The 143011-nt window shown below is 50.6% G+C and overlaps 1 protein-coding gene and 1 long non-coding RNA gene across 2 annotated transcripts; both read right to left on the bottom strand.

Annotated features, from left to right (window-relative positions):
• Positions 1–11687: 11687 nt before the first annotated feature.
• On the bottom strand, positions 11688–19769 carry LOC139829263 (uncharacterized). The gene is made up of 3 exons (XR_011741675.1): positions 19548–19769; positions 18236–18394; positions 11688–14496 (listed from the first exon to the last, which is right to left on the bottom strand). It is a non-coding gene; the product is annotated as an uncharacterized lncRNA (long non-coding RNA).
• Positions 19770–25094: 5325 nt separating this feature from the next.
• RBM19 (RNA binding motif protein 19) lies at positions 25095–88775 on the bottom strand. The gene is made up of 25 exons (XM_065851874.2): positions 88632–88775; positions 87235–87417; positions 86520–86651; positions 86231–86269; positions 85455–85677; positions 84080–84342; positions 83503–83577; positions 83143–83221; positions 82348–82419; positions 81436–81636; positions 80336–80466; positions 79818–79933; positions 78963–79059; positions 78375–78485; positions 77472–77672; positions 76872–76989; positions 75580–75743; positions 74414–74474; positions 73107–73186; positions 72055–72110; positions 70564–70680; positions 45979–46084; positions 40102–40222; positions 34178–34290; positions 25095–25491 (listed from the first exon to the last, which is right to left on the bottom strand). The coding sequence occupies exons 1-24, from the start codon at positions 88665–88667 to the stop codon at positions 34199–34201; spliced, it is 2874 nt and encodes a 957-aa protein (XP_065707946.1). The 5' UTR covers positions 88668–88775; the 3' UTR covers positions 25095–25491; positions 34178–34198.
• Between the last annotated feature and the right edge of the window lie 54236 nt (positions 88776–143011).

The following is a 143011-nucleotide window of genomic DNA, read 5'->3' on the forward strand; positions in this document are numbered from 1 at the left end:
ATGGCCTGAGTGGGGTGAACCTGGGGGCGATGTGGGGTGGTGCACGGCCAGGTAACTGCACTGACCCATCCCAATGCCAACGGGTGCTGAATTTCCCCATCCTACCAGCTTTCCAAGCACCCCAGTATCTCAGCATCTCAGAGTCCCAGCATTCTTGCATCCCAGTATCCCAGCATCTCAGTGTCCCAGCATCTCAGTATCCTAGCATTCCAGCACCCTAGCATCTCATCATCCCAGCATCCAAGTATCCCAGTATCCCAGCATCCCAGCATTTCAGAACCCTAGTATCCCAGTACCCCAGTATCCCAGTCTCTCATCATCCCAACATCTCGTCATCCTAGCATCCCAGTACCCCAGTATCCCAGCACCTCAGTATCCCACCATCCTAGCAGCCCAGCATCTCATCATTCTAGCATGCCAGAACACCAGTACCCCACTGTCCCAGCACCCCAGGCTGGTGGTGGAAGCTCCCTCCACACCTCAACCATCACCCCCAGAGCATCCTGAGCTGCCATTTGGGATGCAGCCCATCACCCCAATGTCAGCTGGAGGGAACAGCCAGGTGGCTGCTGCTGGGGATGGTGAGGCTGGGCATGGCCCTGGTGATGTGACAGTCCCTGGCTAATGGCCGTGTCACACTTGCCCATCATCTCAAGGTCCCTGGCTCATGGCAGCATCGCTCTCGCCCATCTCCCTCCCTTCTGCATCGTCCCCGCTTTGTCCTGGGAGCCTCCCCTGGGACTCGGCTCTGGGTTAGTTCAAGTCTAGCCTATTTAGATAACCTTCTGGTGGGTCTATAGAGAGCCCAACATCCCTGCTGGAGGATCTCCCGACAAATGAGCCAATCCGCCTAATCTCCTTATCGTTGTAGGCCTCAGCCTCGGGGCCTGGTTATCTAGCTGGATAAAAGAAAAGGGACACTGCACAGCACCTAGCCCAGCAGAGACCCCTCCCCTTTAATCCTGCCAGGGTTGTTTCTCCCTTTATCCCCCTATTGCAAATCCCCAGCGAGAAGCCTCCCCGGCCCCCCCCACGTCCCGCTGCCTTCACGCCTGAGCAGGGCGGCAGAAAGGATGCGGGAGCAGCACCGCGATGCTCTTATCACCAACACCTGGAGTGGGGAACGCGGGGCTGGGGGGGCACAAATCCCCCCGGCCCCAGCCGGGAGGGAGGCTTAGAGGAGCTGGGGGCTGCTTCTGTGCCCCCCCTGGGGCTCCCTCTCTGATAAGTCCCTTAATCATTCAGGGCCAGGAGTCCCCCGGGGTGCGGGCTAAGCCCTGCACATTCCTGCCGAACACAATTGGGGCTCTTCCTCCCTCCCTCTTTACATTTTTCCCTCGCTTTCAGTCCTGCCCTCCACCCTTTCACCTTCGCATTAGTCCCCAACGCACCCCCCCGCCCCATCCCCGTTTCTTTTCCCCCTCCCTTTCTCAGATTTCCCTCTTTATACCCCTTTTTTGTCCCCTTCCACCCTTTCCCCTCTCCTTCTCCCATCCCGTCTTCTCCCCACCCTGTTCACACCCCTCCCTTGCTCCGTTTTCCCCTTTTCCCTCTTTGTCGGTCTGTTCTCCATCCCTCAGTCTGCCTCTAATTTCTGATTAATATGTTCTTAGCCAAGGAAAAGGGAGAGAGAGAGAGAGAAAGAGAGCAGGAGAGAAAAGAAGGAATCTTCTAAATAAATCATTTAGTCATGTGAGGAGCTAATCTCCAAGTGACGGCCTGTGTTTATCTAGTTTTTAGCAGTGCATGTTAAATAGTGATATGGGACTAATTTTTTTTTTTATATATATATATTTTTTTTTCTGCTGGAGCTGCTGTGAAGGGATTTTTAACTTCATTTCCCAGAAAGAAAAATGGGGAAAGCAGAGATAAGGACCCTGAGCAGCTCTGCCCCTGAACCGTCAGCCAGTGCAATTAAACGAGATGCCGCAGAAAGGGCAGCCCAGCCCAAGTTGCCAATTACTGGCATCCCCGCCCCACATCAGGTGCCCACTTGCTGGGCTGAGCATTCCTGGGACCCCCCCGGACCACCCGTCCCCCCTCCAGCATCCCCCCTTGCAGAGGTTCTGTGGTCCAGTACCAACTACATGGCCTTGGTCTTGTCACTTAGCATGTGCTGCTGCTCCCTTGGGGCTTCTGCAGGACCTGGTGGCATCTCCAGGAGGGTTTGGGGTCAGCTGGGGTTGGCTAAGAGACCAGTTTGGTAAAGGAAACCTTTTACTAAAAAGAGAGGAAATATTTTCCTTGGAAAATGACCAAACCCAAAGATTTTCACTTTCCTAGGGAAAAGCATGGGGTTTTTTTCTGTCTGCACTGGGTCTTTTGACAAACCTCACATGAATTTTGAGTTCTTGCTGTATCCTTCCTCTCAAGGAGATGAGCATAAGTGCTGTTTTTCAATGTATATATAATTCCCTGAATCTTTTTTCACCTTTTCTCATCACTTTACCTCCAGGGCTCACAAAACAGCCCCGTCTTCCCAGGGTCACAACATCCTTCTGTGACCCCTTGCAAACCCTCATCCTTTGGCTCATTTTTTTCCAGTTTGGCCCCATCTCCCTCCTTGCAGCAAGTGGTCCCACTCCCCCCCCTCACCCTGGTGCATCACAAACCATCCTCATTTTCCTACCTCTTTTTTTGGGGGGAAAAAGTGGGCAGGTTGGTGATGTTGGGGTGACTATTTCTCTGTGCTATGGAATACGGAGGGAGATGGCAGTGAACTCTCCAGGACAGGGAATACGGGGATGGATGGGAAAATAAATAGTGAGGGAAGGAGGGCGTAAGACATCACTGTAGCTCAGTTTCTAGAAGACCTTGGAACAGCTTCTGCAGGTGTTCACCAACCCCTGAAACCCAGCTACTCCTTGGGCAGCTGGGAGAAAGCTCCAGGCAACTCCCATCATAAGGGGCTTTTCCCTGGAGTACAGAAAAACCCCTGGGAACCGCCCAGGCCTTCTCCATGGACCACGTCGGAGCCTCCCAAGGCCAGTTGGATAATGAGTGGGCAGGAGAAGCAGCTAATTTCCACTGAGAGCTTGGAGGGGAAGCCCGCAAGCGATTGCAATTAAGCCCTGAGCATTAAAAACACGGTAATAAGGGGCTACGTTGAAGGGGAGGCAGAACAGTAATTTAAATGATAGCCAGCTCAAATATGGAACATCTAAATCTTCTCTCAGAGAGATTTATATGTGCATGGGCCTACCTCGCTCATTTATTTCGTTAACTAGCTCCTTATTGGGATATCTGCCTGCTTTGCCGGTGGGAAGATGGGTGCAAGGAGGGATGCTCGGCCAGGGGCCTCCTTGGGTGCCCATTTGGGTGGAAACAACCCTTTATGTGCATCCCGTTGAGCCCCCAAATCCCTTTATCCCTCCCCAAAAGGACTGGGTAGGACTTTCCCCACATGGGGAAACTGAGGCAGTGGGATGTCAGGTGATTTGGGTCTGCAGTTTGGGAGGCAGTAGAGGGGTTTTGGGGTTTGGGAGGTTCCCAGCATGGAGAGGGGCTGGGGGCAGCTCCCCTTAGATATGAGACGGGAGGCTCTGCCTTTTTCTGCAACCAAAGGCTTCCCACCCTGGGGGGAAAAATCAATTTAAAAAAGCATTATATTTTCCCAAGAGGTAGGGAAATGAGAAGGGTTTGTGGTGCTATAGGGAGTGGGACCACTTGCTGGAAGGAGATGGGACCAAACCGGAACAATTTTCCCTCTCTGGGAAATAAACTGAAGGATGAGGGGTGTGCAAGGGATTGCAGCAAGATGCTGTGGCCCCAGAAAGGTGCAACTGGGGTAAAATAACGTGAAAGGGTGAAAATCCCTGGGAAGGCAAAACCTCCCCATCCTCCTGTGGCAGGGACGCTGGGCTAGGGGGAAGGACAGAGCCCCAAAACACTGGAATGGGAATATTTTGCAAGGAAAGAGAAGTACCAGTGCCAAATTCCCCCCTCACTGGCTCATCCATGCTTTTGGGGGGTGCGGCATGGGGACCTCCTTCTCTTCCGGCCCCCCACTGCCTCCGCCTGCTCCCCCTCCGGAGCATCCCTCGGGCAGGCGGCTGGGAACAGCTGTCGGCGAGCTGAGATCTAATGGCTGCCTGGAGAGCAGTTAGTGGATAATTAATATTTGCAGCACAGAGCTGTGATTGCTCTACGTCTTCCTCCTGACAGCGGCGCGGGGAGGGGACCCGTGTCGGCCGGGCTGGGAGAGATCCCAAGCACCAGGCTCGGTGCCCAGCGAACAAGCAGGGAGCTCAGCTGGTCCCGTCACCCGAAATATTCAGAGATCTTCGGCCGTGCATGAGAGAGGGATCATAAAAAGCCCCTGGATGCGGCCAAGGTGTCAAGACATGGGCTCATTAGCGAGGCCACTGGGGTTTGGCCCCTCCATCCCATGGTAGCACCCAGCCCTGGAGAAAAGGAAAAAGCAGAGTGATTTTGGGTGTGAAAATGCTCCTCCTCTTCACTCATTTTTAGTCTTTGCAAAAAACATAAGTGGAAAAGTGCTTTTGACCTCCTTTGTAAAAAAAAAATATCAGCTAGTTCTCTAGCATCTTCAGCTGGTGCCCTGTGTGTAGGCAGGATGGGGATGCTCTGTGCAACCAAAAACCATGGGGTGGGGGAGTGAATAGGAGAAATGGGAGACGAAAAACCTCCCAGAGCGTCTCCTGGGTTTTATAAAGCCAGAGACAGGTCTGTGCTGGGCAAGCCCAGTCCCCAGGGAGCTGGGGAAGAACTGCTTGAGTTTTGGGGAAAGCACTCCCGGAATAACAAAGCCCCATCACAGAGAAGCTGCGGTGGGAGACAGCGGGGGGGTTGCTGCTGCTGGGGGGCTCTGCTGGGTGTTAATAGTTTTATCCATCGCAGCATGACTGAGAAGCAATGCTATCTTCCCAGGCTGGTGGGGAAACTGAGGCATGGAGGCAGGCATGCAAAGCCAGCGTGGAGATGGGCAATGGGACACCGAGGTCACCGAAATGAGGAGTGAAGTGGGGGTGACCCTGGCCCTGAGCAGGGCCATGAGCAGATGTTGCCTGAAACCATTGGGGCACATTTGGGAAGGAAAACCCCCTTGAGCTGAGCTCTGCCGGCCTTTGGGCAGACCCAGCTGGGCGTAGACCTTAGGCTGAGCTGACGGCTGAGCCCAGAGCCCTCCTGCTTACCAAGTCCCCCCTCCCAGCACCTCGGAGCCACCAGCCCATGGTCTGGCAAAGCTGCAGCCCCATCCTGGCCACCAACCCCCTACAAGGGAGCAGCATCTTGACCACAGAGCCCTCCAGCCTGCCCTGAAGAAAACAAAGAAGGGAGGCAAAAGAAGAAATAAAAGCTTCCATACAGTGGGCAGGGACTATGTTATCCTTCTTTATTAGCATTGTTTTCCCAGTTTGTTTTTTGGCGAGGAGCAAATCCAGCCGTCCCTGGCTGCGGGCGGGTTTGCTGCAGCTCGCGGCGTGCAGTTAATTCCCTGAACTGTTTAATTGAACAGCCTCTGAGTGCGCAGACAGAACGCTGTCGCTTGGCTCTTCCAACAGCGGCCTCGGGACCCAGCCAAGAAAGGAAAAGCACAAACACTGCACTTGGGAGAGGCTCAAATCCTGCTCGATTCCCACTCCCTCTGCTGGCAGCAGCTCCTGGGGGTGCAAAATCTTACCGGGGTAGTGAAGCAAGACAGAGTGTGGGGGGAGCGAGCAAGAGCGAGCCCATCGCCCTTGACAGGTGTTTGGTGAGGAGCATACCCCTCGAACAGGCCTTTTGCTGGCTGTTTGCAGGGGCTGGGAGCAGAAAGGCTTCATCCTCACGCTCATCTCCATCATCTCCATCTCCAGTTGCCTTCCCCATCCCCATCCTCATCCCCATCCCCATCCTCATCCCCATCCTCAACCCATCCCCATCCCCATCCATGCCCGCCTCCCTACTGAAATCATAGAATCATAGAGTATGTCAAGTTGGAAGAGACCCATAAAGCTCATTCAGTGCCAGTGGAAGGTCTGTGCTGAGCATCACCATCACACCTGCCTCCGTGCCTCAGTTTCCCCTGTGGCATGGGAAGATAGCGTCGCTTCTTGGCCATACTGAGATGGATAAAACTATTAATATTCAGCTGCCACAGGGATAAACACCAAGGAAAAGCCCATCACTAAGGTGTCCCCTGGGATATGAGTCACCTTTTTTGTAGGAGCAGCATTGCTGTCAAAGGACTGCCAAGGAATGGGCACCGTGATAATTAACAGTGGCTAATTGCAGACTCATGGACTCTCTGCAGTGGAGGGAACCAAACCCACCAAGGCCAAGACTGGAACATGCTGAGAAAGAGGAGCTGAAGAGCCCAGTGACAGGAGTCTTGGCCTTTGCTCTGCCACCGCCTGCCCACGCAGCCTTGGTCATGTCCCTTCATCCAGCTCAGTTTCCAATCCAGAGCTGGCACAGGGACATGTGGGGCTGTTCCCCAAGGATGTGTGGCAGTGACCTCAGAAGATGTGCCGTGTTTGATATTTTGGGCAGGGTTTTTGCTGAGGGGGCGTAAGCAAGGGGATGCTGCTCTCCCTGTGGCCCTCTTCTCACTGGCTTTTGGGACCAAGGACCTGTCATGAGTTGTGCAGGTCTCAGCATCGCCCAGAAGCTGCTGCACCATTAGGTGGGAGAAGGAATTAAAACAACTGGAGAAGGATGAACGTGGAAGGCGTGGCGGGGAGAGGGTAGCAGCTCCTAAATGAAGGGTGAGGATTTGGGGTTGTGTCCCGTCCTTGGCAACCGGTGACTCAGGGCACAAAGAGCCGCATGGGGCTCCAGTGTCTCTGGAAAGATGCAGAGGATGCAAGAAACCTTCCAAAAGCCGCTCCCAGCTCTGGGAGAGGGGAAAAGGGAGGAAAAAACGCATCGTGCTTGGGCTCTGGGTTGGGGGCAGCACTGACAGCCCACAGACGTGTTGGCCAGTGGGATGCAGCAGGACACCACGGTGCTCTGGGACAACACGATGCTCTGGGACAACATGGTGCTCCAGGACAATATCCGATCAGGTGTCCCCTCCAGACCCATCCCCAGCCTTTCCTTTTGGCTCTCCCAGGAGGCAGGATGGGAGTGGGGGGATGTCCGGGTGCTCCCCACCCCATCATCCAGCCCGACACCCGGGGACCCGCCAACTCTGTGTCTTCCCACTGGGGCCAAACAAGCAGAAATTCAGGCCACTTGTGCTCCCCGGATTAAAAAATCCTATAAATAGCGGGGTGGCTGGGAGCGGCACCCCCCACCCCACCGCCTGCGAGGGGGCCATTTGATCCCCCCGCCTCTGGTATTATCCTTCCAATTTCTGCTGCAAACCCCGGAGTGCCTGGGCTTGCACAGGCAGGAGTTCACACCTAGAGAACAGAGCCTTATCTCGGCGCTGGGTGCAGGACAAGGCTGTTTTACTCCTCCTTCCATAACCCTCTTAGACTTAATCCCGTCTTTAATGCCGCTTGGACGGGGGCTTTGAAGGGCTGTGCAGCCTAACTGGCTCTGACCTCTCCGGCTGCTCTCTCATGCCCATTTGGAGAACTCCGACTTTCAAAAGCGATAACAGAAGCCCGGTAAATCCTCGCTGGGAAGCTAAAGCGATTGTCACACTTAGGGGAAGTTTACTCGGAAACCAAACTTCCAGCAGCTTCCTGGCCCCGGCGGAGGGGCGGCGGGGGGGTCCCTGTGGCAGGAGGGTGAGGGGGGACACGTTGAGTGGTTTTTAGTAATGACAGTCCCTGTTTTAGTTCAGTTAATAAAGATTTGGGGTGAAGCAGTGACAGGGATGCTTTGGCAGGGAGCTGTTGGGGGATGCAGGGCGGGATGTAGGGTGAGTGCCCCCAGCTCTTTATGATGCTCCCCGCCGCCAACAACACAGCACCTTGCAGCTTCCCCACCACCCCTTCCCCAAAATAATGCTTCGAAGCACCCCACTGTTGTACCCCCTGCTAATTGCACCCCATCTTGGCTGCTTTGCTCCCTACCGCGATGCGGGAGCTGCTGTCCCAGCGCCCACCCTGGGGTGAACCCCCTCCCCACGCAGCCCCGCGAGGTCCCTGGCAGCCCCAGGAATCGACACCTTTCTGTTCCGCTTTAAATTAATCAAACCCAGAGTCCCGATATTAATACTGTGGTGGGAATTAAAATCATGCAACGCATTAAAGATGTAATTTAAAATTAATAACTCATAATTATTTATCATGGCGTATCAGCGGGGCTATGAATTTTCTCTTCTCGCCCGGCGTTCATTTCCTTCCCTTCCCTCCTTCTTGCGCCTCTAATAGCTGCCGGACCATTATGAATATCTACGAGTGTTTTTTTTTGGGAGATGGTGAGCTTAAGATATAACGTGCTTAATTTTTTATTTATTTATTTCCTCCCCCCCAGTATTTCTCAGGGCGGATGGGAGGAGAAAGGCTTCACTGTGCAGAAGGGAAGGTGGATGCTGAGCATGGGGGTGTTGCTAAAAGCTAAAATGAGGGTCCAGGTTTTGCTACGTGCTGATGGCTTTGGAGGAGCCAGCTGGTCCCTCCCAACCTCGCTTGGCCACGGTGGCTGCAGAAAATCTGGGAAAGGCCTTGGAAATAGCGGGTTTGCATCTCCATCCTCCTTTGGACACATGGGACCGCCGGGAGCTTTCTGCTGCCCTTTCCCACCAGCGCTTCAGGGGAAACATCACCATGAAGTGCGGGATGGATGTATTCCTGATGGCCATCCTCCCCCTTTTCTCATTCCCCCTGCGGCTGAAGGGGGCAGCTTGGCCATTTTATAGGGAAAACACAGAGAAAACGGTGGTGAAATTAAGGGGGGAGGACGAAAGCGAAGGCCAGCATCCCTCCCCGCCTGCGCCAGCGAGCCATGCCGATGCGGGAATCAAATCCCAAATAGCGGCTGGTGGAAGCTCGCAGGAGGGGAAAAAAATGAAGAGGCTAAGAGCAGCTCTGTCTCTTTAAAAATAAATAAATAGATAAAGACTAAAAAAAAAAAAAAATGCAATAAGTATATGCAAATGTGTTGAGCCGAACATCGCTGTCTGTGAAACAGATGAGGGAGAAAGTGCTTGAAGCTAGAGAGGAGCGAGGCAGCCAGCGCTGACCTCAGGGTTAATAATTTTTACTTCTCCATCTCATTCCCTCCATAAAAAAAATACGATGGGGGGAAGGAGGGAGGGAGGGGAGAAGCGGTGTGGGAGGGAAGGGCTGGGGAGCTGTGCCGGAGAGGGGACCCGGTGCCTGGAGCTGGTCCCACCCCAGGCAGCACCCATGGGTGGGAGCTGGGGGGCTGATGAGGTGGGGGGCTGAGCCCTGGTGCTGAGCAAGACACAAAAAGCATCAGAGATCCAGGCTCAAGCTCTCCTCTGGGTGATGGTGGCCATCAGTAATGAAATATCCCATTAAATACTCCAAATATTGTGACTTTAGCCAAGCCGCTGTGTCCCATGTAGGTCAGTTCAGCTTTGCAAAGACGATGGCAGACGACAGAGGGGAAATGCTGCAGCATCACCCAGTTTAATGAGCTGGTGGAAGCTCTGCTGGGAAGTGTCTCTTTTCCCTCAAATCAATGGTTCTTGATGGAAAACCCATCTGGTGCCAAATTTCCACCAGCTTCAGCATCCTGCATCCCTGCTGGACTCCCATGTGCTGCACCCAAAGGTGCCCTCGAGAGTGGATGCACCACAGAGGATAAAGCCTCCATATATTTATGTGTGTAAATACTTCTTAGCCGCCCTGGTCTTCCCCAAACAACCGATCAGCCAGTTTTGGTGTTTTCTGAACAAAGCCTTAAATTTTGCTGCCATGAATGAGGAAAGACGAGGCTGCAGTGCCCGAGATGGTGCTGCTGCTTTTGCTGACCTGCAGCTGGTCAAGCGCCTTAACCAAACCAGTATTTCTGGTTTCTCCCCAACCCAGGCTGTTTTTTAGCTACAAAACCCCCAAAATTCCTTCCTGGGTGCAGGCGGATTCCCTGTGTTATTGGGGTGTCCAGTAATCATCATGTCTCCAGGTGACTAGAATTGTGCACTCATTTTTCTTGCTCTCCATATAATGAATGAAAGGAAAGGCCCTCTCATAACCCCAATAACCCCAAAACCTCACCTGCTGCTGCAAATGAGGGTGGAAGACCCAGCACCGGAGTAAATCCTGCTGCCCCCCACCCGCAGCTCCCCCAAACGCGTCTCCCCACTTCGCATCTCAAGGCAGACCCTGTGGGAAGACTGAGCCCTGTGGGGCTGTGGGTGCCCAGGGGCTTCTGTGGGTCCTCCCAAAGCTTGAGTTTTACCATTAGGATGGTAAAACTCAAGCCTTCTCCGTCTCTGAAGTGCTCCCCACATTCTGCATCTCTGTTAATCCCCTGGGGATGGGATAATGGGAGTATCCTTGCTGCAATCTGGCAGCCTGTGCGAGCCTGCATCCCTCCCTGCATCCCTCCCAGCACCCCTCTCCTGGAAAACCTTCATCCCTCCCTGCATCCCTCCCAGCACCCCTCTCCTGGAAAACCTGCATCCTTCCCTGCATCTTTCCCCAGCATCCCTCATTCAAGCCTGCACTTCTCTTTGCATCCCTCCTCACATCCCTCCCTTTGCAAGCCCGCATCCCTCCCTGCATCCCTCCCCACATCCTTCTCCAAATACTTCCCCACCAAGCCTGAGCATCTGCTCCCCAGGCATCCCTGACCCCACCAATTCACATTCACCCAAATCTCAGCCTGATCCAGACCAGCACCCTCACTCTCCCCTAGCCCACTGTCCCCATCCCGCTCGGCTGAGCCCATGGCCCTGTGACCATCACTGAGGCGTCGCGCCAGTGATGCTGGGGGCCGCGCCGAGGAAGCGCCTCCTCCACCCCTGCGCTCGGGCGCTAAATGGAAGCGGCAGATCGATCCCGCGTGTGCCAAACTGACACGGAGGCTCATTAGGGGTTAGTTTTCATCCTCCTGCTCCCTGGCAGCCTTCACATTATCCCATAAAATTTATTTACTATTTCATGAATACATAAGCAGCAGGCAAACGCCGGCTTTTTATATATTTACACTGTATATATTTCACGGGAGAGTTATGTATGTCTCTGAGGCAGAGTGGAGGGAGCGAGAGGGGAGCAGGAGCAGAAGGAGAAAGCAGCTGTGAGGGAAGGAGGAAAGAAGCTGTGGGGGGGACGGGGATGGAGCCCAAGCAGCCACCGCCGCACGAGATGGGGAGCAGCCTCGCCCCAGCCCATGGACCCATTGGGAACCCCCTGCAGCTGGGGAGCCCCAGGATTTGGGGGTGGCTGCTGGAGTCAGGGTGCATGGGCTGGGGGTGGGGGGGATGGACTGGGGGGTTTGGAAAGCAAAAGCTGGGAGCGTGGCAGGGACCGTGTGTTGTGGCTGTGTGACACCAGGGCACCTTTGGGGACCCCCCCCAGCACAAGCCACGTGGGGTCAGACCCCCTCCAGTCCCAAAATCCCATTTACCCCAGCAATACTCATACTTGTGCCTGCTGTGTAACATCACCCCACAGCGATTCTCGAAACGGCCCCGAAGCCACGGTGAGGGGCTCAGGGTGAGGATCCATCACTTGAAATCCCTGCGGATGCCACCCTGGGCACGGTGGCACAGCTCCTGCCCTGCACCCCAAGCTGCAGCGAGGCAGCGCTGGATTGATGGGCTGGAGTCTACTCCAACAGCTGGCTCCCATCTCCTAATCACACTGCATATTCAGGAATCACTTAATTTTGAGTGTATTAAAGTCTCATGGCTGTGAAGTCAATCACTGTTTGCGTTTTGGGGCAAGAGGGAAAAGGGAGAAACAGCAAACATGCAACTTAATTCATAAAGCTCTGGCTTGGCAACACCATATATTTCTTTAAAATCCAGCTGTGATGTTTCTACTAACCCTACAAATTACAAGAGGATTGATTGCATTCTCATTTGTTGTTCCTTCGTTTGCTCTGGTTGTGGGGGCTGCTTGGGTGGTTCAGCTGCTGGGATGCTGGGGTTGCCAGCACCATGGAAAAATAACTCAGAGAGGGGGAAACAACCTTTATTTTTTCTGCCCAAAGTTGGTCAGTTTAACTTAGGAGGAACAAACCTGGAGGATCACAGCTGCGTTAATCACTGCTCCTAAGCCAGCTGTAACATGGATTTCTATGGTACAGGGAAAGCCTAAGGCCACAGCAGTGGCCACCACATGCCAGGGGTGGTTTCAAGCAGCAAACGTCATCCTGTCCCTCATGTTGCACACACAATCACCCCCCCAGCCCAGCCAGGAGCCACATTTCAGGGCCACCCTGCGCTCCCAGGACCTGTACAGACCTTGCCCCAGTTCCTGTCACACACCACAGGAGACAGGAGCACGACTCGGCCGCCTCCGTCCCAGCAGGTGATTTAGAGACAAAGCCAGAAAAGCAGCAGGAACTCAATGCGATAGGTGGGATCCACACAAGCCTCTTCCTGGTGACACAAAATTCATTTTAATTGTCCCTTGTGCATGAGCAGAAGAGCCTGGTCCTCCATCCGCGGGAGTGGTGGCCGCCCATCCCCAGCGTCAGCGATGGCTCAGCTCACCCTGCAGCTTCATTTGGTGAAGACATCAAAGGATTTTTCCCCCTCCACCCACCTGCTTGTTCCCCCCGCAAAGCTCTGGGAGCTGCACATTTTAAGGCCTTTCGGCATTCACTGAATTCAGTAGAAGTTGGGTCAATGGGTTTGGAAGGGGACAGAGGGAACGGGACAGGCCTTTGGGAACACAGCTAGAGAAGAGCAAATATCCCCATTTCCAGAGTGACTGTAAGGGGAAGAGGGGAAAAAAAAGAAATAAAAAAAGCCTGATGGTGTTCATTTTAACTGTTCAGCCACTTGTAGCTCGATGCCATTAGAGAAAATAAATAGACAAGAGCCACTTGAATGGTACGTGCAAAGAGGAGACGGGAACAGAGACAAAACAAGTGCTGGAAGACAGGAGGAGGCACTATGGCTGGGAAGAAAAGCCAAGAAGAGCCAGAGCGGTGCTGCTGCAGCCCCAGCTGCCCTGGGGGGCTGCAAAGTTGGCAGCAGCTGCTATAAACCTCCCTTGAAAAGGCTCCATGTGATGAAGCCACCCGTGCCCTGCCTGGACATGTCACCCTTGTCACCTCCCAGCCGCTGTGGCGTGGAGGGATGCAGAGCTCAGGGCCGGATCCCACCGCTCCCAAATCATCGCTGAGCTCTCCCCCCTCGCTGTGGTGTCCTCCCCAGGCTGGGTGATGGACGAGGGGGGGTGACACAGCCGACACCAGCTCTGCAAACGCCGCTCGATACCTCCTGGAGCGCAGCCACTGATACACCGTGATGGATGCGGCTATCACGGCGGAGCAGCCGCGGCTCCTGCCACCCCCTCCCTTCGCTGGCAACGGGCGTAAATTTGGCAAAACAGCTTCACTAACCTTTGGTTGTTTATTATCCTCAGGCTTCCTGGAGCCTCCACAGCCCTGTGCTGGACACAGCATCACCTTAGTCCCCTGCACATGGGGACAAGGGGGTGGGAGATGCTGAGAACCCTTCCCTGCCAGGCAGAGGGCAGAGGAGCACAGAGCTGTGGCTTTCCAAACACACCTCCCCATGGATAGGCTTTTTTTTTGAGATCTTCTGTTCCCCTGGCTAAACTGAGCAGCCAGAAGCTTCCTCGTCCCCCTCCAAGTCCCCATCACCCATGGCAGAAGGGCCGCAGGATGGCAGGTTGCTGGGCTCCAAGTTACATTTCTGCAAATCCCACTTTAAAATACTACTACTACTACTACTACTACTAATAATAATAATAAAATCAGTGCTTGGTCCCACCTCCTTCTGCCACTATCAAATGTGGGGCCACACACACCACAAGCCCCCCAGACCTCCCCCCTCAATCTTACTCCTCACACACAACAGGACCCGACAGCTCTGCCGTGGAGGCAGCAGCCACACGGAGCCATCTCCTTGTTTCCCAGGGAGAAATGAAGGTATTTCTTCTCTCGAGCTGCGAGACGATTGCATAAATGGGTTTTCTTTGCAAGAAACCCCCTTTATTCCTCCTCTCTGCCCTGTATCACTTCCTGCCCCAGCCTCTACATCCCTTGGTTCATCACACTAATAGTCCATGATGCTCTTGAAGCACCAAGTAGCCCAAACCCAGGCTCCAACGCTAAATATTCCTGAGCAGGGAGGAAGATGGGGCAGAAGCCACAGAGCTGGGCCAGCAACCAGGGGAGATGTTCCAGGAGAAAAGGGGAAGAAGGAAAGGAATTGCCGGGGGATCGGAGCAAACAGCATGAGGTGAGGATGCAGAGAGCCCTGGCTGGACCAGGAGGCACCAACCGGCCGAGGCTGCTGCTGGCAAAGGGGATGGAAAAGGACTGGTCCCATCTGCTCCCCGTGTCACACTGTCCCTCCTCCCGGTGCTCGCTGGCAGGCATGTGCTCCTGACAGGCTGCAGAGCTATTGATGCCATTTGCCTCTGCCCCGGAGGCTTTTTGGTGATGGAAGATGCTTCCATTAATACAAGGGAGAGCAGCAAATGTCTGGAGACAAAAAAAAAAAAAAAGTAGTAAATCAGGAAGGTTCAGGAGATTGATGCAAAAGCCACTGTCACTTTGCTGCTGGGGTGCAGAAAGAGTTAACCATAGGTTTGCTTTGGGAAGTGAGCATCTGATGAAATCCAGGGAGCAGAAGAGCCGCCATGGAGCAGTCGGTGAGTGAGGAGCAGCCGGTGAGTGAAGCGATGCTGCAAAGCTCATCCACTTGGTCCCTGACCATCTCGGTGTCACCTCCCTGCCATCCGTCACTGCTGCGCTGCCGCTCACCGGAGCCACCACGGCTGCGAGGAGCTGAACAAAGGGGATGAGGACGGCTGGTCCTCCTCCCAGAGACATCACGGCAAGAGGCAGCAAAGCCTTGGTGGGAGGTCAAGGGCTTTGGTGCTCCACAAGCCCAAGCAGGGATGGTCCAGGTGCTGCCAGATGCTGTGTCTAAGCAAAGGGGGATCCCCAAGATAACCAACTTCAAAAAAAAGCCGCGATGCCAGGAAAACTCTGCTGTGACACGGTTACACCGGTGTCACAGCATCATCGCTCAGTTGTCTGTGACAGCTGCCAAGGATCAGGTTTTCTAAGACCATCACATCTAGCAGCTCCCCTGCCCCAAAGTCGAGATGTTTGTGTTAAAACTCAAGCCTCTGTCCTCACCGGTTCCCTGCATGGTTATTTTCCCCTGGGAAAGGCCTCTCTGCAGCCAGCACCAACCTCAGCAGATGCTTCCAACATCAGCTGAGCTGCAAACACAGCTCTGCCCCCCTCCATGCCCATGTTCCAGGTGAGGAAAGAGGGGAGCAGCGGGTACCACAGGGAGGTGACAAGGGCTACCTTGCCCTCTCCTTGTCCCCAGCCATTGGTGGCCTTTCCCATAGAGGGCTGCGCCAGGCTGGGGTGGGCATTTTAAATATCAAACTGAAGACCTACAAGGAAATAATAATAATAATAAAATATTCCCAGGAGTGCTGCAGGGGCTCCTGTGACACTCCTAGCAGAACATTAATATTTGCCAAAAATCATTTGTCTTTAATCAGACAGCCATATATTTAATTTTATGTCTGTTCTGGATCTGTCTTAGCTCAGAAATCTGCTCCTTGATGCTCTGTCAGGGCCCAGCACCCCGGCAGGATCCAGGGGCTGGTGCATCCCCAGGGGAACATCCCCATGGACCCTGTCTGCAGGGACAGGGTGAATCCTGCAAACAGGGTGCTGCAAGAGAAAAACAACAAAATAAAGAGTTTTGCGTTTTTGTCCAGTGACTTAAAGTTTAATTCACAAGTTATTTTTTATCCCATTTCTACAAGGGGAGCTCCCAGGGAGAGCTGGTGGTTTGCAAAGCCCATGTCAGGGACCACAGGGACACCTTCCCTAGAGGATTTCTTCATGAGAAGGTAAATTGCTGCATTTTGGGCAACAGCTCATTTGGGGAAAGCACAACCAAAAGCTTTACCCAGTCTTCAAGTATCAAAGCACCTATGGCACATGTGCTATGCCATCCCTTGCCCATCAGTGCACAGACCTGCCCTATGGCAGGGGGGCTGTGAACTCCAGAGGAGGGTCCTGTTGGGAGGAAAGTCCATCCCAGAGCCCTGCACATCTCCATCTGGGTCACAGAATCACAGAATCATTTTGGTTGGAAAAGACCCTCAAGCTCATTGAGTCCAACCATAACCCAGCCCTGGCGCTGCTCCATGTCCCTGAGAACCTCATGTCCGTCTGTCCAACCCTCCAGGGATGGTGACTCCAGCACTGCCCTGGGCAGCCTGTTCCAATGCCCCACAGCCCTTTGGGGAAGAAATTGTTCCTCAGATCCAACCTCAACCTCCCCTGCTGCAACTTGAGGCCGTTTCCTCTGTTCCTGGTGCTTGTGCCTGGGGAGCAGAGCCCGACCCCCCCTGGCTCCCCAGCTCCTTTCAGGCAGTTCAGAGATCAGAAGGTCTCCCCTCAGCTCCTGTTCTCCAGCTGAACCCCCCAGGTCCCTCAGCCGCTCTCATCACACTTGTGCTCCAGCCCCTCACCAGCTCCATTCTCTTCTCTGGACTCTGTGCAAGATTTTGGAAGAGCACAGCAACCTGCCGGGCACCCACCGCTGGTCAGAGCCTCCCCGTGGCAAATCCAATCAACCCAGCGCTAATTTAAAAAGCGACACGTTTGTCGAGCCTCCAGCCGACAGCTTCAGCATGCTCAGACCAGCCCGATGATGCTGACAAAGGGGCTCCTGACTTTCCTGCTGACCCCCCACCAAGAGCTGGGTTTGGGACCCGCAGCAGCTCCGACCCCGTCAGCGCTGGGTGATGGAGGCTGAGCTGCAGATCTTCTCTTTGAGATGGGCACAGACCTGCCGGCAACAAGCCCGTTCCTGTCGCTAGTTTGCACTGTTGGTGTGTGACAATTAAAGGGTGTCACGGCCAGCGCTGCAGCTGGGGCCCTGCATGGCATCTCCTGCCTCTCACCTGCTCCCAAAGCCAAACCAGCTCCTCTCCCCGGGGCAGGGGGGTCTACAGATCCCAGAGGGTGCACTGGAGGAAGAAAATCCCTGCTAGAGCCTCAGCAGGCACCTGGGCAGCTCTGCTGCCACCCCCCAGAAGATGTTTCAAAGCTGAGCAAAGCACCTATTAATTAAAATAATGCTCCATCCCAGTGAGCAGCAGCACAGCTCTGCCCCTCGGGTGCTCGCAGGAGCAAGCAGGGGTCTTGCCCAGGTTGTTTCCAGCTTCCAAACCCCAGGTCATTTGCAGAGCCGTGAAAAGGGGAGAATTCCAGCTGAGCAGGTTCTTGTGCTCCTGGTCTGACCCACCTGAACCTACCCAGATTTGCCGGCTCTGTAGCCGTACACAAGCACAGGACCAGCGCTTTTGCTGCTGGCAAAGCTCCCAGTTTGCTCCTGCAGCTTGGGAACCAGCGCAAGCACCACAGTGCCCGGTGAGAGCAGTGCTGCTGTTGGAGGAATTTCCCACACAAAATCAGCCAGCGAAACCAACAACCCAGTGCAACACCACAGACACCGCAGAGGTTCATCAGTGATCTTATAATCACGGTGAGGCCCATGAAAACCATCCAGAGACATCCAGGAGCATCTCCAGCCACCAAGCCAAGCCCTGGGTGTCCCTCAACCCAACACCAACAAGGAACCTGCAGATTGGAGACCTTGATTCACTCCGCAGCATTTCTGTTCCTACCCAGGTCATCCTGCACACATTCAGAGTCCATCTGAGAGGAAAACCCTTCAGAAAATGGAAAACGTACAGCAAAGCTCAGAGTTTCTGTGCAAGACCCAGCTCATCTCCCAACCTGATTCTTTGCCCAAACCAATGGGCAACTGTAGCTCAGTTTACAGGGTGATCACAACTAAGAAACAAAATTTGGAGTCAAAATATTAATGACTGAGCCTCACGCTGGAAGCTGTCAGGAAAGGTTTGTTGAATACATTCAGATAATTAATACATATGAGAACATTGCAATTCCCTCTTTGCTGGTCCACAAACAGAAATAAGCTAAATTCATTAGATTAATATTTGTTAAGACTTATTAGTTTAGCTCTAATTTCATGATCAGATGGCATTTTCAGGAAGTTGAAAAGCAAGCTCTAAAGATTCATTGAACCTAAACCACAGCATTAAAGAGCAAGCAATTTAAAAATGTTCCGAGAAGAAAGTCTGTGCCCAGTTGCTGGTTTGCTTTCAACACCGTTCTCCCACCAAGCGGGAATTCAGCAATTTTTCTTCCTTACCTAATCTCAGGCCAGGGCTCCGGCTTTTTAATATGAAAGGAAATAACCAGCTCCTCCAGCTGACTCCACAGTGGGATGCTCGGTGGAGGGAGTCCATGCTGGATCCCCCCCGAGGGGGCTGGCGAAGCCTCTGTCCATCTGCAGTGCTCAAACCAGCACCTGTCATTCAAGAAGTCACAGAATCACAGAACAGTTTGGGTTGGAAAGGACCTTCCAAGCTCATCCTGCCATGAGCAGGGACATCTTCACCAGCTCAGGTTGCTCAGAGCCCCGTCCAGCCTGGCCTGGGATGTCTCCAGGGATGGTTCATCCACCACCTCTCTGCCCAACCTGGGCCAGGCTCTCACCACCCTCAGGGGCAACAGTTTCTTCCTCATGTCTGGCCTCAATCTCCCCAGTTGGGTCCTCACCCAACACAACCATGCCACCTCCTGGGGGTAGATAGTGAGAGCAAGGCAGCACAGGAGCTGTTCTTCAGTGCATCAGCAGCATTGCCCAAGGCTTTGATGGTGCCCATATCTGCCCCTCCCTCAAAAGACCTCAGAAGAAAGTCCAGATGCTTTTAAGTCATCTTGTAACTGAACTGGATGAGCACGACTGGGCTGATCTGAATGGTGTCCTCAGTGGCCAGGAACCAGAGTGAACCACAAGCCAGGAGACATCAGCAAAGCAAAGGCCTCGCGCCCAGTTTGAGACTTTCCTGCATTTCATTGCCACCACCTGGAGACCTCATTCCATAAACCCAGTAACTGCATTTTCAGCATGACAGGAACATAAACCACGGCTGCTGACCCTGCCTCAATCTCGGCTGCTCCATGCGTGAAATCTTCCAAGCAAAATATTTCATCACGAGGAAGAATTTGTACAGCAAAGAGGACTTGACTGCATGTGTCAAGGAGCTGGGAAGAGCAAGAAATGCCCGGTGAACAGATATCCAGCACAATTCCTGCCCCAAAAAGCTACTCTATACAGGGCTGGATGCTGGAGAGTCTACCCTGGCCATGGGCTGCAGGTGGTGGGGAGAACCTGCACCCATCCCTGAAGACAACCTGGGCCCATCTCCTGCACAGGGCACTCTGCTTGGAGGCAATAGCATCCTTCATCCTCTGCTCCTCAAGGAAACTTTTAGGGAGCCAGAATTGATGCTGAAGCATGATTATCTTAATTAGAACATGTATTTGTCACCCCCCAAAAAAAACTAAGAGCCAGTTTCTCAGCTGGTGGAAGCCACGGGAGCATCTCGGTGCCTTCACACCAGCTGGGCAAAAACCCCAAAACTCAGGTGATGCTGTCGGTGTTGAGACGCCGGTACCTTCCTAGGGCTGGGCTGCAGCATCTTCCTCCCCCGCCGTGTTTGCTTTGGCCGCAGGGTCCCTCTGTGCCCCGCTGGGAAGGTCAGCGCCCCCCGGCAGAGGGGAGGGCAGGAGTTATCACCCCCCCGGGCAACCCCGCGCTGCCCAGGGCCACCGCGCGCCCAGGCAGCTGCTGGGTGGCTGACCCCCGCGGGTCCCCGCGCTGACAAAAGGCCTATCTTCTCTCCGCCTAAATGATTTAAATTCTAATCAAACATCATTTATAGCACATCTCGGAGCCGTCTCCCGGGAGCTGGTCCCACGTGAGCCGTTGCCAGGGCAACCGGGGGGTCTCATTTCAGAAATGTCAGATTGCATTATTGTCTTCACACTTCTCTGATAACCCCGTGTCTCTCCTTCTCCCACCACACCCCCCCGCCCCATCCACACCAGCCACGTCTCCCCTCCTCACCACCCCGCTCCCTGGAGGAAATCATGGGCTCAGTTTCATTCCCATCACCCCCACAATGCAGGGTCCACTCTGCTGCCTGGGCAGGTGTTGTCTTATTTTGGATGGAGAGGAAGAGGAGGGCTCGGTTTGTGCTGACCGCGCTGGGATGGAGGGGGAGATGGTCCCATCATGCGCCCACTGCTGCATCTCCTGCCTTGGTGTGGTGGTACCCGGGTGTCAGGGGCTGTACAGGGCTCCTCACTCTCCTCCAAAAAATAAGGGGATAAGGATGGCACTGCTCTCCTGGGGCCTTCACAGGGGACCTTCCCTCCTGAGAGCATCTCCCAGCGTATCTACAGCAGCTTGTCCTGCAGGAGGACACCGCAGCATCTCAGTCTGCCCCGTGGATGCCTTCTGCCGCACAGCTGCTCCTCCACCCCATAGCGTCCCCCTTGATGGTGGCACTTCTGTTACCCTGTGCTGTGAGAGCTGCCTGTGGGGGAAACTGGAGGAAATGTGGATGTTGGAGGAAAATATTGGAGGAAATTATTGGAGGAAAACAAGGAAGAGCACCTCTGCACAGGGAAACTTCTGGCCTAAGGTATCTTCCAGCTTTCCCCCCACTTAGGCTGGCCCCTGGGTGCAGCTCATCACAGCTATGTGACGAGCCTGGCCAAGTTCTCCCAACCAGCCCCACTTCCAGCAAAGCTACAAAGCCCAGCCCAACTCTTTTACTTCACTATTGCCTTGTAAAGTGATGTATCCTCCTCAAGGAGCCTATACAAGCTTCAGGTGCGCCCATTGCCACACCGTCTGAAGGCATTGCCAACTCATTGCAGCCAGCTGTGCTGATTTGGTCCTTCTCCCAGCTGTGTAAGGCCACCTTCACCCCCCAGAGCCACCAGCTCCCAAAGGCCAGGCTGGTGCATCCACACCGTGGTTGGCTGATGGACCTTCAGCGAGGTCTCGCCTGGCTCGGAGCTGCCAAAACCCATCCGGGCTGGGTCCAACAGAGCCGTCATTGTCACGAGGCAGCGAGGATCGACCATGGAGCTGCTGAGAAAGACATCCTGGGGCAAAACTGCCCTGTTTCCACAGCCCTGGGGTGGGTTTGGACAATGATGCAATGATCCCGGGGCAAAACCGGGTGTTTTTATGATTATTCTGCCACAACTTAGGGGCACTGGGGGGACACACTGTTTCCAGTGGTTGGATTCAGGTTGTTTCCTGCTGTGACTGCACCTGCTGTACCTCTCACGGCTTCCCAATAGTCCAAATCACCCTGTTTTAACCTCATTTTCCTGTATCTCGATGTGGGGGGTGGCCCTAAAGAGCTGGGCTGGTGGCAGTGTTGTCCCTGTGGTCCCTGACATGAGCCCACATGTTCTGTCCTGCACCCATCCATCCCTCCATCCCTCCATCCATCCATCCCTCCATCCATTCCTCCCTCCATCCATCCCTCCCTCCATCCATCCATTCCTCCATCCATCCCTCCATCCATCCATCCCTCCATCCATCCCTCCCTCCATCCATCCCTCTATCCATCCATCCCTCCATCCATCCATCCATCCCTCCATCCATCCCTCCATCCATCCATCCCTCTATCCATCCATCCATCCCTCCATCCATCCGCCGGGCACCTCGGCTGCTTGATAAACCCCTAATGAACCTCCCAACACTGCCTCTTCCCAAAGAATAAACCAGCCCTGGCCCAGCCGGTTAATATTTAACTGAATAAGGGCCATAAATATGGAAAATGGGACTTTTAATTAAATAAGCAGCTTTTAAAAGGGCCCTTGGGCCGAAGAGGCTTTTGTTTAAATATGATTGATTTGACATGTCCTTTCCCTCCTGCTTTCTCTCACTCTCTCCCTTTCCTGCTTGGTGCAGGGACGGGAAGCAGGCGGGTGCACAGACACATATATAAAAGCAAACTCTTCACCAATACTTCTCAAAAAGTGGTGCAAAAATACAGAATAAAACCACGGCCAAGCTGCCTGCACCCCTGCCTGCTCCCCAAAAACCTGCCTGTAGCCTCAACACACAGGTTTGGGGGTGTGGGAGTGCTTGGGTGAGCACCAGCGCAGGGACAGCCCTTCAGCTCATCACGGCTCATATGGTGTTTGAGATCTAAATCGAAGCAGAAGGTTTCCCCTGGCTGCTGAGCCCTTCTTACCCATCCCTGCCTTGGGTTTGGCCTCTCCCATCCACACGGCTCCGTGGTTTTCCCCATGTGAAGCATGGTGGGTCCCTTACAGAGGTGATGGAGGGGAAACTGAGGCAGGGAGCAGGGAATGAGCTGCCAGGTCGGCAGCACAGCCAGGGGAAGGGACTTCACCCAGAGCTTCAGGGCCAGATTCATCCCCCCAAATTCCAGCACACACACATGGACTTCGGCTGCAAACACACAGTAAAAGCAGGTCTCAATAGCTTTGCTGTTTGACATTTGGGTTTTACTTGCTGTAGCAAGCGGCACTAATTACTTCTTAGTTACGAGGCATGGCAGTGTGACCAGATCAGGGGTTTATAGAGTGCTCAGGAGCATCTCTGGGACACCGGAATTGGCTCTGTAAGAAACAGGAGCAGGGGGAAGTAACGGGAGGCTGAAGGTCAGAAATTATTGGGAAGAGATGGGAAGACTGGCAAAAAGACTGAGCAGGATCATAACAATTTGAGTCATCATCCCTGGAGGGGTTTAAACAGTGTGGAGATGAGATTCTTAGGGACAAGGGTTAGTGTCAGCGATGGGTTAATGGTTGGACTCGATGATCTTGAGGGTCTTTTCCAACCAAAATGATTCTATGATTCTATAATTCTATTATAAGATTGCTATGTCATGGTATAAACCAGAGCTACGGGAAAGGACTCAGCATCTGTCCTCGGCCTGAGCGGAGCGCAGAGAAGCTGGAAAAGGCACCAAAAGGCACCAGAAAGGACATCCCCAAACCCGAATGGTGCGGGATGATGAGACTCCTGTATGGTTTGCTCTGTGTATTTTCCACCTGTCGCTCTCTCCATCCATCTCCCATGAATGCCGTGGGCCCCTTTGCTCGGTGCAGCCTTGTCAGGTTTTGGCTGAGAGAGCACAGAGTTAATTAATTATTTCTACAAACAACCAAGAGAAGCAAAGTATTCCCTGGACCTGTTGCTGCAATGGGATTTCATGAGTGAAGACGTGGAAACAGGGGAAAATAAAAGAGAGCACTAACTTGGAAAATAGCAGGTCAGGCTTCACATCCCTTCTGGGCATCCCCAGGCAGGAAAATGTGGATCCAGGGATACCCAGAGGGACGGTGACCTCGGCCTGGAGTCACACGGTGCTGCTGGTGGGACCTGCTCCCCCAGAAACCACCATGAGTTCACCAGCACTTGAGGCACCCACAGCTTTTCCCTGGGTCTGAGCATCCCCAGCGGTGACACAACTCACAGATGGTGGCCCGGTCTGACGTCTGCCCAGTGCTGGGGTCACCAGGGGTCTGTGGGACCAGTCAGGACCGGTGTCCATCGGTGGTGGCACAGGGAGAGCTGTGGGCCCTCTCCAGGCACCCTGGTGTGACTCTGGGCCCCCTGCGATACAGATAGCTGGTGCAAAAGGATGAGCTTGAGTTCAGTTTGCTTGGAGATAAATCGCTTCCCCATGGCATCCAGCCTGGGTTCCCCATCTCACATGTCACCTCCCAGCCGATGTCACTCCTGGGGGACAGCTTTCTCCTGAGCTGCCTTCTTACAGTGACGTACCTGAATTCTTCACACACGTCACTAAATGTCTTGTATTTTCCCTTTCAAATGTGCAAGGTGCTGCCTGGATGAGTGAGCGATGGGCACAGGCTGCAGCCCCAGCAGCCCCAGCAGCTCCTCTCCTCCAAGCACCCTCAGGCCCCTCCAGCGTTGGGTGTCCGCTCTAAAACACTGCTCAGAGTCCTCGTTTTTCTCCTCTGAAACCCCGGCATGATGTACAGCTTTTGAACGGTGAAATATGAGTGAATCCTGGCGTTCCCTTGGTCCTTGGTGCCCAAAATGACCTTCTCCGAGCCATTCTCCCACAGTGTCCGTGTCCTGCTGGGTGGACAAGGGACATTTCTGGAAGGGGTAGCTTGGGAGATGGAGCCAGGGGAGAGCTCCCTTTCCTGGCCAGGGCTTTCCTGGTTCTGCCCCTCTCCTACTGCCACCAGGGATTTCCAGGTTTTCCTTTTAACACCTGAACAACCGGCTTGAAAAGCAGAGCCCACACCTTTCCCAGCTGGCTCCCGGGTAGGGGAGATGAGAGAAATCTATGGCTCACATTTGGGTCGGAAAGGGGTATCCTGGATGTCCCCAAGCCACCGAGTACACCACACGTAGTCCCTATTGCAGCTGCCGCTGTGAAACTCAGCGCTTGGTCCTCAGCAGCACAAGCGCATCGCTCATTCACATCCCGCTGATCTTCACGGATGCTGATGCCAAGGGATCCCAAAAAACCCACCCCAAACCGCAGCCAAAACCCCAGGTGCCCAACCAAAGTGCTCAGCCCCAGCATTTCTGTGGATTCAGGCTCAAATTAAGCTCATGGGAATAAAAACAACCAGGACACACAACCAAGAGAGATGTGTCACCCCAGGAGGGCTGATGCCACAAGCATGGGGCTGCCCTGGGAACACGAGGCCAAAGGCAGAACTCGCCACGGCCGTGCAGAGAGAGAGATTTTATTTTTTTAAAGGTATGCGGTTCTCAAAAAGCGAAAAAAAAGACAAAAAGAAAAAAAAAAAGGCCCTGTGTTTGCAGCCAACACGTGTAATCTGTTGCAGCCCTTGTCAGACAAAACAGTTTTGCCGTAAGACAGCGATTCCCAGAGGGGAAAGGGGCGAAGTGAAAATACTTTATCAGCTGCGTACATATGTAAAGCGGTACCCTGGTTGAAAAGCAAAGCCTCTTTTCCTTTGAAAGCCGGGAAGGGAGAGACGGGAGGCGACTGCCTGAGAGCGGGGACAGAAATGACACAGGCACAAAGCCCAACGCAGCAAACCCCAGGCTTCCCTTCTAAAATACGCTTATCTCCCTATCGGACCAAAAAACCTACCTCGCTGCAGCAAATATGTGTTCAACAAACAAATCCAAAGAAACCTGAGATGTGACTCAGTTTGGAAAACTCGTAAAATATACATGTGGTTTTTAATGTACAGTAATTATGATTTAATTCGGCTATCAAGAGTATTTTGCCAGAGTCCCCGGGGCCAGCAGGGAAGTGTCCATCTCCCCAAGTTTCTGTGCCACAAGGCTGGGTGGTTTCTGAGCTGAGGGGACTTGCGTTCCTGCCCAAATTTAAGATCCTCTGGTAGGGGTTGTGGGTAGACAGGAGCTCTTCGTCCTGCTCCGAATTCAAGGTCTATTTAAAAAGCCGGGAATAACCGAGACCCGGACACGTGGAATAAATCAGCCCTTGGGTTCCCAGGATGAGTGGACTTTGCTGGCAACAAGTGTGCCGGCTGCCGAGTCCCCAGCGGAGGCTTCTCCTCTCCCATCCATCACCGAGAGACCTGAGAAGATGGAAAAACAAATACATTAACGCCACGTAGCAGCTCCCTGTCACCACCGTGAGACAACGAGGGGACTCAAGCACGGGGCTGGGGGGGACACGACGTGCCCAGCTCCATCCCAGGGATGATATTGGGATGTGTCCCATGAATATGGACACACACAGACAGGAGGGAGGTAAGAAATGGGATGGGGGGAGGAACCGGAGGGAAAAAAAGGAGAGAAAGAGGAGAAGAAAGGGAAGGAGAAGAGGCGGCGGGGGAAGCGGGACGGAGCACGCGCGTGTGCCCAGCTGGGCGATGCATCACATTGAAATTGTCCCGCATTAAAAATTCACCAGCCAGTGAATTTTCAAGGGATTTGTAGTAATTAGATGACAAAATGCTGGCAAATCTCAGGCTTGCCAAAGATGTTACTCAGGGGTCAAAGACTCGACACTTTTGGCTGGGTAATTTGTAAGTGTCAATCACACTCAGCCATCAGAGAGAAGGGAGAGATCTTGCGGTTGAATCCTAACGAAGTCCGAGGCTCCTGCCTGTTGTCCCCTGCCTGCTGTCCCCTGCCTGTCGTCCCCCTGCCTGCTGTCACCCCCTCTTGCCTCCCACAGCCGCACTTGCTGCTGGGCACCTGGGGCTCCAGGCACAGCAGCTGAAACACAGAGCGGGGTTGTTTGGTTTTTTATAATTAAAACAACAACAACAGCAACTTCCCAGTTTTCATTTTTCAGCCCAAACTTCTGGGAGGCAAAGCCTCTGCTCTGGTTTGCGGTTGCCCAGGGGGCGATGAGCCCGTCCTGTTGATCCTGCAGCAGCCCAGCATCACTTCTGACACGGGCTTCAAACCACGCTGGGGACACCCCATCCTCCTGTTTCCCGGGGTGTTTTTAGCCCAGGCTGACGCACCGGGCTGGGTTTGGCTGAAAATGAAATTAAACCAGCTCCTGCCTGTCCCTGCCTCCCCGTCAGGTGTTCTGGAGCCTTTGGAGCCACCAGCATCACGAGCCTCAGGGAGAAAAGAAATTCCAAGGTTTTCTACTTCACCAGCTTAGAAATCAGAGCACAAAATGCAAAATCCAAAAGCGCCACTAGAGATCTCAGCCCCAGTCTTACACTAAGTCTCCAGCGTGGGGCTCAGCAAGGCTCAGCTTTGCTGAGCCTCAGCAGGAGGGATGAGGCTGAGGTTAAGCCTGGGCTTTGCTGCTGGGTTTATCAGGGCAGGGGTGACCCCACAAAGGCTGATGGGACACTTGGTGTATGGCTGGGACAGAAACCCCTTGTGGTGCTTTGGGTGAAGCTTTATTTTGCACTTTGGGGTTTGATTTATAAGCCGATGGAGTAGAAAACCTTCAGCCTGGGCAGAAGGCAGCACCAAGCGCTTCTCCAGCCCCGACGGCACCCGCTGCCGACACCGACTACACCTTAACTCAGGAAAGATTTCAGGTCAGCAAACACAGGAGAGGCAGGAGCATGATTTTCTCTCCATCTCTCATAGCTGATAAAGCCATTCTCATTCCACTTGCTAAACCCCACCCCTGGTTTAGGGCTGTAAGGGACGGTTTAAGCTGTAGGGAAGGGACGAAGGGACACAAGCTCTGCGGTGCTGCAGCTGCTGGGGCATCGCGAGCACCCATCATACCCCAGGGAATGACCCTGCACACCCCAAAACCACTTCCCAACACATTTAAACAAGCCAAGTCACAGGAAAAAACAAACAAACAAAAAGGTTGGTTTGCTCCATGCCATCCAGCACATTAAATTTTGCCAGCGTCCTCAGTCCGGTGGCACAGGGAGGAGAGGTGGGGATGGAAGGGCACGAGGAAAATCGCCTTTATGATTTATTTTGAATCCATCACGGTTCCTCACTGCAGGACAGCAGGGCTGGAATGTCGGGCTGTTCTCCAGCCACGGCGCTGCCCTGTATGCGGGAGCTGAGGGGACTGGAAGAGCGGCTGCAGGTTTCTCCTCAATTTAAGAAGTCATTTAACAGCCGTGAAGCCCCTCTTGGCACCCAGAGAAGCGTTCTTCAGAGCTTCTATCTGTGCAAACAGCCCAAACCACAGACCCAGTTATCTTAACTTTATCTAACATCACATGGAGATGCTGCTAGAGGAACTTGTGGGGAAGCAGCAGGTGATCTGCGGGAGGGGAGGACTTGGGTGCGGAGGGGCTGGGGCTCACGTAAGAGAAAATTAAGCAGCATACAAAGCAAAATCTGCTTTTCAGTTGAGGGAAAATGAAGAAAAATACGTCTTTTTCCCTCACATCACCTCTCCTGGCACCCCTCTTGCGTCCCTGTTCCCTGTGACAGGCAGCACCACGTGCAGTTGCTGTCCTGGCAGCTTTGCCAGGGACGTCACGTGTGGGGACATGGTGACACCCGCTCTGCAGGTCTGAGCCAGCAGAGGGGACACTGTCCCTTCTCTGGTGCCTCCCCATCACTTCTCCCCACTGACATCGCTTCCCAATGTCACCAACCCAGGTCCCACTGTGCGCACACCCGCCGCAGCCAACCTCCGTCAATATTCTGCCTCTCCTCTCAGCTCCAGTTTGGGGTGAAATCCTCCCTTATTAGCCAATTTGGATACCTATTTACTGCGAATTACTGAGCCTGATTATTATTCATGAACGGTTACGTCTGAAATCTCAAGCCCTGCGATTTCTCTCCCTCTCCAATGCATATATTTAGGGAAAACAGGAGACAGCGTGTCTCAGTCACACGTAGCCGTGCTGCGGGGAAAGGAAAGCTGCATGTCGCCTCCTTGCTCTCCAGTTTGATTTCCCAGTGAAGAAGGTGGTGATGGGAGCTGGACAGTGGTGGTGACAAAAACTGGTCATAGTGGGACGCGGGGTAAGGTCCAGACACACCATAATATGAAGGGGAAGCTCATGCTCCCCAAATCCCAGGCAAATCTCCAGCCACATCCCAAAACCATCCCCACAGGGCGATGACACTTTGCTGCTGTCCCCTTCCATGACGGGGACCAGCAGGGAGTCACCTCGGCTGGGGCTGAGCCCGGCTGATCCGTGGCAATCGGTTACCCAGCGGCAACTCGTCTGATCCCTTAGACACCGCTGGAATATTTTAATGCTGGCTGCAGGGATGGGAAAGGAGGTTTCTGCACGAGGCTGGGAAAGAGTGAGGCAGCAGCAGCGGCACCTCTTGGTTAATCCTCTGGCCGGGGAGAAGCAGACGGGGTTTGCAATTGCAAAGGGCTGGCAGAGGGAGGAAAGGAGACAATGAGGAGCTGCAGAAAAGCCCCGGCTGCTGGGTAGAAGAGGAGCTGGCAACACACCTGCATGGCTGGCAGGGACACGGGAATGGGCACTGCACACAGCTGCTTCCACCTGTAGGGCTGCAAACGGGGAAACTGAGGCAGCGAGGGAAGGTCTCTGCGGGAGAGCATCGCTCCGCCTGCAGCACGGCCACCCCCGTGCTGCTCCTTCCATCTCAAAGGAGCAGAAACTGCAGCACTGAGGGGTTTTATTTCAAGCCTTAACCTTTCCTGCATGTTCCCTGCCACATCTTGTGCAGGAACACAACCTGAAGCACACACAGACAATGCACTTCTTGCCTCTGTGGGCAGAGCAGCAAAGCTGGCAGAGCTGTCGAGGAGAATCATAGAATAGAATCATTTGGTTTGGAAGAGACACTCAGGATCATTGAGTCCAACCATAACCTGAGACTCTAGCACTAAACCATGTCCCTAAGAACCTCGTCTAAATGCCTTTTAAACCCCCTCCAGGGATGGTGACTCCACCACTGCCCTGGGCAGCCTGTTCCAATGCCTGACACCCCCCTTTCCATGGAGAACTTCTTCCCACTATCCAATCTAAACCTCCCCTGGTGCAAGTTGAGGCTGTTTCCTCTTGTCCTATCACTTGCTACTTGGGAGAAGAGACCAAGGGGACGGTGCCAGCAGCAACAGGCAGCAGGAAAGGACTGAGATCCCAGAGCTCCTGTCTGCAGCGTCAGGGCTGGGAAGCAGCAGGAATGGTGCAGGGGGATGTGAGCTCTTCCCACAGCCCTGTCAAAGGGCTGGGAAACAGCATCCACAGTGCTTGCTGCCAAGAGACTGGATTGCTGGGCCCTTTGGCGCTTACCATTCTGGGGATGCGCATTCCTCCGGGGCACGCCAGCGAGGAAGACTTTGCAACAGCAAGATGGGGCCAAAGGGACGAGAAGAGCTGAAATTTGTGATCTAAGGTAGGATCAGTGCAATGGTGATGAAAAGAAACCACCCGTGGCTGGGCAAAGGGATGGGGACACATAAAGCAGCAGCATTTCATAGAATTGTAGAGCAGTTTGGGTTGGAAAAGACCTTCCCAGCTCCCCCAGTGCCCCCCCTGCCATGAGCAGGGACATCTTCACCAGCTCAGGTTGCTCAGAGCCCCGTCCAGCCTGGCCTGGGAAGTCTCCAGGGATGGTTCATCCACCACCTCTCTGGCCAACCTGGGCCAGGCTCTCACCACCCTCAGGGCCAACAATTTCTTCCTCATTTCCAACCTGAATCTCCCCTCCTTTAATTTAAAATTCAAGCCAGCAGCTGGGGTAAAAACACAGCTGTCAGAGCGGAATGTGACCTGTCTGTCTGTGCCTGCGCCGAGTCCCTGCGAGAAAAACCCCGCAGATTGCGGTGAAGAGTCTTCCCAAAGCTCTGTGAGCGATGGCAGAGGGCACGGGAGCACAGCCGCGCTCCGGGAGCAGCGGGAGCATCGCTCAGCGAGACATCGAGCCCTGGAAGCAGAGGGACTCGCAGCAAACCCGTGGCTGGCTGGATGTGCTCTCTTTAAACAGATAACAGCCCCCACAGGCCTCTGGCAACAGGCAGCAACAAAGTCGAGCTAGTTTTACATTAAAACCCGTTAACCCTCTAATTCGGTAAAAAGGCTGCATTTGAATAATATCCTAATCCAATTCCAGAGCCGGCCCCGGGGAGGGGACATGGCGGGTGCCTGGGGACAGCTGCAGCCGTCGCTGCTCCCGCTCACCGGGGTCTCGCCCTGGACAAAGCCATCAAACCATGGCAAAAGAGGTGTGGGGCTTCAACCGGGGGTCTGCAGCACTCCCCAGGGACCCAGCACCGTACCCCAGGGTTTGCAGGGACAGGACAGGGCAAAAAACTCCAGTTTCAGGTCTCTGATGGTGTGAACGCGCCTGGCACAAGCCCAGAGAGACCCCCAGGGCTCATCTGCTGGAGCCCAAAATAATCCAGGCAGCCCCCCATGGTGTTCTCGGTTCCTGAATTTTGACATAATTGAATAATTTGAATCGGTTTTGCTCCTGTATGACTATAAATGTAGGACGGTTGGTATCTCCGGCTCCCGCCGCAGAGCGATGGGCGGTGGCAGCTGCTCGTCCCCGCTGCCACCAGCCCAGCCTGGGCACAAGCACCCATCCCAAAAACAACACCCTGAGCAGGGGGGCATCGCACCCCAAAAGCACCCAGATCTGCACAGGGCAGCCCAGGGGACTGACCCGTGGTGACACCAACCCACGGTGACACCAACCTGCAGTGACACCAACCCGCGGTGACACCAATTCTGCGGTGTCAAGGGCCAGCAAAGTGACAGGACTGGGGCTACAGCTCATCACGGCCTAATTACCGCAATTAACGCGCTATCGTTGGTTATAGATACAGCCTTTCTGGATAATAGTTATCGCTAAAAGAAACTATTATCTCCCCCAAACAAAATAAGCGCATTGCGATGTTGTTCAGTTGGAGAAGCACCATGAGAAAGGCCGGTGGGAGATGACTTCCCAGGTTTAACAATATGGAGAGTGAAGAGTTTGCATTATTTTATCATTAGGATTGTTTCGGAATTGTTTCGGATTGGGGAAAAAAAAATAGGGCAGTGGGGAGTGATGAATCTCCTGCCGATCTACTTAGGCATTCATTTTAACTCAGGGTAATTAGCAGGTATATGCTCGTTTTCAGAAAATTCACCTTAAACCCGCTATAATTTTAGGGGTACAATGTGTGGGATTCTCAATACGTAACAAAGAAGTCAAGGATTTGCTTGAGGAGGAGGAATTAACTCAAACTGTTCTCCAGAGCTGCGATCAGCACTTTCATAATTAATGTATGGGCATATATACATATCTGTATACACATACACAGCCCCCCCCGCACACATCAAACAGATTTCCTTGATACCAAATTGCCTGAAAAATTAACCAATGTCAAACTGCTCAACAAGATAAGTATCATTAAGGGAAAAAGAAAATCTTCATTATGTTTGAAGGTGCAGGGGGAAAAAAAACCCCACCCTCATGAATGTTTTCCAGCCTGTTTCCAACCCGGGAAATAACACGTTTTAAAACATATCAAAGGGTTAAATTAATTTTCATTAAAATTTAAATTTGAGAAGGCTCCCTCTCTTCTTCCCTCCCTCCTCCCCCCTTTGAACGTTTGACTGGCAACCATTTCATATTTCAATCTCGGCAGAACAAATTGAATTAGATGTTGAAACCAAACTCTGCTCTGTTCTCTAAAGCCTACATGCTCTGCTTGTGCTAATCCTTTTCGTCGCCGCTGCAGACCTCAGAGACGCTCAGCAAGAAACCTGCCCCGCCACAAAAGACAATGAAGGGAGCGGGGGGGGAAAGAAAAACCACCAAGAAAAGAAGAAAAACAGGAAAAAAACCCCTCCAGGAAAGTCCAACTCCAACCTGCAATGCTGCAAAGCTTCGCTTAAATCGTGTGCTGGGTGACACATATGCCTGGAAAGGACCTGCTGGCTCCTCCGGCCTCGGTGCCGGCCATGGTGAAATGGTAGAATCACTGCATTGTTTTGGTTGGAAAAGACCCTCAAGATCACGGAGTCCAACCATAACCCACCCCTGGCACTGCCCCATGTCCTGAGAACCTCATGTCCGTCTGTCCAACCCTCCAGGGATGGTGACTCCAGCACTGCCCTGGGCAGCCTGTTCCAACGCCCCACAGCCCTTTGGGGAAGAAACTGTTCCCCAGATCCACTCTAAATGCCCAGCCTAAAGCCTCATGTCCCCACAGGGACCCCAGGACCACCAACAGGTCCCATCCCTCGTGCCAGCGCAGACGAGGAGCTGCAGACGGAGCGGGGATGGAAATGGGAATATAACTCATCAACAATGAGAACAAAAAAGGAAAAAAAAGCTTGTTGCCATTTTGGCTGACACCCCCTGTGACAGCTCCGACAGCCGTGTCTCAGTTTACCCACCTGTTTAAGGAGCACAAGCCCTGCCCGCTGCAGCCAGGAGCAGGCAGTTATTTAACCCAACTCAGATTATTCCTGCGGGCACGGCAGCACCTTCCCTTCCATCTGCAGGGCCCCGGGAAGGCAGATTTATTAGCGGGGTTATTGGTCGGCTCCAGACCTGGACATGTTCACTATTCAGGCAGCCAGCGGTGTTGAGGGTCGAAAAGAAGTCGGGTAATAAGCAAGGTGATGAGCATCCCGCGGCTCGGTGGATTGGGTAGCGACGGGCAGGTATTGCCGAAAGGAAGCAGCCTCTGCGGCCGCAACGTGCATCACGCACACAAACACCGTCCAGCGAGTGCGGGGCGGCTTCCCAAGGCTGAGAACAGCACTGGTAGCACCCCAAAACACAGGGGGCCCCTAGGATGAGATTTAGGACCTAGTGTTATTTCTGCAGCTGTAAAAATAGGAGCTGGAAGGTGTCAAAATCATTCCCTCAGTGGTGTCGAGCAAATCCAGCCTTGCTGGAGAAAACACCACAGGCACTTTCTTCCCAGCAAGAAGGATCTGTCAACCCAGCTACCGAGTCACCTTGTGCCAGCGTAATGCACTCATCCCTCTTGGCCCTGTGTGATTTTCCCAGCATAGGACAGGGTTCTGTCACCATGGAGGTGGGTGCCAAGTCCCTCCGTGGATGGAAAATGGGGGCAGAATGCAGTTCAAAGGGACCTTGGAGTCTCCCCAGTGCTTTTACTGCCCTTCTCTGGATGCTGTGGCTGGTGAACAGGTTTCCTACCAGCAATCCAGGGTTGCCACCGTGGCCACAAACACACACACAAAGGAGACCTTGAACCCACGCAGGGTTTGCTACAGGGCTCTCAAAAGGAGGTGGGGACTGGCTGACCCACACGGTGTTTGACCACAGGGAGTTATTTAATCCTGGCTCCCTCCTGCCATTGCTCAAGATGCTGCTCCAAGAAGTCCACGAGGACTGAAGACGACATAAAATAGACCTTGGGGTGCCCATGGAGGGAGTGACGCCGCGGAGACCATGGGTGGTAGCAGGGAAAAAGCCTTTGCCAAACTATCTGTTTCGTGGTGGCAGCTGCAGGTTGGTCTCCAAACAGGCTCTCTTTTTTTTCCTTTTTTTTGGCAGCCCATCTGTTCTCCTCTAACCACAGCAAGGGCCAATTCACAACTCGGCAGTGATTTCTGCTGCAACAGCAATTCTGCTGGCATCCCTTGCAGGAAAGCAAACATGCTGGGGAGCCCACAGAAACACAAGCAGTACGAGCTCTTGGTTCAACACAGAGCCTAAACTGAGCGCAGATCTGAGCTACACCCCCTGAGACCAGGGCTACGAGCCTGCAGATGACAGGGAGGACAGACAGCAGGTGGGACCCCGGCTTATATCTGCAGAGCCTTTGCAAATCCACCTTCTCCTTCTGCTCTGCTGACCCCACGGCAGCCCAAGGCATTTTGACCGCAGCCCCATGGCGCCGGTACCCACCTCCCCAATGCTAGGCGGCTGCTAAAAGGCCTCCTCTTTGTTGTTCTCCTCCTCTTCCAGATGCTCCAGGATTTCATTCAAAACCTCCGAGCATTTTCTCTTCTTTGGGGAGTCTGACCCATCCCGAGTGGTAGCGAAGGGCATGCGGGAGAAGAAGAAAAACAAAGATTACAAGCTGGGCCCATGCACAACTGCCTCCAGCTCATCTCCTGCTGCCTCCAGACCCCTTATCCCCTTCCTAGGTAAAGCCCCCCGCCCCCCACAGGTATCTTTTAGGTCTCCCCACTGGCAGGACACCCTGGCTGGAGGTGTCACCCTGTACCCACCGCCCGTGTATTGGTTCAGAGGCTTTGCTGGAAGCAAACGGTCCCAGAGTCCAAATGGGCTCCTTGGTGACACTGACCCTTCCCACTGACCCCAATTCAGCCCTACAATCACAGAACAGTTTGGGTTGCAGGGACCTTCCCAGCTCCCCTAGTGCCCCCCTGTCATGAGCAAGGACATCTTCACCAGCTCAGGTTGCTCAGAGCCCCATCCAGCCTGGCCTGGGATGTCTCCAGGGATGGTTCAGCCACCACCTCTCTGGCCAACCTGGGCCAGGCTCTCACCACCCTCAGGGACAACAATTTCTTCCTCATGTCTGGCCTGAATCTCCCTCCTTTAGTTTAAAACCATCACGCCTTGTCCTATCACAACAGGGCATTTCCCCCCTTGGCTGGCAATGGCTGAGGACACGAGGACAGTGGGGCAGGGATGTCTCTGTGTCACTCTTGTCCTGCACCAACAGCACCATCCTGTGACACCCCAGCATCGCCACACTCCCCAAACCACCACGGGGCACAGCCCCCAGCGCACATCCCTCCCCACGGACACTACAGCCCATAGTGGGGTGAGAAACCCCCCGGGGGCTCCCAGCACCCCAGCGTGCATCCCGACTGGTGCCGGGGCTTTGTCACAAAGCCATTTGGTCCCTGTGCTGAGCCCGATGTCAGCATCGTCTCCTCTCCGCCAGGCACGACGTGGCCTCTCGGCAGGAGCCGTGGTGCAGCCCCTGCTCCCCCCGTTCGCTCCCCAGCCAGCGGCTCTCGCTTGCGAGCAGCACATGGAGAACAGCTGTTTAAATCCTGCTTTCAGACATCAAAAGCCTCGCTGGGTTTCTCAAACAAACAAACATACCATAGGACTAAAGAAAAGGTGTAAAATAAATAAATGGAACAAGCTGTGCATTTTCTTTTAGTATTACAGCTGCTGCGGGAGATAAACAACAAGTAAATGTCACAAAACATCAATACAGGAGAAATTAACCTGACAAAAGCTCACCCCCCCCCCCTCCGCCTCCCCCACAACTCCCAACAATTTTGCATTTCTGGAGTTCCCATCTAATGATTTTATTTTTCAATTAATTCCTTGACAGAGCGCCAGAACTCACCTCCCTCCCCACTGGGGGCTGTGGGGACAGGCAGGGGATGGGGGTGCTGGTGGCCCCCACCCTGCTGGGCTCAGAGGAGCTGAGGGGGGTCCCAAGGTACCACCCAGGGACCCTCCAGTGGCTCTTCCCAGTTCAGTCACCCAAAGGGACAAGGGACAACCCACCCCAGAGGAAGGTGCCAGCTTGGCAATTCTGCCCTCCCAGCTTCCAGTCCCCCCCGAGCCTCATTCTCAGGGCTTGGAACCAGCATCAAACATGGTCTCAGCTCCCAAATCCACAGCAGGTAAGAGTGTGTCCCCCACCCCTTCACCATGACCACAATGACCACCACGGAGGTGACGAAGGGGCCTGCATGGTAGAAGGGATGCAGGATGTTGGATGCTGGATATGGGGTGCAGGATGCGGGATGCTGGATGTAGGATGCTGGATGTGGGGTGCTGGGAGTTTGGGGAGCAGTAGAGTGCGCCCTCCCGTGGTGTGGGCAGGGGGCTGGTGGGGCAAACAGCTCCAAATTCACCATCTCGACCACAGTGCTGCTGGGGAGCACCAGGAGCATCCCCCCATCCACCTAACAAGGAGAAAAAAAACCCACAACCCCAGGAGGATGGGGAAGCGAATTGGTTCGCCTTCCGTTCTGCTGTTCCAAGCTGGTTAAGGTTTGCCCGCTAACGATCCCATTTGCTTCCTTTAAACAATAGCCAAAGCCAGCGGGGGTGGGCCGAGAGGGGGATTACCACGGGATTAGAACGTGGCAGGGTTGCGGATGCCATGCTAATCCTGCCGGGTTTTACTTGCCGGCTACGGCATGTGTTTGCATTAGTTACAGCAAAAAAAATTAAAGAAGAAAAGAGAAAAAATGGAGCTCAAAAGGCAGGGAGGTGATGGGGAGCGTGGAGGGTCTGTCCTGCAGCCGAAAGGTAAAAAAGCAGCTGGGGGGTCAACGGAGAAACATGGGAAAGGTGATAGGGTTTTGCTGGAAATGCTCTCACAACCAAAACACAAGGCAGACCTTCTATCCACACACCTCTAAATTCACCCACCCTGCAGCTCTGCATCCCCTCTTTCCATCCCATCCTTCTTATAAAAAAAAACGCAACAAAAAAACCCACAAGTCATTCCTTCCCCTTCCCGCGTCTCGCGCAAAATTCCCCATCTGTCAATTTAATTCTTTGATCGATGGGAAAGAGCAGGAAAAAGCGGCCCAGCACAGCTGGTTTCCCAAGTTAGCCCTGGCAGGATACCGCCGGCCCCGCTGGCGACGGCCGAATGCAATGTTTGTGAAGCGCAGAGAACACAAGTCAATAGTAATTTAGCTGAATTGGGAGCAAGTACCTTCCCTGCACGGACTGCGAGCTCCCGGGAGAGGGGGAGCGCACCCACGCTGAGGGGATCGCCGCCTCACTTGCAAATCTGCCCCCGGCCAGGCTTGCTGGGATGGAGCCGCATCAGCAACCGCTGCCCCATGCTGGGTAAGCGAGGGGAGAAAAGGGGATGGAGCTGTCGCCAGATCTTTTGAGGGCGGCAGAGATGCGATGGGGATGCAGGAGATGTGTGAGTCTGCCCCAGGGCTTGGGATGCGACCGCAGACTGCTCCCTCCTGCGCAGGGATCCAGATCCATTCCTCCCCCCAGGGCTGCAAATTCAGCTGCAGGGCACTGGGATCCCTTTGTCTCTCTTCTGGTGGAACCAGAGTGTTCTCCCTGCTGGTTTTGGGCATCCACCATCCCTGTTTTCCCAAGGGGAGATCCCCAAACGATGGCCAAGACTCTGCTGGTGGCAGGGCTCGTGCAGCCCTCGCTGCCCTAATGCAGCATTTGCCATGACCTTGTTCCACACCACAGTCTGGATTAGAGTCCCCAGATCAACTGTTGATCAACCCTTCCTGGCTTCTCCTTACCACAGGACAGCAGGTAAGTCTCTTTATCCACAGCACCACCAAACCCTTCCCTGAAGCTGGTCAGGCTCTGGGCTCTCCCAGCACTGAGTCCCACAGATCAACACCACATGGTGGGCTGCAATTAAAACTCAAAGAAAATGGTTTTTTTTTGGAGAGAAGGTACACTCAGCAATCAGCCAAAATACTTAAAGCTCTTACAGCCTGTGCTCGAGGCAGAAGAGCATGTGCAGGATGCAGTCCCAGCCATTGGGGCTGGGCTGTGGCTCCACTCCCAACAGCATTTCTGAAACCACTTCTGGGGCCCTCACTTTCTCCTGGAACATTACAAAGGCCCAGAATGAGCCATAAAGAATGACCTGAAAACTACGTGAAATGGGAAGGAAGCCTATTCCATTTTATTGCATCTATTAGACCTATTGAAAAGATGGCTCAGAAGTGGCTTGATTGCCGTGACAAACGCCTGCAACAGAGAAAAGATTTAGGAGACCAGACCTCTCCTTAACCTAACAAATAACAGCAGAGTGAGACCTGGGAGCTGGAAGCCAAATCTCTATAAATGGTGTCTAGAAATAAGGTGCATAATTGTAGCAGAGAGAAGTCAGGGGTAGGATGTGTCTCTCGCAGCCCAGGTCCAGACTTCACAAAGTATTTCCTCGCTAGGTCAAAACTGATGAGTTGCTGGGTGAGGGGGTTTGGCCGCTGCTACTCCAGACACCAGCCTGAAAGATCAAGGTGGTTCCTTTAAAGCCGGAGATGCAAAAATCTGCTGTGATGGCAGCGAGACAGAGCAGGAGGAGCTCATTGCTCGAGTCAAATTTGTCACCTGTCAAACCCAGGGAGTTCAGGTCACCCTGTTGTCCCATGGTGACAACAACCCCCGGTGTCCTATGGCAAATTTCTCTGCAGCCTCTCCTGCACCCACCTGGTTTTCAGCCAAGCCCCCGGAGCCACTGCGGCTCCAAGGCTCCCTCCTGGGATGTGAGAATGCTTTTCTCCTGCTCTCCCTGAGCCCCCACCTTGGTGAGGAAAACACTGGACAAGGGATCTGGAGGAATCACAGAAATTGGGAAGCAACCTGGGCCTGGGGGAAACAAGTGACAGAGCTGCAAGTCCACAGCTCTCATAAAGCCAAGACTTTTTTTCCCCTAGACTGAGCAGGGTAGAAAGGGAGAAAGAAGATCCTGAATATAAAATGGGATACATGAAGCATCCCACCTGTTGCCTTCTCCATCCAAATGGAGATTCACATTCCTGTGATCAAGCATGATGTGTCCCCATGCCAGTGCTGGGTTCTGGGTGGGCACATTCATCCCCAGCAGTGCAGCTCTAGCCCAGGCTATCACACCTTACACCTCTCTGCTCCATTGGGTTTCCCTGTTGGCACCACATCAGAGGTGAGCCTGTGGATCCCAGCACATCCCACTTTGCTCCACACCTTTCCGGTCCTACCCACCCTCAGCCCTTCCACCACCAAACCACAGCCTCCCTACACCTGCAATAACCAGCACTGCGCACACCGTCCCAAACACGAGGCTGGGATCTGTTGGAGTCAGGCTTGCTAAATAAGCGAGGTTTGCTGCTTTTCCATCGCCAGGCGTTGCGATGTGCAGCCCCAGAACTGCTGATGCCAACCCCCCGAGCAATGGGCACGTGTGCAATGGAGAGGGGAGGCTGGGAGAGGATGTGGGAGGAAGAGCATCGATCTCCAGCTTAGCCCTCCGGCCCAGGGGAGCCCTTCCTACATAAATATTTGCCAAGCAATGCATTTGTGCCTGTCGATGGCTGTCAATAGCGGCCTGCAGTGCTGTTATCTACGGAGCTGTCATTCTCAGGAACCTGATCCAAACAGCCCTCACCGCATCTCAACCGATGGCCAAATTATTTGTCGTTTTTAATCTGCCTGCTGTGTGCATGGAGCCTGTCCCCAGCTACAGGGAGAAGAGAAGGCTCTGGTGAGACCTTACTGTGGTGTTTCCGTACTTAAAAAGGATGCAATAAGAAAGATGGGGACAGACTTTTTAGCAGGGACTATTGTGATAGGACAAGGGGTGATGGTTTAACTAAAGGAGGGAGATTCAGGCTGGACACGAGGAAGGAATTGTTGTCTCTGAGGGTGGTGAGAGCCTGGCCCAGGTTGGCCAGAGAGGTGGTGGATGAACCATCCCTGGAGACATCCCAGGCCAGGCTGGACGGGGCTCTGAGCAACCTGAGCTGGTGAAGATGTCCCTGCTCATGGCACGGGTGGCAGTGGGGGAGCTGGAAAGGTCCCTTCAACCCAAACTGTTCTGTGCTTCCATGATATGGAGCACCCTGGAGTGTATGTGGATGGAACAGAAGCATTGCAGCTAACACAGGAAATCGAGGAGCCTTGGCAGTGTCAGCACACGGAGAGTTAAGCAGCTCCTGTGCAGACAGAGCTGCCAGACAAAGCCATGGATGCCTCCTGCTTCCCCTGCACTTGCATCCTCAGGCTCCAGCATCCACCTGCCATCCCCAGCAGCAGCAGGGAAAGGGCTGGCGTGGACCAGGAGCGTGGGGCAGGTGTGATGGTGCCAGCCAGGGCTGTACCAACCAGCCAGAAGGATGCTGCTACGTTACCGTGGAAATGGTCGGCTGTTTTCCGTCTCAGGGTCTCCACCGTCTCCTCTGTGTCTGCCCACTCCAGGACCAGCCTGCGGCCGTACAAATGCGTGCTGTGGCACAGGGCATTGAATGCTTTCTGCAGAGTGAACAGAAAAAAAGTAAAATGAGGGATGAAAATAAAACAGGCTCACATGAGGAAAAGCAAAGACGTCCCTCCCTCTGCCCTGAATCTAAAAGGCCCCCAGAGAGCTTCCTCTTAGGAGCACTTTGCTCTGGCAGGGCAGGATTCATCTCCATCAGCGGCTTTGACTCGGTCATTTATCTTCTGCATCCTTGCAGCAGAGCAAATACCCAGCGCTGTTCCTGCAGGCGGCTGCTCACTGGGGAATAGGCTGGAATTCAGTGAACAACCAGCGCAAGGTTGGCTGTACCACCCTGGGACCACACCTGAGCTGGGAAAGCTGCTGCCCTGGAAAGGCTGTTGAGACTTAGGGCAGCACGGAGTAAAGTCCAGCTCAAATGTGAGCAGGCAGGTTGCTTTCTCTGAGGAGTCTGCAGAAGCCCAAGCTCGCCAAGGAAAGCTGCGCCTTCCTCTTGCCAGCCGCTGGGTGATGTTGGCTGTGGTGGCACCAAACGTGCCAGTGTCCACGCTGAAGTCCCCTTGGTTTGCTGTGTTGTAGAAATCCAGAGGTTTCCTCATCATTAGGTCCTGCTTAATAACATCTGTACAGCTATGATCTCTCACTGATGGGGAATACAAGCGTGCCGGCCTGCACGGTGGCTCAGAGGGCTGGATATATCTGTAAGGCAACCGGCACGGGCGTTCAGCAAACAGCGACTCGATCCAGAGAAGGCTGACTTTGTCCTCATTTCCCACAGACTTGCAAGAAAATTCAGGACCAAGCTCTAAACGCCAACACACAAACACACCCGCCAAATATTTTCATCCACAGGGGCCCATGAAATGCTCCAAAGCAATGTGACACATGGCCGGGCACAGGGGTAGAGATAAAGAGTCCCAAGTGCTCTTTTAAAAAGCCCAGCTAAGGCTGGGATTAAGTAGAGTTCTGAGCTCTTGATCTTGCATCCCTGGAACAAATACAGTAGCTACAAAACAACAGAAACACATCCTGCTGTCCCACAGGGATGTGTCCTCCCATCTGGGGGCCCCCAAAGCAGCACCTAAGTTGTCCTGGAGAAGCCCACACCTCTCTGCTGTGCCATTTGCCAAGTGGCAGTTTTGATTCATCATGGTTGTCCCCGAATGTCACATCTTGGGGTGTTTGGCTGCCCACAACCGCTTCTCAGCAGCCAGGACCTGCCTGAGCCACTGGCTTACAAAACTTAAAAAAAAAAACCCCAAAAGACGCAAATATTTCCAGTGAACAGCACCCAGTAACCTGTGTTTTCCCCTCCTTCCAACTGCCTTTCACCCATATAACTGTCATTCGTTCTAATAAAAAGAGAAAGGAGGCGCACCAGGTCTACGTCCTCCATAGCATCACTGTGATTGCCCACCAGCTCCCCAGGGCTGACCCCCTCCTTTTGGGGGGCACATTCCCCTCTGAAGAGCTGCAAGCCTGGCTGGTGCTTTTGCAGCTACAGCTGTTTTGATTTGCCGCTGCTGTTGTTTTAAAGGCCTGTTTTCCCTTGGAATGGTATCCAATTAGCAGAGCAATGTGTTGGCTTAAATAAACACTCAGGGGGAGGTGGCAGGAGGGAGTTGCGATGGCTGTTTACGTTGGCACAAAGAGCCATTTCCAAAGCCTGGCAAACAACCACAGCTCGAATCACCGGGGTCTCATTTGTTCATTTATACTTTTTAATTTCTCACTTCCCACAGCATGAGGAAGAGGAAGGTTGGAAGATGGGATCCGGCCCCGGCAACCTCGCTGTGCCCCGCAGCAGGGCAGACCGTGCTGAATGTGTCCACGATCATGGTGCAAAATGTGGCACTTGGTGGGTTCTCATCCTCAAAGAAGCCATGTCATCCTCATTTCAGGACTGCTTCCATGTGCCACCGGCCACACGCAGCCACTCAGCCCAGTCCGGGATGAAGCATCCTCTGGATTTGCTGGGAGCACTGGGAAGGTCGTGGAGCAAGAGGGAAAGCAGATGCTGCCATCGAGTTGTGCTGCATGGAAGAAACCCACTGGGAGGGACACATCTGCCAGCAGCCTGGGGACGTTGGCCCTTCCCGGCCCAACGTGCCCCCCAAATGAGCTCTTTTGCACCCAGGATGAAACGACATTTGGGATGCTGGCAGGGGTGTCACAAGGACCCCTCCTGGTGACAAGTACCTGAATGTCACTTCCTTTGGAAACCAGTTGAAAAATAACTTAGCTCTTCATTGCTTTGAGAGGAATTAAGACTTTTTCAGGGGAAAAAAAGATAAGCCACCAGTGATGTAAAAGACAATGGGATGAAGGGGATAAACACCAGCCCCACACATCCACATTGCTGGAAATCTTCTAAGCACAAACTGATGGATGAACCATCCCTGGAGACATCCCAGGCCAGGGTAGACGGGGCTCTGAGCAACCTGAGCTGGTGAAGATGTCCCTGCTCATGGCAGGGGTGGCACTGGGGCAGCTGGGAAGGTCCCTTCAACCCAAACTATTCTATGTTTCTATGTTTCTTTCTACAGCTTGGGCAGAGCGGGAGCCCCAGCAGCAGCTGGAGAGGCTAACAGAGCAGGGAAAAGCGGAGAGGCTGGAACAGCAGCTTAAAAATGTTTCAGGGCTTCAGCAAGGGAATTTCAAAATTAAGGGGTGGCTGATAAACTCGTATGAAGCTGCTGGGAGAAGACAGAGCCCACTTTGGAGCGGAGCTTGCTGTGCAAGGGCGGCCGGAAGGCACAGATCAAGAGACCCGAGCATCCCGTCTGTCACCCCCAAGCGCTACGGCTCCCTCCCTAAATGTTGTATTCATTTGGAGGATAGTGCTGCTGCCTATAGATTCCCCCTTGCCCTATTAAATACTCAAGCCGAAGAGCCTCCAGGCTGGAGTCATTAGAGGGACAAAGGGTCAACAACATTAGGAGATTGATAAATTTTCCTTCCTCGCAGGAGCCGGTCCCAACTGAGGATGCTCCCGGCGATGCCAGCTGCACACAAGGATTTTTCCTTCCATGTGTGCGCATTTTTAAAGGGTTGACTGTCTTTCCCGAATGGGCAATTTCTATTTGGAGACCAGATGTATTTTTATACTGACGGGGGAGAAAAGTGGAAACTTGGCTTCCAGTTAATAGTTAAAAAATAAAAACAATTTCACAACAATTCTGCACAGGGAACGGCACGAAACTCGTCAAATGGTTAACGCTCCCTTAATCGCAGTTAATTTGTTATTGTCAGCGGATCAAAGTTCCCTTTCTCATCCCCTAACATCCATTCACCCCCAGGTTGTGGTCAGCTGGTGCTGGAGATTTAAAAACAAAGGTTTGCCTGGCAAATATTGAATATATTCAATATATTTGTGAATATTACTCTGTGACTATTACTTTGTCCCTCCCACTGCTGTCTTTGCCGTGGGTTCCTCCCCGTTGCTGCACACGTGTGCGTGCTGTGATCTGTTAAACGCTCACGACGGAGCAGAGAGAGCGCTGCTAATTCCATCTGAAGGGGGTGTGACACTCCCAGCCCAGGCCCATCCATCACCCTGGGAGCCATCACCCAACCCAAGGGACAACCCTGGCCGCTGACGTCACCGTGGGAAAGCCAGGCGTGAGACCGGGGCTCTGCAGGACAAGCAGACAGTGATGGGGAGAAGATGCCACCACCAGCAGCATCCTGTGCCCTGCGTGGATGGCACCTGTCCTGCACACAAGGTGACCTGCTGCACCATCAGATGCTCCCCCATCCAGCGACAGCATCTTTGGGCAGGGCTGGGTCCCCTCCAGAGGGTGCCGCAGCATCAGGGGACACCGAGGGGACAGGTCTGCAGGGACAGCATCGGGGTGTTCGCAGGGGGAGCCCTGTCCTGGCTTTGGAAAATCTCCATCTACACTCCCACAGCAGCCAGGATTGCTCAGAGAAAAAGACAAACACGAGAGGTCACAGGCTTTAAATGCCCAACAAAGCCAGCCTAACTATTCTATTACAAAAACATCATGTTTTATAAGACACTTATAAGCGATTTCCAGATTAGCACTCTAAGCAAAAACGTCATTGACAGTCACAGCTATTCAGCTCAGAGGTCTCCAGGCCCACTCTCCTCCCCTCTCATTTCACTTAGCAATAAACTCTAAGCCAATTATGTCCGTGTTTACAATATTCAAGATCCTATTCATCAATACACAGCGCATCCTTTTCCAGACGGCCAATGGAGTGTACTTGATGTGCCACTTGTGAGACAATTAAATCCCTCAAAGAAATGAGGGCAGGAAAAAAAATAATTAAAAAAAACAGAAGGAAGAAGAGTTGCTTTGCAGGAAAAGAAGAAAAAGCCCCGACCAACCTTCTGCAGGGTTGCTCACCCCGCACGCCTCTGTGAGCTTTGGGAGGATGCCCTGAGCATCCAGCTCTCCGACAGATGGGTTTCCTACCGCTGAGATCTCTATTTGTCCTGTGCAGCGGGAATCAGCCAGTCCCCAAGGCGCTGAGGAGGGATGAGAGGCAGAAACCAAGCCCTGTTTGCTCCCAAAACCGAGCAGAAAAGCTTCATTCACCCCCACACGGAGCAGCAGTAAAGCACCAGCCTGGTCCCTGTATGCACCTTTCCATCAAACACTTAGAAGTTTCCTCTCCTAATTCAAAAACCAAAGCCTGAGTGACTCTGGGGTGAAGCGGAGGTTAAAGTGACGATGCCCAGAGCCAGGGTTTGAGCAGAGCTCACGGTGCAGGGACGGGAAACACGTTTCTGGGGGGTCACTGCACCCCACACTGCCCAGTGGCCCCTGAGGGAAGAAAGTTTGAATTAGGATCAATCCACAACTAACAAAGAAACTCCCTGTACTGTGTAATACGGGAGGTCAGACGGGAACGGGTGATCTAATAGTCCCCTGTGATCCCGGATCAATGAATCCTGTCTCAAAATATAAACACAGGCTGTGCTGCTGCCCACTCCTCTCTCCTTCAACTCCACTCAGCCTTGAACATTTGGAGTTTCGTAGAGTCAGTGGAGCTACATGGTCCCTTCCCTTCAGCAATAACATCCCTTGGTTTGTGCCCACAACCATTCCTCTTCCAGATCCCACGCAAATCGTCAGCAGCGGGGATGAAACCCCCAGCCAAGGACCCTTTGCTGCCCCGTGCATGAGAGACCATGCCCAGCCCAGCTGCTCCTGAACCTCCGACAAAGTGTAAGAGCAGAATGATATCAGTCAGGCTACGATCCCTTTGTTTCTTCTACAAATATGGAACTTAAACACATAGGAAAGCTTTAAAAAAAAGTAACAGTAGAACACTTTGAACAGCATAAAATGCTACAGAATAATGTGCAGCATAAAGTGCACACAGATTGTAAAAACATCAAGATATTGGAATGATATTGCACTTTCAACTTCCAGGAGCCCAGTTCTTGGTGCTGAGAAAGGCGCTACCCAGGCACAGCTGCCTGCTGCTGACTTTGTCCATATTGCTGTCAAACCACCAGCACAGACCCCTCTGAGAAACCATTTTTGGCCAACCCAGCACAGCCAGGTCCCCTCCTTGGACCACGACAGAACTTGACCTTTGCTCTGCCTTCCAGCAAGGCAAAGCAGACAAAAACCTTTCTCTCTGCTTGCCCATCCTTTGGACCAACTCACAACCATCATTCTTGTGTCATGCTCTCTATTTGAAAAACACAAAGGGTAAGGCTGCTCATGGGGGGGTCTCAAAGCACAATGAGGAACGGATGAACATGGGCCTTGTACAGTTTACAAATCAGTAAACGAATTGTGCCACATCTCACCTTGGCATCCTGCTTGGTGAGGAAGTCCACAAAGCCAAAGCCGCGGTGCGATCCCGTTCCTGCCATTTTCTTGGGCAGCCGGACGGTCTTCAGCTCTCCAAAGGTGCTGGGGACGAGAGGGAAAAGCAAAGGTGCTGTGAGATCAAGGGAAGAACCATCATTTTATCACACATCACAGCACAACCAGTTGCAGACCTGCGTTGTGGGCTTGTTGGCGCTGGGGACTGCAGCAAGCAGCGTCCTGCTCTGCTTCCCTCTAAGCCCCATGTCCAAAGGACCTAAAACCAGCTGAAAACACAGCTTGAAATCCAAGGGTCATCTCTTCTGGTTGTAAAGCTTAACACAGCAAAAAACTTCTTTAATATAACTGTTACGCTTCTCCTCCCTTTTAGAAAACTTGCAGAAACTAAGGACCCAGCCATATCCTGTTCGAGGTGGTGAAAAAGCATCTTCAGGCTATCGGGAAGAAGGGCTGCTCCAAATCGCCATCAAAATAGATTTATTTGCACCTCTGAAGAGGGGCTGGAATGCACAAGCCAGAGCACAGCCCCACAGGGATCTGCCCTCTCTCCAAAAAAGCTCCTCCATCCCCAGGGCCTCGCCCTGCATTTGCAAAGGCATCGTCCCTCTGCTCTGTGCATGCTAAACATCATTTTAAGGTTGGATTTCCTCGCTCTAACACTTCACTTGTGTACCTGTTTTTCCTATTCTGCAGCCAGCCACCCAATCTCTCCCATCCGCTAGAATAAACTGGTTTTATTTTGGCTATATAAAGGGAAAACAGGTGAATTCAGCAGACCCAAGTCCTGCACAACAACCCTCAGATCCAGCAGCATTTCAGACAAGTTTCCGGGTGCCAACAAGATGGAAAGTCAGAACGGGGAGAGAAGGGGGTTCCTGTTGAGCTGGTGGGTGCAGGGTTGGGCTGGCAGCATCCGCGCTTGGCCACAGCCCAGTAAAAACCTCATCACAAAAGCCCGAAAACAGACCCAAAGGCAACACTCTCCAGCCACCCCTCTCCAGTGCCATCCCCTGGAGAAATTCCAGGACAAAGCCAACGGCTCCTCTGCACTTGAGCTGCTGCTTCCCCTTCTTCTCCCCTCCCCTTATACCCATTTATCAAACACATATGCACAAACTGCAGGCAATAAATATTTAATGTGGACCAGGTCTGAATAGATGTGCTATTTTATTTGAAAATCTACACACACGCGCGCATACACAAAAGGAGCTGAGGATGCAGCAGTGCCAAAGAGCACCTGGGAATAAACACAGTAAAGGCCATAAACGCTCTCGTGAAATGATATAAGCTAAATCCTGGGAGTTAACCTGCTGCACTGGCAGCATGACCAGGCATTCATCTACCCAATTTCCTTAGGCAACGTGGTGTGTAAATGTACCATTATGAAGGCTCAAAATGAATCCGCACGTCTCCTCCTCGGCGCTTTCCCTCCCTCCTGCCCCTTCGAGCTGGTGCAACGCAAACAAACAAACACGCCGGAGCGCAGGCGAGGGAGCAGCCGCGGCAGCGGGGATGCTCGGCGCCGGGAACTGCAGGAGAACCGTGTGGTTTCCAGCAGCAGGAGGGTCCTTCTGCGAAGGGATAGGGGTGATGGGGCCCTGGGAGCGCTGCAGGTGGGTCCTCTCACTTGCAACATCTCTTTGGGATCCCAGATGTTGCGGTTGGGTTAAGGGAGAGGTAATGAGAGAGGACCTGGCCCAAGGAGATGATCATTTAGCTAGGGATCATAGAATAGTTTGGGTGGAAGGGACATTTCCAGCTCATCCATCCAACCCCTGCCATGAGCAGGGACATCTTCACCAGCTCAGGTTGCTCAGAGCCCTGTCCAGCCTGGCCTGGGATGTCTCCAGGGATGGTTCATCCACCACCTCACTGGGCAACCTGGGCCAGGCTCTCACCACCCTCAACGTCCAAAAATTTCTTCCTCATGTCTGGCCTGAAAGACAGGTGGGGGTGTCAGGGTAGGGGAGCACTTGCTCCAACACATCGCACCATGAAAAACATCATGGGCATTGCTGGGGGGGAGCAGAATATCTGCTAAAGGATGGTGGTACCCACCTTAGAATTATAGAATCATTGGGGTTGGAAGAAACCCTCAAAATCAAGTCCAACCATAACCTAACTCTAGCACTAACCCATGTCCTTAAGAATGTCATCTATGTACCTTTTAAACCTCTCCAGGGATGGTGACTCCACTACTGCAATGGGCAGCCTGTTCCAATGCTCAAACAACCCTTTCCATGGAGAATTGTTTCCTAATATCCAATCTGAACCTCCCCTGGCACAACTTGAGCCCGTTTCCTCCTGTCCACCCACAGCTCGCAGAGGTGGGTCCAACAGAGGAAGAAGCCTCAGCACAGCTCCCAGCAGGGGGGACGAGGAAAGCCGAGGGGCACAGCAGAGACAGGGCTGACCCCACCGGGGCTGCCGAGTAAAACAGCCTCCCCCCCACTGCGGTGCTAATTAGAAACCACAACACAGCAATTACCATCCTGGGAGCTGCGAATGAAGTGGAGAGCTCAGGCCTTTAATGTTCTCCTCTCCAGCACCAGGCAGAGACTCACACCTCTTTTTTCCAATTATTTCCTCTGGATTTAGGGAGGGAGAAAGGCAGAGGGAACCCAATTACCCCCCGCAGTGCCAGGCTCCCGGTACTCAGGGAATCCAGCTCCGAGATGGCCGTGCAAGGATCGCACCATAGGCAAAGCCGCGGGAGCAGGGATAGCAGAAGGGAAAGGGAGGCAGCCCATCACTTGGGCAAAATCTGAGCAAGATGCCACGGGAGGGAAGAAAGCAGCTTTTACACAGGCTGCTAAGCTGCAGCTTGCCCGTAAAATCCCACCCAGCTGCTTTAAAACTCATGTTTCCCCAGGGGTGGGGGTGGCTGTGGAGGCAGGGGGGTCACAGCAAGTCAGACCTGGTGCCGCTGCCGCCTCATTCCTTTCATGAAGTTCTGATGGATGCAAATGTATCCCAGCAGCGGGGATTCCTCTCAGAGCTGACATCTCTCTGTGGCAAACTGGACGGAGATCAGAAAGCGATGGCACCAAACCCTGCGGCCGCCGTGGAGCACAGCGCCATGCCAGGCTCCTCACACAAGGGTTTACAGGGACGTCCCCGGCGTTAGCGTGTCACACCTGAGCGGTTTCTGCGTTCCTACACACCGACATCCACGTCTTCTCCAGCTGCTCTGAGCCCCTGCACCAGGGCTCAGCCACAGCACAAGCGCTAAAGGACTTGGCAGTTGTGGAAGCAAAGCCCTTTCTTTCTTGAGGTGTAGACTTGTTCACACTCAGTCCAGCTTAACTTTGCTGAAGACTGTAACCTCCTTCCTGGTGAATCCTGGCCCTGCCAGCCCCACGTGCCTGGCCCAGGGCTGGATTTCTGGCCAGGTGTCCCCACAGTTCTTGGTGGCACCGTACCAGGCTGCAATTTCATCTGTCATGAGTGGAGCCAAGGAATCTTATCAACTTCCCCATGGGGCTGCTCACAATTAATACAGGCAGTTTTGGGGCTGAGGACAAAAGTGAAGAGCAAGAACTTTGTCATGGAGGTTTGCAAAGCTTCCCAGGGACCTGCCGTGCACACGGTTGCTCCGTCACCTCCCTGTTTCCTTCCCCGCCTATTTGAGAAGAACTGTGTCCCCACAGCAGTCCTGCAAGATCCTGTGGGGAGGGCAGAGCCTGGGCAGGAGAGTAGGTGGCTCTGGAGGACGTGGCTCTGCTGGGCTCCCTCCTGTGGGCAGCTCACCAGCCAGGCTGGCAAAACCCATCCTCACGCCTGCGCTCGCTCTCCCAGGCTTGGCATGTTCTCACGCCGCTGGCTGGAAGGGCCAAAAGCCCCAAATAAATGTTGCAACTGAGATATTTCCTAAATGAAAGCCTTTTGTTTCGTGCTGATCCTGATTTACAGAGGCAGAGGGGAAACCAGGAACAGCCCATATTGGTGCTGGCTCAGTAATGATCCACACAGCTGTAGAATAAAGCCAGCCACAACCCTTCCCTTGACACGTCACCGGTCCCAAGCTCAGCAGAAACACAACGATGTTCCCAGAGATGCCAGAAAGCATGCGCCCCCCTTCCCAGGAGGGATCCAGCATTTCTACATGGCATGGCTGGGGACCGGCCACCCTCCCGATGCTTTGGCAGCTCTTCCCCTGTCTGCACAGAGAGGGAAGAGCAGCAGATTTCTCCTCCACGCTGTACAACACAAGCTGGCTGCAGGTCAGAGGAGCATCACTCCTTGGGATTATAATTCTGTCCTGGCACAGGCCAGCTGGGAGGCAAATCCTCCGCTTGCTCATTACAGGACATTTTATTGCTATTAAAGTTCTCACCCTGCAGCTCCCTCCTCTCCATCACCGCTCCCCTGCCGCAGGCACAGTCCCAAACCCACCGCGGTATTGCCAGCACCAGCTTCTGTCACTGACTCCACCACCTCTTTTCCCAAAAGCTCCTCTCTTCCATCGAGTTTTGGTTGAATTTCTTCCCTCTGCTTCCAAGTCTCTCCCCAACTTTGCTCAGCCCCCCATGTCTCAGTCTGGCTCCACCACCGTCCCAGGCTCTCACAACGGCTGTTCACAAACACCCATTCACAGGACAGGTACCTACACATGAGGCTGAACATCATTCCAGCTGGGGAATGTCCCCTCCATCCCATTCCGTTCCCTGTCTCAAACAGGAGCATTTGAACTGCAAGCTCCTTGGGACAGACCTCTTCAGCCCGAGTCATTATTTCCAAGGCCCAAACACAAAGGTGTGTTTATCATGCTTGATCTTGGTGCACTCTCAGCTACAAGCTGATCAAGGACTCTGGCTATCAAGCTCTATAGAGGAAAGCACAACCAACACTGTGAATCCATGCATGTGGTTGGAAAGACCAACTGCTGCCTATCGCTTGAAGCGCAGACCTTGCAAAACAAACCACAATATCACCCTTAGGCTTCTCCAGACACTTACAGATGTCCCATTGCATGGGGTAGCCTGAAACCTCTCTCTCTGGTTTACATCCCTTCAAGAAAAACTCGCAATAACCACACTGGAAAGCTGGTCATGAAACCCTCTCGCAAGGCTGCCCACTTTCTTGTGAGTTGCCACCTACTGCCACCACCTCCTTCTCTCTCCCCTCTTCTCCAAGCCCTGATGCTGCCTAAATCCCACCCCATGACTGCTGGCAGCCCTAGGATGGAGCTCAGGACGAACCAGGCAGTGGAACCACTCATCAGCAATGGCTCTGGGCAGGAGACGTTGAGTCCAAAAGACACAGAAGTCCTTCCTCTCAACCTCTTCCCCGGCAGCAGGCTGCAGCCACACGGCAGCCCAGCAGAATTCACTCCATCACTTTATGATGGTTGTCTTAATTTTACTATATTTTTCCCTCCTCACCCCCAAACAGGACCTTCTCTCCTCCAACAAATTGCCTCCCTGCCACTCTCTGCTTCCGCACCGATTTGCTGATTATAGAGGAGGGGGGAGTGGAAAAAAATAATAATGGTCCTTTTTCTTTCTTCCTCCTTTAGGAACGCGGGACCCTGGCAAATGGTTTTGCCCCTGGGCTGAGCCGTGGCCAGTTCCACCCCCTGCATGAGAGAGTTAATGAAATACGCAGCGGAAGGTCCCTCCCGCCTCCCGCTCCAGGACTTCAGCTGACTCCAGTACGGCTAATCCCATTACAAGAAAATAACGTGGATAATTCAAGCTAATGAAATCGTTACAAGAATGTGGACAGCCAGGGGTGGACATTCAGAGCCAATTTAACACTCCTTGGTGTTGTTATCCCCAGCACAGGAAATATCTGAAAGGAGGAAGGGAAAGGAGAGAGGGAGGAAAAAAAAAAATCCCTCCTCTCTTGTTAGCTTAAATCCCGTTAGAGAGTTCAGGAATTAATCTGCCACCTATCTCCCCTATTACCATCATCACCATCAATAACATCTCCTCGGTAACCTCTGAAAATTAGCAGATGAATGCACAGGAGGGCAAGGCAGGAGTGAAGCCTCCGGACACCTGAACCAGCGCAAAGAGTCACTGTCCCTGTCACCAGCAGAGCTGTGGGGACAGAAGGTGACAGGTACAGGAACTTTGGGGCAGCCGGGGTGTCCCCACAGACCCCCAGCCCGCAGCTGCAGGGGTGAAGCGATGCAGAAAAGCAGGTCCTTGCCTGCCCTGGCCCCACGGCAAAGCTGATCCCTCATTCCTGCAGCAGCTCCTCACCTGCATCAGTCCTACAGAATAATCACATCACCCGCAAAACCCCGATGGAGAGCCAGGAGGAGGACAGCCACGTCTGCATCTTGTTCTTTCCTACACAGATCATCAATTTTTCCAGCTTGCTCTCCTCTTTGCCCAGGAGCATCATCTTTGTTTGGAGGCCTCTTGACCTGCTGCCGCAGCAAAACCAGGCGTTGCTTTATTCAATTCCTGTTCTACAATGCCAGCCTTGTGCTGCCGGGAGAAGCGCTGCTGTCTTCTCCGAGATCATCCACTTCCCAGCGATGGATCCCTTCTCGAGGCCAGTTTTCTGGGGGACATGACCTGGCCATGCCGCAGAACCTCCTGCAGCAGGTCCACTGCTGAGTTCCCCTCCCGGCACCTGTGTCGAGGGACAGCAAGCATCGCCAGCTTGTATCGGCATTTCACCACCATTTGCTCTTTTTGGCATCGAGTGTTTCCATGCAGGAGCTACAGGTCATGCTGCACTCGTGGATGCGATGAGGTTCCTGTTCCTCGCCACAAATTAAGTCTGCTTGCAGCTGGAGTTGTGGGAAGCCTCACCAGGGCAAGATTTCAAAGCTGGTCAAGCCAGTGTCCTCAGCTCACATGGGATCGGAGGTCTTCAAACTGGAGTTTTCAGCTGGATATGTACAATTCCCACTTGTCCCTCTCCTGCACCGCTGGGTGACAGACAGGACAGGGTCATATCCTCCCCCAAGGCAGCTGCGATCCCATCCCAGGCAGTGTAAAGCTTTGTAGTCACCCCAAATCATGTGTAACTCATTCCCTGGAAGCTTTAACAAACTTCTCGACAGGGCAACGAAACAACAAAGTGAAGAGAAAGCGAGAGACCCCCAAGTCTCAAAGAAACCCCAAGATTCCCCAGCATACAGGAGTGTTCGAACCAAAGCTTCTGAAATGCCAGCGCCACGTAACACAGTCCTACAGAAAGGGCTCACAAAAATTGGGAACAGCATTTCCAAACCGGGAGGCTCTCTGGGATGGGTTGTGACCATCAGGTCCTGATGAGGCAAGAGTGAGCACCCAGAGATGCTGCAGCCCTTGAGCTCCTACTGAAGTGCTCAATGGCTGGGAGAGATGTCAGGGAGCAACACGGGGACCCCGGGGGCTCCTTTCCAGCCTCCACTCCCCCACACACCTTGTGATGCCACACACCTCTCCCATTTTTCCAGCTTATCGCCTGCAAAGCCACAGTTGTTGTCTACCAACCTCACACGGATGTATAACGCTTTGATCAATTTGTGAAGGCAGCAAAGGGACTGGGGATTTAAAATAAACAGCAGTACAACACAAACCTGAGTGTCTTTGATATGACAGAGAAAGCAAAAGCACCACAGCAAAGGCAGCAGAAAAGCTGAAGTCCTGCAAAAGGCCTTGTAAGAAACAGAGAAATCAGCTTAGGGAGGTGATGTGAGATCCCGACCAGAGAAAGGTGCACGAGAGGCACTTGGCTCTGTGGACTGTGGAGATGAGACATGTGGTGTCCAGCCTGGGTGGCCGTCCCCTCCCTGTCCCACATGGACACTCCAATGTGTCCTAGAGAGGAATTCTTCACTTTCCTGCCACTGCAGAACAAATAACACCTTCCTCCTTTTCTCAGGCTTTACTTCCACTAGACTTGTAAGAAAATCAACATCAGCCAGATTCTCACCTCGTGTCCCCCCAAATTTAGCTGGAAGTGATCAGCTCTTTCAAAAAGCAGGGGATGGGGGAGCAGGATGAGCCCAGCACGATCGGCACCATTCCACTTCTCCGGGATGCTCTCTTGCAAACACATCTAATTACATCCAGACGGTGCTTTCAGCACACCTGCCACAGCAACTGTTTATCTTGCTGAGGACTTAAAGAGCATCCTTTGCGAAGTTTACGAGGAAGAGAAGCCAATTAGCGTGTCGCTGGCCAGACACAAAGATTCTCGTGCTTTATCTGCACCGTGGCTGCTCAGCAAAGGACCCTTTGGTGCCAATTCCCTCCTGCCACCCCTCCTTCATCTCTTTGGCTCCTCCAGTTGAAAACACACATCTGTGTTTTCTCCCAGAAAAGACCCAATAGCAAAGCTGGGGGGGTGCAAAGGGAGAGGGCGATACTGGGGAGCCAAGCCCAGCTGCCTCACCTGTCTGAAGCAGGAGATGTTGAGAGGCAGTGGGGCACAGAGAGCCTGAGCTCCAGAGGCAATGGGCACCATCGTGACAAGTGCGGTGGAAGGTCTTGCAAATAAAATCTGTGTTTTATCGTCGCAGAATAAAGCAATGCTTTGACACAAATACATTTGTCAGTAGTCTCCTCCCTCCCTCCTGTGATGTGCACATCTCCTACCCCTCCTTACCAGCTCAGTGCCAGCCTCTCACCAGGGACCACCAGTTGACTCATTTACCATAGAACCATTTTGGTGGAAGAAGACCTTTTAAGATAATCAAGTCCAACCATTAACCCAACTCTGGCACTGCCCCATGTCCCTGAGAACCTCATGTCCGTCTGTCCAACCCTCCAGGAATGGTGACTCCAGCACTGCCCTGGGTAGCCTGTTCCAATGCCCCACAGCCCTTTGGGGAAGAAACTGTTCCCAAGATCCAACCTCAACCTCCCCAGAGGCAACTTAAGGCCGTTTCCTATTGTCTTGTCGCTCGTTCCTGGGGATGCTGGTCTGGCTTTTGGGTTGCTCTCACTCCCCATGTCTTCCGTGTGGGGAAAACTAAATAAAGTTTAGCTCTTTTTGGACTTATATCAGAAGATATTCAGATGCTCAATATCACACATACTGCCAGAGACTCTACGGACACAGATATGCTTCTTCCAAGGAGCTGTGAATTTACCCACCAGATTCCTGCTAATATTTAGTCCCATTTCTGGTGGAGGGCTCAGCAGCAGTCACCCTTGGAGCTGGTGAAGCAAGACCAGAAAATACAAATACTTTGGCCCCAAATGAACACGCAGCCCGGGACCGTCCCCCTCCTCACGATGCACGACCCCAAGGCAGTGACTGTTTCCCATCACTTAAATGGCTTGTTTAAAAATACAGCCAAACATTTTACCCCTTCTCGATTTATTTTCCTTAACAGTTGCTTATGAGGGACCTTATCAAAAGCTTTCTGAAATTCCAAGGAAATGAGTCATTAGGCAGGTTTTCAGAACAGTAATTAGGCCACTCCATGCCCCTGATGTATTATTTACCTGGGAAGATATACATAATTAGGGCTCCTCTTTATAACTGGTATTACATGCACTAAATTCTACTCCAGTCTATCGTGTAATTACACAATTAGGCTGCATGCTAAACAGAAAGAAACCAATTCTGAAAACCGAGCAAAAAGAAAAGCAAAAAACACAACAGCAATTATTATTTTTTAAATCCTCCATCCCCAGCACAGCGGCAGGTCTTAAAATTTTAATATCCCTCCACTTAAGTCATTTTTAAACAGGTGCTGCAACCAGGTTTGGTTTCGTAATTTTGCCGCATTTAATCCTACTTTGCGAGGTTTAACACCATGCAAGAAACTCAATTCTTTAAAGCGATTTGCTTTAAAGGCTCATGTTAAAAGGGGCTTTTTCCCTTCCCCGGTCGGCACAAATTTGCCGTGCTGGTGGCAGCGGCATCGCGGTGTCTCACAGCCTCCCTTTGCCGCTCCTCGTTGCCCCATTCCTCCCAAATAATGATTATTTTTCAGCAGTTTCCTGGCTGGCAGAGTCAGACAGGTACAGTTGCTATGGTACAACCGTCACAGTAATTTAGCCCGACAGAGCTGGTTCCCGTGCTGGAACTTAATGGGGCAAAGTGGCAAAAAATAAAGGTGGGGATGAGCGTCAGCCCTCGGGCGTCTGCAGCAGGAGATGCTGATGTGCAGAAAAGCACCCGGCAGCCTTCGCACGCCTCTCGGCCAACCCAACCACGTCCTGATTTGCTCCCATCAGAGACCCTGGCTCTTCTGCAGGTCCCTTCCTACCTTTGTGTTGCATAAATTGAGTCACATCTGTCCTGCCTTTGTGTCTTGGTCCTCGCTGATGGAGGAGTGTATATCATGGGGTCTAACATAGGGCGGGGAGGTTTTTTTATTATCTACCTATTATTATACATCTGTTTTGGAGATGGAGAGATCAAAGAAAAGCACAGTGACACCTCCAGGAGAAGATACCTGCATATTATCTGCCTTTCCTTTCACACTTTAGATTCTGATAATTCATTATTTAGTTAAAGCACAAACAGATTTCCGCCTGAAACTTTACATCAGCGCTCCAAATTTCCAAGCCCATTCCCAAAGCGTAAGGAAGGTGCAGAGCTGGGGAACACCAGAAGCTTTAGGAAGGTCCAGGTTTAAACAGCGCTGTTGGACTTGGGGGTTCAAAGTCAACTGCTGGTCCCAAACAGCGTGAGCTGGTGCAACAGAGGATTTAAAGATAACTGCTGTTGGACATGCGTGACTGAATAGCTCATTCAAAACCAGCAGCGAGGTCAAAAATCCCACTGTAATATTATTTAGGTTTTGCTGCATCTTCTCTTTTTGCCATCTCAGAGCAAGATGAGCTCTGCTCTCAGCCCCAGTGACCGCAGGGCTTGTCTCCCTTGATGTTACTGTAATTATTATTTTTTTTTTTTTCTGGGAGAGATAGAAGACATTCAAGCACAGTGGAGAAAGGATCGGCTCTATAAGGCCAACTGAATCACAGAACCATAGAATGGTTTGGGTTGAATGGACCTTCCCAGCTTCCCCAGTGCCACCCCTGCCATGAGCAGGGACATCTTCAGCAGCTCAGGTTGCTCAGAGCCCCATCCAGCCTGGCCTGGGATGTCTCCAGGGATGGGGCACCCACCACCTCTCTGGTCAACCTGGGCCGGGCTCTCACCACCCTCAATAGGACTTTTCTTGGGCCTTCCCCAGTCTCCCTCACACCCATCTCCAAGATCACACTACAGCTGCTGGCACCCCCTCCCACGGCAGCTCCCAGCGAGATGCACAAATCACCACCATCGTGACCCTTCTACCCCAAACCCCATGAAATCTCAATCCACGCACAGACGTCACCAAGAGCCTCCGACACTCGCAAAGCCTTTGGCAGAGCTCCCGCTCATAAGCCCCAATTCTCCTTGCAGGACCAGGGCTTAGGAGCCACCAAGTCACCGCAGTTATCACCAGCAGGTCAGGATTTCAAAGGAACCCACAGCTCCAACAGCACTGAGATTTGGGGATTTATCTCTCCTGGGCTCTTCTGAAAATCCTGATCAGAGTGCAGCTCTGGTCAAACGTAAGTTATATTAAAATAGTGCTCACAGGAGGGCCTGGTGCAAACCTCGGCTCCTCTAGGGTTCTTATGAGTCAGCTTGTTTCAAAGACAAGAGGAAATCTGTACAACTAGCAAAGCGGTAAACAGAAGGGAGATTTAGCCATGCCCCATGTGCCCCTAAAGCTGTACCCAGGGCATCCTTTGGAGAAAGCAGCCTTGCATCAAGTAAAAATATATATATAGTTCAGATTCAGCTATAGAACCTACTTCACTGAGTTGGAAGAGAATAAATATAGAAGCAATGAGATATTTATAGGCAGACAGCTATTTTAACACAGCTCTGCTTTAAAGAGAATCCTTATTTAAGCCTTGTCCCTGTAAAGCTGCAAGATGACTTAGAAAAACAACCAGATTAATTATTTTCATCAGGAGAACAGAGAAACACGTAGGGAAGATCAAATGCATGCAAATGCCTTGAGCATGTGGGAGCTCGAACGAAGCGTTTTTGTTCTGGCGACTCGAATACAGGAAGGACAGTGAGATCTCCTGAGTGCAGGCGAGTCCCCCAGGAGCCCAGCCCGACCACATCTGAAATCTGCCGGGGATCACGATAAGAAAAAGCATTAAATCGGGCACAGCTCGCTGGCGAGTCCGGCTGGAGCCACCACCGCAGCACCAGCCCCTCCAGAGACACAACCAACAGCAAAACGTTAGATTTTCTCATTGTACAGTAAAAGCAACACAAGCAGAGAAATACTTCCAGACATACTGCATCTACTTCAATCACGGTCTGATTCGCCCACCCTGGACCCAAAATCGGAGGTGTGGCTGTTACCTGAGCTATAATGGCTGCTCCTGTCCTTTGGTCACCCTTTCCCAACCTGCAACAACCACAACACCTGCTAAAGCTCAGAGGCAGCTTTGAGCAGCGGGACACAGCTTCACAGGTCACTTGGAAAACTCTGAGAAGCCAGGACGTGATGGCGTGGTGCAAGCGTTACCTGAGCCATCGTGGGACTCAATGACATTTCTGCAGAAAGCTCATTGCTCTTTACCCTTGCAACACCTTTTTTTAAGCTAAAGAGGGGAGATTCAGGCCAGACATGAGGAAGAAATTGTTGCCCTGAGGGTGGTGAGAGCCTGGCCCAGGTTGGCCAGAGAGGTGGTGGATGAACCATCCCTGGAGACATCCCAGGCCAGGCTGGACGGGGCTCTGAGCAACCTGAGTTGGTGAAGATGTCCCTGCTCATGGCAGGGGTGGCACTGGGGGAGCTGGGAAGGTCCCTGCAACCCAAACCTTTCTGTGATTCTACGAAAAGCACATGCGCACAGAAGCTGAGACAGCTTCTAGGGATAAGAATAACGAAAATCACCAGGGACAGGGCAGAACGCTGGCTGCCAGAGAACCTTAAGGGCTGCCAGGTGGGACGGGCTCGGGAGCTGTCAGAGTCCCAGTCCTACCTCCTGTGACAGTGAAGTCCCCGCAGAGGTGACAGCTCTGGCAGACGCAGTGAGCAAAGAGCTGAAAAAGGGGGAGAAATGAGAGTGGAGGCAACGGCAGCCGGGGAAGTGATCTCTGCAGGCAGAGCCAGGCTGTGCTTGCTCACATCAAAAACAGAAAAGGGAGTCAACTGGTTAAAGACTAACTTCTAAGCAGCATCTCTGCTGCCCGCAGGTCAGGCAGGGTGGCAGCTCCGCTCCCCTCCCTCCTTCCTTCCCTCCCCAAGACCTCCCCGCTGCAGCAGACTTAATTTCATGGGGTTTTTGCCCAAGCAGCAGGGTGGAAAATGATCATCAGGAGGCAGCGCATGGCAAAGTGCCCTCGTTCCCCGCATCCCCCTGCAAGGTGAGCGGCCCCAGTCCAGTCCCGCTGGGTCGGTACCGCAGAGATTACCAACGAGCTTCCCAAATCGCTCCCCCCATCCCCATCACCCTCCTGGATGCTGAGGAGAGAGACAGCGCAGTCCTGTGTGACAGCGTGAAATTAATATGATTTGGGGGGAAGTTGGCAGTGAGTAATGAGCATCTAAAATACCTCATCTCCACCCCCTTCGCCCCCTGAACTCTTTTAACCCTTCGGCTGCCAGAATGGCAGCAGGATAAGAGGGTGGGAAAAGTAAGAAGTGGGTTAAAAAGAAGCAAAAAGGGGTGATGCAGCCCCCTGGCAATTGAATCAGGGGGCTTGGAAAAGCCATCACTGCTGTCGTTCCAAGCGAGGCTCCATAAGGACACGTCAAAAAGACCTGGGGGGCTGGAAGGGGCCTGAGCCTGTGTCCTTCCAACCTCCCTGGGCAAGTCCCAGGCCACCCATGAACAGAGACAGCCCAACGTGCCCAGAGCATCGATGGGCAGCCCCTCCGCTACCAAACCGTGAAGAGAAGAAGAACAAAGGAGATGGCTTTCCCTGGTATCTATTGGAAAAAAGGTCCCATCTTCAAGGGCTTCTTACGTGAACTCCTGGATATCTAATAAGGATCAATCCCATAACATCACCTCCCTGGGACGAGAAGCCTCAGGAGCTCCCTCCTATATTTATGCACACCAAGCTCTCAAATTTAAGGTCTCTTCTCCTCTGCCAGATGCATGGAAGTGGTCAGGATGCTGCTGGGCAAGGAGGAAAGGGAGGTTGAGAAGACAGATGGTCAGCCCGATCCGCCTTAGCTCGGTTTCTTCGGGAGAAGCAACGCAGGGGCAGGAGCACAGACAGAAACGCTCGTGGTGCCACCAGCTGCAGAAGCCAAGATGGTTCAAATGCCTTTGGCAGGGGGTTGGCCCCGGGGGAGGAAAAAGGCTGCACAAGGAAAGGTCTTTAATTGCAACCATAACCCAAGGCTTAAAATCCACAGGATTGCAAGAGACAGAAATGCCGCAGCAGGCTTGAGGTTTAAAAAAAAAATAATAACGCAAACAGAGATGCAAATAAAGGACAGAGTGTCATCCTGAGGAGAAAACTGTGATTCATTAGAGGCTTGTTCAGGACCCTTCTCATGAAGTGACACTGAAAAATACCCACATGTATGCCAGCGAAAGGCAGGAAGGTGGAGGGGTCGATGTCAGCAAGCAAGAAATCTAGTTAAGAAACACAACGGAGAAAAGAATTTTAAGATCAAGAAAATAATCACCTTGATTGCTTCTTGACTTAAAGGCTAAGACACAAGCTCAAAACTGAGGCCGGTGTGATTTCAACATCACAGATTCTGCAAGCCCTTGGCTGTGCCCAGAGCAGCCTCAGTGGCCAAGGGACAATATTGAAAATGAACAAGAATGGGCTACAATATCATGCAAACCCCTCCACCATGTTTTTCCTTATTTATAGATGCATACATACTCTTAACAATTCAGCCAAAAGGAGATCTTATAATACTAATAGCACTAAGTGGGTTATTTACAGGATACAGCAGCTCCTATAGGTTTTCTTTCTTGCTTCCTATCAAGGACAAAAAGCCCATGCATACACACACACACGGGCCAGCTCCACTCGGCACAGAAAAATGGCAAAAAACCCCAAAGCAAAACCCCAGAGTTACATTTGAATAAGACATGCTGAAAGCAGCCCCTTCCCCATCTCTCCCCACCTCCCCAAGCCCCTCTGCACTGACGAGTGACGGAATCTGTGCGTAGAACTAATTAAGTTCCAGCGGGAGGTTCGGCTTGGTGGCCTGGCAAGAGATGCTTCGGCAGGAGTTGGGAGGAATCGGCCCAGAAACTCTTTTCATTTGCATCGGACAACTGGACTGCGCCAAAGCAAGCAGCCGAAAACGCCTCGGCAGAGGTTTCAGGCGAGCAGGAAAGGGACCTGTGGGTACGGAGTATGTGGAGCGCAGAAAAGGGGAAAAAAATATGAAAAACCAAGTTTGCAATGAACGTTCAAGAAAGGGAAAGAGATGTGCTGAAAAAAAGTCTTCCTTCTGCTTTTGGGAAGATCCACCTTTTAAAGAATCTCTGTCAAGATAACAGAGTTAAACATTTCCTTATCTATGTTAAACACCTTTATGATTCAAACCAAAAAACAGTGCTGAAAACCCATTTCGCTCTCTCCCACCCTCTGGCTCGTTTTGGACAGTGGCCAGTTACATTTCTGGTCTCTGAATATCAGCCAAACGTTGCTGGGTTTGGGTTTCCAGCACCTACGGAAGAGGTCTGAAGAAGGACCAAAAAAAAATTTAATTTATGGTTTTTGAGATAGTAAGAGAAATAAATCAACCCAGCAGATGCACATATTCTCATCTGCAGCGCTCAGCTCATGAGGCTCCAAGTTGCTGCCCAGAAAAGCACCTGCACCCTGCATTTCCCTGTGCCCTGCTCCCACGTACCTGCAATTTGGACACAGGACAAGGATTAGTAAATCCCCTGTGCTAAGCCGGGCTGTAAGGATGCACCTGGGTAAGCTGTGCAGGAGAACAAGGCTATGCACGAACCAAAGGCATCAGACGAGCAGATGACATGGGGTGGTCTGGTTGTCCAGCCTAAGAGGCAAGACTTAGATCTTCCAACATTAGCCACTGGTGGGGTAACAGAGACAGGGGGCAGGAGGAGATCTGGGTTACGTGGTGGGATCACAGGGACCACAGCAGCCCAACAAAATGGCACGAACATCAGCCCCAAGTCTGCTGGAAGGAGAGGAAAATATAACAGTGGAAAAACTCCATCTCCCCCTTGCAAATCGATAAAAGCACTAAAAGCCACCAGTGGGGCAGAACTCCTCAGGCAGGAAAAGAGTCAGCAGTCAACCAAGCAGCTTCCTAACCACACTAGAGGAAACACAGCCAACAAAGGTGAGCTTTTGGCAAGTGCCTTTGAACTGTGTGGGCAGGCAGGGCTCACGCAGGCAGGTGAGAGCCGCACTGGGAGCACTGGGGTGGGAACCTGCAATCCAGAGCAGCATCCTGCACCCCCCACCCCGTGCCAGACACGCTCCTCAGACGCTCAGCAACCCAATGCACAGACTTCGCATCCTAATTAGGCTGCTGGAATCCAGCAATAATGCAAAGCACCACATCATCTGCTGGCATTGTCGGAAGTTGCTTGCATTTTCATCTCCTGAGTTTGTGGCCTGGAACTGGTTCACTGATGCTTCTTCCAGTGCAGTGGGTTTGCACCATAGCTTTGGGGAAACCACCTTTAAAATGGAAACCTGACATTATTATCCCTAGGGACAGAGTGAAACAGGGCTAAAGCGCTGTTAATGTGGGAACCTGTCTGTATGTTGAAGACATCAGAGCACAAACGCATGTGCTCAGATACAAACCACCACCTGTAACCTTGGGCCACCCATGGCCTGGAGCAGGAGCCCGGGGATGGCTCTGGAGATTCCAAATGGACACAGGAGGGAAATTTTTCACAATGAGAACAATCAGCCATTGGAATAATCTCCCCAGGGAAGCGGTGGATTACTTGACATGGGACACTTTAAAGATTTGGCTGGACAGGGTGCTGGGCCAGTTCATCCAGATAGTGCTTTGTCAAGAACAGTTGGACCAGGTGATCCTTGTGGTCTCTTCCAACCTGTGATTCTATGGTTCTATGATCTCAAAGAAGGGCACATCACATTTTTAAACCACTCATTCGTTTCCTCAAGGAAACAACACGGTGATCCCGCTCAACACCAAACCAAACTGCAAGGCATCAATACTGCTGTCAGTGCTCAAATGTGGAAAGAGACGTGTTCCAGTTCTTGCTCCTAAAACCATTTTTGGCAGGTTTCCACCCCAACGTGCACCTCTCAGCAAGATACACGTTCCCCGGTCCTTCCGTGTGCCGGTACCAATGTCCCAATTCACAGAGGAAGCCAGAAAGTTTGGATCCAACACCGACCCGATGGATGGGTGCAGAGCACCCACCGGTGCAGTTGCTTCCCAGGTGTCTTTCCACTTGGGCAGATTCATTTTGTGCACTCCCTTCAAGCATGGTGCCCTGGGACAAGCAAAGGTGTGAGCCACACAAATCCCTCTGGTAGGGCACAGCCCCATTACCAAAGCATCTGAGCACCTGTTTTCACACGCTTATTCTCCCCGGTCCTCCTCAGGAGTTGTGTCTGTTCTCCAAGGCACCTAAGGCCCAATCCACAAAGGTCATTAAGTGAGTGATCAATACTGGTCTGAGTAACACGAGCAAAGAACTGAGCAAGGTGTCCAGAGCGGATCCCACAGGACCAGGCTCTGCAGGTTGCTCTGGTACAGGATTGTGTTCATCTGACTCCACATCAAGCAACAAACGGGGTTGCTGGGCCACAGGCACAAGAATTGCAGAACATCAAGAGGCTCTTTCCTTAACAGAATCAGACTCCTGGGGAAAAGCAGGGGGCATGTTGCTCTGGGGAACATCTCCGTATTCACTGATAATGAGCAGAAACGATCAGCTTTAAGCCAGTGACTACACACACAGGCGAGAGAAGTTTTGGTGGCTTTGCCCATCACCTAAACAGCTGTTCCCCTCTTTTCTGAGTTCTTCAGCCCGGCTCTAACTGCAGACTGACAGTTGGACCATCTTGAGAAAATGACTCAGAAATGCAGCTTAATCTTTTCACAGATATAACCCAGATGAACAGGGAATTAATCCAACAGTGGTTTCTACCACAAGAAAGGGTCAATGATCTGCTCCACCTCCTTCCCCCGGTACTGCAGCCCAGCCTGCCCAACACCAGCACATCCAGCAACACTGCCCCTCAAATTATATTCTCAATATTTTATCTATGTCAATTTAATTTTGGTTTGATTGTAAAGGGCTAAGAGCATAATAAATAGGAAGTTTTACAGCCCTATGAATTGCAGTCATGTTTGCAACGCACGTGCCCTTTCCTCAACTCTGCAAGGTGCTGGGGGGAGTTTCCAGCTGTTGAACAGTGGAGAAATATCTGGACTTTGGCTTTTCACAGGAGGGGGACATCACGGCCGGCAGACAGCAAGGAGCTAAGCAGGAGATTTGGCCCCCCCTAGGACAGGTCTACTGCTGTGGTCGGATGGCAGAAGGAACAGGCAGACCAGTGCACCCCATGGTTACTGGGAATCGCCAAACCTGTCCATCATCTCCAGACCTGCAGCATGGACTTAACAGCTCCTAATCTCCTATCTTATCTCCCTAACATCCCCCCCAGCAGCTCCATCTCCCCCAGCAGAGCCTCCCACCACAAGGAGGGACTTGTGGGGGCTCTGCAGCTCCCCCCACCTCCATGGACCATCTGCCTGCAGGAGGACGGGACGGAGGGAACAATTTTAAGGAGCTACAAGGAAGCAGCAATGGATTTCCAGACATTTCCAGCACAATACCTAGGCTTTTAAAAGCATCACTTGGAGAGTAATCTGACCTTAGACTGCAGCATCGTGCATCCTAGAGCTGTTTGCACTGAACATTCTAATTAATACCGCCCAGCACCCGCTTAACAAACTCACATGTTTATGAAGGGACTAATTTTTTCCCTCCTCTGTCTTTTGGTAGCAAAGATTTCCACGGCTTCGACAGGGCAACGTTACTCCGGGAAGGAGAAATTGTCTCCAGTCATGTAGACTCCATTACTGGGAGAAAGGTGTGAACAGCAAGCATGTCTGGCAGATGGATTCATTATACCACCGTGTCCTTTATAATGGGAAATGAAAAGCCCATTCTGATAACTACACTTTTATAATAATAGGTCAGAAGAAGTGAAAGGCATCATCTTATAAAATTAACTTCATAAAGATTGCCTTTAAAAAAAATATCCCTGCCAGTTTATCCATCGTATCTTTCTTCAGAGATTTTTCTTCTTCTAGAAGAGACACAGATCTAAAGCCCCGTCCCACTGGCTGTCTTCACTTCTACCCTCTATCAGAGGGAATAAATCTGTTTTCTCCTAATCAGTCCCAGGCACTTGTTTTGCCAGATGTAATAAATGCCATGCCTTTGTCAAGACAGAGCATATAGTCATAGGAGTTAAAATTAAAAGAAACACCCACCCCCAAAGGTCTTTGCAAGAAGCAGCATTGCTTTTTTTTATAGGAATATCAGAATACAGAGATAAATACACTCGATAACCTGTTCCATAAGCAGGTATGCACTGGCATACCTTTCAACTGCTTTTTCAGCTAGTCGCTTCTTCAGTCAAACCAAAGTCCAGTCTCTCAGTTGATAATAATTTTATGATTTCAGAGGTTTACACAAAGTGTTTTAATTCAGTTCCTACAGGTGAAAGGGATGGCCAGAGGGACAACAAATCACTTCCCACACTCATGGCGCCGGCACCTGATTTCGCTCTGAATTTTGAGGGTCTGGGTCAGCCACAACTAATTGTCAGGAGAGGGTGATGGTCACTGTAATTTTAGAAGAATTTATAGATACAGACCCAACTGTAAGTTCTTGATACATTTTGCAAAGAAAAGAGGAACCCAAAACATGCTGCTGGAGATGCAACACTTAATAACTGGCTCTTTCAGCAGTATAAGCATTGGTTATGTCAAAGTCCAGGCAGAATTTCTACAGTATCTATTCCTCAGGTTGCATTCAATTTTAAAAAGTCTTCCTAAATCTAATCGTTCGCCCTTTGGGGAAAATAAAACATACATCTCCTTGAAATGTTATACATGGAGTGCAAAACAGCCTTATTTTTAATATTCATGAAAGTTGGTGCAGAGAGGGTAAAGGAAGATAGAAGAAGATGCTCTGAAACAAACAGTTAATTGGAACTTCCAATGAAGGCTACATGGATCTAATGTGATAGATTTTTCAAGGAGCCTAATTTTCAGAAATTGCCAGAGCTCCAATCTGTGACAATGTGGCCTTTCACAGATCTCCAATTCAGCTCGCCACATCTAGAGTTCCTTTTGAAAAAAAAAATCTTGCCATAAAAGCCCCCCAATTTGGTGGCAAAAATTAGTAGCCTTCATGGGATATCAATCCCTTTGTCTCTCCACTCCTAACTCTGGCTCTTTGGGAAGAACTAAGGACCATTTGTCTTTTGTTAGTTTTCCAGGTAGTAAAGATAAGAGTCGAATCTAATAAAGGACTAAAATGGGGGGGGGGGGAGAAACATAACACCCACAAAAGCGAAATCTTCACACCTAGCCCAAAAACAGCCCCTATAATTGAAAAGCATTTCTCCCTCTGAAGAAAATAACACCTATCGGGTCTCGAAAAAAAAAAATAATAATAATAAAAATCCCCTGAGGGTGCGAGAGAGGCTGACACCTCTGCGGAGACGGGCAGACACCCCGACACCTCTGCGGAGATGGGCAGACACCCCGACACCTCTGCGGAGACGGGCAGACACCCCGACACCTCTGCGGAGACGGGCAGAGCCAGCGCCACGCACCCAGCAAAGCCAGCAGCAGCAGCCAAGGGTCACGGAGCCCCGGTCCCTTCCAACCCAAACCAGTCCACAACTCTATGATTTATTCTGCAGGGAGAAGACTTTAGCCCTTAACCAGAGCGTTCGTGACTCCCATACAAAGAAAACTAAGCGTCACCTTTCTCCAGCCCAAGAGTTAGAACTCGATATCCCTTAACTCCAAAAAATGAAAGAAATATGTTTGCTTTGAATTTCCTGCAAACTGTGAGCTTGGGGGAAAAAATCAATTGGAGTTTTATACCCTTTCACAGATGTTTCCCAAGGGACTGGATGGATCTGTTCTCCCATCTGGAATATTGTGTCCAGTTGTGGTCCCTCAGTTCCAGAAGGACAGGGAACTGCTGGAGAGAGTCCAGCGCAGCCACCAAGATGCTGAAGGGAGTGGAGCATCTCCCATGTGAGGAAAGGCTGAGGGAGCTGGGGCTCTGGAGCTGGAGAAGAGGAGACTGAGGGGGGACCTCATCAATGTTTACAGATATATAAAGGGTGAGTGTCAGGAGGATGGAGCCAGGCTCTTCTCAGTGACAACCAGTGATAGGACAAGGGGCAATGGGTGCAAACCGGAACACAGGAGGTTCCACTTAAATTTGAGAAGAAACTTGTTCCCGCTGAGGGTGGCAGAGCCTGGCCCAGGCTGCCCAGGGAGGTTGTGGAGTCTCCTTCTCTGCAGACATTCAAACCCGCCTGGACACCTTCCTGTGGAACCTCAGCTGGGTGTTCCTGCTCCATGGGGGGATTGCACTGGATGAGCTTTTGAGGTCCCTTCTGATCCCTGACATTCTGGGATTCTGTGATTCCTGGGGACAGGCAGGAGGCAACTCCTGGAGAAGGTGGATCCCAAACCCATTGGTGCTGCAGAGGACATGTGTGGTTGTGAGTGTGGGACACAGGTGTCACCAACCCCTTCCAAAGCATAGGACGGTGCAGAGCCTTTCCCCGCGGTTTGCGGGGCTCTCAGAGGAGCTGGGGAAGGACGTTGGGGACACACGGGACAGCCACCATCTGTGCCAACTACTGCAAGGGCACCAACGATGGTGCGGGGCAAGTCCAAGCATTTAAGCAACGAATCCATCAACAATTATATTTAAAAGCATAAAAACAACCAGGGTAGAATTTCCTGAAGTGCACAGGTACAGCAGTTTTCAAAATTTGCTATTCAAAACATCCAACTCCCTTGTTTTGCTGTTCCACTGTCACTAATGCCAACTGGGGGTGCCTTTAGAAAGGAAGACACAGCTCCCTGACAAAGCTCAAAACATGGGAATATTTGCTTGGGGTTATATATCTATTTGTCTGGGGTGATATCCACACAATATATATAGATATGCATACACACTATATATATAAAATACATATATATGTGTATATGTATATTGATTTATTAATTTTTCTCCTGCCCAGGCAATTGCAAAAATTAAAAAAACAAAGACAGAAGGAAGCAGGTTGGGACACATCAGCTGTGGGGCTGAAAAGTGGATTTTGAGCAGGTGAAACAATAGAGGAGATTGTTTGCCCTGCAAATCCTCCCCACCGTCCCTGGGCCCAGGGCTGCTGCCCTGCTCGGTGCTGCCCGGCAGTCCCCAGGCTGGCAGTCCCTTGCTGTCCCCATCCATCCTTTCCTGGGCAGGCTAAGAGTGCCCCCTGCAGCCACGCCGGCCCTGCCGAGCAATTGTTCGCAATTGGAAATAAATAAATAACGAAATACAAATAAGACAGGTTCCTAAATGCAGAAAGAGCTAAAAGCTCCAGAGCAAAGGCATCTGATTTAAAAATCACATTAAAAAAAAAAAGCAATCTAGGAGGATGAAGTGTTTAGTAGCGCTCTGTCATACTTGGTTTTAGCCACTCCGAAGGGAAGGAGGGATGGCAGGGGCAAAGGGAGGATTGTGGGTCCCCTCCCAAGCCGTTGGCTTTTGTTTTAAGGATAAAAACAACATCTCTGAATATCCTAGGTAAATGAAACGGATGTTCACGTGTCGCCCAGAGAGCGCTGTCAACAGCGCACGCGGCTTGAAGCTGCGTGTTCCTTGCAATATTAATCAGACAGCTCCTCCACCCCCCCGCTCCACATCACCGAGGTGCCAGACAAGACAGGAAGGAAAAAAACACACCAAAACCCACAGTCTCTGCTGGGCTTGTCTGGCCTCGTGATACACGTAAGCCTCCTAGCTCCTTGAACTTAACCCAGGGCCCTAGAAGGCAAATAGATCCCCCTGGTTTTGTTTGCTCCAGGTTTACAAAGGTCACGTCTGTAGTCGCACCATGTGTGGGGTGTAAATTAGCGATGCCCCACGAACTAAGCAGGGTAATTTAGAAGCCCAGTTTCTTCGCCCTCCAAGGGCAGTGCTGAAGCTAAAGCATCCAAGCTGCACAGCACGAGCAAGAAAAACCTTTTGCTCTTCTACAAGGATCTTTACGTTGTGCCAACCATCACCCAGCAATGCGTGGCCAAGAGTCAAGTCTGCAGTCAGTTAAACCCCCCGAGCTCATCCCAAAACCGTGTTGCAACACAGAGCCTTCCTCATCACCTTACACCTCGCAACGAAACAGCCGACCAGCTGCACAGGAACCACTGTCCTTACCGGTGGTCATGACAGGAGAATATCACACGCTAATAAAGTCGGTAAAATTCATTGTACATACCAAAATGCATAATTTTGCCCCCAGGCAACAAAACGCTGCTGTGTGGCTCTCACAAGCCAGTTTTCAGTGTGTGGTCTGGGAGGTTTTAAAGGGTTAAGTGATTCCTCAACTCTGTCCCTTTGGGAGGAAACACCACAGCCCTGACCAGAAGAAAGCGCCTGCTTTCTGCTGAGACCCAGGCAGAAGAGCCACCTCCCAACACAGCCCCTCAACATGCCCTGCAGATGTGAATTATCACTCTTATTTTGCAGAGATGGACATAAATTCCCCCAAATTCCTTCCACAAGCCAGCAGTGGAGCAGGGACCATGGCCTGGGTCAGTGAGCAAAAGATTCTCATCCTGGGAGGAGAAAAGATGCCATAATGCTGTGTTGTGTAAGGTTTCACCTCTTTTCCAGGATGCATTACAAGGCTTAACAAGTCACAGCACAAAAGGCTGAGGATAAAAAGAAAACAGAGATCAGCCAGTGCACAAAAAAACCAGAGGCTGGGATCCTAAAAATCCCTATTGACTGCTCGGCACCACCCCAGGCAGGTCTCACAGCTGACAAGGTATTTCTTGCTAGAGAGGGAATTACAGACCTGCACCCCAACAGACACAGGGCTGCAACTGCAGGGCAACACGCCACCGATAACGTGAGGAACATGCAGCGAAACGCTCACAGAAGGCAAAGCAAGGTGTGAGCGCTCCCTCCACAACGGGAAGGAGCTAAACCATCACGTGGGACAGACAGATGGAGGAGGGAGCCAGCTCCAGCTAAAACCTTTCCAGCAAGGTGTCTGTGGTGGCTCTCGGTGCTCCTCCCCAGCCAGGGGAAAAAGCTGCCACACGCCTTTCAGGCAAGAGGGAAAAATAAACATCCAAGGTTATGTCATTTACTGGCCAGGTGGGGAGGTCTGGAAGCTCCGCAGGTGTCTGCTGCATGGTGATGGGCCACCATGTCCCACAGCTCCAGCCAAAACACTGCCTGATGTCTCACCAGCACAATTTCTACACTGGTAAAACCTACCAAGCTATTTGTTTGTACATTCAGCTTGTTTACTTCCACAAAGAAATCAAATTTCATATTTACAACCCAATAGGAAGATCCTGTATGAAAATATTATTGCTTCCAGTTCAGAGCACGCCACAGTCCCAATGGAAAGTGCCTTCTTACCTGAAGAGCTCCCTGATTTCCCGGACAGTGGCCTGGAACGGGATGTTTCGCACCAAGATTTTGGAAGTTGTCTGCTTCTTCACGGTTTGTTTCTTTCGGGATGATTTCACAGTGTGTCTGTGAAGTCAAGAGTAAGGGCAGGTAAGGACCAGCCCGCAGCAAAACACCCATCGCATCCCGGCTCCTCCAAAATTAGGAATGCAGAAATATCAGCCAGCAGGCTCACAGACATCCTCACTGGCATCAATCAAAACTTCATATAGTACACTGAGAAGGGATGCATTCAAGTGATTTAAATCCTACATCTGAATATCAGTTTCGAGCTTGCTGATTGCAACCTCAGTTGAGGTCAGGCAGCATCAAATCTTGTCCATTCGATTGTCAGGAGAACATACTATTTGATATATTAAAAATAAATAGCTTAATATAAACTAATTTTGATTCTCTTACTGGCTGAGAAAACAGCAAATGAAATTTTTGAACTATATATTTTTTTTTTTCCTTAGAAATGTAAATTGCACTTGAACGAGATGAGAATTTACCCAATACAAAACACAGCAGCTTATTTCATAATGAAAGAGGAATTCATTGTAGGCTGGATACCAACTGAAGCACTTTTTAAAATCAAAATGGAAGAAAAAGGTATATTAAAAAACTGAAATATAAACCACAGATAGGGAGCTGTCAGAATGCTTCTGGTCCCCAGAGGCCAATTTTCAAACAAATTTTGATATTTAAGAGATACCTCCTACAGGAGGGTTTCCAAAGTGTCTAAAGGGCAGTTTTTAGGTGCCAACATTCACCTTCAAGCATCGGGATTAATTTTCTGCTTTGCACTTAGAAGACTGTACTGAATAAAAACTAGGAAAGGAACCCTAAAAAGCAGGACTTGACCCCCAAGTAAACTCATCCACAAGTGACCATCTGCCCTACACCCGACTGCCCAAACAAAACAAGTTAAATCCAAAGTTGTTTTCAAGCAAGGAAGAAATCTGTAAATATAGATTTGATCAGAATCGGCAGCAGAACATCATTCTTAAGCTCCTGTTCTCCCTGATAAACTTGGGTAAAATATTTCATCACCCAGAGAATATTTATCTTCAAGAATTCTGGAAGCCGGGCCACAGTGGATTTTGCAGCGCTGACCGAACTGTCACCAAAGCAGAGGTTCCAGAGGAGCCTTTTCCTTCACTGTGGAAGAAAACTCAAGAGCCTGGTTCTCACTTTGGGCTCATTTTTGGGGTCCCAGCACACTGCATGCTGCTTGGGGATTTTAACTAGAAATACATCATGTAATAAGTGAACATCCTCGCATCAGCTATTCATCATCCCTTTGAGTAAAGCACAACAAAGGCTGACGGGTTAAACAGTCTGAGTGCTACTGATCACATCCCTCACGATGCAGAGACGCTTGTTAAGAAATTAAGAACCTGCCAAGTATTCCTGCAGCTTAAAGGTAACCACGTTACAAACGTGAGGCATAAGCTTTACCTGAGAGCTCTCTCTGAGATTTTCACTTCCAGCTTATGGCCATCTACAGAGCAGCCCTAGAAATTTAAACAAAAAAACAACAACAACAACAAAGTCACCGCAGCTTCCAAGATACAAGTACAGCATTTCACACCTTGCTCTTTCCCATATATTCTTCCCCTTCTCCCCACCAAAGCTTTTCTCTGTTGAACGTCTCTCATGCAAGACAAGGTTTCTAATACGAGGTTGGAGACATCTTGATTAACCAAAGCAGCAGCCCTGTGACTGTCATTATTTTTTCTGCAAAGAGCCAACAATGTCTCATACAGCAAGAAAATCTGTTCTTGCTTCCTGTGCCTCAGTTTTCTGCAGACAGACAACACAGCACACAATGCACACTGGGATCCTGGAGCCCTGCTGCCCTCTTCCTCCACAAAATACCCATTTTCCTCCTTTCTCTCTTCCCCAGGATTCTGCTTTTCCAGAGGATGGAGAAATCGCATCTACCCCAAAACTACCTAGACTGCAGAAAGGGAAATATTGAAGGCGAGACTCAAGGCTTGTGGTCACTGGACATGCACAATTACACAGAGTAATGCCTTCACATCTGCCTAGAACAGGATCACTCCCTGTTCCAACAGCAGAGGGAATGATTTATTCCTTATTCCAGCCAAGCCCTGCGCCCTGTGTCACAGAGAAGGCTGGAAGACCCTGAAGCAATGGCAGATCACAGAGGGTAGAGCTGAACTCCGCAGCACTAAATACTAAGTAGTATTTATTTTCATTCTGAGTGGGGGCCTGGGTCTCTGTCACTCTTCAAAGGGAAACTTCGCAGAATAAACTCATTACATTTCAATCATTACACATTTTCTGCCACCTCCACACTGGATCAGCACTCTTCTGCAGGAGGTCTTGTCCCTCTACACACCCTTTTCCCCCACAAACCTGGCCCATTTCACAGGCTCCTCTGTCTGCACCGTGTAATTCACAGCATGGACATCCTACATTTGGAACCTCATGGTTCATCTACACCTTCACCCACCATCTCTGGAAAGAAATCTCGCCCAGCTTACCTGGAGCCGGCGCAGGGCTTTCTGGGCGCTCTCAGGCTTCTTGTACTCCACAAATCCAAAGCCCATGGAAAGTAAAGCACCTGTCGGAAGAGAAAGGCGACTCATTAAGCTATAGGGAAATTATGATGATATTAAGCAAAAGGTTTAAAAACAAATCAGAAGCAAGCACCAATTGTCAAAATTCTGGGGATGAAAACTAATAGCCCAGGCAAAGGGCCACCATGCCCATGGACTGACACCGACACCATTCACAGGAACCCGGTCCTGACTTGTTTTGTGCAAGATGCTGCTCTAGAGCAGCTCATTTTGGAGCTGATGTCAAAGAGGAGTTATAACCAACACTGCCTGCAAAACAGATTTTTTACTTGGCATAATTTCAGTGCAACCTCCTTAAATAAAACACCAGGTCCTACAAAACAACCGCCAGTCATAGTCATGTAAAATGATCCCATGACAGACACACAAACGTTTATTTATACACAAAACTATTTCTTCATGAGTGAAATGAGACTTTCATCTGGAAAAACTGCCAACTACCCAGAAACGGGTATGACTTTTGTTGCAGGACAGCAATGTGCAGGTTGTAGTCTGGTCCCCAGAGGGAACACTTCTAACCTGCAACCCCTTCAGAAATTCATTTTGGCCAGCACATGAGCAGTGTTGAAGACTTCATTTCTTTTTCTTTCATTGTATCTGAGTTTTCAAGCATCCCAACGCAAGAGGAGCCCTGCTAAGGCAAAATCCCATAAAGCTGTGTGACCCCCTCACCTAAAATCTGGAAGAAAGACACAGCCCACCTGGCAAGTGCTTGCCTTAAGCAAACTTTGCTCAGAAAGCAAGCGCAGACAACGCAACAGGCAAAAGCACTTGTCACCGCAGCCTGCTGGGTTCGAAGCTGGCAGGCAGAAGGCAAACGGAGCCCACTCAGCACAGCATTCAGCCAGGCATCCTTGAAGATCCCGGATAAAGCTTGTCATATGCAGGTTTAATCTTCACAGGGCATCGGTTCCTTTCAACTTACATCCCGCTCTCTTCGGTGACCCTGAAAGAGTTGGCTCCTCTATCCTGATCTCAAGAGAATGCCACATCTCCACAAATCCCACAATCGAGCTTAACCTTCTAGACTGAACCCCAGGGTATTTTTGGTCATTGTTTTCAAGCCATTTCAACAGGCGCACTTCTAGAAACACTAAGGATTTCGCCAACGAGAACACAAATGCTCCGGCAGATGAATGCTAAAGCAATGCCACACCTGAGCCCTCAGCAACCAGGCGAGGGAAGGAATTGAACAGCAGCATCTAGAGTACCTGCTTTGTCTTTCTTCTTGGATATTGTGCAGCTCTTCACAGCTCCCACTTTGGAGAATGTCTGCAAGGAATTCAGACACGTGATTCAGTTCCCTTTGTCACAGGCTTGCAACTCAACTCGAGTGACAACGTGGCTCTCTTCCAGAGCCAGAAGCACACGCTCACAAGCCCACCTCCCCCGGTGCACACCTGACAAGCCATCAGTGCAGCTGTGTCTTATAAAATTATTTCTGTACAAATATACACCCACATAAACGCAGACTTTTAAAGAAATCAATAAACACGTTCCCAGAAATCCTCCATCACTCCTCAGAAACCGCACAGGGATCTGGGGCGGCTCTGGAGGAACACTGTGGGTTACAAGATGCCCTCACACCCAAGAAAGGACCTTGGTGGGAGGTGAATCCTGTGATGTCCCTTGGATATGGCTCCTTCCACAGCCATGCAGGGTGATGCCTTACAGTGACAATTAATTCAACTCCTTCAGAAAACTGGAGCCCGAAGGCAGAAAAAGCAGCAAGGACAAGTCTCAGTTCTCCTCTGAACATTCACATTTGCTCCCAGACTCAACCAGACCAGGTCTGTACTAGTACAGCAGTCCCAAAGTAGGGGTGCTTGGGTCCACGATGGACTGACATTGCATCAGTGTTTTTGGGCCACAAAATGTGGCTTTTCATATGGCTACAAAAAGTGGCAGAGATGGGAACTCCCTGTTGCTTTTCCCTATTTTGCTATTAACATCCCTTTAAAAACGTTACCATCTCTCCCAAGTGCTTTGCTGAGGTAAAGCAGCACAGACAGCTCAATGTGGGTAGAAGCTTAGATAAAAAGCACATCTCAGCAAAACTATCATTTATTTATTTATTGTCTTAACACCCAAAGCAGCACTGAAGCTGCAAAAGTGCTTTTCCCAAGGAGAAACATCACAGAAAGCAGGGGAATCGAGTCTTAAAAGATTTACTACTGCCTCCGCCTTTCCCGAGTTGGATTAAACTCCATCAAAACTGTTTCAGATATGTTTGTCTAATTGATGCCTGAAACCCCAAAGCTTTGCTCCACCAGGCATCTCAGTCTGGACCCCAAGCACATGCTCGACCTGCTCCTGCTCCATCTGAGCAGACCATGCTAAGCAAAACCAGTTCCCCTCTGCTCCACCTATGGCTCACCTCCCTCAGTGTGTCTTCTGTGGTAGCAAAGTTGAGGTTTTTGATGAACAAAGTACACCCTGGAATACTTTCTTCTTCCTCTTCCTCCTCCCCCTCCTCTTCTTCCTCTTCTTCCCGTGCTGCCGTTTCCTCTGAGCCCTTTACAGCTGAGTCGGCGTCATGATCTGAAACAAAAGAATAAATCCAACTTTACAAGGAATAACACTCAAGTTTTGGGGGAGGTTGTCCCCTGCCCCAGCTGAAGAAGCTACAGCTCCAGCAGGAACAGGCCACTTCTCTACTGGCTCTCTGTAGGTGGACATGGACTGACACAGGTTCAGAGTATATGAACATAACCCAGTGGATGCCAAAATATCACCTATTCTTTGAGTGCAGAAACTCCACAAACTGTTTCTCCAGCACTCAGACACCCACACACCAAACCCAGCCAGACACCTGCTGAATAAGGGCCCCCAAAATGTGCTTGAGGATCCTTCTGTGCTGCCCAAAACCCCAACTCTCACCAATATATACCCACAGCATGTTAAATAAAATCCCAAACACATACTGAGGGCAATGAAGAACTGCACCCAGAACACTGGTTGTGGTCTTAAAGGGCTTCGCTACAGCATTAGCACTTCTAGGGCCATGGGTTTCTACTCCCTGGCCCACAAACCTCACTCAGGCCAACAGCAATGCACACTCCTCTGTACAAACCTTGCTCTGGGATTCTGCAAAGGCAAAACCATAAAAAGAAAACCAAGTAATCAAGTTGCAATTCAGTAGACAGCACAAAACTTTCCTCTGGGGCACCAAAGCCCCACCACAGAGCTGCGAGCTCCTGCCCACAGCTGGAAGGTGAACAGAAACCTGGACAATGGGCAAATCTGCTGGTATTAGAGGTTGCTCTTAGCAAGGAGGAAGGATTTGGCAACTGCCTTTTGACTCTCTGCATCCATCTATTTCCCTCTCTTCCCAACTTCTAAAATGGCTTTATAATTTCTACTGTACCTAACATGATGAAGAAGCCTCAAAGCTACTGAGCTTTCACACAGGCAGGAGGGTGAGGATCCCACCTGTTGGATCCCACACTGAAGCAGCACCTGCAGTGGGACGAGGCCCTTACTAGAAACCAGAGAGTACACACAAACTCTCACCCCTGACTCACCAATTCCTTCCTTTCTTTGTTCAACCACTTGGCTTTTAGAGCAGTTTCATCCCCCCAGCACAGCCAATGCTGTGCTCAGAAGGGGCAAACTATGCATCTCCCTTTGGCATTAACATCCTACTCTGTCCCAAGGTCTTACTCTTACCAGGTACTGGCTTTGCTTTGCCTTCCTTTTCTGGAGCCTCAGGGCTTTTTTTCGGAGGGGTGGGGTTGACAAAGACACCCATTGGAGCCCATTCCAGATACAACGGCACAGAATGAAACTGTAAAGAGAACACAGGAGAGCCATGAAGAGCAGCAGGTAAGGATCGAAGGGAATAAAAAACAGCTCTTGGCTTTATTTTCCTCTCAACTCTGTAATGGAAAACAATAGTGGAAAAGCTGAGCAACTCTTTCAAGCTGGCTAAACCTTCTTTCACCAAAGGAGAGTCTGTATCCAGCCTCTCAAAGGACCACAGTCAACCATGTACCCCGCTCCTGTACTACGAGAGGTGAAAGAAACGCTCTCCAGGTCACCAAGGCTTTTCTACATGTGTCACTGCCCCCTTGTACAGCTGTCTTGTGCAGGTTGAGAGCTCTGCTCAGCCACTGCTGCACAGGATGCACCAGGCACCTCCTTAACTCCAAGGGTTAGAGTAACAGCAGTCTCTGGGATAACTCATTTCCCTCAAAAGTCTTCTGTGTTTCACATTTGCAGCAAGTGCTCCTTTCTGCAGCTGCCCAAGCAGTCGACATCCATGCTCACCCTGGAGTAGGCCAGCCTCATGAACGCCTGCTTGGCCTCTGTTGGCTCCAGGAACTCCACGATGGCTGTGACGCCTCCCTCCGGCAGCAGCACCCGACCCAGGCTGCCGTGTTTGCTGAAGACGTCCTCCAGCTCTGCCACGCTGGTGCCGGCAGGGAGGTTCTTGACCAGGATCACCGTTTTGCTCCGCTCAGCAGCAGCCTGCCACATTCCACAGGGGAAAAAGGGGGAGATTAGATTTAAAAAAGCAAAACCCAGTATCTTACTGACTGAAGATTTCAGACCAAGCATGCCGTGCTCTCTTACTCTGTGTCACCCCTTCCCAGGATCCAAGAGGGCCAAGAGCCATTTAGAAAACACTCCCTATAAGAGGGTTCACCATGAGGGTGGTGAGAGCCTGGCCCAGGTTGGCCAGAGAGGTCGTGGATGAACCATCCCTGGAGACATCCCAGGCCAGGCTGGATGGGGCTCTGAGTAACCTGAGCTAGTGAAGATGTCCCTGCTCATGGCAAGAGGGTGGAACAAGATGATCTTTAAGGTTCATTCCAACCCAAACCCTTCCATGATTCTGAGATTCACGTCCTAGTATGACGACTCCTGCTCCACAAACGTTTGTGCATGGAGGCTTCAGCTCCAGATCCACCCTGGTGTAGACACGGAACTCCTCCTCTGCCTACAGCACACCGACCATCATACTATAAGCCATCACAACACATATTTCAACAATCCTGAAGGCAGTTGCATTTTCAAATGGACAGAAAATTTCCTGACCCACGTAAGGGTCCAATTCTGCTAGACACTGAGGAGTTAATTGCTAATTTCTAAGAGAGTTGAGGACACTAGGACTAGGCCACCACATAGAAGATGCAGGTCCATGCTGCTGCCTCTAGCTGAGCATCTCACCTGGCTGAAGGAATCCAGGCTGACTCCGTTTTCAACAAGGAACCGACGAATTTCCTGGGCCAGCTCGGTTTCTCCCAGGGCGACCCTCACCGCCACGCTGTCTTTACTCTCCTGCAGGCAAGATCAAGCGACAATGTGACAAAACTAAAAAAGAGGGAAGTAAAGCACCTGATCCAGTTAGATGCTGGGCACCTGCTGCTCCCATAAGCACATGCAAAGGGAATTTGGCAGAGAGCATGTAGGTAAGATGCTCCAGCTGCTCTGAAGCTGCTGGGAGTTTTGCTGTTGGAGTCAGAATGCTTCCCAAGGCAAAATGCAGTTTCCAGGAAGGATCTGAGCTAACAACTAGTTATGTAGAAATGCAAAATTAATGGGCAGGAGAGCTGGGAATGTGACTTTGTCTTCCAGTGACAATGGATTGTTAGGCTCAGATCCCACAGGGAGGCTACAGCACCACTGATCTCTCAGCCTGTGTGGTGTTTGTGGATACACAGAGGCTTCTGTTGCACAAGATCAGACAGGACCTCGGCACGAGGTAACTGATAGGGAAATCATCTCCCACCCCAGCTGCTCAATAACCCAACTCACATGATCCAGCACTTGGCTTTTGGAAGCATTGTACTTCTGAGCGACGGCATCAGCCACGGCATTTGTCCCCACAAAGAGCGTGTTCCAGTTGTGAGAGCTGGAAAGAGAATGGAGAGTCAGGTTCAGAGTCATCCAGTTCATTTTTCCACTGGTGCCTCTCAACAGTCCTGGGTAAAAACAGCTTTGAATTCCACCAGAGTGAAGAGTTAAAGGGAAAGAAGGATGGAACAATCTTAGAGAAGAGACAGGATGATGGAAACACGGCCAGTGCGCGAACAGAAAGGCAGCACCGGAGGCAGCTTCGCTTTGCTTCCCTGGAGGTCACTGCCTGGAGTTCTGCAGTTACAGCTGGAAGTTCCTATCTTGGCTCACAGAAACAGATGTTTTCTTCAACTGGTTTCCTAAAAGCACAAAGCTCATGCAAGGTGCATCCCTTTCCCTTCAAGTTAGAAAGGATCAGCCACTTTCAAACTAATTGGTCACAGAGAAAGAAAAAAGTTCCTATAAGTTTTGGAAATTCAGGTGGATAAGTAGAAGAGAAATACCTGACTGATCTGAAACCACTGCCCTAAAGAATTACAGCTGACCAACTTTTATTAGACACCAGAGAAAAAGCCATACACAAAGCCATTCAAACCCATGTTTCTCTCAGTTTTTGCTGTTCACTCAACTACCAGAGCTACTTGGACAAAGGAATCAAGCAGATAAGAGAGAAAGGAAACAGCTGCACAACAAATGCTTAATTGGCTTCAGTAATCTATATCTACAGGCCCTGCAAAGGCCCCATGTGCATTCCTGCCTCTTGGACACTTGGCAGGTTGTGTTGCCTTGCTCCACTACAGGTGACCTCTGTACCTGGCACTGTTGGCTTTGTCCCTGGCGTCTTTCCGCTTTTTGTAGGAGGAAGACCCATCTGCACCTTCGATTTTTTCCTTCCTGATTGTGGATGGTAAAAGATGCATCATTCTGCCCTAAAAGAAAGAAAGAACAGGTCCGGCGGCTCTGAAATAACACACAGAAATCCACGAGCTAAGCAGAGGGGAGGAAATTTTCTGGCACCTTTCCTAGTCGAGCAGCATAAGTGGAAGGAGGGAACCTTCCTTCCCAAAGGAGACGTGACAGCAAGTCAGAGTAACCACATACTGTGAGAGACTGAGCCTCAGATCTCCCTCTCCACCTCTAGCTCAGGTTTTGGTACCTACAAGGCTGTTCAAACCAGGGTACTGTACCAAAAGCAACTGTGTTCCCATATTGTGAGGCAGAAGGATTCAACCTTTCCAGCAAAGCACACAAGTGAACACTTGGGCACGTTTCTAACAGATATTCCCACCTGCTGTGGTCCAACAGTGCAGGAAAACCACCCGTCACCGTACCTGGAACACTTGCCCATCCAGTTCTGCGTAGGCCTTCACAGCGTGCTCAGGAATCATATAGGTGACGAAAGCAAACCCTTTAGGTTTCTTGGTCAGTCTGTCAATAGGGAAATGGATATCCGAGAGGGGTCCTGCAAACAGACAAGGCCCTTCTGTGAGACATGTCCTCACATGGCCACCACACACTCTGAACTGGCACCTCCTAGCAAAGCCAGGGAGGAACGGAGCCAGGAAGCAGCTCTGAATATTGCAGAGGGTGTGCAGCACCCACCAGCCTGGGTGAGGAGCTACAGAATGACATAGCAGGCCCAGAAAAAGCACCCCAAGTCAGGTTGCACACCATGTGGCAGCTCACAGGGCTTTGACACACAAGACAAACCAGGCAAGCTCTGAGTAGCTGCATTTACCTTCAGTGAGGAATAAAGATTTTGACAACCAACCTTCTCTCTCTGCCCAGGACACTAATGCTAAGACAACCTTAAATTTGTGTAACTTTGAGCTAGAAAAGGGAAGCTTCAAGCTTCCACCTGACACGCCAAACACGAACATGAATTTGAGATGTATCTCAGAGATTCACCTCTTACCTACAGTATCTAGAAATCCGAATGATCAGTATTTCATGCGGCAGGTGCTTTTGGTTCCCTTGCAAAAAGGGCAGAGGGCAGGTGCACACAGCGGTACATGCTTCATGCAAAGAAGCACAGAATCACAGAATCATTTGGGTTGGAAAAGACCCTCAAGATCATCAAGTCCAACTGTTATCCCACCCCTGGCACTAACCCATGTCCCTGAGAACCTCATCTCCACATCTGTCCAACACCTCCAGGGATGGTGACTCCACCACTGCCCTGGGCAGCCTGTTCGAATACCCAACAACCCTTTCCAGGAAGAAATTCTTCCTAATATCGAATCTAAACCTCCACAGAGCCAGCACCGGTGTCACAGCCAAGCAGCCACACACCAGGGAATAAAGATGATAGGATTCGGTCCATACTCAAGAGCTGTGGGACACGGAGTTTTGTCCATTCACAACCAGCAAGAAAACCTCTGTGTGCACAGAGGAAACACATAGCCCTGCAAGTCCCAGAGCAAATACTTACCGTACTTGGAAAAGACCTTCTCCAAGTCCTCCTCAGTGCTAGTAAAGGGAAGATTCCTGACAAAGAGCCTCCCTGATTCAGCCAGGTCCTCCTCTTCCTCATCATCCCTCAATATTCTTTGCCACGGTTGGTTATCAGGTTTGGCTGGAACAGTTTCTTTGGGGGTATTTCTGCATCGGAATACCTCGATGCATCGGCCACCTAATCTCCAAACACACACAGAAGCAGGTTAGTTGCTTTCCAAGGCCATAGGCAAACAACATCGGTGCATAAGGAGCCTGGGCTTACAGTAGTGACAGAAGCTTTGAGCAGAACTCTGTCTGATTTAAAAAGAAAAAGGGGGAATGGGAGCTGCAAGACGTAAGTCTTCATAAAAACCAAGATAACATTTGCTAGACAACCCCAGTTTCCCTTCTTTTGAGAGAGCTCCAGCCTTTCTGCCCGTGCCCACCCTGTCCACAGGCTTCCAAGCAGATACTCTTATTCTGCATAAGATTTTTGCAAATATAAATCTAGTAGTTCCACTAAGGACGAGGTCAAGCACAGGTTTCAAACACAGGCTTATAGAATCATTTGCACAAATCCCCTGCACTATCACAACTAGATTTAAACAATATCATTTTGAATTCATTATTACAAAAATTATCGGTTTTTTTATTTTAAGAGCAAGATAGGCTTCAAGAACACGACCAAAATCGAGGGCCAAAGAGCAAGATGCACACACAGCTCAGTCCCCTGCCAGTTCTGTGCTGCTCTTGGTTTATCCTGTGTCAGCTGAGCAGGGGAAACCACCCCCACCATCTGTCTGGGAAAAACTGAAACAAGGGCAGATACTTCTGCAGCGAACACTCTAGCAGCTGAGCACCCGGCCATTCACATCAGCCAGAGCAAGAGGGAACAAACAGCCCTTACCCAGGTATTCTTTTTTCCGCTTCAAGGCCCTTTGCATGTCTGCTTCACTCTTCAAGTCAACAAAGACGTAACCTTGGAGGAAGGAAAGGTTCAACTGAGCACCATGTGGGGAACACACAACCACTAATTGGCTAATTAAGGGTGAATTGGACTTTCTTTAATATAGATTCCTATAGATAAAGCATTCTGCTCCTATTAAAGTTTCAATCAGCCTGAAAATAGCCACGGCAGACTGGAAAGCTGCCTTTTAAATGCTTGTTCTCTACATGCAAACCAGAGCAGCCCGATTTAACAGCTGAAGTAGGCTTTCACAGGAGCCTACAAGCATAAAGATAAAGGTTTAATACATCTGCTGGTAGGCAACAAAAGGAAAACAGCATAAAGCAAAGTTCCCTGCCAGCTCTGAGGACCTGCTCCACACTTCTTCTGATGGGTGGTACCTCCAGGAGCTGCAGCAAAGGCTGCTCTGCAGCCAATATGTACAGGTCAGCAAAGCCTCCGGGTGCTGCTGCAGTTATCCCAGAGGTAAAAAAAACTTTCCTTGGCTTGGGATGTTTAGGAAAGTTCTGGAGGCAGATGAAAGAGAAGGCTCCTGCTGCTACTCCTGAGGAAGCACAGCAAACACATTCTGCCTTGCAGACAGCAAGTAGGGCAGATGAGCTGCAAAGTCACTAAAAGGTCTGTGAGAATCAGGACATGAGGCAGCAATTTGGAATTGCAGGTGGCAAGAGCAGAGGTGTGACTGAGAGGTCATCCAACTCACAGAGCAACCCCCCTTCCACACACAGACATTACCTGAATTTTTCCCCCGGGCTTTTTTCCCTATCCGGATTGCCACCGGCTTCAGAGGGAAGAAGAAGTCACGAATCTTTTGCTGCACAAAGAATTGTTAATTGTTTAAATGAATTCTCAGATACAGGAAGCAGCACATTTCAGACTCACGGTTTTTTATGTACGCTATAAAAATGCTACACGCAACATACAACATCCTTGCACAAAGCCAGTCCAAAAGTCTCCCCAACCACACATACAACCCTCAAAACATCTCCCTAAGTGAGGACAGAAACCTCTGCAAAAATGGTGCCAAACTGCACACTGAAAACACCCCTGAAAACACCTTTGAGTTTCCATTCCTGGCTCTATAACAAAGCCTACCTCAGTGATGTTGGAGGGGAAACCACGAAGTTTCACTGTGTGTGGTGTGCTGGTTTCTGATGAGCTGCCTCGGTTCTGGACAGAAGGATAGAAAAAAAAAAAAAAGAAATAAAAGCTGAGTGAAAACCAGCAAGTCACAGCACAATGAGCTGGTCTTATCCACAAGCAGGAGGCTGAAAAGTGGGAGATGCTATCAAGAGATTCTCACAGCCTGGGCAGGAGGTGCCAGGTGAGGCCATGAGGTTTGGCTGGGATAGTCAAACCCAGTCTCTAAAATCCAATTTCTGCAGAACAGTGTTTCCTGCAGAGACGGACAGAGGAGAAATAGAAAAGCCTCTGAAAAGGGCACTAATAGCACTTGTTGGGAAGTGCCCCCTTTTCTGGAGGAGTGAATTCAATCAGCACTAAGAGGAGATCCAGTAAATTTTTGTAACAGCTCCCTCAGTGAGCCAAGACAGCTGGTACCTGGGGGTCCCGCAGACCTTGGGCTTCCAGCTCATCCCTGGAGTGACTGACAGACACACGTATCCCATCAAGCTCCTGCTTTAGATAAGACAAAAGTCTAATTCAGCTTTACCTCTAGTGCAGATCCTTTTGTCTTCTTCTGCACTGGCACCTCTTGGTGTGTTTGTTGGGTTTTTGGCTTCCCTCTTTTCCCTGTGTGGGTGCCGTTGGTTTCTGCGATGCCTGAATCCTCCTCGCTCTCACTTTCCCCCTCCTCACTGTCCGTTTCGCCCTCTGTACTGGATGAGGAGGAAGAATCCTTCACCACTTTAGATTTCAGGTAATCCATATCTGAGAGGTCTTTGCTGGTAGCTGCCTTCTTCCCTCCTTTCTTTGCTGTCAGAGAGACCACAGAAGTTTTTTTTCACACAGATGCTGCTGCTCTATCCCAGCCAGGTTTTACCTGAGAACTAACATAATCATAAGAACCAGCTTCCTCTCCTCTACCCCTTCCACGTGAAGAAAAGGCTTGAGAATAGCAGACCAATTTTATCTCAGCACTTCCAGACTGACAGTCTGGATCACTGTTTTTCAAAGCAACAGTTCATGTATAAAACAAATCAGAAAGGAGCTTGAGGAACTCCATGGCAGAGTATTTTGTCTCCTTTTTATCTAAATACTTCAAGCAGACCCCAGAGAAGGTTTTTGAGCATTCAGTTTAGTTTTGCAGGACAAAGGAGAGAAGAAGTTGTTTCTCCAATGCACTCCATCCAACAAAGATCAACTGATCACACCTACGTTTCAGTTACCCAAGAGAGATGAAGAACAGGAGGTAAAGCGCCATTCACTCCAAGAGAGCAGCATAAGGAAATACCACGTGGGGAGGCAGAAAGGCTCCAAAACCACATTCATCGCTTCTGCAGGGACACGGGATTCTAAGAAGACATACACCAGACTGCAGCCCAGATTTCTCAGGTCTTCCAAGTTTACCCATTACTCCATGAGATACAGTTTTCCTTTCAGGCTCCAAGATATCCCACTCTGTCCAGTCCCATCAGCTCAAGGATACATCAGCATTTCCAGAAATATGTACCAAAGGCAGAGCAGACAAGTTCACAGATATCAGCTACAGGTTACTAAATACACAGAAACCACACCTAGCTCTGGAAATCCTGTAGATGAAAGCAGCTGAAGGCCAGGAGAGCATTGAAGGAAAAGATGCAGATGTTTGTCCTATTACTTTTCCCTAGACACTGACTTACGGACCCAGGGGAAAGCAGAAATGCTGCCTCCTTAATACCAGAAGCTGCATTTCCCACATTTCCTCAAATCTAGGAAAATGTCCATGGATCCACAGCACATAGAACGAGTCTCATGCAGGAGAAGCCACTTTCCCGATTACAACATCTCCATTTGGAGGCAGGACGCCGAGTTAGGTCCCATCAACACACCTGCTCCCACATTCCCTGGGACAAAGACACACAATGGGTGATTGACCCTTTTGGTACCTTTAGTGCCCTCCTCATTTTCAGAGGGTTCATTCCCATCCTCCTCCTCCTCCTCTTCACTCAGCTCCTCAGACTCATCCGAGTCAAAGTTGAGATAATCATCTGCTGCCTTGGATTTCCCCTTCTTGGGCTCCTCTGTCAAAGTGTCATTAGCCCAAGTGGCCACCTGAGACCGTTTCTGATGAACCACCAAGAACTCCTGGAATGTTTTATCTTCTTCCAGCTGTTAAATAAATAAATAAATAAATAAATCAGACAAGCTGTGAGGACAGACACAGGAGAGCTAGTAGTGCGTTCGAAAGCAAAGATTTAATCTCACTTCTAGTAATATTAAAAAAAAAAAAAAAAATCACTAAGAGGGGAGTCCCCTTTATACTTACAAGGTGAACATTTAAACAACTAAAGTCTTCTCAATATCCGTCAGTCCTACTATTTCTTTTTTGTAATTGATGTTTAGAAAGTACTTAAAAAAAAAAATCAAAAAGGAAAAAATGTAGAAGTAAACCTAACAACACTCATGTATGGTTAAAAACCAGAATTGTTCAAACAGGGTTGTCCTGAATGCAGTGTGCGCTCACACAGGAGTAAATGACAATTAAAAAAAAATCGGTCCCCAGCATTGGGATCATTGAAATCATGGTTTGTTACAGCAGAATTGGACTGTCATGGAGTTGGTTAAATCATACACCTCGCTGAATTAGCAAGAGTTACTCAGCTCTCACTCTTAAAAATAAAGCTAGAAAGAATGTAGGGATTGCAATTTAACCTCAACTCACCTGCTTTAAGTTTTCTGTTGGATCTTTTTTCTTTTTATCCTAGAATTAAAAAAAAAAAAAAAAAAAAAAAGGCATTTTTAGAAAGGATTATAAGAAGAACAGCCAAGGTAATTTCTCAGGTAACTTAACACTACAGGGAACACAGATCCTAAGGCAGAAAATGTCATAACCAGGACTCCAACACCCACTGTCCCAGCTGCTCTGTCCCCTTCCCCACACACTGGGCCACTCTTCTCTCTTCCAAGTCCCCAACACACACCAGAGCCTCAAAGAAACGAGTCAGACTCACTCTCTTTGTGCATGCAGGAGCTGCACTTCTCACAGGTTTCTCGGGCTGTTTTTCTGAGGCAGGAGCCTTCTGAGAGTGCTTACTCCAGGCTTTGGGTTTTGAAGGGTCACCAAAAGCCCTGCATAACTCCACCTGAAAAGAATAAATCAGATCTTTAATTAAACATACATTCAACAGTCTGTTTCTGTAACTACTGGATAAGCCTCATTCAGGAACAAGTCTTAATAACCCTGATGGGATGGGGGATACATGTGCAGGGGAAGACCAAGCAACTCCGTTCAGATGTTCATTTTAAAAAACACAGGGCTACATGTTCAGTGCACATGGGGAACAGTTCGCTGTGCTCATTTAAGCACAATCAAACAAGTTATCCTGCTTATCATAAACCATCCTCTGTCCACAGCAGCGAGATAAATTGACTTATATGAAAAATGACCTCATGTTCAAAAGTTCAGAGTATGACAGCTCAAAACCTGGCACTGCTGTTCTGACCAGCACCAAAATCACTGCCACTGCACAAACACAGCCCAGCTGAACCCAGTACCTGCTTGAGACCCCAGCAACAAGGCCCAGTCTCAGGTTTTGCTGTTTTGCTGCACAGGACTTAATCTCCAGGCTTTCTCAGCCCCTGGCTGTTCACCCCTAAGACTACCAAAATCTCTAATGACAAACTTTCTTAAGAATCTAAAGATGATATTTTTAAGGATGAACTCACTGTGATTCTGGAAGTGTCTATGAAACTTCTGTTGAAGTGGTTCAGTGCCATTTGAGCTTCATCTTCAGACTTGTAACCAATGAAGCCAAATTTCCGGAACTTGCCATCTTTGGTGAACTTCAAGCAACAATCAGTCAGAGTGCCAAAGGCGGCAAACAGCTTCCGAAAGCGCTCTTCCTTCATCTGGGAATCGAGGAAGGAAAAGGGTAGGGCAAATCAGCAATGCAATGACAGATGTTTTGGGTCCAAAGCAAAACATTTGCTATCAGAGGGTTTCCAAAGTGCTGTAGGAATAGCACTGTGTTGTGGCAACATCGATTAAAAAAACCCACAAAACACGGAATCACAGACTGGTTGGGGTTGCAGGGACCTCTGGAGATCCCCCAGTCCAACCCGCCTGCTAACGCAGGGTCACAGAGCAGATCACACAGGTCGGTCCAGGTGGGTTTGAATGTCTGCAGAGGAGACTTCACACCTGCTCTGGGCAGCCTGGGCCAGGCTCTGGCACCTCAAAGGAAAGAAGTTTCTCCTCATATTCAGATGGAACCTGCTGTGTTTCATTCTGTGCCTGTCACCCCTCATCCTATTGTTGGGCACCACTAAAAGGAGTCAGGTCCCATCCCCTTAACGTCACCCTGGAAATATTTATCAGTACTGATCAGATCCCTCTCAGCTTCTCTTCTCCAGCTGAACAGCTCCAGCTCGCTCAGCCTCTCCTCACACATCAGCTAGAAAACCATTTCACCTCCATGAATCCACTACATGCACAGCTCTGTCTGCAATGCCCCCACAGCTAAAGGCTGCACCAGTTCCGGGGGAGCCCCGGGCCCCACAGCATTGGTCTCCCACAGTCCAGCTCCCAGTTCAACCACAGGGACAGCGACACCCTTCCAGGGGATGCAGATGGTGGCAAAGCAGCGCAGTGAACACCCGCACCCAGCTCCTGGAGAACTAGAGCAGGGCAGCGGCCACAAGCTCCTGTCCCCCACCCTGGAGGTCTGCACTCCCATCCCGGGCGGCCTCCCCAGCTGCTGCCCCGCACTCTGCCTCCCCACCAGGGCAACTCCCTGACCCCTCCTGGGGCACTTCCTGCCTGGGCCCCCCCACCATCCTGCTCCAAAGCTGCCTCCCCACTCTCCCACAAGGACCCAGCACATCTTCCCTCCTGTGTTCCCTTCCCCCGGCCACCCCACCACATCTTCCTCTCTCACCACGAACCGAGCACCCTCTCTCCCAAAGGATCTCCCTCCTCACCCTCGTCCCCACCACCCCGAGGGCCCCCTCCCTTCCGAGGCCTCTCGCTGCCCACAAGCCCCCAGCGTGTCCCCTCACACCCAGCTCTAGGCCCGGAAGGCCCCTTCTAGCCCGCAGACGCCGCAACCGTGTGGCGGGCTCACCCCGTTGGGGAGGTTCTTCACGATGAGCCGCGACATGGCGGTGACAGAAATCGGAGTGGCGACAGAAACTGGAGCGGCCCGGCCGCGCTCAGCGCCGAACACGCCGGCCCGCGGGCGCCGCCATCTTCCCGTCGGGTCACGTGAGCGAGGCGCCGCACCGCGCAGGCGCCAGGGGCGGCTTCCGGGTCTTGGCAACGGGCGAGGCCTGGCCCGAGCGGAGGAGCCTGGGGCACAACTACGGCCACCAAGGGGGCAGGGCCCGGGCAGACCGTGCGTCCCCCTCGCAGAGGGGACCCCGCTGCCCAGCCCTGGGTTCCTGCGGGGGCTGCCTCTGCAGCCACCCGGCCCGGCCGCGCTGCTCCGCGGGGCCGGAGGAGGGAGCCCGGCGCCCGCCGCTGCCCGCTCCGCGCTCAGCAGCCCCGAACCGGAGCAAAACCCCGCGGAGGATGCCGAGGAGTTGGGTTTAACGCGGGGTGAAGCCGCAGGTGCCCCGCCGCCCTGCCCAGGCAGCAGGGAATGGGACTGAGGAAAAGAAGCTTTCTCCACAGAACAGCTAAAGACACCCCAGCCAGGGGATGTTGTGTTGTAGAAGCTCTGGCAGACAAAAGTGGCCAAAAATCCTAGACGAAAAGTCACTTGAGGGTTATTAAACACTGAGGGTCCTCTCCTACCTGAGCATCCAGTGCCAGAGGGGACAGTGTACTTTGGGAAAGCGGGACTGTTCTCCAAGCATCCCCTCTCGCTCACAGCCCTTCACTCCTGTCTTACACAAGAGGCATCAACCCAAGCCTGAACTCTGTTTCACACCGTTATTCCCAGAGGAATATGCTCAGGACAGCACTTGATAGTTTTTCACCCCAGTTTGGCTGCAAATCCAATTTATCCCAGCACTGGTGGCTGCCCCTGCCCAGCCCAGGGAAGGAGAGCCAGGGCAATGTCCCCCCTTCCAGGGGGACTTCATTGAGTGTCACGGCACCAGGGACCCAGCTCCAGCCCCCCCTTGCCCTCTGCTCCTGCCTTGTCCTTGGCCACCTGTCAGGCCTGTCACTTGGGATCAAGGCTGGCACTGACAGGGCCACACGCCATCACTAACACAACCAGACTTTGTCCTTGTCACTCCTGTCCTCTCCAAGACACTTGCCCTCCTCTCTCTTTCCCTCCACATCAACTCCTCACCTGCTGCTCGCAGCCAGCAGCGGTTCCAGCTCCTGCTCAGACAGCACCATCCTTGCCTCCTAAGCAGTGCTGCTGGGATGAAGATGTCCCCTGGCCAGAGCCAACCATTCCACTCTCCATAGGTCCTCACCTCCAGCTACAACTTCACCTGGGGACAATTTCCCTCCTACCAGCCCCTCCTGTAATTTGGGTTGATTTTCCCCAGGTGTGAGCACTTGGCTGCGGAGGTTGCATCCTCTGCGCAGGACCAGAAAGAGCCAGTTCTCCAGTGGTGCTTGGAAGAGAAGGGCTTAGCTGAGCCAAGCGCCCAAGCTGCCTCTTCATCCTAGCAAAGAAACCTCAGCGTCTATGTGGTGATGTGGCTTTTGCAAAGTTCATGGAGATGCTTTGCTAATCTCACGTATTTGAAAACAGCATATTTTAACCATCCCTAGATGCAAAAATGCAATACAGAAGCACACACAAAAGTGAGAGTTGGAACTATATATATATATACACACATATATACAATTTTTGGGTTTTTTTTCCTGGAAAACCAGAGATTTGCAGTGCAGCAGAGAAATAAGAGAGTTGTTCCTTCAGCAGGTGGTTCTGCTGCACCATGGAAGGTCCTTCCCCAAAGTGGGCTCATTTCTGATCAGAGATCCCAGCCCTGGGCAGACAGAGGGAAACTGAGGCTCAAGGGAGGTTTTGGAAAACAGCTCCTAGTGCTTGAATATCTGTCCTGGAGATCATCCTTACCCATTCTGCTGCTGGCACGTGGCCTGGAGAGGGGGTAGATTGGGCAGTGCACAGCCAGCTTGGAGGGATCACTGGGTGCAGGTCAAACAGCCCCTTCTCCAAAGCAGACTGGGGAAGAGACTAAATTAATTGGTTTTGATTTCTTTTTCCCCTGGAAGCCATTGTCTTTGATGATGCCAGTGTAAGATACCCCTGTCCCCATGCCACAGACTGTCCCTGCAGCAGTGCCCGGGGACACAGGAGGGGGTCCCCATCAGTGGAGAGGATGGACACAGGCAGCCACACTGGGAGCTAGATGGGAAGGTGAGAGAAAAAGCAACTCTGCCCAAGTTTTCTCTCTTAAACTGGCTTATAGCAGTGAGGCAGAGCGTGACTGGGAGGTGACATGCCTGACAAAGGTGACACAACATCAACACACAGCCAGGGTGCCATTCAGAGAGAGAAGCAAATTTGCCTTCCTGTCCCCTCAGTTACCTTCACATTGTGGGGTGTGATGGGCAGGTAGCAGGGTCCAGGCAATGACTGTCCCTTTGTCCTCACTCCTCCAACCCCCCTCACTCCTGAGGGGACCCAGCACTGTCAACCCCACCGCCGAGAGGAGGGGGAAGATGCGGTCCCTCCACAAGCTCCATCCAGCCGACCTGTCACAAGGCGTTAGGTGGCCACCTCGTCAGCCGGCTGGACAGGGGCTTGCACAGCGCCAAAGAGCAGGGGTCACCTTGCTGTAAAATGGTATTACGGGCTGCTTGCCGTCAAAGCAGCTGAACTTTGGAAAGCAGGGTCAGGGCAAGGGACCGCAGTGTCAGGGGCATCTCTCGGTGAGGAGAGGCAGGTGGGGGCGGAGGGGCAGAGGGTCCCTGACATGGTGCCCTGGGAGGTGAACACACCAGGGGTAATTTGGAAGGAAGGAAGCTGCTGCAGATCCCGTCTGTCCCCAAGTATAAGAAGACAGAGGTCAGATGCAAAAGCTACTGGGGTCTTTAGAGAGATGCTTCTCTTGATCTACAGCCCTGCCATGGTGTCCAAAGGGGCACCAGCGGTTTCTCCTCGATTTCCCCAGGTGCCACAGCTTGTCACTGCTGCCATCCTGGGCAGGCAGAGCTGTGACAGTGGGACAGCTGCTGTGATGACAAGCCAGCCTGGGGAGAGGGGCTGCCAGCCGTGCTTCAGAAGGACAAACACAACCTGAGGAGCCCTTCATGCCTGTCTGATCTGGAGCTGGACACTAGGGAAGGTGAACAGGGAAGGTAAGATCGCTCTGAGCTGAGGTCACCCTTGCTGGGACAGCATCCCCACTCTGTAGCCTTTCTGGTGCTTATGGGGTGCTGCCGAGAAGGTTTGGGGGTTGTTGGGGGGTACTGAGTGTACCCAACACCCCTCGATAGCAGTGAGCACTGGAGGTGCTGAGCTCCCTTGACACTCAGACCTTGAGTCGCTCCCTGTTCTTTTACATGTGGAAAATGGGCAAAATTCATCCTTGGAGTGTTGCTGCAGAGGGCTATGATCTGTCTGAGGACCTTCTTCGGTTGATTAACCCACAGATAACAGCAAGGACAGGGATGAATGTGACCCAGCAACACTCACTCTCTAGTTTTGGTGCATCAGCACCCCAAGAAGGCACTCCACTCACCCAGATGATGTTCTGTTAACAGCACCAGTGGAAACACTGCCTAAACATCCTTGGTTTTGCTGCTGGAAATGTTAGATTTGAGACCAGAAATATCTGGACCCTCCTCATGTGAGCAAATCATCCTGCTCAGTCCTAAAGAAAGGAAATAAAAGCTGCCTTTAAGGATATAGCTGATGCTTGGAAATGCAGTTCCTGATCCAGGGGAGGAGCAGGAGAACAAACCGTCCTCTGAAGGTCTTCATCCCTGTGCAGCTGGGACTCTGCCCAGCCTGGTCTGCTGGAGGGAGAAGATGCTCTAGAGGGAGAAGCTGCTTTTGTCCTTGTTTTGGGGATGCGACTGCCGCAGTCTCACCATAAGCAGCAGAATTTGGCTTTGGAACAGATAAACCCTCACCTGAACCTGCTTCCCTCAGCTAAGGAAACACTCTGCAAACATGCCCTGTGGTCCTGTTCTCTGCCCTCTTTGTGTCTGCAGTTTTGGGGCAGAGATTGTGTCTTTTCATCACCTTAAAGTGAAACCATAATGCTAAGTAACAAGCAGGTGAGTGTGAGAAGGAGGAAGAGCAGGAGAGCTTTCCCCTGTCAGGTCTCCGAGCACAAGCAAGGTGTTGACACCAGCCAGGCTTGCTATGGCGAAGAATTCAGAAAGGACTTGGGAACCCAGATAGACCAAGTCCTTTGCATTACAGGAGCGGGGGAGCAGATGTAAATCATGTGCATAATCAGCAAATCATCTGCCAAAACACAACTGACAGGACCACACTTGCCCTGACAAGGAGCCACCACCAGAGCGGGTCTCAGACCTCCTTCCTCGTTCTTGGAAGCAGTGGATGATGGTGGCTGCCAGAGGAGATGGTCCATGGGGTCAAACCCCTCTTGGCATTGCCCTGCCCATGAGCACATGAGGAACATCATCTTTAGCCCACATCTCTGGCAATGTGTCTCCCCAGCAGAGCCATCCACAGTCCTCCAAAGGGATTGTGTCAACCTCGGCATTGAGCACACACGAACTGCTGGGAGCGGAGTGGGCTTCAAAGAAACCTTCATCCAGTGTCCATCTTGATATCACCTGAACTACAGGAGATGGTAACTGCGCTGCAGCTGGTCCAGGCAATTGCTGTCACCCACCAATTACAAAATTTCCTTCAGGTGACAGATAAGGTCCAGCTCCTCCTCAGAGTGCCTTGAGCCAGGCTTCAGCATCTTTAGACCCATCACAGTCTCCTCACCAGCCTGAGGAGACCAGGGAGAAGGATTTTGCACACTGCTGCCCCTCTCCTGGAATCTCCTCCATCCATCACTGCTTCCACCTCCTTCAGTTCCCTTTGTATTGCTGTATTTTTGAGGGGTGCATGTGTGTGTAAATGGACTCAGGGGAGGGTCCAGGCAACAGCTGCCTTTGATCAGCGCAACATGTGGGAGATGGAGCACGTCAGGAATGTCGGCTCCTGATCAAAGGTGGGAACACAGTGACAGCCAGGACTTGGCAAAAACCCATCCCTGCTAATCCCTGCTGGGGGGTTGGACCGGCGACCCACACACGCAGGTGGCCCTTGGCCCATCAAAGGGCACGATCTGTGCAGGGTGAGGGGCACAAGGGTCCCTCCCACCTGCCTCATGGGGCTCTGTCCCCATCAAGGTATTATCCTGGGGGCAACAAAGCAGGCAATGGGATTTCCACCTCTTCTTCTGACCCCCACAGCTCTGTCCCTGCTCCCAAATGTTGAGGGACCATGCCAGCTCCTGCCTGCACCTCATACCAAATCTGTGGCACTCACACCTGCCCTGGGAGGGGCTGCTGAAGGGAAAGCAGGTCAGTGATCACAGAGTCAGAGTGGCTGGGGTTGAATGGACCTCTGGAGATCATCCAGTCCAACCCACCTGCTAATGCAGGGTCACCAGATCACACAGAATCACATCCAGAGGAGGTTTGAATGTCTCAGAGAAGGAGACTCCACACCTGCTCTGGGCAGCCTGGGCCAGGCTCTGGTAACTCAAAGGAAAGAAGCTTCTCCTCATATTCAGATGGAACCTCCTGTGTTTCAGTCTGTGCCCATTGCCCCTCATCCTGTCATTGGGCACCACTGAACAGAGTCTGGTCCATCCTCTGACACCCAGCCTGGAGATATTGATCACATTGATCAGATCCCTCTCAGCTTCGCTTCTCCAGCTGAACTCTCTTAGCCTTTCCTCATCAGAAAGATGCTCCAGACCCCTCAGCATCTTCACAGTGATGCCCTAACACTTTTATCACCTCTGTACAGATGAGATGAGGGTTGAAAGGTCACTTGTTATAAAAACAGCTGGGTGGAAAAGAGAAATTATCCCCCTCCTGACTGATAGCCAAGGTTTGGGGACAGCAAGGACACGGCTCACAGCTTCCCCTCCATCCCAGGGACACAGTTGGCAGTATGTGGGACAGCCCAATTTGTGGGCTTGGCCTTAAGGCTGAGCTTATCTGATGTCACCTTCCCCCATGGATGCTCTTATCTCCTGTCAGGCTCTCTCCTGATAACCCTGGAGAGAAGCTGGGAAGCCCATCTGCATGGAGCAGGTGGATTTGGGCAAGGTGTTGGGTGAGAACAAGCTCAGACCAGGGGAGATTGAGGCCAGACATGAGGAAGAAATTGTTGTCCCTGAGGGTGGTGAGAGCCTGGCCCAGGTTGCCCAGAGAGGTGGTGGATGAACCATCCCTGGAGACATCCCAGGCCAGGCTGGACGGGGCTCTGAGCAACCTGAGCTGGTGAAGATGTCCCTGCTCGTGGCACTGGAGGAGCTGGGAAGGTCCCTCCAACCCAAACTATTCTATGATCCTTCCAGTGGGCACCAGATCAATGTTTATCCCCTAGCTGATGCTCCTCCCAACCTCAGCAAACACCTTCACATTCTGCCAGCAGAAATAATGCCCCCCATGTGCCCAATGTGTCCTGCACCCCCTTGTCCTCACCCCCTCACACACCTTCCTCCACCCCACCACTATTTGGCTATGGCTTGGCTGAGACTCCCCTGTCATGTTAAAAAGGGAAGCTTTAAAAAAAGTCCCGATAAGGGTTACTGCCGCGGGGTCACGGGTCGCTTCCTTGCCGCACGTTACCTGATAATGAGTCAATCAAGGCTGGGGTTGTGGAGGCAGGATTTATCTGCAAACCCTGGGAAAATAAAGACATGAATATGTCTGTCCATGCACCGGGATGGGGAATCCGGCAGAGATGAGACTTTTTTGTGTGGATGGAGGGCTTGGGGCTTTACAGCCAGCACAGAGGAAGGGTGGGGAGGATTCAAGAGGCAAAAAGAGGCAGGAACAGTCCAGCAGGTCAAGGGTTTGGCTCCCAGCTTACCCCAGATCAGTGATGCTCAGCGCCGCGGTGAGCCGAAGACATGTGGAGGGGTTGCCATGGCAAGTGGAGGTGGCTGAGATGTCCCACTCCAGACCAGGACAGGGGAGCCCAGCCCCAGTTCTGCACCAGTGGGACAAAGGGTCCCATGCCCTGTGCAAAACCCTGGGCCAGACCCTTTTTATTGTCCTTGCCAGAGCCAGCAGAACACGGGGCTGGGGGGGTGCTGGCTGTCCCCAGGGAGTGAGGGAAGCTGAAGAGCCCTAGGAAAACTATGAAAGAAAAGTGAGATCCCAGTAAGGGAAAGTAAGGCAGGAGGGACAGCCTGATTAGTGCTGTCACATCCCCATGGACACAGTCACATTGTACAAGTCCCAGCCCAAAGGATTTAACTGCCCAAACATCCCACAGGCCACAAAATGCCTATTTTTTTTCCCCCTAATAACAAACTGAAGAGCTGCAGCCTCCATCTGCAACCAGTCATACCTGCAGAGTCCTGCATCTCAGTCCTCGGAGGCTGAGCATGAAAATGGAAGAGCAGAAAGGGAAACTGAGGCACAGGGAGGTGAAAGCCTGGTGACACAGCCAGGGATGCCCTTGCCACACCTCGTTTGGTTTTGCTCCAGCACTAGAAGAAACCCAAGGACCACAGCAAGATGCTTAATTTTGTGTGGGTTGTGGAGGTGGTCAGAGGCTTCCTGAGCTACAGCACAGCCCCGGCACAGGGAACAGCTGCCCCATCCCATCCCAAACAGGCAACACAGCAGCAGCACCTGGGCATGGATGGAGGGAGGATTTCGGGAAGCAATGGGTGAGCAGCTTTGGGAAGGGAGGGGAAAACTGCTCCAAAGCAGCATGGGGTGACAGGACACTACTGACACCTCGAGTGAGCCACACACAGTGACCGGCAGTACAGGAAGGACAAGAGGTGACAAGGGATGGCTGCGACAGGATGCCACAGGGCAGCCTGGACCAAGGACTTGCTGCTGACCCAGGCTGAACTCCCTCCCTGGCCTCTCCTCCACCATAGGCATCTTACAAACACTTTTCCCTATCAGAGTGGCTCAGCAGGGTGAATATTGAAAGCACCTGCCTCCCTTGGCCTGGAATCAAAGGCCCTGGTGCCAGGATCTCACTGCTTGCACAGCACAATTATCCCCAACCAAATGCCGCCCGCAAGAATGTAGGGCACCCTCTCTCCTTGTCACCCAGCCATCGGAGCACGATGCAATTAAAATAAGCAATGCCAGATGGCTTATTAGCAACTACAGAGCTGGGAGCCGACACTTGTTTTCTTATTCCAGCGCAAAAGCATCAGAAACGGGTCTATCACAGACGTGTTTCCCTCTGCGGTGCACACATCCCCTGCAACGGGGCGGGAGAGGTTGGGTTTATTTGGGAACGCAGCGCTCTGATACCGCAGTAATGAGTTCAGCAAGCAGAAAGATGGGATTCAATTAGGTTATGGTATTGAGGAGGCAGATAAGAGACAAATGGAAATTGTCACCTGGGTTAATTGTCATTTGTTTGGAGTATTAAAAGCCAAATAAGGTGCTGTGCCACGCGCAGAGCATCCGAGCTTGATACAAAAACAAGTCATATGAAGTGCATTCAGTGCTCCCACCTTTATTTCTAAGGAAATCCTGCAATTGCAGTAGTGGGTGGGCTCTCTCTTCTTCGGCCAGACCAGCGTGGTCAGGCACCACATTGCATTTCATTCAACACCGATTTGGTGGGAGCAAATAGGACTTCAACAGCAACAGAAGAAGAGTCTTTGACAGTGGCCTGAAAACATGCAAATCTAAACCATGAAATAATAAAAAAGAAACATGGAAATACTGCTAGAAGGGTCTCAGACTGAATATAAGAACATTTCGGGAGCATTGCACGTTGAAAACTGCTATTAATAACTTGTCTGCCCAGACTATCTCCTGTGCCTCAGCTTTAGGCCTGTTGGTCTGAAGCAGCTCTTTGCAGAGATGCAAAATCTCTCATTTTTGCCAGGGATTTCACTCCCATGTGTGCCTTTTGAACAGCCCCAACTGCTCACGTCAAGAGCATCTCAGCTATTCCTTACAAACACAAAAGTCACTTCCAGCCCTTTGATGCTGAGAAAATCCAGAAAACCCAGTTCTCATGTCACCTACAGGCTGTGGATGAACAAGTCCTGTCGCTTAGAGGGGTTCACCGGATCTGGCAGCAGATTTGAATTCTCTGCATTTATTGCCCATTACTATCACATCAGTGGGGACAGCATCCCCAGCACCGGGAGGTGACATTCAGCTTGACCAGGGTCACCTTGAGTGGCCCCACCAAGGCACAGAGAACCCACAAAGCTCAGCTCATTTCCTGCTGACACACAGCCGAGGCTGTAACTCCTCTTAGCTGCATCTCCTGTGTACAGGGATATGCAGAACCTGTTGCAGTAGCCACCATCCAACACTTTCATCCACAGAGTCCCTCCCACTACTTTCTAGCGCACACCTGCTGGCATATTTTGGCTGGAAGGAGCAGTTTCATCCTGCCCAGGAGGTGTTAATAGCCGCTGGGCAGAGCAAAACACCCCATCGCTCCCTCCTTTCCCTGCACCTTTCACCACCACCGTGCCAGAGCATCCGCTCAAGCTGCTGCAGTCCCTGGGCTGCGCCCACAGATCGACATCCCCCCGTAAGCCACCACATGAACCGCTCAACGGACACCTCAGTTTATATAGTGCCCTGGACTTCCTCACTGTCGGGAGGGGGAATTTTAATGCCCTTTTAAGTCTGATGACGTGTTGCAGCAGAGCAAGCTGGCAAGGGGATGGGAACAAGCTGTTCTGATGAGGAAGAGCTCCACAGCCCTCCTCCTCCTCTTCTGGCTTCCTGCAAAGCCCCACTCCATCCCTGGGTGCTGACGAGAGGTACCGAGCATCACGAGCCAGGGACTGCAGAGGAGAACACAGGCTCCCCAAACCCCACACCACCCTGGGCTGGAGAGAGATTTGGTGCAGGTGGTGTGATCTGAGCTGAAAAGGATGCTCCACATGGCAATATCAGCCCATGGGTCCCAGGCACCAGCCTCCCGTGCTCCCCAACCTCCTGTCTAAAGGGGGTTCAGGGGTCCCCCAAAGCAAAACCTGCACCCTGTCTGCAGGAAAGCACAGTGCATTTAGTTCCCTTGTGCTTTTTTCCTAAGCCATTTCTGTAATTTCAGCAGTGAGAGGGCTCCGCACAACTGATGCGGTCAAACAACACATTGCATCTCACTTCGCATCGGTTTGGCAGAAGAAAATAGGATTTCTTCAACACCGACTGCCCCAGGGGAGAAGGAGCCTTCGTTAGTGCAACAGTCTGGCCTGAAAACATGCAAAGATGCTAAATCTCACGGCTTTTTTGGTTTTTCTCCAGGGTGATGCTGCAACTGCAACTTTGTCTCCTGCAAAGACATCTTGTGCAGTTTATTTTTCTGCTGGCAAGGCTGGATGTTGGAAGTTGCCAGGCTAGGGGCTCTCCGAGCGAGGAACTACAAAGAAGGCTGACACCTCTAATGAATTACAGTAATACCAGCTCAGGGTGAACTCTAAAGTGCCTGTTTACACAATCATTGACCTCCCCTCACCCGCTCTCTGGTGCGAGTCCCCCCCTTGCCTTGATGGATCACAGCTGAATGGAGGCACAGCCCAGTGTTTATCATCTCCTGGCTTCGGGAAGGGAAGAAATAACAATATTTCCTGGCACACACTGGCCACCACCGGCGATCAAATGCCCACCCAACACTAGCTCTGGGAAATACCCTCTGCGTCTTCTTTTGTAAATCCCTTTGTTTTTGTGGGAGAGCCTCATGCACATGAGGTGGCTTTTGCAGCGCCGGGCACTGGGACCCACAGGCAAGACCCTCCCGTGGGGCAGGGATGGGTGCTGGGTCCAGGAATGGGTGCTGGGTCCAGGAATGGGTGCTGGGGTGGGGAGCAAGGGCATCCCCTGTTCTGACCTTGCCCTGGGTAGTGAGGATGCCACAGGATCATAGAATTATACAATCATTTTGGTTGGAAGAGACCTTTAAGATCATCAAGTCCAACCATAACCTAATTCTGGCACTAAACAATGTCCCTAAGAGCCTCATCTATACATCTTTTAAACACCTCCAGGGATAGGCTGTTCTTGGCCAGGAGACACACTTGCAGGGGTTATTCTGATTATTTTTATTACTTTGTACAGGATTTTTCTGCGTCCAGGGGCTCGAGGGCTGTGGCAGCTCCTGGGTCTCACAGCTCAGGGGTTGCTGGAACAGTTGCTCCCTCTGACAGACTCAGTGCCAACCTGGAGGGAATGGCTTCTTCAAGAAGCCTCGAGCTTGGTGTAAGGGTGGGAACCTTGGTGTTTAAACCAAGTGAAGGAAAATAAACAAAAATGTTTAAAAAAATCCAGCAGAGCCACAAGTTCCTCCTTCCAGCATCTGCAACACTTCCAGACTGAGCTTCCATGGCCAGAGTTGTGGCCCCAGCACCTCACTCCATCCAAACCAAATCCTGCTCTGTAAAGCGCAGCTGGATACCCGTCCCCAGCTACAGGGATGTCACATTTCCTCTGGGTCCCTTGTCCTGCCCATGCCACAGTCATGGGCATCCTGGGGTTGGGAAGCAACTGCAGCATTACCCTTCAAAAAACCCAAACATCAAGAGCTGCCACCAGCAGAGACGTGGCCAACACCAGGATGCCACCGCTACCCTGTCTGGCCGTGCCACGTCCCACTGTGACCCAGCTCTGATCACACAGGGGAGAAAAACTTGGTTAAAGGATGAGCTGGGTGTTGGGGAATAGAGAAAAGTTAATTTAAAGAATGGGCTGGGAGAGGCTCGACCACAAAGAGGAGATGAAGGGTCACCTGGCTGCTCTCGTGCGTGACTGCCCTGCGGTGCCATGACTTGTTTTAGCCCTGGCAGTGAGGGATGGGCTTTAATATAACGGAGCTTTCCTTCCTCGGGTACTCAGAGGGTGAAAACTTCAGTGCTGGCCCCTGGGGAAGGTACTTCTCCGTTTTCCCGCTTGCCCTCCAACCTCTTCGTTTTGTTCCGGAGTTATTTTTGGAAGTAAAAGCTTTTTTCATCACCCTTCGGCTGGCCCCCATCTTCCTGCCAGCCAAAGTGGCATTTTAAACCTCCTGCCCACCCAACCAGAAAAATGGTGGCTGAGGCAGCGTAGAGTTAAACCTTTCCATCCGCCGAGGAAGCGGGGGACCTTCTTGACTCTTTAACCCTCCATCAACTCAGTCACCCAAAGAGCTGCTCTCAAAAGTCACTGTGGGAACTACCTGCCCCCCATGTGGGTCTGTAGGGGGAGAGAAGAGCTGCAGCCCCCAAAATAGTGGCTCACCCCTTGTCTCCTTCCCTACAGCACTACAAAATCCACTTAATTACAGCATTGCATTACCTACAGCCCCCCTCATCGTACACCAAATCCCAGCTGTACCCTAAGTCCTGCTTCCACTTGAAGCTGTATGAATCAAGAAGATCCCATGGCAAAAAGTGACAGGGACTCAAAACGGGGACCTTGCACCATCAAGAGTGGGAGATGGACCCTGCTTCATTCTGCTGATGTCAGGGAAGGGATGTCAGAGCCAAAGAGAAGGTCCACAGTGACCTACAGGTACCAAATCCCCCAGGGTCATTTTGTTCCTCGCTTGCTGCCGGAGCTGCTCTGCAGCACTGGGTGCTCAAGGGCTGGACACACCAGGGACACGCTGGGCATTGCTGCTGCAAAGGTCAAGGCTGCTCCCACAGCAGCTCAGAGGAGACAGATTCCTGTCACTCCTGAGGACAGGGACAGTGGCAGGAGGGTGCTGGGAGTGAGGAGACAAACCACACTCATGGGGAATGAGAAAATCCCTGAGCTGCTCAGCAGTAACACAGTCCCGACCATCACCCCTGCCTGGGGATTCACCTTTTCCTCCTCAGAATAAGCAATGAGAGCAAAGCCCTAGGGAGCCAGACACTTTTAAACCCTCCCCATCTCCCAAGAAATTAGGGTGCTGGTCCCTCCTCCACCGGCCAGAACACAAGGAAAGGTGCAGTTTGGGGTGGGAGGAATTTTCCGAGATCTGCCCCAATGTTATATCTCAACATCTGGGACTAAAACAGACTCCCAAAAGACACCAAGTCCATAAAAACCAGCAACAAGGGGCCAGTCCAGACACTCAGCTGGCTCAGAATTCTCCTCGCACCAGCCAGCATCGGGCAGCATGTGCACGGAGTTACTCCTGCCTCAGCGGCTGGTGCTCAGCAGTCCTGAGACATCCCAGGTTATCTCCAAATCACGGTGTCCAACACCCCCTGACAGACAGAAACTTTCTTCCTGGAGGTTTCCAGTCCCTTTTGAGCCTTCTGGCTCCTGTGGCATCTCCCAGCAGCAATTTCACATTTGATTACAGACCCTTCACTGAGTAGGACAAAGTCTTGTTGCAGAGCTTCATGATGAACTACACCAAGCACACCATATAAATGATCATCAAATATAATATTATGTGTATCATATAGATCATGTATATCATTTATCTGCTGTTCCACTACTTATGGACCAGAGAGCTCTGGTGATGCTACCTAGTGTGCAGTTCTTCTCCCATGTGTCCTGTAGAAACTCGAACAAGTTGGGTTTTCTTGTTTAATTTTTCTCATAACATACAAGATACAGTGTCTTTAAGAGATCAAAGCCTGGACCAGGTGATCTTTCAAGGTCCCTTCCAACCTGGGCAATTCAATGATTCTGTGTCCCCACCAAGGCACAAACCCGGGAAAGTTTGCTCATCCCTGTGCTTATTCGGATGACTAAAATTTCCACTTGCTGCCGCAGGTGCTGACTGGCAAAAGGGAAAAAAGAAGAGGAGGTTTCCCCATCCCAGGCTCCGGGATTTGAGCTGGAACAGCCGAGCAGCCTCTGCCGTCGCAGCCGCATCACTGCACAGCCCGGCCAGGAGCCCTCGCCACCAGATGTCACCCGCGCCCTTCGCCCGACGCCCCCCGAAAGCCCCTTGAGCGGGGACCGGGGGGGGCAGCCGGCCCTGGGGGGATCCCCTCAGCCCCTCTGGGGTGCTCCGGCCTCACCACCTCATCCCTGCAACATCAGAGGGGACCGAAATGCATCTCAGCCTCAGCATCTTCCCAGTTGCCATGGAAACCTCTGGCTGCAGCGTCTCCTGGCGCTGGACCATGGGATGCTCGGACCAGCCCTCCCAGTCCTGAACCCTTTCGTGGACTGGAATCATTTGTCCTTAAAGTTCTCATCCACCCAGTCTTTTTAGATCAAAAATTACTTGAATAAGTTGCTTTCAAACTCACAATTATAAAATTTCTGGCTCCAGAGCACAATAGTGGTATCTGCATAAGAAAACGTGCAGTTGAATTTGTGCAGAGGGGGTTTGAGCAGCATTACCCCAATTCAGAACAGAACACCCTGATTTGTCAAGTAAATAAATTGGACATTTCTTTAAACTATGGACTCACCAAGATATTTTGCTCCGAAGTAATTCAATTTGAACAAGAACCTCAAAATGAAAGATTTAAAAAAAAAATAAAATAAAAATGAAAGATTGCTCCAAGCCAGACAAGTGGTGGGACTTTCCTGCAAATACAAGAGTTTGGACTCAAGGGGAAACAGAGTTTTCTAAAGCAGCATATTAACACCACCTCTCTGGGCAACCTTCCTTCTCTTGCAGCCCAAGAGAAATAATTTATCATCCAAATTCATTCTGGCTCTGTCTGAAGCACTATCCAGGAAATGTTCCTGTCCCTGTATGGCCACTGGAGAAATGGTGACGCAGCTACCAGGAGTCCCCGGTGCCACCACAGCCACTGTGCCCAATGAGAGGCGGGAACACATAGATACAACGATCAGTTTGTGTATCCTGGTAGAATCATAGAATGGTTTCAGTTGGAAGAGACCCTCAGGATCCTCAAGTCCAACCATTAACCCAACTCTAGCACTACACCATGTCCCTGAGAACCTCATCTCCATCTGTTCAACCCCTCCAGAGATGGTGACTCCACCACTGCCCTGGGCAGCCTGTTCCAATGCCCCACAGCCCTTTCCAGGAATTTTTTCCTAATACCCAATCTAAACCTCCCCTGGTGCAACTTGAGGCCATTTCCTCTTGTCCTATCACTTGCTACTTGGGAGAAGAGACCAACACCCTCCACTACAACCTCCTTTCAGGTAGTTGTAGGCAGCGAGGTCTCCCCTCAGCCTCCTTTTCTCCAGGCTAAACAGCCCCAGGTCCCTCAGCTGCTCCTCATCACACTTGTGCTCCAGCCCCTAACCAGCTCCATCACCTCCTCTGCACTCTCTCCAGTATTTCAACGTCCTTCTTATGATGATGGTCCTAAAACTGCACGCAGGGTTCAAGGTGCAGCCTCACCAGTGCTGAGTACAGTGGCACTGTGTGGGGGACCATCGCCCAGCACACAGCTGCTTCTCCTGGGCTGCAGACCAATGTCATATCCACAAGAACACACCAACCCTCGACAAGAGAAACCTCCTCGACAAGGATCCAAAATCCTAAAACCGGGGTTAGAAGCACCATCAGCAATAAAACCACATGGACCAGCAGCATTTTGGCCAACTTACTCCTGTAGCAACAACCAAACTCTCTGAAAATATATAAATAAATAAATAAATAAATCCCAGCCTGGGTCTTTTCAGACTTGGCCTTGTCTGCAGCAACACATTAGCCTCTCTGTATCGGCTCTTTGCTGCTTGAGCCATAAGTGGGATGCTGCTGAGTTTATTACAGAAGCAGAGGGCTCGGCTCAGCAAAGTCCCCGGCGGCCCCGTCCCCTGCCGCTGTTTAGCTCGGGTTGGGTTGTTTAATGGACTGGTTTACAAAAAGCAAGTCTGTTGTAAGCCCCCACAGTGTCTTATAAAAGTCAGCACCAACAATAAGCCGCAAGCTTGGCCGTGTGGCTTCGCTGCTCTGCTTCGCAAACAGGTTATTGCTTGTAAAAGCCCCTCGCTGGAAGGAGCAGCGCTCTATGAGGGCGAGTCAATGATGCCTCTTGATATGTTAAATAAAAAGGCCCCCACACTTGATTTCTTTCCCAAGGAATATTTGATATTTGTTGCTCTGGGGTATCCAGAAAGGAAGAAAATTACTGGCCCATTAACAACTGCCCCTTGGCCTGTTTTTCCGGATTTAAAACAATGTACTCAAAATTGGCAGTCGAGTCAGCCTTAAACATTTGTTTTGCCTCAGATTATTTGCAACACCCTGTAAACTCGGTGGCTTTTCGCTCTCTTGCTAAGGGGATTTCTCCTGTGCGTTTTTCCATGTGTCTCCAACATATGGAGCAATAAAAAAACTAGTTCATAGCTGGTGTCACGAAATATTTGGGGGCTGTGGGGGCCTTGGGGAGGAGGTGTGGGACTCGGATCAGTGTGACCTGGCGGAGACCTGGGCCTGAAGGAAGCTCACGTTTTTATGAGCCAGGAAATTGCAGGCTCAGCTCAGGCTGTGCCAGTTGTCCATACGTGTCCAAGTTCCACATCACAACGTGGGTCTCGGAGGAGGGTGATGTACTTAGGGAGAGAGGACACCAAGAGATGGCTCAGCGACCAGAGGGATGGCCAGGAGGAGACAAGTTGGCGGTTGGGAAAAACATTTAAGAACCAGTAAAGGGAGAAAAATAATTCATCCAATTTCCACCGCCACCCCACAATTGCCAGAAAAGTTGATGAGTTTGGAACAAGTTGCTGAGACTCCCCATTTCCTGGGAGTGTGAGCCTGGAGCACTCTCCTGTGCCATTTAGCAGCAGAGACAAACATCGCGTGGTACCAGCTCTCCATGAGGATGCTCTACCCAGGCCTTCCCTGTCCAAGAGGACTTATATGAAGGGTAGGGGCAGAGGAGGCGGTGTGCGGGGGAAGGATTGTAGAAGCACACAGCGTGGTGGAACCAAATGATGGAGAACTGCAGAGTTAAGGAAATGAAGAAACCAAACACAGACTAGCCTATAGAACAGAGTGGCCAAGGTGAGACCTGAGGAGCACTTAGAGCATTTTCCTCTCTACATGAGCAGAAGAGCTCAGCTATGTCTGAGTTTCCCAAATACATTTTCTCTGCCTCTCTCTGAAAACATTCCCAGGCTGAGGGATTTCTGGATGCCTCACTGGCTGCCATGAGGTCTTAAATGCACCTTAACCTGGGCACTGCACGTGAACTGCAGCATCGCTGGCGGCAGCGTTGCAAACACATCAGATCGAAGAATGTCAGGCACAGGCAACAAACGCTGGTATTTCCCAGAGCTCAGCATTCAACACGGACTCGCTGCCCACGCACATGCCGCTCTCTAGGAAACCCTGCTGAGAAATACAGGAAACTTTGGTGAGACACTCAACAGCTTCACTGAACCACAGGAGATGGTGAAGACCCCCATGAGCACCAGTGGCTCCCAGCTGCTTGCCCTACCCCTACCCATAGATTATTCCCCCTGAATTACAGGGCTGCAATTTCAGTTTTTCAGCTGTGGATGGGCATCCGACAGCGCATCAGTGCTGTGAGTAGCCCCTGCACCATTATGTGTAACATAAATGTCACCCAAGCATCATTGGGCATCTCTCAGGGGAATCCTCAGCAGGGCACCTCAATCCAAGGAAATGGGTGCATTTAGCCTCTTATCTAAATAAAAGTCAGGAAATTAATCAAGCAACCCCAGTTCTGGTGTTTCTCAGCTTTCTTCATTTGTCATTTCAGTGATGTTGTTCCAGTGCTGGATTTAGGGGTAACTTGCACAGCCCAGTAATGCCCCAGCAACAGCTCAAGGGCTCTTGCTTGGGCTTAGCAGAGCAGGGAGTGAATTCTCTCCTACCTCCGCTGCTCAGCTATACGGTCACCAACAGCCTCATCTCCTCCTGCCCAGGCTGTCGCAGTACCCTGAGCAACCCCATTAAGTCAGACAAGGCCCTTTGGGCACAAGAGCGAGGTCTCTTCAGGGCAAAAAACCACATCTAGAGACAACTTTTGAGCCAACTGCTGGCACAATCAAAGGGTCCAGGAACCTCAACCAGAAGTTTTCAGCCCAAACTTCCGTGCAGCGTGAGAACACAACTGGTTTCTCTGCCCAGGTTCACTCCTTGCACTGGACAGACATTAGAGGGTGACAAATCCCCACCGTCCTTTTGGGAAAATCCCTGTCTACCCGCTTGTTGCCCCCAGCTGCCCTGTTTGGTGATGTTCTGTGCATCCCACTGCAGGTAGGTTCCAGACACATGTCCCAAGGGAGCAATCGAGGTCCCAACAGACCTCAGCCCAAACTCAGAGAGGGCACTATGTACAAATATCTCAACAGGGCGAAGGGGAACACAGCTCTGCTCCCTTACCTCTCTTGGGGCAGGTGAGCTGTGATCGGGGCTGGAGCGAAAGCGAGCAGAAGGCTGGAGTTTGTAAAGTGGCGTCCAGCTGTCATCACTGGCATTTGTCAAATGAAGTGACCACTCTCGGGACAGGTACTATTTCAAAAGTGGACATCACTTTAAAAAAGTGCTAATGTACAAGGCTGTCAGGTCCTGGCCTCAGGAGCAAGATCAGTTCTCTGATGTTTTGGGGGAAAGATAAGGCGACGGCGCGATTGCCAGCCATGGCCGCTCCCCGGGAGGGACGGCAGCCTGGGCTATTTCTGCAAGTCACTCAGCAAAGTGCACACAAATCTGATCTTCCAGAAAATGTTTGATCAACAGCCTCCTCCTCATGTTGCTGCTACAAGCAAGTTCAGCCTGCGCTGGGGGGTGAGCTCCAACCTGCTCAGCTCAACGCTGCTGGTCCCCAGTGTCTCCCAAAGCCTTCGCCTTCCATCATCACCCCACGTGCAGCGCAGCGCGAAGGCTGGGCAGACAAAGTTGGAGGCAACCAGCCCTCGGTTAGAAGCAAAGAGATGATGCACAGAGCAAAAGCTTTACAGAGTTGAAACTTCAAGTCACACCCCAAGAAATTTGCAATGGGGGACACTTTTATAGAGCAGGCAGTGGCTTCCAGTCCTGCTCCTAACTCCATGTGCTCTGCTCACCAAGGGCTGCTTCATTAGAATGGTTTGAGCTTTCCACAAAACCAATATCCATGGCCATGACTCCCAGCCAGGGCACAAGGCACCCGGTGACTAAAGCACGACCTACACCAGGCTCACCGGAGCTCTCACCCCTCCTTATTTAGCATCACTTCAGCACAGAAGTTGTCTCACCCCCCACTTCAAAGATAAGACCACCTGAAACCTGTCCATCCATCTTGTTTCAGAAAAGGAAAAAAAAAAAAAGAAAGAAAAATACCCCAAACAACAGAACTAAACACATCCATTTATCCTTCTTATTTTCATTTCTGGAAACAACCAAGCCCCAAGCCACGGTATTTTAGGATCTTTAGAGATTATCCGCCTGGTTTACTGCATTAGTTCCAAAACTGTCCCAGCTGCAACAGCTTTTCCCTTTGAAAAGTGTGAACCAGCCCCTGCCTGATGAAGTGTAATCTTCATCTCTAAAGGACAAGGAAGATTTAATCCAATCCCTTAGGGCTCCACACCCCAGCGCTCACCCACAGCCTGGAGCATGGTACCTGCACAACAGGACATCCCCTCCAAACACCCCAACAGCACCCAGAGCAGAACATTTACACCTTCAAAACCAACACAAATAAGAAAACACCACCTTCCTACTTTCCACACCCTTCTCCCTATACAAACCTCCACATACCTTGTGGAAAGAGCATCTTGCTGTCACCCCAACACCACCAGTACTTCTGCAACCACTGTGGTGCTGGGGCTTATATAGAGTTTGCCACCCCAGGGAGGGCAAGTCCTGCCCTTTCTCTAATTACCAGTTGTTCAGCTAATTAGCTTTCTTTCCTTCACTTCTCAGTCTTTAACAAGGACATCTCCTTGTTAAAATCAGATTGGGCGTCTTCTTACTTGTCTGGAATCCTACAGCCGGTCTGCAGTGCGTGGCTGGAAACAAAATGATACCTAAAAAGTATTTCCCTAAATGACGGAGTCTTTATCATACACAGCATAGACTCATTACACAGCATTACACTCAAATAGCATAGACAAGTGAAAGCCAAAGGACAACAGTGACGCTACAGAAGTACAGAGGGCACCTTACTTATTGTGCAACCTTTTGATTGTTGATTGTTTTTGCAAATGATCATTTTAGGGAAATTTGGTGAGGAAAAAAGATCCACTTTCTGTCAGAACATTTTTTTAGATATTAAAAAAATGCCTGTTTGTGGATAAGGAAGCATTTCTATTTGTTATAGAAACACAGTTGTTTATTCCTTATTAATATAAAGAGAACATGATGGGAGGACAAAGATCAGTATTGAGCTATAGAAAAAAGTGAATTAATAAGCACCCCAGTCCACAAAAACTGTCCGAGTTCATCACCAGGGTGCTGAGCCGGACAGACAGCGCTGCGCCCCTGCTGTGCACCGGTCATGGGAGCATCTGCAGTTCTGCAAGGAAAAGGGAAAGAAAAGCTAAAGCCCTGCAAATTCCAGTGGCGAATTCCGAGGCCTGTGTATGGAAGTGAGGGTGATTAGCCGCTGGCACAGCCCAGCATGGGAAGTGATGGATTTGCCATCTCTGGATGTCTTCAAATCGCGGCTGGATGCTCCCCAGGAGCCCCATCCTAAAACCCAGCCCAGGGACTGGATGTGACCTTCCCTGGCACCACGATCACTGCCATTCACCATACTGACCCCAAAAAACCATCTCTGGGATGGGGCTGAGCTCCTGGTTATTCAATACACGAAGGCATAATTATCAGAGGCAGGTTCCTCGTCAAGAGCCGTTAGTGACGCAGGCTGGGCGGGCACTGTAATGGGTTAGGAAAAGAAACACAGATTTGAGAGACCAAATATCCTCTCCCAGCTCTGCGACTTTATTGGTGATTTCATCTCTCCGTGTTTTCGTTTGTCAGCTGCCGTGGCTGTTTAGGGTAGGGATGCTTTGCACGGTGGGTTGTATTGTGCTCAGTGTGATGGGTAGGTTTGATTTTAGGGCTTTAAGGCATCGTTTATATGTGAATTTTTAAGGGTTATGTACCTTTTGGTGGGGATAAGAAGTCTGGAGGTGTTTCATTGCCAGCAGGCTCCATGAACATATTGACTGCACAAAAACTCTTGAAATTCTTCCTTGCAAAAATGTATTTTCATCTGGAACTAAAACAAATTACAGAAAGAAAAGGATTGGAGGACAGAGGACTTTGAAGAAGAAAGTGCATCAGTGAACAGGCTATGGGAGATGCCAGACCCTTCTATCAATGTACAGACATCTTCAAATATGTATCACTGAGGGCAGAGCATGAATTTGTAAGCAAACCCCTCCTGGGAGAAGGACGAGTTCACTCAGGGCCACGAAGCCCAAAGGGGGAGATGGCTGTCACCAAAACATCTCCAGGGGATGGACAATCAGGAATGATCAACCAGAAGGGCACTGCAGGCACAAAGAAATAGAGAGGGGGGGGAAAAGAACGACCAAGGAGCTGGGCTGGATCTATAAATCAGACAGAAAAGTCGTGCTTGAATCAGACAGAAAAGTCATGTGTTTCTCAGTGATTTTTATGGAAATTGTTAATATTATGCATCACATAGAAACCAAAGTTTTTACCAGCTGGACTGGGAGAGAGAGGTTTCTTACTGGACCTTTTAACAATTCAGTGGTCAAGCTACCGGATGAATTTTGGCTTCGAGCCATGGGAAATGGTTGATGCATCAGCCCAGGGGTCTGATCCCCTGCCAGCGGGGAACAGGACAGATGGGGCAGGCGGGGACAGGTCGGGACGGCTGTTACACAGCATCTCACTGGCGTCTTTTTCCAGCTTGAGCTGCAGAATTTTGTAGACTTTGTAGCTGCAGGGCGGAGGTGGTGGTCTACAGAAGGTCCATGGTGTGGTTTTGATGGATTTCTGTGGTGTTATCAAGCATGGAGAGTATAAAAAGCAATCTTTCTTTAAAGGTATCTTCATCTGGGCACTGAAACAGAAATGCCCCCAGTCGGTCACCTGTGCTGACCTGTGTCATGACTCGGGCCCTTTCTAGGACCTCAGTTTTAGAGCTGGTCTGACCATAAGCTGCAGGTGAGGAGCTTTTCGGTGTCACTCCTCTCCCCTTTCCTTAGAAGGGTCCACCCTGTGGCTTCACGAGCCTTGAGAAGAAGGAAACCCACCAAAACCCACCTCTTCCCATCACAGCTCCCTGGGGGGGCTGTTCCCCATTCCATGCCACCATTTGCTTCCAAAACCCCATGTTTTTCTTTTTGGCAATGCTGCTGTGGCCTCTGCTGGCTCAGAAAGGAGGTACTGGCTCTGGAAGAAGCACCCAATTATTTAGGAGCTGTCAAGTTTAAGCTAAATAACCCCAGGATGGGGAAGGCAGGAGAGGCAAAAAGCATCTTCCCCGAGGCGATCAAGGAAAGAACAACCCGCGAAGCAAATATATTGCACGAGGCTGTGCCCGGCGGGATCCAGGCTTCGAAGAATGAAAAGAAGCCGGGGATGTCCTGGCAGACGCCGGGGCAGGGCCGCGGGCAGACGAGCTCTGCCCATTCATCAGCGCCCGTCAGCTCCCCGAGCCGGCCGTGGGATAAATCAAACCGCAAAGAGGGGAAGGGGGGGAAAAAGTGTCCGAGGGGGAGGTGGGGGGGGCGAAAAGGGAACGAAAAGGCAGCACAAGGGAGAGGAAAAACTAGATCAAAGGCAGAAATTCATCAGAGATAACGGAATTATTTATTTTTCCTGCTGCTAGTGGGGATTTTTTTTTTCCCTTTTTTTCCCTTTTTTTTTTTTTTCCCCTTTGAGGCCCCCCAGCCCTTCTGGGCTCCTACGTCTCCAGCCAGTCTGTTATTCTCAGGCGTCCCATCACCCCACCCCAGCCACAAAGCAACATGTTCACTTCATCACACGGCTCTGCTCTGCACAGCGAGACCTTTTGATCTCCGTCTCTCCAGTGTTTATACGTGACAGTGCAAGAAATGTATTTACAGTACACGGGGCTCTGTTAGACACTGCCTGCCTTCATTTGAACATTAATATTGGGAGCAGGGGAGGCGAGGGGAGCAGCTCTCCTTTAATTCACCCATCATTTATTAAAATGTTTATTTGGAAACCCGCAGGCCCATTTATCTGGTTATTACTCAGAGCAGGATCAAATAATAACTCAGGTTCTCCATGTCACACAAGACAAACCAAATATACGCTGGATGAGGTCTTTCCATGGTGCGCGGCTCCATCCTCGCGCTTGGCCGGCTGCAGGGCCCTGGGTGGGCTCCCGGACTGGTAATGCAGCTTTTCATCTCGGTTCTCGGGCTCGGATCCAGCTTCAGCCAGACGCTACCACGGGTGGTGCCCCCAAAAGCCCCTCCAGAGTGGTGGGTGCTTGGCTGGGCAAGGGGGACTCTGCTCAGAGCTTTCCCCAGCTCTGAGACACTCATACCCTGCTTTTAAAACTGTCTTTTTCCATCTTCGTTGCCTGTCCCAGGAGCAGATGGGTGTCTGCAGGAGGACCAAGCCACTGAGGACCAGATCAGCACAGTTTGCTGTCACGTGCTGACAGCATCTGGAGAACTTGGAGCCACAGAATCACAGACTGGTTGGGGTTGAAGGGACCTCTGTAGCTCCACCAGTCCAACCCCTGTTAACACAGGGTCACCAGAGCAGATCGCACAGGATCGGTGCAGGCGGGTTTGAATGTCTGCAGAGGAGACTCCACACCTGCTCTGGGCAGCCTGGGCCAGGCTCTGGCACCTCACAGCAAACAAGTTTCTCCTCGTATTCAGACGGAACCTTGTATGCCTCAGCTTGTGCCCGTTGCCCCTCATCCTATCACCACTGAAGAGTTTGGTCCCATCCCATTGACACTCACCCTTGAGATATTTATAAACATTGACTAGATCCTCCCCCCAGCTTCTCTTCTCCAGGCTGAACAGCCCCAGCTCTCTAAAGTCAACACAAAGCCCCTGTTCTCAGACCTTGACACCAGGAGAACAACCCTAAATCTGGGGCATTCTGGGATGAATCATGTATTCCTGGAGGGGAACACAGTCAATGCCACCCAGCACTGGTAGCGTCCTTCCTCCCTGTCTGCCCCACCACCTCCTTCCAACATTCACTTCTCTCTCATACTTTCTATTCTGCTTTGGGTTGCCTGAGACAACCACATCATGAACAATGAGGGTCTGAAAAGCACTAATCTGAAGGTCTCAGCTGCGCTAGGCTGACCTGTAAGGCCACATTAGGATGGTGTAAGAACTGCTGGTACACACCTCTTGGTGGCCAGCTGTTGGTCTTCAGAGACTAAGAAAACAAGGAAACCACTTTCCAGTAGAATCTGGTGCTAAACAAGTTTAATCCAAACAGCCTTTGTCAATGAAATGGCAAAGGCAAGATGAACATGGCCCATTTCACATGGTAACGATGGGCTGAGGACCCAGCAGGGTTGGTCAGGTAGCGCTTCCCACAGGTTCAGAAGAGATACTGTTTTAAAACTGTGTTGTGTTCCAGAAGATGGTGGAAAAACCCAGCTTGCTTGAGATCGCCTAATAAACACTAAGATTAGCATTGGGAATGAGGAATGAATGAACAAGGAGCTAGAGTGATAGATAATAAAGCTGACCAGCATGTTGGGCAATGAAATAAGCCTCTTCCAGGCTCCACTACAAGCAAGATCATTGTGAAGATGTCAAGGTGCCGATCTGTGCTCTGAGAGTCTCTGTAATCCACCCACCTCCCAACAACGCAGCTCCACCACAGACCCACTGCTACACTGGGGTCCCTGGTGGGGTTATACGGTGGCATTTAACCATGAGATCATAGAATCACAGAAGGGTTTGTGTTGAAGGGACCTTCGCAGCTCCCTCAGTGCCACCCCTGCCATGAGCAGGGACATCTTCACCAGCTCAGGTTGCTCAGAGCCCCATCCAGCCTGGCCTGGGATGTCTCCAGGGATGGTTCATCCACCACATCTCTGGCCAACCCGGGCCAGTCTCTCACCACCCACAGGGCCAACAATTTCTTCTTCATGTCTGGCCTGAATCTCTGCTCTTTTAGTTTAAAACCATCACCCCTCGTCCTGCCGTAACAGGCCCTGCTGAAAAGCCTGTCCCCATCTTTCTGATGGGTCCCATGTGCTCCCGAGTGCAGGGTGGTCCCCACAAGACCCTCAGCACAGACACCCATGGGAGTCACACCACCTACACACCAGCACATCACCCCGGCCCTCACCTCCAAAGCCAAGAGGGCAAAGCCTACAGAGAGCTACATTTGCTCCATCCTGGAGCTTGATGCTTTAAACTAAGTGGGGTGGAAGCCGGCACCATCACACACCGCATGGCGAGTCCTGCCCTGCCTCTGAGCGGGGACTGCCCATAGGAAACATCCCATCTGCTGGTGTCATCCTGCCGCTGACCCAAAGACAGCACTGGCGCTCATCAGGCAGTTACAAATGTTCATTTTTAATGCCTGCTTTCTCTACACGCGGTTTTAAGATGCATACGATAAGGTGTCATAAAAATCTCTGACAACAGAGGAAACGCTGAGCTGTTACACAACTATTTCTTTTGACACTATTTGTAGAGTTGTCGTGGTTAAAGCCGGGGATTCTGGAACAGAAGCCACCGTCGGCAGGAGCACAGGGCACTGTCACCTCCTGGGGGCACGGGGCTTCATAACCCTGGGCTGGGTGACCAGACCCAGAAAATATGGACCAGTTCGCAGCTGGGGGTACATTGGGCTGCAATCACACTGATAAAAATGGAATTTGAAAGAAAAGATCTTTTTGGTAACATTATATAAATAGGGGGGAAACCTTGCTTAAAAGAAGGCGGCATGTTCACATTTTCAGGGGAAAGGGAATTTCTGTGTTTCAGTTCCACAGATCTTTTCCTTCTGAAGGTGGGTTTGTTTTGGCTATTTATACAGATGTAGCAGAGAGAAAAAGCAGTTTCAGTTTCAAGCATTTACTATATAAGTATATATACCTACCTAAGTGTAATGTTTTGACTACATATAAAATGATTCAAGTGCCTTCCCCCCTTTCCTACCTTACACTTCATAAAAAAAAGTTTTTATTTTGGCCTCCCAGCTTCATTTATGATTTTATTTCTTCCAACCTACTCTTTCCAAGGAGCAACCGTTCATTTTGTACTCCTCACTGCCGAAATCCTGCAACGCTTTTAATCCTTCCTGTGCGAAACTCCCTTGTAGCCCTAATACAGAGACCTCACAAAATAAAACTTAATTATTAACTGCTTGAAAAATGTTTATTTTTTTCTATTTTACCTTCCTTTTTGGTCCTAACTCTGCATAACTGGTGAGTCACGGCTTTGAAATCCACACTGGATGCCAGCTGAAAACAGAGGCTTTACACGATCAAATTGACAGATGATTCAAAGGCGGCCCTGCTAGGCACAGACCCATCCATATTCCGAGTTAAAAGAAATATTGCATTTTTAAGGGTAAAGAAACATATTTAAGAGATAAAGGAAAAGAAAAGTTTGCTGGTCATCAATTATAATAATAAAACAGAGGAGTTGGGGGGGGGGTAGAAATTCACTTTAAAGACATGTTAAAGCCCCCTAATCTTCAAAGAGATAAAGGAGGGCGGCTGCCCTTGAGCGAGCCACCCCGGCAGGAGGCAGCCGCAGCCCCGGGGAGGCTCAGCCAGCCCCAAAATAAACCCAGCATAAACTTGAACTGAGCGTGGTTGGGTTCAGCGGATGATAGGAGAGGAGGAAAAAGGGGACAGAAGGACGTGGTGGATCCAGTGGTGCGTGATGGCTTGTGGGGATGTAGCGAGAGCCCCAGGCTTCGAGATGGAACCAGGGGACATAGAATCATAGAATCATTTTGGTTGGAAGAGATCCTCAAGATCATTGAGTCCAAGCATAACCTAAATCTAGCACTAACCCACGCTCCTGAGAACCTCGTCTTAGACATCTTCTAAACAAGAAGGGAAGCCTCATTGTGCTCTTCTCCATCCGAGTCCTGCTGCCTCTGCCAAGCAAACATCTGCATGGCTTGAGCTCAAAACAGCTTAGAAGAAGACACAAAGTCATGACTACCAACAACCAGTTGTGGTTGGACTTGCAGGAGCAGACCTCCAGGAATGGACCTCCTCCACAGCCCTCTGAAGTCAACGGTATCCAGCTGGGTTCAGACTAAGCCCTTGGGACATTTTGTTGTCTGGGGACGACAGTCAAGGGGTGGACCAGAGAGGCAAACTGAAATAATATATGTCTTACGTTTCAGTATGAGTGAGCACAAAATGAGTGTGCAAAGATCATTGTCGTGTCATAGATCAGGAGAGAACTTCCACATCCTTACTTCTTGTGCAAGCCCAAGCCTGGACTCTTTGGACTCTGCCCAGTGATCCTGGACAGGATTAGTTTTAGAAGATGCAGCACAGCAGAAAACTATCCACAGATTTCCACTCTTTACAAATTTTGTAGCTTGAATTCGGACAGAGGACACTTCAAAAATCCATCCACAAAACCTTCAGCCTGCCTGGCCAGACAACATGTATGAGCGGGGAGGCTTCATCTACAAGTTACATTTCACAGACCACCTGGTGGAAGAGACTTCCATGCAACTCTAAGCAATTCCCCGTGACAAAACCATGCACTTTCTTTTCAGACAATTTGAGAAGGCAAAGTTCAAAAATCCTGGAAAAAAACAAGAATAAGAACAAGGACCAGGCCAGGTGGGTTGCGTTCCTCTGCTGGAAGGTGACGTGCGTTACAGCCCTTGGAAAGAAATCAAGCAACTGTTGAAGCAAAAATGAAACTATGAGCACTGCCAAGTTCTGACCACTGGTAAAACTGTGGAAACAGAGATTTGGGTTCATCTGCTTAGTTTTGCTGACTGGGCTGAACGGGTTGTGACAGACGGGTCCTAAACCTTGGCTGTAGGTGGAAGGTATGTCCTGCTCTGAACCCAGCAGAGAGAGTCAGAGGGATAAAAAGGACCCCCAGGAAATGAAAACCTGGATTCAGCAAGGTGAGGTTATTACTAGATTATTAATACTAATACAAAAATATTCCCCATCCATCCATCAAGCTGGACTGTATCCCATTAGCTGCTCATCAGGTTTTCCAGAGTATCTTTTCTTCAGTCAAAGGAAAACTGAACCAGCTTCATCATGAGCCATCCAAACCCATGGAGAAAACCACAGTGAAGCTGATTCCAGCTCCTGCAGCTCTGGCAGATTCAGAGGATGGAGCCCGTTTTATACAGATGAGCTCAATTACAGCAATGACAGTAAAGCTGAAAAAAAAAGGGCATATGATGGGTGACCCACCACAAGGTGTGGAGGATCCCAAAGCATCCAAGCGAGGTATAAATAAGCTAGTTGGAGCATGAAAATAGCTGGACACTTACAGTTTTGGCTGATGTGCTTTGTTCCTCGAGCACATGGTGTGGAGACCAACCTCAAGGAGCAGAAGGCTGCAATTGTCCAAGCTTTGGAGAGCCCTTCCAGCAGCAAGATCTCGTCCTCCTACACATCCCAAATCAGGTCCATGCTTCTTATCTGAGCCTTACTGTTCATTCAGGTTGGGATGTGCCAGTCTCTCACCCTCTTGGGCCCTCAAGGCTTTCAAAAGTTGTCTCCAACCTCAGAGCCTGCTGGTGTGGAGAGTTTATCACAAAGTTCAACACCAGATTTTTTCTTCAGCTTGCAAGCCAAAACTAACATAAACAGCCAGCTCCTCATTCATTATTCTAATTCCACCATAAAACATGCCAAAGCCAGTTCTGACTGAGGTTTTAGCTGATTTACTGCCTTTTCAACAGGCAATGTCTAATGAATTGGGTAAGCTTGTGGGTCAGATTTATGCTGGAGGAGCAGCTGTGAGGAGCTCGCCATCAGCAAAGCCTCTCCTGGCTGGCGTCACCATGCCCAGAGTAGCAGAAATGCTGCTTGCCTGGTAAAAAGGGACATTTCCAAGAGTTTCCTGTTTCCCACCACATGGAAGGGGCCATCTTCCAAAACCTAGCGCTGACAAGAGAAAGGTGAAGGAAGAGCTCTGTCTCTGTAGTGATGTGCAGAAGGGTTGCCAATTGGGCATCTTCAAACCTTCCCTGGGCCAGACGCAAAGGAGAAGTAGCCAGGCCAGGATGAGGAAGGACCATGGCTTCCCATCACCAGACCCTGAAGAACTTCCTTGGGTCCTCTCTCCTTGCCCAGCAGCAGCGGCTGGAGGATGTTTTGAGAGCTGAGTCCAAGAGTAGACACACTGTCCATGAATCCAGGAGGTCCTAGATCCAGAACAGCATGATTCAAAGTTCAGTACAGTGATTTCTCATCTCTCTATCAGCCACAAACAGCCCTGACACCCCTCCGATGCTTTTCCTTCCTCAAGCGGAGACAGCCGAGTGAGCCATGGATCTGGAGAAGCCCTCAGTGTTGAAGTTATCTGAACAATTCTGCTAGCAGGACAACAAGGTGACTCTCATTCAGAGCATCCCTCAAAGGCTTTCAAGCCATTCTGCCCATCACAGTCTGCACCTTCCTCACTTGAAAAGCATCCAGGGCCTTTGCACCACATCGTGCTGGAGACCACCTGGCATGGCTCCTTGCTACCTTGTTTTCTCCCAAAGGCACCAGGAGAACCAGTACTGCAGATGTGTGCAGGGTAGGTAGCCTGGATTTCACATCAGAGGCAGGAGGCGAGGGATTTTCAGTCCTTCAGCTTGCTTCGGCCCAAGTGAAAACATATTTCCCCTTGCTCCGTGGGCTGGACCCTTTAACAAGCAGACACTTGCACAGTTCAGCGCATCTCCTTCTTATTCCTGCTGCCCAGAGAAAGACCAGTCTGGTTTATGGCTACATAATATTAAGACCAGGCATTTGGATCCTTCTTTGGGCCTGCAGGTCTTGCAGGTCTGCAGAGACAGGTTGGAAATACCTGAGGAAGCACCTTGTGTGACCCCAGCATTTTCCCCGCACTGCAGTACTGGAAGATGCGGCTTTCTCCAATGGTCGCCAGGCTGCTTGGCAGGAGATGCAAAGAGGAGAAGGGAAACAAAGACTGATCTAGATGCCAATGTTCTCCTGGCCTGGCTAAAATCAGATGTAAAACCAGTTCAAGGCTTAGAGCAAAGAGCTCCTGTGGATTTAGCTGCATAAGCCAAAGAGGCCGCCAGCCCTCAGTCCCTTCTTGCAGGGACCATGCCTGCACAATGGCTCTCAAAGGCTTTCCAGATACCGAAAACTTTTGCACATCAGCCACCAAGAGCCCCATCTTGCAACGCCAAGCACCACTGTGTTTCTGCAGCCAGGGAGCATCACCCCTCACTCACATGTCGTGCACTGCAAATCACTCCCAGCTCTTCCCCTATCCTCAAACAGCTTCAAGATACCTTGTCTTGTCAATTTGTCCAGATATCCATCTTTTTTACCAACAAAAATATTTGAGGATGAGTCCTTGGGTGTCTGTGGCTGTGATGGAACAAATTAGACCAGCATTTGCGTTTTCTTGTGGCTTAGGTGGGAGCTCAGATCTGTCTTTGCTGGGAAGGGACCGTTCCTCCTGCATTACTCGCACTGTGCAGAAACCCAGTTGCCCTCAGCCCCTCCAGGCCAGGGAACGTGCCCTGGGTTTTCTCTGCCTTCCTCCTTATCTGAGATGAGAGTTGCCAGCAGCTCAGCACCGCGTTCCCCCAGGAGCTGGGGGGTTTTTGCTGCAAGCCCTGTCTGCTAACGTCATCCCAGCTCCACCGCTGTGCCGGGTCTGTGTTATACCAGCTACAGCAGCCTCACCAGAGGAATCAGCTTCTTCAGCCAGCAGCTCTGAGCAAAACCCTTCCATCCCCTGACTTTTGCTGGAGATACAGGGGGGAAAAGGTATCGCAGCGCGTTCATTAACCAGGTGACATTCAAACCCAGCAACCTCCCCCACCTTCCTCTAGGCATAAGCACCGCGATTTAAATTACATGGAGGGTAGGATTTAGTGGGCTGCTGGGAGTGAACTTGGCGCACAGATTCCCATATCTGGAAGAGGTCTGTCCTTTGTGTATTGTGTTATGAGACAAAGGTGGAAGAAAACACCTGGAACATTGAGGCCAGGGTGGGGGGAAGAGATGTTGCCATGACTGCTCACAAGATGTGGGCCAGATTTGTAGAGGTCCTTAGGGACCAGCCACCTCTGCCAGTGGGACCAGCACACTGTGACTTGGAGCAGCAATCTGGTGTCCTGAGACCTGGGTCAGGGTGATCAGAAATCCTGGACCAGCCTCTGATGAACACACACGGAACAGCTCTGCGTTACGTTTGCCACGGGGCTGCTGCATCCTGGAGGCGCTGACCTGCAGCAGAGTCAATGTCTGCCTGCGATGCACTGGATTTGCTGCGCACATGCAGACGGGACCACCTCCTTCCCCATGTGTTGACAGAGCTGTACTCAAGCACCTAAAGATACATAAAAATGTGTCTGGTGGGACGGAGTGCGCAGCCAAGGCGAGCGGCTGACTCCCACTGAACTCGCAGGCTTGCACCTTGCAGACCTGCTTCCTCCACCTCTCAGTCAGTACCTCATCCTCCAAAAACCACAGCACCCTTCTTGGCTAGGGTAGGAAACTCTAGTAATGAGCTCTAACGAGCCTTCAGCTCTGCTCTACCCGCGGGACACCGCACAAATATCTTTTGCAGCCAAGAAGATGAATGTAACAACCGAGGGAGGAGAGGAAGTAGGATAGGAAATGCGGATAAACCCTCTCCCTGAGCTCTTCATGGGAAATCCCCCATCTCGAGTGTGAAGAGAGGGGTGAGAGGTTCGTCAGACACCGATAATGATCTCCCCACCCTCCCGAGTCTGCTGCAACGTAACCGCAAAAGCAGAAAGTTGGAGAGCAGCTCAGAGTTATGATGCAAAGACACTGAGCATCGGGGCAGGGTCCCCCCTTGTCCTTCCCTGCCCCATCCGCGGCATCACTGCCGGGTACCCCAGGGCCGACAGCGATTTAGGGGCTCTGAACAACAAGCTGCAGAGTACACGCTTCGCCCTGCGAGACACAGCACCTCCCTTCCTGCCGGGAGGAAGGGAAAGCCCCATAAATAAATGGCGATAGGAAAGATATTACAGGTCCTCCCAGAAAGCGCCTGGAAGCCGCCTCGGAGGGGAGGCGGGGGGAGACAGGGAGCCTGACTGACAGCCTGATTTAAGACCTGTCTGAAAAGCAAACAAAAGCAATTGAAAACTGCATCATCTAGGAAAACTTAGTAGGTTGTATTTTCACAAGTGAGGACTGATGGTAAGACCAGCTTAATCCCCCAGTGGACTTTCCACACCTCCGCACACCGGCTGACGGGGCCAGCTGTTTTGTCTTGCAGCTGATTGCTGAAATAACATTGCCGGGCTGGCGGGATTGAAACAGGATGGGCTGGGAGGGAACGACCTGCGACAGGCAGCCAGTGTTAAAAGAAACGTGCTGGGTTTCCAATTCCCCCTTTATCCTGCTGGCCCTCGGTCCCCCATAAGAGCTGGGGTCACCTCTTGGCCTCTGCAGTGATGAGCAACGATGCTCCAAGCGTTCAAGCCTGGGTAGAGTCTCTGCTCACAGGAGAAAAAACCCAGGAGAAGCCTTTGTGAGTTTTTTCAGCTAATTTGGGGTGAACAGGAAACACCGTTGAGAGGTAGAAATGTAACTTACGGCCTTATCGTTCTGTCGAGGGGACCAACCTGAGGACACACGGAGCTGAACAATTGGCTGCAATGGGCTGAGCAGCTGCAGACACGGTGCTTTACACAAAGACATTTTAAAAGATTACATCATGTGCATGCAAACAAAAACCCAGCCCAAGCCATTTTGAAGCTTTCTAATGATAATATTTCCATTTGGCTTGTACAAAACCACAGAGTCCCCTTGTGTCAATTGCAGAATCCCAATAAATTCCAGAAAAGGACAGTGAAAAGTATCACCTTGCCCAAACCATCACTTGCCCAAGTGATGTTCAGTGCTCCCGGCTCCCCCTAATCCCCACCCTGAAGTCTTCACTGAAATTATGAAGCAGAATGACATCTCCTTTCCCAACGTCAAACTTGTTAATGGAGTAAAAACAACGCATGTTTTACCCAGCTCAGCACATCTCCAGCACAGATCAGACATACAAGCAGCAAATGCACAAGCCCCTGTTACTGGATCCTGAACCTTTTTGTCTGCATGTGGTTTAAAATCTATGTTTGATGGTTAAAGAACAAAAGGCTAAGTAAACATACTATTACATCCATTCCTTTCAAAGCCATCTATTTTAGCCTACAAGCTGCAAGACTATACATACATATATATATATATGTATGAGTATAGGTATGTAATTAAATGAATATGGGAGGTGGTTCACCTGGGATATTTGAACATATAGAGCTGACAGCCTAACAAGTTCCTGCAGGGTAATAAGCCCAAGTCTGGCATCTGGGAGCTCAGGGGATGTCCATATGATTAAAAGCAGCTGAGGCATCTCTTGGTAGCTGAGCCTTAATGACAAGGCTGTGAAGTTAACTGCATCAGCTTAAGCCATTCGGTCAGTGGAATCATTTAAATGATATTTTACATTGGTAACAGGTAAGGAACATGCATGCAGGCAGTTATGTCCACTCGGCTGTTGGGTGGTAACCCCACCAGGAGACAATCTCCTCCACACGACAGTCCATGATGCTCCCCAGTACTGGGCACTGGAGAGGCCAAACCTTGAATTTTGGGGTCAGTTTTGAGCCCTTCATACCAAGAAAGTCCTTGAGGTGCTGGAGCGAGTTGAGAGAAGGGAACGGAGCTGGTGAGGGGCTGGAGCACAAGTGTGATGGGAGCGGCTGAGGGACCTGGGGAGTTCAGCTGGAGAACAGGAGCTGAGGGGAGACCTTCTGATCTCTGAACTGCCTGAAAGGAGTCTGGAGCCAGGGGGAGTCAGGCTCTGCTCCCCAGGAACAAGCGCCAGGAGCAGAAGAGATGGCCCTCGAGGGAAGGCTTAAATTGGATATTAAGCAAAATTTCTTCCCGGAAGGGGCTGTCGGGCATTGGAACAGGCTGCCCAGGGCAGTGGTGGAGTCGCCATCCCTGGAGGGGTTGAACAGACACAGAGATGAGGTTCTCAGGAACATGGGGCAGTGCCAGGGTTGGGTTGACGGTTGGACTCAATGAGCTTGAGCGTCTCTTCCAACCAAAATGATTCTGTGATTCTACAGAGGGAGGAGCAGGTCAGTCCATGCACTCTCTGGTATGTGGGGCTCCCCGTGCACACCCACATGCTGCTCCTGGTACCCGGAGCACCCAGTGCTCCCCTGATCTGAGGGCCTTGATCAGACCCACCATCTCTGCAACCTGAGGCACTGCCATGACAAACCCTCCAAACATCTGGAATCCAGACCAGAGAGAATTTGCTCCTTTCCTTCTCTGGGAGAGAAGATGAATGAACCTGCCAGCCCGACCTGTGATTGCTCAAAGGGACAGATGATATATCAAGGTCTCTCCCTGCATCTAAGTTGTGTGTGTAGGACCTGATCTCACAGCCATCTGTCCTCTGCTTGGTCCCCAGCAAGCAGCAGTGCTGGCAGGAGAGCATCCTCCACTTCCCACTCTCCAGGAAAACCCCCTTTGCTCATTTGGTGACACAGATCATCAGCGGAAAAAGCAGATTTGCAGAAGTCACAGTATTTTGTAGAAAATAACAGCAAAAAGCTTTCATTGAGGCAGGCTTCAGCCTTTCTCTTTGCCCCTCCCTGTTCTGTTTCCCTTCGTTATGACTTGAACTGAATTACCATTTTCACGGACAATTAGATTAGCAAAGTAGCTATTTAGGAACTTATATTTTGACTCAAATGGTTTTTACCTTATGAAAACATGACATTAAAAGCCCAGCTCAAGTATTCTGATGTTTTCAATGCACACAGTTGTTCACAATTCAGTTCCATGGTACTGTTTGGTCTCAAGGACAGTGCCTCCAAGCTGGGTCACTCTTCTTCAACCGGAACTTCTAGTTCCAAAAACCAAAGCAGATCTGCTTCCAAATATACACAACCCTGCTGAATTCATCAAGCCTGACCCACCAAATACCTCGCTTTGCCTAGTATGACAAGGAAGAAAAAAATTAAAAAAAAGAATTTTAAAAAGAGATGTAAATATTTATTCCACCTCCACAGACTGCATTTTATTTCTATCATTAAAGGCCGGTCTCTGGACCTCCATCTCCAATTTCTCCTTAATCCAAATTAAATAAATTAACCTGTCACTATTTCAACAAGTTAAAATTTCTCAAGGACTTTGCAGCTCTGGTAAAAATCAGGAAAGTGTGAGGAACAAGTCAGGGAAGTTTAAAGAACAAAGCAGAACTTCAAATACTTGTTTGTTGTAGTTATGATTTCAGGCAGGACACAAGCAAATGAGCCCAAGTTGTGATGAACTCAGGGCTTTGGGTTTTGTAAGATCTGGAATAAAAAAACCCAACAAAGTGAGGTATTTCAGACACATCCTGCTAATTGTAAAATCTTCATTCATATACTCATGAGCAAAATCTGTTTGGAAATTTTAGTGATGAGGGAGAGCGCCAGTTTCACCCCAACATGCACACTGCGGGCTTGGGTGGTTCTCGCCACACCGGGCAAGGCACCACAACTGATTTGGGTGTATGCTGGAAATGCGTGAGAGAGACCACAGGATCTGGGGGCAGAAACTCTTGTAACCATGAGGTGAGGAGGGCAGGAGGGCTGGGGAAGGAGCACGGGGGGTTATAACATCACTAAGCTGCAGGTGCATCATCTCGCCTTGACCAGAGCTGGAATTAACGCCCGTCTCAGTCCCGCCTCATCCCTGAGCAAGCCCAAAAGCCAAATGCAGAGCAAACCCATCGTATTTAGCACTTCCAACCCCCCCTCTCCCTCATCCCCAGCCCCCAAAAAATCACTAATGCCTCTCTCCGGGTCTCGCCGGCCGGGCTCCAAGGCTGATGCATCATCTCCAGGTTGCAAATATCTCAAACGTGTGACCCCAGCAACCTCCCCAGCTCCAGTCTCTTTCCACCCAACTTCCCAGCAGGCAGAGGGGAATGGTGAAGAAGCCCCAGAGCGATGGGCTTCGCTGCACTTTAGCTGTGAATGGAGGGAACGGAAAAACAACCGCCTCGAGCAGCAATTGCTTCCACAAGCCTCACCTTAGACATCTGCCTGAAAAATGGAAAAGGAGGAGGGAAAAAAAATAAAAGCAACCCAAAGGCCTCACATCTAATTGATTTCCTGATGGAAATGGCTGGTTTATCGCTTGCTATTTATTGAGTGTACTTGTGCTGGAGAGCTGCAGCCTTTCTGCTCCCAGGGGCTGCTCCCCGGACTCCCCCAGCCCTGGGAGAGGACAATGGCCCCGTCTGCTTCCAGCCCTGATGGAGATGGATGATGGGTTCACACTGTTAATGCGGCTCACACATGGGGCTGCCCCGTTCTAGAGCTGAGCACCAAAACAGGTTGACTGCTTCCTGAGAGCATCAGCTTTCCCTAAGCTGAGTTACATATCCATTGAAAACTGAAAATTCAGAAAAGAGCATTAAAGAGGATTAATTTTCAACTTCGCAATAAAAACTAAAACTAAATAAAATAAAAGGCAGAGATGTTTCTCTGCAGCAAATATAGGGAAAGGGATCTTTTTCCCCTGGCAGCTTTAACTGCAACACATTTGTTCAAGTTTTCCTGTCCTGGTAAACTGTTATTTGCTGTCCCTTGGCTCCCAGTGCCACCCAAGGGACAGCAATAAGCAGCAGGTCCCCAGTCATTGGCAGCATCTCCTCTGACCCAGCTCTTCGAGAAAGGAAACATCCACATGGTCATTAATTGCTCGCTCCTGTTTGCTCCCAGTAAACATCCTGCCTCAAAAAAAAACAACCAACCAAACAGAAAAACCCCCACACGAAAACACCATTAGTAAAGTTAATTGAAATTATTGCTATCAGCCTGTTCAATCCATTTTGTATACCCTGGGGTCTGCACTATGGGGCTCAGTGTCTGCTCGCCACCTCCAGAGCACCAGCTATTTATATCCCTGGCATTCCAGTAAATGTATTTAGTGGTCATATCCCAGTAGCCAGCCTAGCTCAGCATAAGGAGCCGATGCTGCTGTCTGCTTTAAGGGTTCAGCAAGAAATCTCTTTTTGGACTCACAGAGCATCTCCCCCTCCAAGGAGGTGTTTCTCGGAGCAGGCTGGGGAAGAGCTGACCACAGCACTTCAAAAGAAAAGTTCACGCTTGGGTAAAGGTCCTTTAAAATGGGATTAAAAAAAAATGCACATTTTTGTCCTCTTTTTTTTTGTGTTTCTAACCAAACCTATGCTGAGACAGATCTAAGAATGGGTTTAGCTCACTGTTTTTCAGCGATAAGACATGGGGAGTCTTTGGTGGGTATTTCTAATAAGCACTTTTTAAATTCAGAAAACAACCCGTCCTTATCTCAAACACCTAACTAAATATATTAAATTGATAATAAAAATATTATAATATATAATCCTCTCCACAATGTTTTAGTTGCTGCATTTTCCCCAGCTTTCCCTGAAGTCCAGCTACACCAGCATTTCCTTCACCAAAGTCCTAAGCCAAAAGCCGCTCAGGTTTAGCACCCTGAAAACCCGGCTTTAGCAGACCTGGCTCTGATCCCAGAGGCTCAACAGTGTCCTCTTCACCTTCTCGCCCCATCCTCCCCAGGGAAGCGAAGCCCTGCGCTACGCTGCCCTTTAAAGCCATAATTTCAGCACGGGCAGGATCTCCAGAGGGGGTGTCCTGGGGGGATTTTGTGCTCAGCAGCAGGTAAGTGGCCTTTGATCCCACAAACAACCCAGGCCGGTGGATAAGACTCCGCAGAGACAGTCTCCGCAGCCATCCCTCCTTCCCTAATTCCCTTCTGAAGTGCTGGAGCCACTGTCACCTCTCATTAAAAGACGTGAATGCCCTCATTTTAATTTCTAACCGGAGCAAACTGAATAATAATATTAATCCCGGCAGGGGGTGGCAAGAGAAGGCACCTCCTGGCTTCAAATGTTTGGACAAAAAATTTGTTCTCATTAAGGCAGAAGTCCAGGAGATGTTGGCTTTGTGGGGCTGGCGGGACGGCGTGTGACCGGGTGTTTGAAGTGCTCCTCGTCTCCTCCAAGAGTACCCAGGCTGTAATTGGGGCCACGCAATAGTTGAGGGAAGAGAGGGAGAGACAAAAAAGATAAAGGAAAGCTTCAAATTTCCTCTATAAATCCATATTCTGCTGCAAAATATGCTACTGGACAGTTGACCCTGCGTGCTCCTGAAAATCAGGAGGAACATGGTGAGAATCAGGACATGGATGTCCTTAGTGGTCAGAGGGCCAAATCCTGCCCAGCGCTCAGGCTGAGGGGTGGCATCAGCTGTCCTGGGAGAAGCATTTGAGGCCACACCAATAAAGCCCAGTACCGAGGGCAAAGAGACAATTCAGCTAAGATCTGAAATGGAAGTGGAGACACACGGGAGATACTCAGAGATGTCCATGAGTCCCTTTTACTTCTAAATTAGGAGAAAATGAGGGGAAAAGCAGCTAAGCTGACCACATTATGTTCCTATTTCTCCTTGGACACATCCTCATTTGTACCATCATTCTCAAGAGAACTTTTCCCCAGATTGGTTGGTTCTGTCACCTCTGATTTTGTCCCTAGCACACAGGTGATGAAGATGCTGCCAAGCCAGCCAGGACACAGCAGCAGATAGTTTTCCTTAGGGGGCTACTGCCCCTGGCAGAAGGAGCTTAACTCGCAGGTTACCTGATACAGAGTTCAAGGATCAAAGCTGCTCTCCAAAAATCACACCAAGGTCCAGACCAGGAGCATCCACAGCTGAAAGAAGGGATGTGAGGGGAGACACAGCCCTCCTACATCAGGGCTGCTACAGCCCATCGTCTCTGGGTGTTGTGCAGGATGCAAACAGTTGATAACAAGGTGTAGCACTGACTAAACATTGGACCTGATACCACAAATAAAACATCGTTTACACAGACATCACTGACTGTAGGAAACTGCTAAATGTAGCGACCTAAACCCTCCTACCAGCTCTACCCTGCGTGGAAAAGGAGCCTCAAGAAGCAAGAGCTGGTGTGAAAGGAGCAAAGAGCTGCCCAAATCAAGCAGAAAGTGATGGAAACACCAGCCAACAGAGAATAAAAAACTCACCGCACAACTTTCCTCCACATTGTCAGCCAAAAAGAGGCAAATTTAGTTCATCCTTGGGTAAGGGGGGGAGAATTAAAAGAATGTGTTTGATTAATTCTTCATTTATGGCCAAGTATTTGGTATATTGCTTCCCTCATTCCGCAAATTGCCCACTGTCAGTATGTTTAGAAACAGGTTGGAAATTAATGTTCTTCCTGTGGGTGGCTGTCAGAAAAGAGAAGGGATTTCTTTGGAGGGTCACTTTTTCATTATTGTGTTATCATTACTGCTACGTGATACCACAAAGCTGCTCTGGTTACGCACATTTCTAGAAGTCCTTGAGTCAGATGCATCCGAGCACGGCATTTAAGATTTGCGCAGAACTAACACATCAATATTTTTGTTATGAAAAGGTTGTTTTCCAAGTACAGAAATACAGCTCTGCCAATCCATAAGGCTATTTATTTGTTTTCAATAGGAATTTGGATTAAAAAATTAAATACATCAATCATGTTCCCTATGTCCCTTTTGGCTTGAACCAGATTTAAATGCTTCTACATACAAAACCAGAGGTTATTCATTCGCTCTTCAGTTCTTCTGAGTACTGAAGAGATGCCCCCCCAGGTGAATCCAGGCACTTTAAAAATGAAAAAGAAACACATGCTTTAACTCTCAGAAATCTGGTCATCAACCAACCCACTACAGATCTGTTGAGGGTAACTTGATGGGACAAATGACAATTGTCATGTTATTTTCAGAAAGCTTCTTCTGACATCAAGATCAAGCAGAGCCTCGGGAAATGGGATACAACCTTCATTCAACCCTGAGTTTTTTTCAAGCGAGTACCCTCTTTGCACCCACCCCCGCTCCTAGTTTTACAGAGCAAACAAACAAAAGCACAGAAAATTGAGCATTGACCAACATCAAGTGCAACATTGGTGATGCAGCACCTTGCCAGGGTAATTAAACTGGGAAATTGCAAAAACAGACTGGAAAATTGCAACACGTTGAAGTGACAAGCCAAGATGCGAGCAAGTACCAGCCGTAGTGTGTAGATCCCGTGGTTTATCCAGGGTACGGCACAGCAAAGCGCACAGCACTGTACATCTGAGGAGGTTTAATGGAGGGGTTGTCTTCTCCCAGTCCCTCCCACCATCCATCCTGGCCAGTGCAGATCATGTTCCCAGTTTGGTGCTGGAGGAACTGGGGATGGTCCCAACAGGGAGATGCTGAGTTGGCCCCTCAGTCTTGGCTTTCCCTTCATCTCTCCCTCCCCATGAGCACTGCCCAAGTTCTCTCCTTACAACTTGGCTTCCTTATCACTAAAATGAGAATAATGAAGGATTTTGCCTTTCCTTCTGTGGGGCTAAGATAATCCAAGTTAGGACAATGACCAAAAAAGGGCATTTTTGAACATTGGGTGGAACTAGAAAGCCATGGATCAAGAGCAGTTGGTCAAAAAGTTCTTGAGGGAGGCCTTGCTTCCAAAACCACATTTGGATGAAGATCAGAACATTTTGGAAGAACTTCTCTATTTCTACAAAATTTTTGAAGGGTCAAAGCATTTACCTCAACTTTCCAGAGGCAGTGCTGGAATGTTTCATTTCGTTTTGGACATTCTATTGTTAGAGTATTTTGTTTAAAAATATTAAAATATTTAATGACATACTAGTACATATTAAATGTCATAATGTATTGTATGATGGTAAATAAAAAAATACGTATACAGAAGTCCAAACAAAATATTTTTTCATTCTAAAATGTCAGATTTTTATTTAAACTAATGGATTTTTTTAAAATGCTGTGGTGAGGAAGCACTTGGGACTTCAAAAAAAATGGTTTGCTTTTATCCAGTTTTATTGCATGAAAAACGCTGGCTTCTAATTGCTTTTCTGAATGTGAAACTTTTGTTTAATAGTTTTAAAATTGCAATTCTCAGTCAGCTCTCAACATATTGGAATTTCTCAGACTCTTTTTCCCCTAAGAAGGAAAGGAGGAAGGAAAGGTAGTAATTTCCAGTAATATTTTTGAGTTATCATTTAAGCAAAAACTTAGGGCAGTTGACAGAAAAACACTGGCTTCTGGCATGCCAAGAAAATAGAGCTAATAGCTAATGATTTGCAAATGCACCTGGGATCTGACTGAACATCAAAGACATTTTCCCTTTCTGGGGTGAAAGAGAGAACATCTTGGTCCTTGGTCAGCAACACCTTTACCTGTTGTGATCTGTGGGAAGGAAAAAATGGATAAGTCTTTGTCGGAGATTTTTCTTAAGCTTGGAAAGGAGGAAAAGAGAAAGAAGAAAAAATAAATACTCTTGTGTTGCAGCTTCTTCTCATGTTAAGGACAGTTTGTGTGGGAGCTAATGGGCAGAAAGCAGGTGAGAGTCCTCAGTTGTTAACATTGATGATTAGGAACTATCTGCGTGGCTGAAAACTACAAAGTTGGTGGCTCGGCAAGTGTGGGGTTACAGTTTGCACATGGGGAAAAATGTGCATTAATCTCACATGTGTGGTGGTGAAAGCCCTCCCACCAAGCTCATGGTGCTGTTTTCAATCCCTTATCTAATGCAAATGAAGCTGAGAAAAGAGATTAAGAACCCAACATAACTATTCCCTTGTACTAGCATGAGTGGCCTGCTGGTGGATAAGATTTCACAGCTATGAAAGGCAAACTGTGCTCCTAAACACTCCCAAAATGCACAATATTGCTATAGAATCACAAAATAAATCAGTTCAGATAAAAAACCTTGGGAGGTCTCTAGTCCAACCCCCTGCTCAAAGCAAGGTCCACATTGAATTCAGACTGGGTTGCTCAGAGTTTGATCCAGTCAGTCCTTGAACATCTCCCAGGACAGAGATCCCGTGACTTCCCTGGGCCCTCTGTCCTACAAAAAAACAACCCTCTCCCTTCCCCAACATGTTCACGTTAGCACATGGATTTCCTTCGTGACTAATATTTGTTTTTTCCTTTTTGCTGTGTTCTTCGGTCTGGCTGGGATTGCCACATCCCAAGACCACCGAGTACTACATGACACCGTGCTCTACATCTCTTTCTCGGGATGGAGACCTGATCTGACAACAGCCCTCTCATTTCACTCGGTCTAGGGAGCTTCAGCTTTTCCCAGCTGGCGATTCGGCCACCAAGCAAAACAAAGGACATAAATGCGATGGTGTGGTCACCCCTCATCTTCTGCCAACATCCCTATTAACTCAGTTCACATGACGTGTCTCTCATCCAGAGCATGCAGTGAAGTTTTTATTGGCATGAGTGTGATCTCTCTGCATTACTCACCCACTAGCAGAGCTCAGACGCGTTCCCTGATGGATTCACAGCGTGCAAGTAAACTTCTTATTCCATTATTGACCGTCAGGTTTATGACACCACTAGGAGAAGCTGTCGTGGAAAAAATGTCCCAGTGACTTCACAGCAGCAGAAATCAGGGTTGTGCTGCGAGGACGCACGCTACAAGAGGGCAATTCCCACTCTTCCTCTCGCAATCCCTCCGCTGGAGTCACGACCTTGCTTTCCTTTTCCACAACCAGCCTCATGATGCCATTCGAGGACTTCGGCCTCAGCTGGGGAAGGTCCAGCTTCCTCCCACCAAGCAGCTGAGTCATGTTGGCATCGCCACTCTACTTCTGTTTCTCATCACACCCCTCTTGTTCTCCTGGATAGACCTATTGCTGGGTGTTCATACAGCACCGAGAACCTCTAGAAATTTGGGCATCCTAATGCTGTTGTTGAAAAAAAAAATAAGAAAAGAAAAAAAATAAAGACAGGACAGCCATCACATCCCTGTGTTTTTAGGCAACATCCTTAGTTATTGTTCCCAACACTCTCTGGATAAGAAAAATCTTTTGCTACTACCTGGAAAAGGAGACCAAGCCCCAGATGTGGTGAGCAGAGGTTAGCAGAAGGAGCTGCATTAAAGTCCTGAACTGGAGTGCAGAACCAAACTAAATCCAAGTGACAGCTTGCCAGTGACTCTGTCCTGAGATACCACATCTCTCAGACTCCCCAGAAACTTGTTAAAATAGGAAAGAGATTATTAGCCCAAATAGTTCACAAAATTCTCCACCTTAAATACAAGGGAACAACATCAGCAAGATGAAGCTTTCTATTGAGTGAGTCTGGAGTGTAAACTTCTTTAATGTTTCCAAGGGTTTGAGAGGAGGACAGTAGTCCCAGGTAAGGAGCTGTTGGTGAGCAGAGTGCAGGTGAACCCCTCAAGCTACCAGAGAAAAGCTGATTTTCTCAGGGTCCTGGTTGCAGCAATAACAGCACCCAGGGCCAGGCTGTCAGTAACACATGTGGGGTGGGTGAGCGGGTGTTTACACTGGATATAAATGATCCCCACAGTTTGGGCTGAAGGTTTGATTGCCTGACAGTTCTACCATAGCTATGGCTGGAGTGTACAAGCTCTTGAATGTTTTCATTATTTTTTCATTTGTAATTTTATTTCATAATAGTAACAAGAAACCCTGGGGCAATGTTTTTCCAGGGGATTATTGCCTTCAGCTTTTTGCTTTATGACACATGCCATACTCACCAAGAAATGTACAACCTGTCATATCTCATTACTTAAACATGGGTTATATATCCATGTATTAGGCACGATGGATAGACCAGGGCCATAAAATTATATGGACATTTGGTGGCAAAAGTTAGTTTGTGCAAGCAGTTCCCAAGAATGACTTGCAGCTGGGATAGCTCAATTTGGATCCATCCTCAACTTCAGAGCTCTTACAAGTTGTTTTTTGCTCTTGCTCTGCCCACAGAGCCATTGCAGAAGGTGCATTAATTAATTCTGTGGTCTCCTGCTCCTCTGCTTCCCCCTTAGATTGGCAGGGTTCACCTCACCTGCAGACACCACCAAGAAACCCCCTCCAGGTGAGCTCAGCCCTGAGGCAGCTCACAAGGGTCCCTTGAGGACTTGCAAAAGGCCATTCCCACCTTGGGTTCCTTCTACCTTTTACTACTCACTGCCTATAAATTACCTTTCCCAAGACTTTCTGGAGACCCAGGGTGTGGATGAGGGAAGAGGAGAGAACTTGGGGCATGAACTGCTTTCCTCCAATGACTTGTGCCACTCCAGATTGATTTTATAGTTTCAGTCAGTCTGGGCATTTGGCATAGGAAGCCAAATGTCTGAAAACAGGGTTCAAATGTAGACACCATGGCTTTTAGTCAACTGCCAAGGGGCAGGACAGTGGTGATCAGTAGGTGACCCACAGGTGTGCCCTGCAGATTGTGTTCTCCTTGGCCAATGAGGTTGGGTGAGATAGAGAGGACCTGCAGTTGAAGTGGCCTCATAAAAAGCCCTCAGCGCTCCAGGACGCTTTAACCAGAGCTGCTACACCACAGCCAAGAAAGGCTGGTGGTTATGAGCTCTTCTCTGGTGCTTGCAGGGACTCAAACAGGAGGCCATTCATGAGGATCCAGTTGTTCCCAGCAGCTGGACTGGTTCTGGCTTCCAGCTCTCCCCTTTGCTGCCCTCCAGTGTACTGGGAAGTTCTGTCATCCCCAAGGGCTGGGTCAATGGACTCTGGTGCCTTTTCTCAGCAACGCATCAGGCTGAGGTAACTTGGGAGAACACCAGCACCCAGTCAAGCACAAAATGAAGCCCAAGGAGCACCTTTTGTGTAACTCCAACACACAAATGCTCTTCAGATCAGAGCCTCCTGACCTTCCGCCTCACCAAAGAGAAAAAAGAAAAATCCAAATCAAACTGAAGACTAACTACACAGAAACAAGACGCTGGAGTCCTCCCTGGAAGGCTGTGGGACAGGTAGAGCTTCCTTACGAGAAGCTCAAATCTTTTCTTGGTTGGACTCAATGACCTTAAAGGTCTTTTCCAACTTAAATTATTCTGTGATGAGATGCCGATGGATCCAAGGGACAGCATAAGCATGCAGGAGAAATCCCTTATACGTATCCATCTGTCAAAGGCAGTTGCAAGAAGCTGCAGAAGACACTCTTAAGCCTTTGCCATCCAACTGCAAGTGCCTTTCTCTGACTGGCAACACTCACAATAAGGCTCTGAGAGCTGGACCACCAGAAGAGCATTACAGAGAGGTAAACTGAGATTCATGGTTTGTCTGGCAGACTCGGTCGCACTGCAAGTCTTGCCACCCGGCTCTGAATGACAGCTCTGTGCTCAGTACACACACAACTGCAGGCTGCTCCTCCAGCCCCGTCCCTCCTGGAGATTTCCCAGACCCACAGGGAGGCTCAGTCCCAGCTCAGTTAGGCTAGGATGGAGATTTATTTTTTTGTTTAGCTGGAGAGAGTCTGTACATAACCACAAAGCCTAGAAGAATCCATGACCTAGCCCTCTAGAAACACAAGCACTAAATAAATTCACAACAAGGCTTTTCATCTCCAGGGAAGTTCATCTTACCCGAGGCCTGGAACAATGTCACAGGGGCAGAGTCTTCCTTTCTCCAGGGAGCACTGGCCATAGGGCTCGCAACTGGTTTTCCACGTGCTGTGCCTTTAAGCTCGTTATACTTCTGCCTTCATTCCCAAACAGCAGCCTTTTTGTTCTCCAGGCTGCTGCAACTTGCAGATACGTGCACCGTGCCCTCTTTTGCAAGGAGATTTTTTTTTTCATCTTTCTTGCTGTTCTTCATAATATAAAGCTAAAGACATTCAGGTTAAAAATACATGGCTGAGATGTGTTTTTCCAGACCACCTCCTAACCCCTCAGAAACCAAAGGTTTCTCAATTGAGGAGGATCAGGTGAGAAAGGCAATTTATTAAGACATAAACTACAATTATACACAGTTAAATGCTCCTCTTGGATATACAGAGACAAATCCCCTTTGCTGCTACCCTCAGGTAGACACTCCACAAATAAAGTGCCTACATCACTTGTGCTATACCCGCTCAAGTTTCCCTTTATTCTGCTCTCGAGAGCAGCTAAACATAAATCTCGGTCTTCCCAGTAGCTTCTAAAGGTTTTTTTTTCTCCTTGCCAAGTTTCCTCCCAGCTCCCGGAGGGCAACCAGCAGCCACACAGCCCCTTTTGTGCTCCAGGGCTCGGCTCAGAGGCCCCACCTGGGCGGGCAGGCAGGAGGGTGCCCTGGGCGATGCTCGGAGGGATGGCACACCATCAAAGCCGGCTTTGAGAGGGAATCGCTGCTGGGTCTGCCATGGCAGGAGCACCTCACCCAGCCCCAGTGCTGTCGAGGGGGTCTACAAGGCAAGGGCAGCCAGGGAGTACCTGGGTTTGGGGTGCTGGAGGCTCCTGGGGAGATGCTACGTGCAGGTGGGAGGCAGGGTAGAAGAGATTGACCTCGGAGGGGAAAGCTGGATTATATGTATTTCTGTTCGAAAAGCACAAAATACAGACCTGAGTCTCACTGAGTTCACTGTCAGGAGGAGGAAAATCAGACCCTGTGACTTCAGAAACAACCCCTGTTCTGCCCAGGGTGTAAAATTCAGATGCAGGCGCAGGGTGTGGGCAGCACCCATCTGGAGACGTTTGCCTCCCAGCGCCTCACCACATCACCAAAACCTCCCCATTCCCTCTGCTCTGCCCATGGAAGGGAACCCTTGAATGCCCCCTATATTGCAAAATCAGCCAGGGACTCCTAACAGCAGTTTAAATCAGCTTTAAGGGAAGCTCCTGTGCCCTGCTCTGCTCTCAAAGGGCAGCACCATCCACGGAGGAATGGAAACACCAGTCAGGACACTGCTGTGTCCAGCACCTGACAACGGCTGAAGCCCCAACAGCTCTTGCTTTGCAGCCTGGGGGACTCAGCGTGGTGGCCACAGGGTCCCCTGTGCTGGCAGGGCCTGCGCATGTCTGTTGGCTACTGGGCCAGCAGCTCTGGATGGTGATGGCTACCAGGTCTATCCAGGGCCAAAAAACTCTTCTGGGGGGTCACAGAGTAAGTTAATGAAATCCTGTCATCACCTGGGGACAGGTCCAGGTAGTAAAGAAAAAGAAGAAAAAGAGAAAAAAAAAAAAACAACAAACACACAAGCAAACAAAAAACCCCAACAAAACTCAGGGCTTTGAGTTTTGTTATTCCTGTTTTGGTTATTTGTTTTTTTCTTTTGGCTTTCTGACTTTTCTACATCTCTTTCCTTGGTCTGTCCTTCTCTTTTCTTTTTTTACCTCTTTTTGGTGCACTTACATTTTTTTTGTGCAAACCACGGCCCACGTTTCATTTACATCTTGCCTGGCATGACTGTCTGATGTTCACACAGTGTCATGGTCTAGGCTGCAGTTTGTATCTGTTCTTATTGTGGTCCTATTTCTTATCTCTTTTTTTAGGCAGGAAAAATATACAGTTTTTCTTAGTGGCGCCTTCAGATTAAAAATGTCCCCCACACTTATCTAATGCCCTTTCTCTCTCCCATGCCAGGCACTGACCACTACAAAGGCACACAAAGGGACCACAGTCCCAGCGCATGGCAGTGCAGCACTGCTGCCCATCCCTGCCCTAAATGGACCAGTGTTGAAGGAAGAGCCCAAGACCTCAAACACCTCCAGACAGGTCTGCAGAGGATAGTCTGGCAACACATTCCACCGTCTCCTGCAGCATCTTTTCCCCTCACCTGGCCCTTTGGGACCACCGCGATGGGCAGTTTGCACCGAATTTCAGGCTGCCAGCAGACTCAGGAAGCCTTCACTTCTGCTTTCAGCATGGTTCCAGCCTTGGTAGAAAAGTATTTCTTTATAAATGAAAAATGAGACTGTGATCTCAGGTCTGCCACGAAGCAGGTCCTGACAAGTCACGCAAAAGTGTTTCCGGTACTGCAGGGACCCAAACAGCAACATCCAGCCCGGGGCTCTGCTAGAGGATGGATTAGCTTCAGAAAAACACTTTGGGAACATAGCTTGGGAAGAGCAGGATATTTTTGGTTTCCAAAAGGTCCTCATGTATTAAGATAAAGGAGGAGAGTGAAGAGGGAGGTGGGCAAAGCATGCAGAGTTCTTCCAGCACTTGTGAAAATACATGGTGATTCTCCAGCCTGTCTCTTTCCTCTGCATTTCACAAAGCCCTTCACGGAGGGAGAACACTCCGTCAATCTCAGGAGTTATGCAAAGTCCACTCTCTTTACAAGTATTCCTCCATTCCCTCAGTTTGCCTCTGTTCCTTGTGTCGGGGTGATACTCACACAGTGATGCTGCAGAGCTGGGCTTCAGGTCCCCCACACCTCACCACCTCCTTTTTGGGTTTCTTGCACGTGCACATCACCAAAACATCAAGCTTATCAGGTTCAATGGTTTAAAATGCATTTAAGACAAAGCTATGGAATATTCTAAGACAAACACCCTATTCAATTACTTTCTGAAATCTCAAACCTGAGATTCCTTGCTGGGGGAAAACCAACTCCCATACTAGGAAACAACCCAGTGGGATGTGTAGATGCAGATCAGCTGTGCCTGGGAGCTGCAAGCCAGGTGTGTTTCACACCAAACTGTGGGGGAAAAAAACCCAAAATCCCAAAGCCAGCAGTTCCTGGTATGGCCCAGCCCACATGACACATACAGTGACAGGGACAAGGTGCTGCTGAGTGGGTGAGCCACCTCTGGGCAAGGGGGAGCTGCTACTGGGTGCAATCACAGAATCACAGACTGGTTGGGGTTGGAAAGGACCTCTGGAGATCACCCCGCCCAACCCACCTTGTCACGCAGGGTCACCAGGTCACAGAGGATCATATCCAGGTGAGTCTGAGTGTCTCCAGAGGAGGAGACTCCACACCCACTCTGGGCAGCCTGTTCCAGTGCCCCACAGCCCTTTGGGGAAGAAATTGTTCCCCAGATCCAACCTCAACCTCCCCTGGTGCAACTTGAGGCCGTTTCCTCTGGTCCTCGCGCTTGTTCCTGGGGAGCAGAGCCCGACCCCCCTGGCTCCAAGCTCCTTTCAGGCAGTTCAGAGATCAGAAGGTCTCCCCTCAGCTCCTGTTCTCCAGCTGAACCCCCCAGGTCCCTCAGCCACTCCCATCACACTTGTGCTCCAGCCCCTCACCAGCTCTGTTCCCTTCTCTCAACTCACTCCAGCACCTCAAGGCCTTTCTTGGCATGACCCCAGGATTTGGGGTGCAGCCCCAGCAGCGCCCAGGACAGGTACCTTTTGAGGGCTGTTCGGCGGCGCGGGGGGACAGCAGGGGACGGCAGCAGGACCCGAGCATCCCCGGTGGGGGCGGCGGGTCCCTTCCCCGGGCCGGGGACCGCTAGAGGGCAATCGCGGAGTGTCCCAGGCCGAGAACCGGGGACTGCTGGGGGGCAGCCGGGGATGCACGGGGACTGCTCGGGTGTCCGCAGGGACACAGCAGAGCGTCTGTCTTTCCTGAAGGTAAAAAAGTCTTTTTGAACTTTTCTACTGGGTTTAAGCGCTGCAGGTGGGTAAGGGGAGAAGCACCTTTAGCATCCATGTGGCATCCCAGACACTCTCAGGCGGGTGCAGCTCAGAGCCATCACTCCAACACAAAGCACAGAGGAACAAACAGTCCCGGGTGAGCTGCCTTTTATGCCTGGTGGATTGGGCTAATTTAGGGGAAAACCTGTTCCCAGTTAAGATATGCAGGTGTCAGCGGTTGTTTTCCACCTTGCTAAAAATATAGGAGCTGCTCTCTCTCCAGCAAGATTCTCATTTTTATGGGGATGCATCTCCTTGCTTCCTCAATGTCCCCCATCATAGGACATTAACTTTGCCCCTGGTTGCTCCCAAGTACGACCCTTTGCTTTCAGCTTCCCCTCCACCACATCCTCATTGACACAGAGGGACTCACAGGAGAAGCATCCGAGCTCTGTCCCTGGCCTGTCCCCAGCTCCATCCCCTGCTCTGGGTGCTTCCCCCGGGTGCCACCAACCCCTCCGTTTATCAGACCAGGGCGGTGGGAGATAGGGAGGGAGGCCGATAAGTCCTCAAGTGGCAGCGTGCTGTAAACATTCCCACTGGTGCTGTTAGATTAGAGTGCTGGGAAAAATGCCTCCAGCCTCTCGACCTACCAGCGCGGTGGGCTGGGGCCGGGGGGCTGCGGAGCTGTTGAAAAGCACGGCAGGAGGAGCCGTGTAGGAGCTGAAGTGCTTGGCTGGCAGGCGGCAGGGCCGGCTTCTGCCTCCCATGGTCCCAGGGCTTGTCATTTGTCCGACCGGCAGCCCTAGGAAAGCTGCGCTGGCATCCAACCCTGCAATCAGTCTCCATCTCTATCCACAGCCTTCATGGCCTTTTCCATCCCAGCTGGTAAGAAAAGTCACATCTCCCTCCATCTGGCTGGTGGCCAGAGGCTGGAAAAACATTGTGCCTTTTAGCTCTTTTGCAGGGGCTCTGCTCCCCACACATACCTCTCTTTGCATGTACCTGGAGAACTGGCACAGAGTACGAATCTGTGATTCTCCTTTCATAATGATTCGCACCCATTTTAAACCCATTTTCAACCAGTAAAAACAACTAATCACAAGAAGGTTTAGCAGATTGCACCCTGCATAGTATATTTTCATGTGGAGTGGGGAGTGCAAACCCTTCAAGCAACTTGTCAGTGAGGAAAAGGGGCTTTTTCCACAGCAGGTCCTATGGATAGGCTCAGCTTGAGCTGAGACCCTGTCACCCACCTTCCACTAAATTTATCTATAATCAGGTTTGGAAATGCTGATGGTTGTCAGGGATCCTTGCAAAAGGATCTGCAAAACAAGATGTACCAGAAAAGACATCCTTGGCCAAGGCACACCACCAAAACAGGCACGGGAGTGCCCGAACTGAAAAAACCTTCCAATTTGCACCCTGAGACCACACAACTTGCAGGTTTCAAAGCCAGGTGGCTGCAGGTTTCACAGAAACGTGACACGGTTCATAAAGGTCTTCAAACAAAGTCTTGGTGGGTGTCAGGATGGAAGAGCATTACCTGGCACCCCAACAGTGCTGTCCCCTCCCAAACACCTGGTGCACAAGAACTGGTCCATGGGTAGGAGGATACGTGCCCTGGGAGTCTTTTCCCATTTGGACTCAAATTTTTGGATTCCACCTTTGATTTTTCTTCTTCCTTGTCAAGGGAACTGGACACTGTTGGCCTTGTCTGGTACCAAGCAGCATCCTTCCCTCCTACCCACATCTCTGCATGTCCCTCCTGACTTGCTGAGGATCAGCATCACACTGGACCTTCCTCTCCAAGGGGTGAACACGGAGCAGATGTTCTGGTTGACAGAAGCTCTCTGTCCACCCATCCCTCCTCTCTTTGGCCTGGGAAGGACCTGGAACTCTTCTTGGTTCAGGCATATTCACCAGCAGCGGAAGATCAGTGCTCAGTGGAGAAGTCACAGCTGCCTTTCCATGTCACTCGGAGACAACCTTCTCCCGTGCTCCCATTCCCCAGCATCTCCTTGGCCTTCAGGAGGTTTTCAAAACTCACAGTCATGCAACACCGAGTCTCAGGAACCTCCCACTCCACTTTCTCCCTAATATTTCCACAGTGAGTAAATCTCCATCCTTTTAGGGCTCTCAAATCTATTATTTTTACATTTACAGTGGATTCCCTGGCCCTGTTATTAATGAAAACCTCCAGGAAAGCTCCTCAAATACAGCTTTGACTTTCTGCCCAGGACCTGTGGACAAGGAAAAAAAAAATAAGGCAACATTAATAAAGCAGGAGGTTTCTATTAAGTCAGAGGGACTGGACGCTCTGGCTTTCTTGGATGCTGAAATCCTCTAGTGCAGGATAAATCTTATACACTTCATTTTCCCAATCTCTCCTTCAATATATTTTAAGAAGATGTTGCTAGCATCAGAGTAAATAATGTCCTAACGGCGAACGTGGGGTCTGCAGAGTGGCGTGGGGTCAGCCTGTGGGCTGTGGCGTCCTCCACTGTGGTCCGCCTGTGGTCTCAGCCCTCTCTTCGTAATCAGGGGGTTGAGCTAGGGGAGGTTTTAATTAGCCACGAATACAAATAACAAGCAATTCCTGGGAGGCTGGGGAAGGAAGTGGGTGAGCTAACGTTATGGAGATGTGCACTAAGGCACAAAATATGCAAATGGACAAGCTCTGTAACCAACAACACCTTGGTGTGAGCAAACCTCCCCCAGCCCTCTCTACTTCAAGCAAGATGCATTTCCCATCTGCCTAAGAGGGAACTCTCCAATTGCAGGCTCTGCTGTCTTCTTTGCCCCGCACCTGCTTTTTAAACCTCTCAGCTCCTCCTAGAGATGCTGAATTTTCTTGGTAAAAGCTGTTAACTGGCAGCGTGCATGCCGGCTTTCACTGCAGAAGAAAAAGGAGCAAGCCCATGGGGTCCTGCGAGCCCAAGGTCAGGCTGGGAGGTGACTTTCCTTTGCTTTATGCCTTTCGCTGCTTCGCGGAGCACGCTGAATGTGACCTAAATGCAGCAGCTTATGGGTGAGGGAGAGCCTTTGTGTCTTGTTTTGGCACCAGCAGCTCGCACGCAGCCACCAACCTGCCATGGAGGCCGTGAGCACAAGGGTTACATTTTATCTCTCCCCTTGGATTGCTGTGCGTTGCTGGAGATGGGGTTGCTGGGCTTGCAGAAGACATGAGGAACTCATTGCCTCGGGCTGCTTTGAGGAGTAAATACAAAGGACTTTGCTGGTTAGAAAGACATAACCTTCCTCGGGAGCAAGAGCTTGCATGTTCTTCGCAGTTGCTCATGCTGGTGGTTTTAACCCAGCAGGACTCTTAGGTGTTGCTGTGACTCAAATGCTGATGCTTTTTGGTAGTGCCAGAGTATCAGAACTACATTTATCCTGCCTGGAAAATGCCCAGCCGGTCCCAGTCTGCAGAGGCAGCAACATTCAGCCAACATAAAACAAGAGCCTTGAACTCGCAGCATCCTGATGTCGACGCACATGCAACCGAAGCCCTCTGCAATAAGTGGTAAATGAGAGAGGGGGATGGCATAGATTCAAATTAATAAGATCCAATGTAGCTTATAAGGCAGTTCTGGGGCTTGAGAAGCCAATTGTGGAGGGCTCTGGCCCAAACTCGGGAACATAGGGCTGGAAAACACCATTTGGCTGAAAAGCATCAATCCATTGGCAGGTCTGAGTAGCCAAAAAAGGGATATTTTGGACTATCTGTTCAGTTCAGAGGCCACCTAGTCTGCAAACACAGCCCAGCCCTCTCTACAAGGTGAAGATGCATCACAAAGCACATTTAAATCTCCCTTTGGAAGTCACAGCAGTTCTGCCTCATGATATGCTGCATTTGTCCCACCTAACACCCAGAAACCAAGGTGTAATTGCATCTTTTTGAACACAAGGGTTAGCAAAACCATCTTCTCCAGCTGAACTTTCCTCTAGTGGGAAAGTGCATCCAGGAACATCGCTGGGATGGGCAGTTGTAGCCCTTGGATGGAGGTGGTGCATTCTAGGGCTGGAGCAGCGTGGATCTGATCCGTTCCTAGGACTGCCAAAATGACAAGAGGTTCTTGCTGCTCCCTGTCTGACCAGGGCTGGGGTAGGCTGAGAACTGAGTCTGTAGCAGTGCTCTGCACAAAGCACGTGGGTTTTGGGATGGATCGATAGCTGCTGTGGTTTAAGATGTGGTGTGGCTGTGGTTTAAGATGTGGTAACACTCCCCTTTGTTTTCCCAGTAGCCAAATGTGAATCACCTGCCATCCACCCTGAGACATCGGCAACATGTCCTCCTGCTAACAAAGCATAACACTGGCAGCATCTTCATAGTGGTCATCTTTGCCCTCCACTTCATCCATCACAGGTCAATCTCAGCGCTGCCTGCATGAAATACATGGCCTGCTCCTGTTGGAGATCAGGGTCCAAGGATGATGTTGTGAACAGCTCACATGCTTGGTAGATGAGGTATCAAACGAACTGGTCCTTAAAGAGATGGTGTTGCGTTACCGCTGGGAGAGCATCATACCATGTCCATGCAGTGGCTCAGCTGGGTGGGCCCAGCAGCATGGAAAGAGGTTTCCTCTCCAAGGCTGTGCAGCAAGAAGCCCTGTGAGGAGCTGGGTATGGTACTGCTCTGGCTCCATCCCCCTGCAGCGGGTTTATGAGTCCCGGCAGGACTCGTATTCAGTGTAAGCACGTGAATTTAGGGGAGGGGGCAGAGAGAGAATGACTCCCTGCAAGTGGCCAAATGCAATAAACACAGTTGCTAACCACTTTTCAGAATGCACACATAATAATATGTGGTATTTATATTTTTACCACCCCAGTGGGACTTTGGCAAGTAAATCGAGTTTTCCCACCCTGACCCAAGTAAACGCTCAGAAGTGGAAATAACAGATTGCCTTTGCCTGAAATAACCATGTGCTCATTCCAGGGAGACGTCAGCTGAGTGATCCCTGCTTCTCTGGACCACTCAGACCTTGCAAAGTTTCCCCTTCTCCCCAAGTTCTGTAAGGACCCACTCGCATTGGCCCTC

This window comes from Patagioenas fasciata, chromosome 17 (genome assembly GCF_037038585.1).
Source record: "Patagioenas fasciata isolate bPatFas1 chromosome 17, bPatFas1.hap1, whole genome shotgun sequence".
In the NCBI taxonomy this organism is placed as follows: domain Eukaryota; kingdom Metazoa; phylum Chordata; class Aves; order Columbiformes; family Columbidae; genus Patagioenas; species Patagioenas fasciata.

Coding starts and splice junctions, on each gene's coding strand:
- RBM19 (XM_065851874.2), bottom strand. CDS start 88,667: ATGTCGCGGCTCATCGTGAAGAACCTCCCCAACGGG. Junction 85,678..86,230: donor CAACAGAAAACTTAAAGCAG/GTGAGTTGAGGT, acceptor TTTATTTAACAG/CTGGAAGAAGATAAAACATT. Junction 40,223..45,978: donor TCACCAAGCAGGATGCCAAG/GTGAGATGTGGC, acceptor TTCACTCTGCAG/AAAGCATTCAATGCCCTGTG.